The sequence below is a fragment of the Drosophila miranda genome (genome assembly GCF_003369915.1).
Source record: "Drosophila miranda strain MSH22 chromosome Y unlocalized genomic scaffold, D.miranda_PacBio2.1 Contig_Y2_pilon, whole genome shotgun sequence".
Taxonomy (NCBI): domain Eukaryota; kingdom Metazoa; phylum Arthropoda; class Insecta; order Diptera; family Drosophilidae; genus Drosophila; species Drosophila miranda.
The window spans coordinates 12,354,213-12,455,613 of NW_022881614.1; the positions used below are offsets into that span (position 1 = coordinate 12,354,213).

The 101,401-nt window shown below is 43.0% G+C and overlaps 4 protein-coding genes and 1 pseudogene across 6 annotated transcripts; 3 read left to right on the forward strand and 2 right to left on the reverse strand.

Annotated features, from left to right (window-relative positions):
- Positions 1–7,043: 7,043 nt before the first annotated feature.
- Positions 7,044–11,975, reverse strand: LOC117192390. 2 transcript variants are annotated; one of them, XM_033397066.1, is made up of 4 exons: positions 11,205–11,969; positions 10,725–11,102; positions 9,832–9,949; positions 7,044–8,732 (listed from the first exon to the last, which is right to left on the reverse strand). In XM_033397066.1, exons 1-4 carry the CDS (start codon positions 11,386–11,388, stop codon positions 8,540–8,542), a joined length of 873 nt encoding a protein of 290 aa, XP_033252957.1. In that variant the 5' UTR covers positions 11,389–11,969; the 3' UTR covers positions 7,044–8,539. The 2 variants fall into 2 exon arrangements, with proteins under 2 accessions (XP_033252957.1, XP_033252956.1); XM_033397065.1 differs by lacking the exon at positions 7,044–8,732 and adding an exon at positions 9,001–9,698 and having other exon boundaries at positions 11,205–11,975.
- A 1,064-nt stretch (positions 11,976–13,039) lies between these two features.
- Positions 13,040–14,926, forward strand: LOC108160520 (ADP-ribosylation factor 6). Of its 2 annotated transcripts, none has more exons than XM_017294575.2 (5): positions 13,040–13,208; positions 13,835–13,948; positions 14,018–14,173; positions 14,249–14,395; positions 14,470–14,926. In XM_017294575.2, the coding sequence occupies exons 2-5, from the start codon at positions 13,867–13,869 to the stop codon at positions 14,610–14,612; spliced, it is 528 nt and encodes a 175-aa protein (XP_017150064.1). In that variant the 5' UTR covers positions 13,040–13,208; positions 13,835–13,866; the 3' UTR covers positions 14,613–14,926. The 2 variants fall into 2 exon arrangements, with proteins under 2 accessions (XP_017150064.1, XP_017150065.1); XM_017294576.2 differs by having other exon boundaries at positions 13,040–13,179.
- A 7,088-nt stretch (positions 14,927–22,014) lies between these two features.
- LOC108160934 (photoreceptor-specific nuclear receptor) lies at positions 22,015–52,736 on the forward strand. Its single transcript, XM_017295221.2, has 10 exons — positions 22,015–22,196; positions 33,714–34,089; positions 37,219–37,322; positions 51,084–51,198; positions 51,302–51,357; positions 51,431–51,757; positions 51,815–52,020; positions 52,078–52,239; positions 52,303–52,467; positions 52,539–52,736. Exons 1-10 carry the CDS (start codon positions 22,151–22,153, stop codon positions 52,719–52,721), a joined length of 1,740 nt encoding a protein of 579 aa, XP_017150710.2. The 5' UTR covers positions 22,015–22,150; the 3' UTR covers positions 52,722–52,736.
- A 6,762-nt stretch (positions 52,737–59,498) lies between these two features.
- LOC117193107 lies at positions 59,499–60,500 on the forward strand (annotated as a pseudogene).
- On the reverse strand, positions 60,371–64,865 carry LOC108159476. The gene is made up of 3 exons (XM_017292803.2): positions 64,217–64,865; positions 62,433–63,350; positions 60,371–62,367 (listed from the first exon to the last, which is right to left on the reverse strand). The coding sequence occupies exons 1-3, from the start codon at positions 64,549–64,551 to the stop codon at positions 61,398–61,400; spliced, it is 2,223 nt and encodes a 740-aa protein (XP_017148292.2). The 5' UTR covers positions 64,552–64,865; the 3' UTR covers positions 60,371–61,397.
- Positions 64,866–101,401: the final 36,536 nt, after the last annotated feature.

Consider the following 101,401-nt stretch of genomic DNA (forward strand, 5'->3'; position numbering starts at 1 on the left):
TAGGGGTTAGCTTTGGATAGTTATAGATTAGAAGAGTAAGTTTTTCTTGTTGCGGCTGTAGATGTTGCTTTGTGCAGTTGCGAAGCAGCTTTTGTTGTAGTTTTTGTTGCGTTTTGTTACCACTTACATACTAACTAAATTTTTGTAGCACCTGTTTTTGTTTGTTTTGTTTAATTGCAGAGCATCGTTGTGTGCATCTAACGACGGAACGGAGGGGGTTATTGTTATATACGCCAAGGGCAGGAGAGGGGTTCGGGTTAGGTGTAGGCAGCTGCAGCGTCAGGCAGGGGGCTGTGTGTGCACTGTTTGGAGGGTCCACTGGCAAAAAGCAATATCGATTTGTTCTTAAAACGCCAAGAAAAGAAAGGAGAAAAAACTAAGGGAAGGGGTCTTTAATCTATAACCAAACAGCGGGGGACCAATCGAAAATCACATAACCGGGGTCTACCCAATCAGCTCCATAAAAAGAACCTCCACTGTGGCCAAACAGTGTACAAAATACACACTCTGAGAACTGATTACGATTCTTTGAATATTCAGCAAAATCATTTAATAAACATTTGGTGGAAGACCTGCTATCAAATCGATTCTCAATTGATTGTGCAGAAGAATATACGAAATTCAAGAACTAGGACCATAAGCAAATCAACTCCAATAGATTCTAGAGTACAACAAGCTCTAAACAGTAAAGATAAAGTTCTAAAAAAAAGTTCCATCCATCTAGAACCAGCCGAAACTTAAACTTCCATGGGCAAGCGGAGCGCTACTCGAAACGCCCGCTAACCAGTGTATTTAATACAGAACCTTATAAAATCCCTTCCCTGGAAATAGCAAACAAATAAGAATCCCCTATAATAGCTAGAAAGTGAAATATCTACAAACTACAAACAAGATTCGAATTTGCATGAAAAAGTTAAGTGTAATTTATTAAGATAAGGTGTAAGCTCGATTCCGTATACGTATTGTATGTATATTGTGTGTGTGTTTAGACAAAGATAGAAAGATGGAGGGGGAGGGGGAGAGGGAGGGGGAGAGGGAGAGAGAGGGAGGTGGTAAAAACAATATGGGACCAGAAGGCCCGGAAAGCAAACAAGGTGCAAATGGAAATGGAAAATATTAATAAACCAAATTTCTGTGCAAACCCTAAACTAAAGGAAATTATAACAAAACCAAAATCATAATCATAATTATACTAGACCAAATCTAAAATAATTAATTTTTCGGATTATTGGATTGGATTACATATTGGATATTTGTTTTTGGTTGCTAGTGTGTTGCTGTTGCTTTTCTATTTGATGCAGTGCATAATTAGGCAAGGAGTAAATAACAGAGCGAGAGCGAGAGCGAGAGCAAGAGCAAGGGAGAGAGAGACAGAGAGAGAGAGAGTGTGTGCGGTGGCTGTGCAAAAACTAAAGAAAGAAATTGTATTGTATTTGTTGTGATGTTGTTGTGGCTGTACCTGTTTCAAATATCCTCTTCATAATCTCATTCTTATTGCAGAAGTCTTCCCTACAACATTTTATCCTAAACGAATCATATTTGATGCGGCTGGTGAGGCACTCCAGCGGCTCCCGGTGCAGTTCGTATTTCAATTCGAGGCAACTAAAGTGTGCCAGTCGAGTGCCGTGGAGTACGGGTACAGGCACAGGCAGAGGTACAGGTACACAGTTACAGGTAAAGTTATCATGGAAGGAGCGAAAACGAGAGGCGAGCGAGGGGCAAACACATTCGACAACAGAGAGAACGGATAAAGAGAAGAGAGAGAGAGAGAAAATATAACAATTAAAACAAATTAGTATTGCTTGGCAATTTGTTGTCGTTTTCGTTGTCGTTGTTGTTGTTTTCTGTTTTCTGTTTTGTTTTTGCCGATGATGACGTAGCGCGCAGCTTCTTTTTTTGTTGCTTTGCTGCTACTGCTGCTTCTGTATTACGTCGCTTGTTGCTAATGGAAATTTCGGTCTGGTTAGTAGCAATAAAAACATTATATTTTATAAGCAAAAACAATATATGTATGTATGAAACTCTAATCGCAGGCTGTTCTCCCATCGGCTTCTGTTTCTCTAGTTGCTTTTTTTATAGCGGGCATTTTTGGATATTAGTAGTGCTCTGCATTTCGGGTTATGATCATTTCAGGAACTTGAACTCAACGAGCATTCGAGGCAAGAAAATACAGTCCAAAGAACGAACGAAAGATCGAACGATGGAACTCTTGAGCGGCGTGCGAGTCAGACAGAAAGAGAGACAGTGAGAGAGAGAGAGAGAGAGGGAGAGTAGGAGTCGGGCGGGGGGAGAGGGAGTTGGGCGGGAGAGAATCACGTGCACACGCGCACGCACCTTCGAAGGTGGCCGATGGCTGCTGCCGCACGGCATCGTTGTCACCATCCTCCCATGTGGGCGTGGCCACCGCATAGTACTTGATGACGGGCCGCAGCTGCCGGTTGCAGAAGTCCCGATCGTTGCAACAGGCGTGTCCGCCCCTGCGGGCAGCCGGCTGAGCCGTGGGTCCGCTATTTTATCGTATTATTATTATAGTCAGCATCAAGAAAACAATTTCATTTTTTCTCGCCCTGTCTCTCTCTAACACACACGTAGCATAGGCGGCTTTGCTTAGAGTAAAACATTAGCGCCTAGATCTCAGAGACTACAAAAGCTAGAGCAACCAAATTTGGTATCCACACTCCTAATATATCGGACCGAGACGAGTTTGTTTCAAAATTTCGCCACCCCCCCCCTTCCGCCCCCGCAAAGGACGAAAATCTGGGGATATTCAAAAATCTCAGAGACTATTAAGGCTAGAGTAACCAAATTTGGTATCCGCACTCCTGTTAGATCTTACTATAAAACGTGTATCTCAAAATTTCGCCCCACCCCCTTCCGCCCACACAAAGGTCGAAAATCTGTTTCAACCACAATATTGCACATTCGAGAAAACTAAAAACGCAGAATCATAGATAATGACCATATCTATCAGATTGCTGAATCTGGATCAGATCAGATCATTTTTATAGCCAATAGGAACAAATCAATTTGCAGTGGCTACGCAGCGCCCGACGTCACGCTCAGACTGATTTTCTGTCTCTCTCGCACGCACTCTTTGTCGTGTCGTTTAATATTAGCGGCGTCTGCCGGAGGAGAGCCATACTGACTTGGTATCGGGTATAACTGTAGAGTTGCGGTCTCCGCAGCAACTCACAACGTTCCCCCTCGTTTGATATGGAAACAAAAGAACGCAATGATGTGGTGCAATGGAAGATAGCGTGGGTGGGTTGGACTGCTTTGATGGAGAATTCAAGACTGCATGGGCATGGACATGGGCATGGGCTGTTGGTGGTTGCTGTGGGGGGCTGATGTTTGGGTGTTTGGTAATTCGGTGGACTGGTGGGTGTGTGGTGGCTGTGCAACTCTCACCTGGTATCGGCCCAGTGTAATTCGCACGCGTATTGCAATAATCATCGGGACAACATTGTGAGGAGACATTCGATGTTCGAAATTTACAGGTGGACGGATCTTGGGGTGGTAATTGGTCTGAGGGCAGGCATCTACGTACATAATATTTAGTATTCTTGTAGTCATAGGCTTTAGTGTGTGGTTCTGCTTCAAGTTGTTGCGTTAGTACTTAAACTAATACTAGTAGGGCTTTTAGGGGTTAGCTTTGGATAGTTATAGATTAGAATAGTAAGTTTTTCTTGTTGCGGCTGTAGATGTTGCTTTGTGCAGTTGCGAAGCAGCTTTTGTTGTAGTTTTTGTTGCGTTTTGTTACCACTTACATACTAACTAAATTTTTGTAGCACCTGTTTTTGTTTGTTTTGTTTAATTGCAGAGCATCGTTGTGTGCATCTAACGACGGAAGGGAGGGGGTTATTGTTATATACGCCAAGGGCAGGAGAGGGGTTCGGGTTAGGTGTAGGCAGCTGCAGCGTCAGGCAGGGGGCTGTGTGTGCACTGTTTGGAGGGTCCACTGGCAAAAAGCAATATCGATTTGTTCTTAAAACGCCAAGAAAAGAAAGGAGAAAAAACTAAGGGAAGGGGTCTTTAATCTATAACCAAACAGCGGGGGACCAATCGAAAATCACATAACCGGGGTCTACCCAATCAGCTCCATAAAAAGAACCTCCACTGTGGCCAAACAGTGTACAAAATACACACTCTGAGAACTGATTACGATTCTTTGAATATTCAGCAAAATCATTTAATAAACATTTGGTGGAAGACCTGCTATCAAATCGATTCTCAATTGATTGTGCAGAAGAATATACGAAATTCAAGAACTAGGACCATAAGCAAATCAACTCCAATAGATTCTAGAGTACAACAAGCTCTAAACAGTAAAGATAAAGTTCTAAAAAAAAGTTCCATCCATCTAGAACCAGCCGAAACTTAAACTTCCATGGGCAAGCGGAGCGCTACTCGAAACGCCCGCTAACCAGTGTATTTAATACAGAACCTTATAAAATCCCTTCCCTGGAAATAGCAAACAAATAAGAATCCCCTATAATAGCTAGAAAGTGAAATATCTACAAACTACAAACAAGATTCGAATTTGCATGAAAAAGTTAAGTGTAATTTATTAAGATAAGGTGTAAGCTCGATTCCGTATACGTATTGTATGTATATTGTGTGTGTGTTTAGACAAAGATAGAAAGATGGAGGGGGAGGGGGGGAGGGGGGGGGAGAGGGAGAGAGAGGGAGGTGGTACAAACAAGATGGGACCAGAAGGCCCGGAAAGCAAACAAGGTGCAAATGGAAATGGAAAATATTAATAAACCAAATTTCTGTGCAAACCCTAAACTAAAGGAAATTATAACAAAACCAAAATCATAATCATAATTATACTAGACCAAATCTAAAATAATTAATTTTTCGGATTATTGGATTGGATTACATATTGGATATTTGTTTTTGGTTGCTAGTGTGTTGCTGTTGCTTTTCTATTTGTTGCAGTGCATAATTAGGCAAGGAGTAAATAACAGAGCGAGAGCAAGAGCAAGTGAGAGAGAGACAGAGAGAGAGAGAGTGTGTGCGGTGGCTGTGCAAAAACTAAAGAAAGAAATTGTATTGTATTTGTTGTGATGTTGTTGTGGCTGTACCTGTTTCAAATATCCTCTTCATAATCTCATTCTTATTGCAGAAGTCTTCCCTACAACATTTTATCCTAAACGAATCATATTTGATGCGGCTGGTGAGGCACTCCAGCGGCTCCCGGTGCAGTTCGTATTTCAATTCGAGGCAACTAAAGTGTGCCAGTCGAGTGCCGTGGAGTACGGGTACAGGCACAGGCAGAGGTACAGGTAAACAATTACAGGTACAGTTATCATGGAATGAGCGAAAACGAGAGGCGAGCGAGGGGCAAACACATTCGACAACAGAGAGAACGGATAAAGAGAAGAGAGAGAGAGAGAAAATATAACAATTAAAACAAATTAGTATTGCTTGGCAATTTGTTGTCGTTTTCGTTGTCGTTGTTGTTGTTTTCTGTTTTCTGTTTTGTTTTTGCCGATGATGACGTAGCGCGCAGCTTCTTTTTTTGTTGCTTTGCTGCTACTGCTGCTTCTGTATTACGTCGCTTGTTGCTAATGGAAATTTCAGTCTGGTTAGTAGCAATAAAAACATTATAATTATAAGCAAAAACAATATATGTATGAAACTCTAATCGCAGGCTGTTCTCCCATCGGCTCCTGTTTCTCTAGTTGCTTTTTTTATAGTGGGCTTTTTTGTATATTAGTAGTGCTCTGCATTTCGGGTTATGATCATTTCAGGAACTTGAACTCAACGAGCATTCGAGGCAAGAAAATACAGTCCAAAGAACGAACGAAAGATCGAACGATGGAACTCTTGAGCGGCGTGCGAGTCAGACAGAAAGAGAGACAGTGAGAGAGAGAGAGAGAGAGGGAGAGTAGGAGTCGGGCGGTGATGATGGGCCGCAGCTGCCGGTTGCAGAAGTCCCGATCGTTGCAACAGGCGTGTCCGCCCCTGCGGGCAGCCGGCTGAGCCGTGGGTCCGCTATTTTATCGTATTATTATTATAGCCAGCATCAAGAAAACAATTTCATTTTTTCTCGCCCTGTCTCTCTCTAACACACACGTAGCATAGGCGGCTTTGCTTAGAGTAAAACATTAGCGCCAAGATCTCAGAGACTACAAAAGCTAGAGCAACCAAATTTGGTATCCACACTCCTAATATATCGGACTGAGACGAGTTTGTTTCAAAATTTCGCCACACCCCCCCTTCCGCCCCCGCAAAGGACGAAAATCTGGGCATATTCAAAAATCTCAGAGACTATTAAGGCTAGAGTAACCAAATTTGGTATCCGCACTCCTGTTAGATCTTACTATAAAACGTGTATCTCAAAATTTCGCCCCACCCCCTTCCGCCCACACAAAGGTCGAAAATCTGTTGCATCCACAATATTGCACATTCGAGAAAACTAAAAACGCAGAATCATAGATAATGACCATATCTATCAGATTGCTGAATCTGGATCAGATCAGATCATTTTTATAGCCAATAGGAACAAATCAATTTGCAGTGGCTACGCAGCGCCCGACGTCACGCTCAGACTGATTTTCTGTCTCTCTCGCACGCACTCTTTGTCGTGTCGTTTAATATTAGCGGCGTCTGCCGGAGGAGAGCCATACTGACTTAGTATCGGGTATAACTGTAGAGTTGCGGTCTCCGCAGCAACTCACAACGTTCCCCCTCGTTTGATATGGAAACAAAAGAACGCAATGATGTGGTGCAATGGAAGATAGCGTGGGTGGGTTGGACTGCTTTGATGGAGAATTCAAGACTGCATGGGCATGGACATGGGCATGGGCTGTTGGTGGTTGCTGTGGAGGGCTGATGTTTGGGTGTTTGGTAATTCGGTGGACTGGTGGGTGTGTGGTGGCTGTGCAACTCTCACCTGGTATCGGCCCAGTGTAATTCGCACGCGTATTGCAATAATCATCGGGACAACATTGTGAGGAGACATTCGATGTTCGGAATTTACAGGTGGACGGATCTTGGGGTGGTAATTGGTCTGAGGGCAGGCATCTACGTACATAATATTTAGTATTCTTGTAGACATAGGCTTTAGTGTGTGGTTCTGCTTCAAGTTGTTGCGTTAGTACTTAAACTAATACTAGTAGGGCTTTTAGGGGTTAGCTTTGGATAGTTATAGATTAGAAGAGTAAGTTTTTCTTGTTGCGGCTGTAGATGTTGCTTTGTGCAGTTGCGAAGCAGCTTTTGTTGTAGTTTTTGTTGCGTTTTGTTACCACTTACATACTAACTAAATTTTTGTAGCACCTGTTTTTGTTTGTTTTGTTTAATTGCAGAGCATCGTTGTGTGCATCTAACGACGGAACGGAGGGGGTTATTGTTATATACGCCAAGGGCAGGAGAGGGGTTCGGGTTAGGTGTAGGCAGCTGCAGCGTCAGGCAGGGGGCTGTGTGTGCACTGTTTGGAGGGTCCACTGGCAAAAAGCAATATCGATTTGTTCTTAAAACGCCAAGAAAAGAAAGGAGAAAAAACTAAGGGAAGGGGTCTTTAATCTATAACCAAACAGCGGGGGACCAATCGAAAATCACATAACCGGGGTCTACCCAATCAGCTCCATAAAAAGAACCTCCACTGTGGCCAAACAGTGTACAAAATACACACTCTGAGAACTGATTACGATTCTTTGAATATTCAGCAAAATCATTTAATAAACATTTGGTGGAAGACCTGCTATCAAATCGATTCTCAATTGATTGTGCAGAAGAATATACGAAATTCAAGAACTAGGACCATAAGCAAATCAACTCCAATAGATTCTAGAGTACAACAAGCTCTAAACAGTAAAGATAAAGTTCTAAAAAAAAGTTCCATCCATCTAGAACCAGCCGAAACTTAAACTTCCATGGGCAAGCGGAGCGCTACTCGAAACGCCCGCTAACCAGTGTATTTAATACAGAACCTTATAAAATCCCTTCCCTGGAAATAGCAAACAAATAAGAATCCCCTATAATAGCTAGAAAGTGAAATATCTACAAACTACAAACAAGATTCGAATTTGCATGAAAAAGTTAAGTGTAATTTATTAAGATAAGGTGTAAGCTCGATTCCGTATACGTATTGTATGTATATTGTGTGTGTGTTTAGACAAAGATAGAAAGATGGAGGGGGAGGGGGAGAGGGAGGGGAGAGGGAGGGGGAGAGGGAGAGAGAGGGAGGTGGTAAAAACAATATGGGACCAGAAGGCCCGGAAAGCAAACAAGGTGCAAATGGAAATGGAAAATATTAATAAACCAAATTTCTGTGCAAACCCTAAACTAAAGGAAATTATAACAAAACCAAAATCATAATCATAATTATACTAGACCAAATCTAAAATAATTAATTTTTCGGATTATTGGATTGGATTACATATTGGATATTTGTTTTTGGTTGCTAGTGTGTTGCTGTTGCTTTTCTATTTGTTGCAGTGCATAATTAGGCAAGGAGTAAATAACAGAGCGAGAGCGAGAGCGAGAGCAAGAGCAAGGGAGAGAGAGAGTGTGTGCGGTGGCTGTGCAAAAACTAAAGAAAGAAATTGTATTGTATTTGTTGTGATGTTGTTGTGGCTGTACCTGTTTCAAATATCCTCTTCATAATCTCATTCTTATTGCAGAAGTCTTCCCTACAACATTTTATCCTAAACGAATCATATTTGATGCGGCTGGTGAGGCACTCCAGCGGCTCCCGGTGCAGTTCGTATTTCAATTCGAGGCAACTAAAGTGTGCCAGTCGAGTGCCGTGGAGTACGGGTACAGGCACAGGCAGAGGTACAGGTACACAGTTACAGGTACAGTTATCATGGAAGGAGCGAAAACGAGAGGCGAGCGAGGGGCAAACACATTCGACAACAGAGAAAACGGATAAAGAGAAGAGAGAGAGAGAGAAAATATAACAATTAAAACAAATTAGTATTGCTTGGCAATTTGTTGTCGTTTTCGTTGTCGGTGTTGTTGTTTTCTGTTTTCTGTTTTTTTTTTTCCGATGATGACGTAGCGCGCAGCTTCTTTTTTTGTTGCTTTGCTGCTACTGCTGCTTCTGTATTACGTCGCTTGTTGCTAATGGAAATTTCAGTCTGGTTAGTAGCAATAAAAACATTATAATTATAAGCAAAAACAATATATGTATGAAACTCTAATCGCAGGCTGTTCTCCCATCGGCTCCTGTTTCTCTAGTTGCTTTTTTTATAGTGGGCTTTTTTGTATATTAGTAGTGCTCTGCATTTCGGGTTATGATCATTTCAGGAACTTGAACTCAACGAGCATTCGAGGCAAGAAAATACAGTCCAAAGAACGAACGAAAGATCGAACGATGGAACTCTTGAGCGGCGTGCGAGTCAGACAGAAAGAGAGACAGTGAGAGAGAGAGAGAGAGAGGGAGAGTAGGAGTCGGGCGGGGGGAGAGGGAGTTGGGCGGGAGAGAAACACGTGCACACGCGCACGCACCTTCGAAGGTGGCCGATGGCTGCTGCCGCACGGCATCGTTGTCACCATCCTCCCATGTGGGCGTGGCCACCGCATAGTACTTGATGACGGGCCGCAGCTGCCGGTTGCAGAAGTCCCGATCGTTGCAACAGGCGTGTCCGCCCCTGCGGGCAGCCGGCTGAGCCGTGGGTCCGCCATGGCGACCCTCGTTGCACCAGATGAAGCGGCCCGGCGGAAAGCTCTGCGACATATTCAGGCATCTGGACCGAGTAAGGGGTGTGTGGCAGCGATGCCGCTCGATTATACATATTCGATTCTCGGGAGGTGCAAGACCTACATATGATCTAACAAGTGGGGCCGAGCCGAGCCGGACTGGGGCTGGCTGAGACTTACCGGAAACTGAAGATGATCTTGTTGTCCGCATTCTTCTCCACCGACGTGAAGCAGTAGCCGTCCGTCTCGCAGATCTGGTTCGTCTCCTTGCAGATGTCGCAGTGACATTTTACGGTTTCTAGCGGGAGAAAGAGAGACAGAGAACGGAATTAGCTAGAACTAAGCGAGAAAGTATATACATATAATCTATGGGAAATATAAACTAATGGGAAAATTAATGCTTAGCACATCATAAATCATATGCTGTTCAATCGAAACTTCTTGACTGATGATAACCGCAGGGCGTACTGCCAATAACCATGCCCAGAGGACGGCTGGCGAAGCACACGCTAACGCACCGCAGAGGCAGAGGTAAGGCGCGATAAAACAAAAACAAAAGCATTTAGCATTTAGCATTAACAAAAGCAGACGATGGAAGGAAGACAAGTGTAAAGTGGAAGGCCAGACAGAAGCGACCAGTTTTTTGCCACTCCTCCCTGCTTGCTACCTGGGCCGGGGTTTTTTTCTGTCGGTTCCGAGTCGATTGCAGGCCGTTGCAAGTGAAACTGCATGCAATGCAGGCGGCAATGCACCCAGTGAATGCAATATATGGGGGTGTCTGGTTGCGGATTGCCGTGTGGCAGTGGGGCACGAGAGTTGTCTGGCTAGCGACTGCAGCTCATTGACACCGAGCGCTGACGTCGGACGGAGCTGGAGTTGGAGTTGGAGTTCGTAATGGTAATGTAGACGACCCAGACGGCCGGCGGGCTTTTCAGCTCCATTCAAAGTCTTTGAGGTGTTACAGTCACGCGAAGGAATGGCTGCTGCCTCTTCAACTGCTGCTCTCCATTCATTAAGCGCTTTCGTCTGGCCTGGCCATATCTGATCTGATCCCCTACTGCCTTTGGACTTACTGTCGTGCTTCTTGCTGCTCTGTTGCTGTTGCGGCACGTAGAGTGGCAACTGCGTGACGTGCGGCTTTGGGGCAGCGGCTGATCCATCGCCGTCTTGCGGCAGCAGCATAGCCACTGCACTGTTGTTGCTGTAGCCGTGGCTATTGCTGTTGTTGAGGCTGCTTTTGTTATTGCTGTTGATGTTGCTGTCATGGCTCCTGTTATCAGCGGACAACGTCGTCAGCGATGTCGACGTCGATTTTGTTAGATAAGCCTGGCCAGCTGTTTCGTCTGCTTTCAGCGTTGGCGCTGCTTCTGGTGGTGGCTGCCACTTGCCTGCTTCGGAGGTGGTGGCCCCGATCGAGGAACTGGTATTCATGACCAATTCAATTGGGGTGGCTGCAAAGTGTGTCGGAAATTAGGTTAGTTTCGCACCTGCGGCAAGCGCACGAGGGCCGCCCCGAGCTCCATCCTCCCATCCCCAACGGAAACACGACTTACCGCAGCTGGAGCTGAGGAGCAGCAGAGCGCCCATGAGAAGCAGCCAGGGCAGGGAGAACATCGTGTCTTTGTGTTGATTATAGACGGGGCAGGGGCTGGTTTTCGCTTCTTTTGTCGCTGCTTCCCCTGCGCCTATCACGCTGGGGGCTTTTCTTTTGTTTTCCGTACACACACACATGCACATAAAGAAGCGGGCGGGCACACACACACGCACACAAGTGCAAGTTCAAAGTCTGGACTGGATTGGATGCAATTTATTTGCTTCTTATTCCTCGTATGCCAGGAATAGGTGGAGCGAGAGCGGGACCGATTGGGCCGTGCCCGTGCGAGTAGGGAGGGCCGGAGGAAAAAGTCCTCTGCAGACGGCCTCTAATTTCCCCTGTACTGCGCATTTATCGCGTAGGACTCGCACTGAGTACGTCGAAACAGGTTCACATTTTGCCGCTGCATGGCTTGGGGTGTTCCACTGATCAAAACACTGCGGCACTCGATGAAGTCTAATATTAAGCCAATTTCCACCCAATTGGAAGAAAAACTACATATATCACATTTCACGGACGAGGGCGATTTTCAGGCGTATCAAGTGATTTCCGCACTATAGCGCGTGGATTGACAACAATCCCTTATTCAAAATTGTGACCGGCACTTGTAAGCTTATTGTGCACTTAGCTGTTTGCATTAATTGCACTTATTTTTATGTTAAAACGCTGAATTTTGTGCAGCGAAAAATTCGCGTATTGCGTGCAGCAACAACAATTTTTGACACACGTTGAGTGTGACCGTAAAATATAAATATACCGTAAATATACTGACGAATTGCTTCTTCCTCCTTCTGCTACTGCTGTGTCTGCTTCTCTGTTATTGGTCTCCACCGTGGCGCATTGTGTGCAGACGTTTTCGCGGCTATTTTTATTTCGTTTTTGCGGAAATTTCCAACAATGTCCGCTAATGTTGTTTTAGTTGATAAAATATACCGTCCGACCTTCAGAAATATACCAAAATATACCGCCTCATTTAAAAAATATCCCGAAAATATACTGAGGAATTCCAGTTATATTATACGTTTTTGATATTCTGTCGAATATTACTAGCTAGATAGAACCCGCTATCCTGCCCACATAATTTTATGCAATTAATGAACCCATTTTCTACTTGAGTGGTTTATTATATATAATTGCTTTTATTCGATTTTGTCTAAAAGAAGATTTTGCGGACAAGGTCAAACAAAAAAAAACGGTTAATAATGCTGGCTAACTAATACCCTCAGCCCTGCCCACATAGTTTTATTCTATTGATAAATACATTTTCTACAAGACTAACTACTTTTAAGTAGTTGACTAAAACAAGGTTTAAGCAAAAATTCGATAGTAAATCCCAATAAGAATAATTATTAGACCTGGAGAAACATCGATTGCAACATCGATAAGAAATCGTTTTTTCGGAAACATCGTTAGCGCACTAATAGCCTTTTACACTGTGCTTACATGCGCAGACGCAGGGTGTTGCGTCAGGCGAATAGCTGATTTGAGTGTTTGATCACGATCAAGAAAATTATGGGAAACGACAATAAAATTAACAAAAGAGACTTGATGATTTATCATATTCAGTCATTTCTTTGCATAGCTGTTTGAAGTTCTTTCATCGGCCCCCCTTGTAATGTCTCTATGGCCTCATTCGCCGCAAAAGTTAGCAAAGTCTTGTGTCATAGCACCATAAGCAATGCGGCAAATCAACAATTTACAGAGTACCATGTATGTATTAATTCAGTATGTTCCCAGTTGGCAGTTGGTATTTTTTAGCCCAGATTCATGACATCGCTTTCGCTTACGGTCACATACAAATAAAGATTTAGTGCAAAATTGTTGTTGTTAGCTTACTTTTTTAGCAGTTTTATTTTTGCAAATGCATTTGGTGTCTGCCCACTACACGTTGGCACTTTATGCTTAAATATATTAGGCGCGCGTCGATCGAATTGGTGCGTAATCATAATCATCAAGACATTGGGTGTGTATATGTATTGGTGTATTTCGGGCGTGTATGTGACGTGTTAGGCAAGAAGCACTGAAATTCCTCAAAACGCTTCTATGATATTGACCCAAGCCCGAACCTGAACACAAACCCAAGCCGGCTTTAGCTGTACCTTCGACATTCTGGTCGCCGTTAAATACATCCATTTTTTTGTTTAATTTATGCTCACTTTATCTGCTCTGCTCTGCTGTTTGTGCGCCCAAGCGGCCAATTGAATGAAGCTCTTCGCTGAACATAACTGATAAATTCTGCTTTTGCCCCTGCCCCTTTCTCTCTCGCTCTCTGTCTGAGTTCGAGTTTAACGCTGGCTATGGTGTTGTCGCTGGCAGTTAAGCACACAACACAATGTAAGTTAAATTATTATGCAAAATAATGCTCCAACTTCCGTTGACGCATTGTGGTACATACTCGTGTCGTATCGTATGTACGTGTATGGCTTGCGCCTCCTCGTGGCAACGTATTCATTTTTGATACGTGAACTCCCATCCAGCACTATCTGCAAACCCACTGACCCTGGCTCTGGCTCTGGCTCTGGCTCTATTCCAATAGACACTTATCTACTTATGTATATGTATATCACTTTACATTTATTCAATTTACAGATTGGCTAGCGTTTGATGGATGACACATCACCATGGGAAAGCTACTATCAAAAATTTTCGGCAACAAAGAGATGCGAATTCTCATGCTCGGGCTGGACGCGGCGGGCAAAACAAGTAAGCAGGCCGCTAGCCGGCGATCGAATTACAAGGTGCAAGAACTAATTTACTCCCCAATTCTCGCAGCGATCCTGTACAGACTCAAACTAGGGCAATCGGTTACAACGATACCAACTGTGGGCTTCAATGTCGAAACTGTGACGTATCGGAATGTCAAGTTCAATGTGTGGGACGTTGGTGGGCAGGATAAAATTCGACCGCTCTGGAGACACTACTACACAGGTAATCATTTATTCCGGGGCAAAAAAGCTGACAAAGTTCTGAATTGTACAATATTAACGAACTGTTGGTCTGAAGGGACACAGGGTCTTATTTTCGTAGTGGACTGTGCGGATCGAGATCGAATAGACGAAGCCCGCACGGAACTGCATAGGATAATTAACGATAGAGAGATGCGGGACGCCATCATACTGATATTTGCTAACAAACAGGATCTTCCTGATGGTAATTATTATCGGATAAGTCCACACGGATTCAAAATTCAACATTCACATCCCATCCTGTATTGTGTCTTTCAGCAATGAAACCCCATGAAATCCAGGAAAAACTAGGCTTGACTAGAATAAGAGATCGCAATTGGTATGTCCAACCATCGTGTGCCACAACTGGCGATGGCCTATCTGAGGGCCTCACGTGGTTAACGTCTAACCATAAGTTATGAGAATCATAATCCATATTTTGTATATGTATAATGGCATGTATTATTCGAAGCGAAGCAAAAGCAAAAATATTCTATTTTATTTATACAACAAAACAAAAGAAAAACATAACGCAAGCGCATAGTTAAAAGCCCAATAATGAACGTACATAAATTAAAGAAATGTTGAAGCTTGTATACAGAAGTCAGGTGGATATATATATATATATTGATTATATATACATACTCTCAATTAACCACCCAATATTCTCACTAGTAAAATACACATACGAATAAACGAAGCATCAAAAAATAAAAAGGCAAATCATAAATATGCGTACATTAAATGCGTAAAGTACAGAGACAAAAGCAGAACAACAGAAACTAGAGTTAAGAAAGTTTTTCTTGTAAATTATATTGAGACATGTAAGCAATAAGTTGAAAGCTGTTTATTGCAACTGTTACTATATGACTTGAACGACGGGAACGAGTCTTAAATAAAAATTGTAAATAAATATTCAAATTAAAGCCCATACAAGAATCAAACAACAAATAAAACAAAACACCGATCAATTGAACAAACCCATAGCTTTATACATTAATTTAAATATAAAAAAATAGTCACGGTGCCTTCCTCAGTCGTCTAAGTGTGTCAGTCCTCGATCCTTACATTTTCCGTTCCGTTCCGAACGATGTGCAGTATGGGAAATGTATCCTATTTTCTAGACTAACTTCCACGAGTCAACGGTTCAGTGTCAGATGCAGTGGGTTTGTATTGTTTATCCATTTGGAAATGCAAACATGCCATGTCCAAGACCAGGCCCACAATTGCCAGCAAGGGGAGGAAAGCGTACTCGTATCTGAGCGTGAAGGGTCAAACAAGGCGTTCAGTAATTGCTCTTTGTTTCCCATGACTACCTCTCAAAGTTGATGTATTTATTGAAATTAACCTGATATTACATTTATGTATGTGTATGTACACACGCCTTTTTAAAATCCTTTAAAGCCCTTTGGCTGCTTTGTGACTTTTTAATTGATAGGAGTGCATATTTACTTGAAAATATTATACTTTTATTTAATTAATAGATGACGAGAAGAATTAAACCAAGCCTTGGTAGTCGGGTATTCCTACTCCTACTCAAACTCATGATTCATAATACAAGAAGAAGGGCATTTTGTGAATTTCTGAAACGAAATTAGATATCTTTCTTTTAATGCTTGCACGGAAAAGTCTGTAGAAATTCCACTAACTTAAGTTCTTATAGTCTTCGACAGAAATATTACTATTTTAGTTGAAAAATGTTTACTGAAAAAAATAAAATAAAAGTAAAAGATGCATTTCAGATACGCATTAAAGTAATAAATATTAGGGTCCAGATAGTCCATAGCTGAAAAGATAGCTGCAATGTCAATGATTTAATTTAAAATATTTAATATTATATTTGAATTTAATTGCCACATATTCATTGCGTTTTTCAATTGAGTTTTAATGGTTTATACGTAGCAACTGCGAAAAGAGTTTCCATCTATTATACCCTGTACTCGAAATGTACAGGTGTGTAAAAGCCAAACGAAAGCATATGTGCTCGTATGTATGTGTATATATTCTTAATCAGTACCGACTGACTGATTAGCCATCCGTTTGTACCTTTTCATTGACGCCTCGATTATCGAGATTATAGTGGAGTAGTAACCGGATTTTGTGATAAGACTGGGGTGTTTCAAGTATTTGCCACACCCCATTCCACCACTGCAAGCAGCTGAAAATATCACCCCACCTGCTGGGATTAAGCCCCCTTGAGAATGTTTGTGAGATTTGGGCAAAAAAGATACGGAAACAGAAAACTTCACCGAATCGTTGGAAACGGCACTGGTAGTTCCTTGGTGACAAGTATACCCTGACGCATATTTAGATGTCAATAAGTTTAAATTCGGAGCATAAAAATGTTAGCTATTATGAATTTTAAATATATTATTTTAATGCTATGAATAATTCTGTGTGAATTTCTAATGGAATATCAAAGTGCATTTAGTTAGTTCTAATTTTGCGAAAATAAAGTATAAATATGTAGATGTAGATCTTGAATATTAAAAATTTGTTGCTTAACTTAAACCTACGACAAGTTATAGATGACACAACTGGCATGATAGGGGCTTACCTGTCCTAGAAAAAAAGTTTTAATGTCGGTATTACACTTCTTCGAGTGTAACCAGGCTAACGCCTTCTTCCTATTGTCCAAGTCGTAAAACCTCAAAGTCTCTCTAAAGTATTGAACTATCTAAAAAAATCCCAGAAAATTGGCCCAATCTCGAGGACTGCAATAATTTTCAACTTTTTTTATCGCTGAATTTAGCTTTTTTGTTTAACATTTTTAAGGTCAGATTGGAAATGTCCATATGCAGTGTATTTTTTAGTCTTATTCCCGCCTTGTTTGCCACCTGTCATCACACCTGGACTTTTCATTGATAAAAAGCGTAAATATAGATAAGATATTTATATATTTACATAGCTATATAGATACTGAGTACTGCGTATCTTATCCTACAGAGAAGCTACTGACCTCTACAAAAGTTTTAAATTTTTCCAAATTACAAGACTTTGTCAAGACTTATCAAGTACTCTCTAACGTCACAGCCCCAATTCAAAGTAGACGAATTCAAGGAACTGCTCCACGTGTCCACGCTCTAATCTAGCGATTACAGAGGATTCTGGGAAAGTATTGCGACATCAGACGGGTCGTATGAAAGGAACTTGGGACGATGCTACTCCTGGTCCTGGGCGTACTTCTCATGATCTAGTATCAGCTCTGAATCCGCACCTTCAATGACTCCACCCAGAAGCTCAAATTTTTCCTTTGAATAATTAAATTGCGAGTTTTGATTGATTAAATAAAGTGCACAGCCAGCCAGCCTGCACTGCCCGCCCTTGACTTGATGGAGACCGACCCAAGGCACGAATATGTACACATGCATACATACATACGTAATACGAATAGAAACACACGCATACATTTTTCCTTCCCTTTGTTTTTTCTTTTGTTTCTTTCTTTTCCGCGCGTGCCGAACGTAATTCGGTTCTGCCGACCGTGCGCAGTAGCAGAGAACTTCGTTTTATCTTTTCGTCTTCTTTGCGCCTGCGTCGACAGAACTCTTTTTCTTTCTTCGCTTTGCATTTGCTATTTTCCGCGCGTGCCGAACGTAATTCGGTTCTGCCGACCGTTCGCAGTAGCAGAGAACTTCGTTTTATCTTTTCGTCTTCTTTGCGTCTGCGTCGACAGAACTCTTTTGCTTTGTTCTTTGCTATTTGCAATCGTCACACGGAGTTTTAATAAGTGAAAATAAGTAATCTGTGATTATTATTATTATCAGGTAAGTGCAGTTTTTAAATAATTAATAATATGTGTTGTACGCGTGTTAAATAAAAAATTATTTCAGCGACGGTGAAGATGAAAGTACCCGACGAGCCAGCAGAAAAAGTGATTCGGAAGGCTATTCACAACATTAAGAATAGTCATTTTCAGAAGACCTCAAGAGAAAAAAAATACAAAGCAGACAATAATGAATAATAATAAATAAAAATAATTGGAAAAATAAACAATTACAATGTATTACTTTTTATATTAAATGCATGATTTTTCGTGAAAAATCATCACTTATTAAGTGCATGATATTTAGGTAAAAATCATCACCTATAAAATGCATGATTTTTAGGTAAAAATCATCGCTTATTATGTGCATGATCTTTAGCCAAAATCATGCATTTAATAAGCGATGATTTAAGCCAAAAAATCATCACTTACAAAATGCATGATTTTTCGTGAAAAATCATCGCTTATTAAGTCATGATTTTTCGGCAATGCTCGATGACAATTTCATCGATTATGCCCTAGGACATATCCATGTTAATGTCATCAGCTCAGCGTATGGCCGGTCATCGACTATGTCATCGGGGGTAGTGACGCGGTCATCGACGTGTCAGCAGCTGAGTCATTAATGACCCGTACTGCAGGGTATATTTGTATGTCCATGCTCGCATGTGTATATCTGTGTGTGTGTGTGTTGTGTATGTATCAAATGTCAAGAACCAACTCTCCGACTATGTTTCTCTCTTTCTCTCTTCTCTTGACTCTCTCTCTCGCTCGCATGCTCCTCCCTCCTGCAGTGTGGTGGGCGTGGCCATCGCGGCAAAGCGCTTTGACTTTTCAGAGTACAGAGTGCCAGCTGAATGTTGTATTCCGACATCTCTTTTGTTACAAAGTTAATGTCGGCGCATTAAGCATACCAAAAGCTCCTCAGTGAAGTCGGGAGCTCAAACCCCCTCAAAAACTGGGGGCAGCCCCCCAGTAGCAGCAACCTTTATTGATTATTGGATCAGTGGACTTTCGGATTTTTGTTTTTTTAGCCTTTTCGTTTCGAACCTTTGGGGTAATGCGAAATTCTATTCAGTACTTTGGATGTCGAGAGTTTCCTTTGTTCGTATATATACATACATACATACATATATACATACATATGTATATGAAATACTCGATATGTAAACTTAGATGTGTGCACATTTACTGTTATCTATCGGATAAATGCATATCGACGTACTAATACCCTTTATCCCTAACCGAATATTTTTTTTTCCGGACCATCAATGGTATTCACTTTACTGAATACTTAGGAGGTAATTAGTTCCTCTTTTGTAACAGAGATGTACATATGTACGTTCATAAGCTTAAACACTATTATGTGGGTATTTGGAATGCATCTGCACATTGTTCATGCAGATACTTACAATTTTGGGTTCGTAGACAGCCACACATCCCGATCACACCCAATAGCCATAAAAAGAAACAGTTTACCCTCAAATGCAATTACAGTTGACTGGGAAGACCCTCGACAGTGGGGGCAACAGTGAGGGGGAAAGTTCGGCGGAAAGGCGTCGTCCGCTGTTCCCCGTTGGAAGAGGGCAGAAGGCATGGCAAATCCAAAGGCACCAGCATCACACAGGTATTATAAAACAACGAGGGGGAACGTTGTGAGTTGCTGCGGACACCGCAACTCTACGGTTATACCCGATACTAAGTCAGTATGGCTCTCCTCCGGCAGACGCCGGAGAGAGACAGAAAATCAGTCTGATCGTGACGTCGGGCGCTGCGTAGCCACTGCAAATTGATTTGTTCCTATTGGCTATAAAAATGATCTGATCTGATCCAGATTCAGCAATCTGATAGATATGGTCATTATCTATGATTCTGCGTTTTTAGTTTTCTCGAATGTGCAATATTGTGGATGCAACAGACTTTCGTTCTTTGTGTGGGCGGAAGGGGGTGGGGCGAAATTTTGAGATACACGTTTTATAGTAAGATCTAACAGGAGTGCGGATACCAAATTTGGTTACTCTAGCCTTAATAGTCTCTGAGATTTTTGAATATCCCCAGATTTTCGTCCTTTGCGGGGGCGGAAGGGGGTGTGGCGAAATTTTGAAACAAACTCGTCTCGGTCCGATATATTAGGAGTGTGGATACCAAATTTGGTTGCTCTAGCTTTTGTAGTCTCTGAGATCTAGGCGCTAATGTTTTACTCTAAGCAAAGCCGCCTACGTGTGTGTTAGAGAGAGACAGGGCGAGAAAAAATGAAATTGTTTTCTTGATGCTGGCTATAATAATAATACGATAAAATTCAGATTCCGCAGTCTTAAAGATATGGTCATTCTCTACAATTCAACGTTTTTGGTTTTCTCATATCTTTAAAATTGTGGATGCCACAGATTTTCGTCCTTTGTGGGGGCGGAAGTGGGCGGGGCGAAGTTTTGAAATTTTTGTAGCAGTGACATATCACAGAAGTCTGGATCCAAAACATCGTTGCTCTAGCTCTTATAGTCTTTGAGCACTAGGCGCTGAATGGGACGGACAGACGGACAGAGGGACGGACGGACAGACAGACAGGGCTCAATCGACTCGGCTATTGATGCTGATCAAGAATATATATACTTTATGGGGTCGGAAACGATTCCTTCTGGACGTTACACACATCCACTTTTACCACAAATCTAATATACCCCAATACTCATTTTGAGTATCGGGTATAAAAACAAAATGTCAAAGCCCAAGACGATTATAGAAGCGCAAGCCGCGCAGCTGCGTCACACCAACAGTGCTGCCTGTCTAGTAGTTTTCCCACTAGATATATTGGTTACTGAATTTTTACAAAAATGTAGAGCATTCCATTAAAGATATCTTTCGAGAATCGATCCCAAAGGATCCGAATAAATTTTCCATTTGGTGTCTTCATTTGACCAAAAACTGTCTAGCTTCAAAGGAAGTTAACGGATCGCTATGATCATGATTCGAAACATATTTGAAGGGAATTAAGTTGTTGCACTAACTAATTAATGATTATGCCTAAAACATACCTAGTCACACTTTATTTGAGCACATATGTATTTAAACAAACTCTGGGATCTATATCGGTAGTTTTTGTTTCTTGAGCCAAATCTAGTGAGCTTTAATGGACAAGGCCTGGCAGCACTGACTCTCACTGTAGGAGTGATTCTGCGAGTGCGAGGGTGACTATGAGTGGGGACTGCCAGTGCTCCATTGCTCTCCTTCCTTCTTCCTCTAATCGCTTAGTCATGATGGCGGCGTTCTCTGTTTCAGTGTGAGCGTGCGTATGAGTGTGTGTGTGCGCAGAGAGCGCAGAGCCGGGTGTTTATTGGAGATTGCGATTGTGGCTTGGCTTACATACAGCAACAGAGCGTCGGATGCCACAGTATCAAGAAGGAACGAATCAAAGCAAGCCAGCAAGCAAATGCGCCACCAGAGTTGCCACTAAAAGTCTTCCTCCTCGGCCCTCGGAGTGGGCGACAGTTGGGGGTTGGGTTGCGGGTGCGGTTATCCTTGCCATTCTTGTTGCTTTTGCTGCTTGCTGCTACGCTCGCTGCTCGATGCTCGCTGCTCGATGCTCGATGCTCTCTGCTCTTAGCAGGGTAATGTATGGTATGGTCCTTGCTGGTGGTGGTGTGCTTTTTGTTCTCACTGCAATCACACACACATACTCACATACACACACAGAGAGACATTCATATGAACGAACGCCCGCCCTGTGCCCACTCACCGACCACGGATTATATCTACAGATTTTGTCCTATTTCGGGGTTGGCTGGATGGCTGGTTGGCTGCTTGACTGCTGGAGTGGACACATCACTGTTTAGCTCCTGTCATGGTTTTATGATAAATATGAAATCGTACATCGAGACGTTCACATCATCGTCGCTGCATCGTCGCTCTCGTAGCCGTCTCCGATCCGCTCCGTTGTCAGTGCCGTCGGATCAGCGCGGTACGGTTTCTATCCGCCTCAGAATCAGGAGCCCAGTTCCAGTTTCCGTTTCAGTTTCGTTGCCGGAAATACGGTTGCCGTCGTTAGAAGTGTAGGATGGAGCCTACTACGTCGAAAGTCAAAATACGAGTACACTTCTTTAACGTTTAATCGATTGACGTGCTAAAATATTAACTAGTGTTCTATTCAATTCAACGTCGTGCTTATATATCCAAAAATATTTCCCGTAACATCTCGATATGAATAAGGACGAAAGTCTATCGGAAACCCGCCCCGAATCCCAAGGTAATTTCAGTTTTCCTGTGTACCGTGAACAAGCAATCAAATCCCACCGAATGGTTACTTTTTCAATATCCACGAAGAAACCAAATTGGTTCTGTTTCGATTTTTGTGATTGGAAGTTCCTTTTTTTAAATTCAAATGAAGAAAAAAAGGTTTAAATATCACGTTTTATGAAAAATCTCGATAAACCAATCGTATAAAAACATATACATAAAAACTTATACTCTTGATCGCCAATAGTAGAGTATTCTTCTGTATATAAATACAATATATACACAGTGTCATGTCCCTCTACACCCATTTAAATCCGCTCGTAAACCTCTGTTTGAAAATCGATTAAACTTTATTAGTATGCATTTTGTTAACAAAAAGTTTATCTGTAAAATTGTTATTGTATTTCCTCCGATTTTGGCCATTAGATAAAGATTTAACACTACATTCTTATTTTTGAGATGATGTGATTATTGTTTATTTTATTGCATTATTATGACTATTATTGAGCACATAAATTTGCTATATTCGGAGCTCGGAACACAAGTGGACTAGAGGTTTTAAACAGTTTTAAGAATTTGATGATACACGATGATGGTAAATATTACATGCTATAGTTTTAAGGGATATTTTAGGGTATACGGAATGGTATTGTAATTATGACGAAGGACTCTAATAGGATCATACGTAAGGTTAAACGGATAGGCCGGAAAGTACGGGTAGGTCGAAGAAACCACAAAGTCAGTCTGACCCAAAAGAGTTTTGGAGTTCACAATCCCGAGAAGGAGCTAGGGCATAAGCATAAAACCCTTGCATATTCTGCGATGATGCAATGAAGATTGGCCTATAAGGGACATATTGTGATCAGAGTCCCAGTTGATGTTACAAAATGGAAATATTCTAAATTATTTTTCAATAGATTCAATGAGACTTTGTTGCAATAGAGATAGAGAGTTACTACAATATCGGACGAAGCAATGAAAAGTACAGGTTTCTAGTGACTTACGGGTCGTCAAACTGTTTTGGCCAAAGCTTGATAAAGGCTTAAACAACGGTCGGGAACGGGACGGCCTCTGGATATAGCTTCTGAATCAGGAGTGTAAGCTGTGGCCCATGTTGGACGAGTTCTGACTATAATTATTATCCTATTGAGACGTACAGACGTTTAGGTTTCTCATATCGGAAACCCGTATTTCTAAAATATTATTTTATTGACTATTCGGATGTAATGCAAAGGTCGGATCACAGCGACATTTTGATCAATATTATATATTAGACGGCCAATAAGTCGGTATTTTAAGATCTGGCTGTTAAGCTGCTATCATGACCCTCCTCATAAAGTGATCCGATTTTGTCGCAATCTTACTGCGTGATTTGAAAATATGTAGTAATGTAACCGCAAAAGTAATATAATGACGGACGGATGGCTTCTGGCCATTTTTAATATGACTGTAACAGATAACGAAGCAGGAGGCTAGGATCTGAAACGGTAGACGAGCAGATGGAGGGTATTATCGAGATCCATGCACGCGTTGCTGCCGGTCTCATGGTTAGTCGGGTAGAGTGGGGGTGGGGTAGGGAGAGATCGCGTTACGAGCTCGAGCATTAGGAGCAAAGACAATAAAAATAAGTTTCGCGTGCGGTTCAAGGTTCAGACGGAAGAAATTTACAGAGAAATGACAGTGTAGGGAGATGAGTCAGCGGAACTAATTCGAGCGGGAGTTGCTTGCGGTGTCATTGCAACTCGGTATGCCCACCCTTCCTTGATCGCACCGGTCCAAATAGGCTGAGAAATGGGTAACGATCCCTAAAATAAACGCTCTACTTCTGCTAGGGAAGGTCATCTCGGCGCCACATGATCCTTAATAACGGCAACAATTAACGGGAATTCATTACAAACAGTTTATTCATTAAACTTTCCTACAAGCTCTCATGGCCGCTAAGAGGGTAGATATATATGTATAAAGGCTACTAAAGTAATAAGGATAATATGTTCAAATAAGCTGCAATTAAGATTAATTATATATATATAAAAATATCATGATGAAAGATCTTATTAGACTAGAGTCAACTAATTATAAAGGGTATATTCAGGAATAATGGTAATTACGTTACACAAATAGAAATATATTCGAATGGTTTTCAGTTTAAATGCAAAAACAAGGGACGGATGGGTGCATCTTTAAAGTGCACAGCAATTGCTTGTGGGGTAATCCCAATCATAAGTTCGGTTGTCGATAGATTCGGAATTGCAGAAAGTTACATTGCTTGCGAAAGAGCAGAACAAAACAAACACGTGAACAATTGGATTGGTCAGCGTTACAGTACGGCTGGGAAGTTTACGGTCGAGGCATGGAATCTTAAATGTTGCTTCGACTTGCGTAAAATTTTGAATTCACATATAGCAGACGTTCACAGGTTATCACTCACATTACGATCAAATCCAACTATGAAAGCGCTTCCATGTGGTCGATGAGGGTGGCTGAAAACTTGTAAATATCAGAGTGTAGGCGTAGATAGGCGATACGCGCGAGTATTAGTTTTAGTTCCTTTCCTTCTAGCGGCACTTTTCTTTATGATAAGCCAACCAAACCGAATCACACGAATTTAACTTTTAATGTTAATCCTAGGGTCAGTACAATAGTGGGGTTCCAAAGTATTATTCTAATATGAAGAAATGCATGGGCATAGCCATCATGATCGAGACTCCGAATGACTTCATCAGCAACGCAAACAGTATTTCGGCACCGGTAAATGTCTTCTCCTTTAGCGTTACTGTTCGTATGCGGGCGGCGTAAGCGACGTAGCAATGACGAAAGTCACTGAAGAGGGAATAGTCAATTTCACATACATATATGTACATATGTATGTCACTGCACGCGTAGATACAAGCCCATCGGCCGTTTTTCACTGGTGTAGGCCGAGCAAGGCTTGTATGTGTGTGGACCCACGCCGGTACACGCTGCGGTAAATACAGTGATGCTCACATGTATGCAGACGCCACGCCGAAAGAAGATTTGGGGGCGAAGACGGCTAACACATACTGTAGTCGATCGGGACGCTGTGTATTTATATGTTTGGTACGGTGACGAGACTGTAGTGGGTACGGCTTACGGCACTACGACCGGCGTTTCGTACGGTATTACGTACGGCCAAACCTATGGTTAGGTTTTTAAGAAAAAAAACGAACTTTAATTTTCTGTTGGCCGGCAGTTGGGGTACAATTTTCACTCACCCGATGGGTTCGGCCTTCGCTTAATAAACGTAGGAATGGTCGGCTGATCTTTTGACTAGGTCTTAGCCACGATGGACACGCGGTAATTACGGTCGAGGTTAGAATTTTTCCTTTCACTGCACTACTTGAGTATTTTCCTCAGACGTCCGTCTGGGATCGCGAGTAACATTGGAAAGAACATGCCCAAGCCTCTCTTCTTCCGCTTGAGCCCTTGGTTCTCTCATTCCCCTTTTCTCACCACACCTTGACAGTAGCCGCTGTTAACTTATGTCATTTTTTTCTTGCGCGTAACTGCCCAAAAGGTGCAAGGTGCATGTCTAAGGGAAGGGGAAACCGTGGGACGGTTATCCGATATTTTTGGTTGGACAGGCGCCACTACAACACCCCCTACCAAGATCACACTTGGCAGTGATACACTGAAAAGAGTGATCCACGCCTGAAACCTCATTGTTTTATATCTTTAGCATGGAATTTCCCTAGGATTCGTCCTTGTAGCTCCTCGAGTTCGTAGTAACTATTACCAAGTCTTTTTCTCACCCGGGCTTTCACGAAAGTAGGTGCCAGCTTGGCATTAAAGCCTCTGCTAAAGTTACTTTGCTGGAAGTTTCTTTGATACACTTCCTGACCAACGACAAACGAGACGTCTCGACTACGCAAATTATATACTTTTTCGTTGCGACTATGCTGCTGTTGAGCTGAATGCATAGCTTTTTGCCGAATGATATTGAACGAATCGTCTCGCGAAAACTGTACTGTTCGATAATCCAGAATTTCTAACTGTCTTAATAGCTGATAGCTAGAGCCATTGGTAACCATATGTTGACCAAACGCTATTCTGTATGGGGTCGAATTAATGGCGGTATGTGTGCTCGAACGTAGTGCACAGGCAATATGGCTCAACTTTTCATCCCAATTGGACTGGTCTGGTTTTATATAGGCCTTTATCGCGGCAATGACCGAACGATTCACACGTTCTGACGCATTTGCTTGGGGTGCATGCACGGCTGTAAACATATGTTTGACACCGTAGTTTTGCAGCAAGCTCTGGAATACCTGTGATTTAAACTGGACTCCATTATCCGATACTACCGTCTCGGGTACGCCGAAGCAGTGAAACAACTCTTCCTCGATAAATCGGATGATCGAATCCGCTGTAAACTTCTTTACGGGTTTGAGAAATGGGAATTTGGCGAAATAATCCAGGACTATAAAGATTCCTATGTTCCCTGACTTACTACGCGGATACGGTCCCAAGAAATCTACATACAGTTTCTGAAAGAATCTGTTAGTTCCCTGAGTTTTTCCCATGGGAGGTCGTAAACAATAACTTGGATGTTTTGAACATTTGCATACCTCGCACTGATTAACATATGCCTTCACATCGGTGACCAAATTCGGCCAATAGTAGTATCGCCGTATTCGCTCCAGCGTTTTATGGATACCACCGTGTGAGGAGAGAGGATGTTCGTGTGCTTGCCTCAGCACAACGGACGTTAGGGCGGATGGTACCCATAACTTCCAGCAGAGGTCATCAGATACTTTTTCTCCTACCTCATGTTCAGCACGGCGATAAATGAAACCATCAATTACTTTGACATCAGGCATTTTCGTCTGGTTTTTAGATCCTCATACTCAACTGAGTGAAACTGTGGTGAACTGAGATCTAGCAGACTGTCCATTTGGAGCTCGGACAGGTCTTCAGTATAGGCTCGGGACAGGGCGTCTGGCACTTTGTTGTTGACTCCTTTTCGGTGATGAATTTGGAAGTCAAAACCTTGTAATTTTAACGACCATCTGGCGAGTCTAGAGCTCAAATCCGCTTGACTCATAAGCCATTTTAACGAAGCATGATCGGTAATAATGACAAATTCATGCCCTTCGATGTAGGCGCGAAGCTTTTTAACACACAGTACAGCTGCTAAACACTCTTTTTCTGTAACCGAGTAATTTCGTTGGCATTGATTTAGCTTTCTAGACATATATGCGATCGGAACCTCGTTACCTTCTACATCTTTTTGCATAAGTACTCCGCCCACGCCAGTATGACTCGCATCGCAGTGAATAGCGAATGGAATCCGAAAATTTGGACTATGCAAAACGGGAGCACTGCAAAGTTTACTTTTCAGGTCTTCAAATGTAAGTTGGGCCTCATTCGTCCATTCAAACTTACGTTTCTGTTTCAACGTGTCCGACAATGGAGCGGCCAGACCGGCATAATTTCGAATGAATTTATGATACCAGCCAGTTACTCCTAAAAACCTTCGTACCTGTTTGACTGAACGAGGTGTTGGGAATTTCCGAATGGCTGAAACTTTTTCTGGATCGGTTTTAATAGTTCCATCCCAATGACATGGCCAAGGTATCTTACTTCCTTCAAACAAAATTTACTTTTTTCGACATTAATTGTTAACCCAGCTTGTTTTAACCGAGATGCTAACTCGGATAACACACGCACATGGATTTCGAAAGTAGAAGATACAACGAGCAAATCATCTAGATAGACGAACACTTCATGTCGTAACTGAGAGGGTATAACTTTATCCATTAATTTACACATGGTTTGTGGAGCGTTGGTTAGTCCAAATGGCATCACTGTGTATTGATACAGGGGTCTCCCCGGGACGGTGAACGCGGTCTTTTCGCGAGCGTCTGAAGTCAATGGGATCTGCCAATAGGCATCCTTCAGGTCGATGCTGGAAATATATTCAGCTTTTGGTAGTCGTCTTAATATTCCATCGAGCAAAGGCATGGGATATGCGCTCTTTACTGTGACTTCGTTGACCTTACGGCTATCGAGACATATAGACATAGCTAAGGATAAGGAATTTCCAGTCGGGTGTAGTTGACTGTCTTTCGGACATTTACTGGGGCTGTGACAGCTCGGGCCCCACGTTGGGCGCCAATTATTATTATTTTTCTTTTAAATTTATTATATATATAAATATATATTGCTAATACTGTAACAGATAACGAAGTAGGAGGCTAGGATCTGAAACGGTAGACGAGCAGATGGAGGGTATGATCGAGATCCATGCACGCGTTGCTGCCGGTCTCATGGTTAGTCGGGTAGAGTGGGGGTGGGGTAGGGAGAGATCGCGTCACGAGCTCGAGCATTAGGAGCAAAGACAATAAAAACGAGGGGGAACGTTGTGAGTTGCTGCGGACACCGCAACTTTACGGTTATACCCGATACTAAGTCAGTATGGCTCTCCTCCGGCAGACGCCGCTAATATTAAACGACACGACAAAGAGTGCGTGCGAGAGAGACAGAAAATCAGTCTGAACGTGATGTCGGGCGCTGCGTAGCCACTGCAAATTGATTTGTTCCTATTGGCTATAAAAATGATCTGATCTGATCCAGATTCAGCAATCTGATAGATATGGTCATTATCTATGATTCTGCGTTTTTAGTTTTCTCGAATGTGCAATATTGTGGATGCAACAGATTTTCGTCCTTTGTGTGGGCGGAAGGGGGTGGGGCGAAATTTTGAGATACACGTTTTATAGTAAGATCTAACAGGAGTGCGGATACCAAATTTGGTTACTCTAGCCTTAACAGTCTCTGAGATTTTTGAATATCCCAGATTTTCGTCCTTTGCGGGGGCGGAAGGGGGTGTGGCGAAATTTTGAAACAAACTCGTCTCGGTCCGATATATTAGGAGTGTGGATACCAAATTTGGTTGCTCTAGCTTTTGTAGTCTCTGAGATCTAGGCGCTAATGTTTTACTCTAAGCAAAGCCGCCTATGCTACGTGTGTGTTAGAGAGAGAGACAGGGCGAGAAAAAATGAAATTGTTTTCTTGATGCTGGCTATAATAATAATACGATCCAATTCAGATTCCGCAGTCTTAAAGATATGGTCATTCTCTACAATTCTACGTTTTTGGTTTTCTCATATCCTTAAAATTGTGGATGCCACAGATTTTCGTCCTTTGTGGGGGCGGAAGTGGGCGGGGCGAAGTTTTGAAATATTTTTGTAGCAGTGACATATCACAGAAGTCTGGATCCAAAACATCGTTGCTCTAGCTCTTATAGTCTTTGAGCACTAGGCGCTGAAGGGGATGAACAGACGGACAGACGGACGGACGGACAGATAGACATGGCTCAATCGACTCGGCTATTGATGCTGATCAAGAATATATATACTTTATAGGGTCGGAAACGATTCCTTCTGGACGTTACACACATCCACTTTTACCACAAATCTAATATACCCCAATACTCATTTTGAGTATCGGGTATAAAAATATCATGATGAAAGATCTTATTAGACTAGAGTCAACTAATTATAAAGGGTATATTCAGGAATAATGGTAATTACGTTACACAAATAGAAATATATTCGAATGGTTTTCAGTTTAAATGCAAAAACAAGGGACGGATGGGTGCATCTTTAAAGTGCACAGCAATTGATTGTGGGGTAATCCCAACCATAAGTTCGGTTGTCGATAGATTCGGAATTGCAGAAAGTTACATTGCTTGCGAAAGAACAGAACAAAACAAACACGTGAACAATTGGATTGGTCAGCGTTACAGTACGGCTGGGAAGTTTACGGTCGAGGCATGGAATCTTAAATGTTGCTTCGACTTGCGTAAAATTTTGAATTCACATATAGCAGACGTTCACAGGTTATCACTCACATTACGATCAAATCCAACGATGAAAGCGCTTCCATGTGATCGATGAGGGTGGCTGAAAACTTGTATTTACAAGTCATATCAGTGTGTCAGAGTAGTTAGGCGATACGCGCGAGTATTAGTTTTAGTTCGTTTCCTTCTAGCTGCACATTTCTTTATGATAAGCCAAACAAACCGAATCACACGAATTTAACTTTTAATGTTAATCCTAGGGTCAGTACAATAGTGGGGTTCCAAAGTATTATTCTAATATGAAGAAATGCATGGGCATAGCCATCATGATCGAGACACCGAATGACTTCATCAGCAACGCAAACAGTATTTCGGCACCGGTAAATGTCTTCTCCTTTAGCGTTACTGTTCGTATGCGGGCGGCGTAAGCGACGTAACAATGACGAAAGTCACTGAAGAGGGAATAGTCAATTTCACACATATGTACATTGTATGTATGTCACTGCACGCGTAGATAAAAGACCATCGACCGTTTTTCACTGGTGTAGGCCGAGCAAGGCTTGTATGTGTGTGGACCCACGCCGGTACACGCTGCGGTAAATACAGTGATGCTCACATGTATGCAGACGCCACGCCGAAAGAAGATTTGGGGGCGAAGACGGCTAACACATACTGTAGTCGATCGGGACGCTGGGTATTTATATGTTTGGTACGGTGACAAGACTGTAGTGGGTACGGCTTACGGCACTACGACCGGCGTTTCGTACGGTATTACGTACGGCCAAAACTATGGTTAGGTTTTTAAGAAAAAAAACGAACTTTAATTTTCTGTTGGCCGGCAGTTGGGGTACAATTTTCACTCACCCGATGGGTTCGGCGTTCGCTTAATAATCGTAGGAATGGTCGGCTGATCTTTTGACTAGGTCTTAGGCACGAGGACACGCGGTAATTACGGTCGAGGTTAGAATTTTTCCTTTCACTGCACTACTTGAGTATTTTCCTCAGACGTCCGTCTGGGATCGCGAGTAACATTGGAAAGAACATGCCCAAGCCACTCTCCTTCCGCTTGAGCCCTTGGTTCTCTCATTCCCCTTTTCTCACCACACCTTGACAGTAGCCGCTGTTAACTTATGTCATTTTTTTCTTGCGCGTAACTGCCCAAAAGGTGCAAGGTGCATGTCTAAGGGAAGGGGAAACCGTGGGACGGTTATCCGATATTTTTGGTTGGACAGGCGCCACTACATACCCCTTCACCCCGTTCGAGATGATACATTATATCTTTTTTGTTTAAGCTACTACCCTTTTGACTGCTTCTCAGTGGAAGCATATAAACATTGTACTTGTTAAATGTGGAACCTTTTTTATACCCGATACTCAAAATGAGTATTGGGGTATATTAGATTTGTGGTAACAGTGGATGTGTGTAACGTCCAGAAGGAATCGTTTCCGACCCCATAAAGTATATATATTCTTGATCAGCATCAATAGCCGAGTCGATTGAGCCCTGTCTGTCTGTCCGTCTGTCCGTCCGTCCGTCCGTCCGTCCGTCCGTCCGTCCGTCCGTCCCCTTCAGCGCCTAGTGCTCAAAGACTATAAGAGCTAGAGCAACGATGTTTTGGATCCAGACTTCTGTGATATGTCACTGCTACAAAAATATTTCAAAACTTCGCCCCGCCCACTTCCGCCCCCACAAAGGACGAAAATCTGTGGCATCCACATTTTTAAAGAAACGATAAAACCAAAAACGCAGAATCGGTGAGGATGACCATATCTTCTACAGTGCAAAATCTGAACCAGATCGTATAATGATTATAGCCAGAATCAAGAAAACAATTTCATTCTTTCTCGCTCTGTCTCTCTCTAACACTCAGGTTTCATGGTCGGTTTTGTCAATTGCAAAATATGAGTTCAAGGATCTCAGAACCTATAAGAGCCATAGCAACTAAATTTGGTATCCACACTCCTGTGATATCGGACCTTGACCGTTTCGTGTCCAAATTTCGCCACACCCCCTTCCGCCCCCGCAAAGGACGAAAATCTGGGGCATCCACAAATCTCAGAGACTATTAAGGCTAGAGTAACCAAATTTGGTATCCGCACTTCTGTTAGATCTCACTATAAAACGTATATCTCAGAATTTCGCCCCACCCCCTTCCGCCCCCACAAAAGACGAAAATCTGTTGCATTCACAATATTGCACATTCGTGAAAACTAAAAACGCAGAACCATAGATAATGACCATATCTATCAGATTGCTGAATCTGGATCAGATCGGATCATTTTTGTAGCCAAAAGCAAGAAATCAATTTTCAGTGGCTACGCAGCGCCCGACGTCACGCTCAGACTGATTTTCTGTCTCTCTCGCACGCACTCTTTGTCGTGTCGTTTAATATTAGCGGCGTCTGCCGGAGGAGAGTTATACTGACTTAGTATCGGGTATAACCGTAGAGTTGCGGTGTCCGCAGCAACTCACAACGTTCCCCTCGTTTAATATAATTTAATTAAATCGTGGGAGAACACAAAAAGGAAACGGAGTAATTATGTTTTCACAAGCCATTTACTAAAGAACGTGATAATGCCCTTTACGTATTTTTTTTTTCTTTGCATTTGATTGTTGTTTTTTTCTTACCTACAAACAAGTAGCACTTGGCATGTCTACTTCCTAATTCGTACTTTCTGCCGCCTTTGCAGATAAATTAGGTTGTTAATTTTTGCGGTTTTGAGGATGTGCGTGGGGGGGACGGTGGATGTGATACCCGGCTCCAAGACAGAGCACCGTTTCAGTCCGATCACTCTATTGGCAGCTTTATGAAGTAACCCGATCCTTCCAACTCCAACCCCCGCCAATGATCTGTCCGATCGGACTACTCATCCCGATCAGAAATATGTATGTGCTACAATGTTATGCATATTATGTATAGAACAATCGCAGAAAACTAATCAAATCAAATCGACGCCATAACCTTCCGATGGAATGCACGAATGGTCTTGCAAATTCAATTCATGATAATCACGAAATTGAATTAGACTCAAGTCAGGGCGCTAAAATTTCCAAATTCATACCACCGCCTGGGACCGCTCTTAACACTTTTGTCAAGAGCACGCAAAAGTGAATTTCAACGAGCCCATAAAATTAACAAAGATGGAACGTCGGAAAATGCAAGCATATGACGCTAATCCCCGGGCATTAGACCGCAGCAGTGGCGTGCCAGTTGGTGGATGCCGGTCCATGGCCAGGTCCAACGGCGACCCAGGGCAGGGCCAGGGACTTGAAGCCAAGAAACCCAAACGGTCGGGCGCACAGCCAAGTGGCGAGAGTAACAAATGTGGCCTGGCATCGCCTCGTCGAGGGTTAAGTGCATCAAAAAATCAGTAAGGAAACTACAATCAAATTAGGGTGTGATGGCAAAACAATCGTCCCCTGAGGCAAATTTTGCGCACAGATTGCTCGGCACGAGTCGAGTCCATCCGAGACGAGGCCGAGTCGAGAGCCGTTTGGCTTAATGGCACCCTAATTGAATGTGTAAATATATTTGCGGATTACAGGGCGTCAATGTCGCTACGCAGGGATAAGATAGGCAGGTCCCGGGTACCCATTTACCCCCTACCCCTACCATCACCTAACCACATCCGAGAGAAGTTGACAAATTGAAATGTAATTCAAATAAACTATATAAGTGATTTTTTATTACTCGACCTTTGCAGAGCTGCACAGTCCGCAGCGCAACTGCTACACACCACCGCCAGCCCCGATGCACGGACAACCAACCCCACCGACAGTGGCAGCCTCTTCTGGAGCCCCTGCAGCTCCTCCCGTTTCTGCGGGGCGTCTCCTCAGCTGGAACCACAGTGCCGCTGCAGCAGCAGCAGCGGCGGCGGCGGCGGCGGCTGCGGCGGCCACCTCCAACCAGTCGGCGTCTTCGGCGGAACAGTCAACGATGTCCCGATTCAAAGGCCAGAACCTGGGACTCATCTGTGTGGTCTGCGGCGACACCAGCTCGGGCAAGCACTACGGGATCCTCGCCTGCAACGGCTGCTCCGGTTTTTTCAAGCGCAGCGTGAGGAGGAAGCTCATTTATCGGTAGGTAGCAAGCACTAAAGTCCGAAATCCGCCCATTCGCATAAAAACGTTGCAACATTTGTTAAAAGTGGGAGACTCTTGGATTGGGGTGGACTGTGGGCTTCATTACAATTATTCAAATCTTTAAGATTTGAGAGTCAACTTTTGAATGCGCCCTCGCAGATATAGTGGGTATCGGGGGCACAGTGCTGGGCATCATGTCCGAAGCGGCTGGTATGTGCTCCGCAATGTTCTCCGCACTGAAGCTTAAAATGTAATTGAATTTAAAGTGCTAATTTCGTTAAAAGATTTGGTTTTTTCGCTGTTTTTTATACCCGATACTCAAAAATGAGTATTGGGGTATATTAGATTTGTGGTAAAAGTGGATGTGTGTAACGTCCAGAAGGAATCGTTTCCGACCCCATAAAGTATATATATTCTTGATCAGCATCAATAGCCGAGTCGATTGGGCCATGTCTGTCTGTTCGTCTGTCCGTCTGTCCGTCCGTCCGTCTGTCCGTCTGTCCGTCTGTCCGTCCGTCCGTCTGTCCGTCTGTCCGTCTGTCCGTCCGTCCGTCCGTCCGTCTGTCCGTCCCCTTCAGCGCCTAGTGCTCAAAGACTATAAGAGCGAGAGCAACGATGTTTTGGATCCAGACTTCTGTGATATGTCACTGCTACAAAAATATTTCAAAACTTTTCCCCGCCCACTTCCGCCTCCACAAAGGGCGAAAATCTGTGGCATCCACAATTTCGACGATACGAGAAAACTAAAAATCAGAATCGTAGAAGATGACTATATCTTCTAGAGTGCAAAATCTGAACCAGATCGTATAATTATTATAGCCAGAATCAAGAAAACAATTTCATTTTTTCTCGCCCTGTTTTGCTTAGAGCAAAACATTACCGCCTAGATCTCAGAGACTATAAAAGCTAGAGCAACCAAATTTGGTATCCACACTCCTAATATATCGGACCGAGACGAGTTTGTTTCAAAATTTCGCCACACCCCCTTCCGCACCCGCAAAGGATGAAAATCTGGGGATATTCACAAATCTCAGAGACTATTAAGGCTAGAGTAACCAAATTTGGTATCCGCACTCCTGTTAGATCTCACTATAAAACGTATATCTCAAAATTTCGCCCCACCCCCTTCCGCCCCCACAAAGGACGAAAATCTGTTGCATCCACAATATTGAGAATACGAGAAAACTAAAAACGCAGAATCATAGATAATGATCATATATATCAGACTGCTGAATCTGGCTCAGATCAGATCATTTTTATAGCCAAAAGGAACAAATCAATTTGCACTGGCTACGCAGCCCCCGGCGTCACGCTCAGACTGATTTTCTGTCTCTCTCGCACGCACTCTTTGTCGTGTCGTTTAATATTAGCGGCGTCTGCCGGATGAGAGCCATACTGACTTAGTATCGAGTATAACTGTAGAGTTGCGGTCTCCGCAGCAACTCACAACGTTCCCCCTCGTTTTCTTTCGTTTTTCTGTGCTGCGAATCATAAAACCCGACATGCCATACCCTGAGATGAGACAATCAATGCTAGGCCTGGCCTACCAAAAATTATGATACAGTAATGTATATTTGCTTTGCGGCTCCCAGAATGCACGGTAAATCACAAACGTCGAAATCTCTGTATCCTGGCGGTCCCCTGAGATTGATATGCGGGGCTTAAGCGCAAAACACTTGGCCAAATGTGACCCGCCCGACCAGAACCCAGTCCCCAGAACCCTCACAGATCCCAAAATCTTTGCCCACAGTCTGCCATCGGCCTAAGCCGAATCGCAACAAAGTCAAAAAGGGGGCGGGTTCTGGTCGGCTTTAAGCAAAATAGAGCAATATTCTTGTTCTCCCCTGTGAGAGACCGAAGGGATGACTCGATACACTGACTGCTGAAATAGACCAACGGAGGGCTAGTGTATATTCTCTCCGACGTGACATGTTTTTCGATATTCGTTATAGTCAATCGGAGCCAGGCCAAGCAGACCAAGGGTTGGTCGCTTCTATGTCGTCGTCTCTGGTGGTCTGGTCCCATTAAGTCGTTTTCAATTATAATCAATTGTTTCCAATCAGAACTTTCGAGCTTAGCTAAAGGAATTTCTTTTGGGAGGCTGGTGACAAAAATTGTTTGATTAAATTGCAATCTATAACGTTCTCATTTCAATTGTCCTTAGAAACAAAATGATTTTTCCCATCAAGACCCGAAAGTTGATCTGATGCACAAAGGATGTACAAATCTCTTCGAAAACATGACGTGTTTTTCTCTCTTACTGAATTTTCTGATAGTTGGATCTATTTCTAGACAGTAAGTGAGTTGGCTATAAAATATTATTGTACTTTTTTATGGACCATACAAATTGATTCAATCTTCATAATTTGTTTACGAAGACCAGCTAATTTGCATAAAAATGTGTACACACTTTAAGTGGATAGACTCGTAAGCATACGAATAGTATTTCCTGGATACATTTACTTAAGTGCTTTGTGTGTTAGTTGATATTAGCAGAGGCGCCAAAACACACATAAAACGGGATAACAGTTGGAATTCGGTAGGAAATTGTCCATCTTTGAGTTTTGGCACGGGCTTAGAGTGCGAGGAGAGGCAGTGATGACTAGACACTAAGCTAAAGTGGTCCGACTGGCGACTGGTTGGATGGTTGGGTGGTGCTCTGCGGCACGGAGTCATACATAGTGGCTAACGGGCACAGCACATGCCCTCTCGGGCTTGATTTGATTATGTTCCGCAAGTGCAAAGGGCAGAGGACCAGTAGGAGAGGCGGCGAACAAAGACCGAAAGGTCGATGGAAGAGAAGGTTGCGGATTGTGGATAGTGGATGGATCCTTTTGTTGCCTGCTGACGAACTAAAGCACAGACTCTGAAGTGCTTTTGTCCTCAGTCTATTGGCGGCTGGCATTCCGGTCCGTTGACGTTAGTGTTAGTCTACTCCTTTGTGTTCTTCTCCGGTCGGATTTGACAACGGTTGCAATTTTTGACACGACAAATCTCGTTATCTGCGGGAGGATAGGAGGCGAATAACTTAATTATGCCCGGCAACTGGTGCTTTCCTCGGTACTCTACTGTCTAATCGATGAATGCCTCTCTCACCCTCACATACTTACTATATTTTGATTGCAGCTGCCAGGCGGGCACGGGACGCTGCATCGTCGACAAGGCGCATCGGAATCAATGCCAGGCCTGCAGGCTCAAGAAGTGCCTTCAAATGGGAATGAACAAGGACGGTAGGTTGCTGTCACTACTTCACTATTATATTAACATCTATCAGCAGCACTCATCACCCATCGCTCTAATGAAGTGAAGCACGTTTAATTGGTCTTCAACAGAACAAAACAGAACAGAGCAGAACCGCAAAAGCCTGTGCACACGTGCCCGGTTCCACTCTAAGTAAATATACACATCTCTGGTCTTCTGGTCTTCCACTTCCATACCCCTTTCACACGCTCTGCCAGCGGGAAGAGCAACTACGGAGCACGCTTCCTCGGGGTGGGTACCCATGGGTCCCCGCGGGTCCCCCTCCAGTGCGGGTGCGGTCTTATTTACATATTGCTCACCCAATTGATTTGTTACCTGCTGCTTGTTGTCTTTGACAGATTTTGCGCAGCTTTAGAGCTGCCACTTGAGTGAACCCTCATTGATTATGTCGAATGAAAGTTTTGTCGCTTTGTTGCGAGGCAGACACGGGTGCAGGGTCTGCTGTCTTTTACAACGCGCTCCTCGTAACAACCCAAGTCGGAGGTTCGCCTGAAATTCAATATTATTTCTCTACATAGGTGGCTGTGGGTAGAATCGTACTCTGCAGTAACATCACTCTTTGTACACAGATCGATATCTTTAAAAATTATATTTTCCAAACTTCGATAACCAAACTAAAGTCGGTTGGGTTCCCCTATACATAGTTCCATAAGGTATAACCAAGATATAACTGGTCTGTGCTGCAGTCATAAGCAGGCAAGGGCAGCGGCTCTACTTTTTATACCTTGCACTCAGTCAGTTTATAAGTGAGTTGGTGATTGATTTAAATTATACAATTTATTTATACAGAATTCTCGTAATTCGTATATATTTATATATCTCTCTCGCAAAAGGGACGAACTGATGTGTTCGTTAATGCTACGGCAGCAGCAGCAGTTATATCTCCGCCAGAGCGGAGTGTGTGAGCGGAGTGTGTGTGAGAGATAGAGAGGGGGAATGAGTAAGCACATAATAGGTATAGTATATATTGGTTGTTCTCTATGATTCTGCGTTATCTGTGTTCTCGTATCTTCGAGTTCCGCGGCATATCGTAAGAGGCTTCTTCTTTGAGATTGACTTCATTATTTCAAACATCTGATTTGGCACCCCACTATTCAAACTTTATTGTTGCTCCTTTCGTAATGTAGCCATAAATTATGCGTTGGATATGCAAAATACTCGTAGCCCCTGCCGATCCGCCATTATTAGCGAAGTAGTAGCTCTGTGGCAGCCTCATTGTGCGTCAAATTGCATCAACAAATGGGAAAACAATTTGTAGGCGTGAGCGGCACGTGACCACAAAACCAATTTACTATGAATGGCTGGGGCCTGACGGGGCGGGCGCTGCTCTGATGAAGCTGTGAGTAAGTTAAATTTTTATATTAATAAATTCAACGTATTGAGTTTTCTTGCGGACGAAGTCCGTGTTCTTTATTTGACGAATAATTAAAGACTACTTTTCAATATATTTTGAGGCCCTATTCTTACTGTGGGTTCGCGACCGCGGAATGTTGCAGCGATGCAACGACAGCAGTTCAGCCGTGGCGATTTATTTCTCGGAATCCCTCGCCATTGGCGGATATCGTCCAGACGCTGATCCAGCAGTTTTGGCGATCTGGAGCGGCTCGTGTCGGTTGCTGGTGTTTTGGCAACTTTGTCGTTAACTCTTCCGCCTCTAAATGGAGCTTGTCCTCAAGCGATTTTTATACCCGATACTCAAAATGAGTATTGGGGTGTATTAGATTTGTGGTAAAAGTGGATGTGCGTAACGTCCAGAAGGAATCGTTTCCGACCCCATAAAGTATATATATTCTTGATCAGCATCAATAGCCGAGTCGATTGAGCCCTGTCTGTCTGTCCGTCCGTCCGTCTGTCCGTCTGTCCGTCTGTCCGTCCCCTTCAGCGCCTAGTGCTCAAAGACTATAAGATCTAGAGCAACGATGTTTTGGATCCAGACTTCTGTGATATGTCACTGCTACAAAAATATTTCAAAACTTCGCCCCGCCCACTTCCGCCCCCACAAAGGACGAAAATCTGTGGCATCCACAATTTTAAAGATATGAGAAAACCAAAAACGTAGAATTGTAGAGAATGACCATATCTTTAAGACTGCGGAATCTGAATTGAATCGTATTATTATTATAGCCAGCATCAAGAAAACAATTTCATTTTTTCTCGCCCTGTCTCTCTCTAACACACACGTAGCATAGGCGGCTTTGCTTAGAGTAAAACATTAGCGCCTAGGTCTCAGAGACTATAAAAGCTAGAGCAACCAAATTTGGTATCCACACTCCTAATATATCGGACCGAGACGAGTTTGTTTCAAAATTTCGCCACACCCCCTTCCGCCCCAGCAAAGGACGAAAATCTGGGGATATTCAAAAATCTCAGAGACTATTAAGGCTAGAGTAACCAAATTTGGTATCCGCACTCCTGTTAGATCTTACTATAAAACGTGTATCTCAAAATTTCGCCCCACCCCCTTCCGCCCACACAAAGAACGAAAATCTGTTGCATCCACAGTATTGAGGATACGAGAAAACTAAAAACGCAGAATCATAGATAATGATCATATATATCAGATTGCTGAATCAGGATCAGATCAGATCATTTTTATAGCCAAAAGGAACAAATCAATTTGCACTGGCTACGCAGCCCCCGACGTCACGCTCAGACTGATTTTCTGTCTCTCTCTCACGCACTCTTTGTCGTGTCGTTTAATATTAGCGGCGTCTGCCGGAGGAGAGCCATACTGACTTAGTATCGGGTATAACCGTAGAGTTGCGGTGTCCGCAGCAACTCACAACGTTCCCCCTCGTTATATTAGAAAAAGGGGATGTCGTTGAAGTGTAGTGGGTTATTTCTGTGTGGCTCGGGGTTTGGAGAACTTGCGTTTTGAGCTTGTGGAGCCATTTGTAGTATTATTTTCTGCTGTCTTTTCCTATAGAGACACCAAACACAAGCAGCTATTGTAGAAATGCAAATTAGAGTTATGGCTGAGATTCCGTTTGTTGCTATTTGTAGTGTCTCCAACCGCTTGGTGTTATCAATGTGCAATGCTTGGAGGGCTTCCAGAGATAGGATTTGGAGTCGTTTAGTCTCCTCTGGGGTGATCTGTATTATGGGTGGTGTTGACTTCATTATTACATTTTCTAAGGTGTTAAACTCTCGTCCATTAATTGATATGGACTCATTCCAGAAGTTGACGAGGTACGTCCCGACCAAACTTGTCGTGCTGTTCCGCTGAAGTAAGGTTCCGTTGAACTCGTTTAACATCAAGAGTCCGCTGCTGATTTCTTCTATTTTTTCAATGTGATCGGCGTGGCTGAACTCGCACAGTGATTTTTCTCCTCTTAGGAGCCTAGGCAAACATGTATTATTTCTAAGGTTTACATCGTTCTTACTACAAATCTTAATGTTATTATATTCTTGACAATTGTTAATTATTCCAAAAATAGCTTTTTTATTTGACAAAATTTCATTGTACTTAGTATTGATAATTTTGTTATTTTTATACCCGATACTCAAAATGAGTATTGGGGTATATTAGATTTGTGGTAAAAGTGGATGTGTGTAACGTCCAGAAGGAATCGTTTCCGACCCCATAAAGTATATATATTCTTGATCAGCATCAATAGCCGAGTCGATTGGGCCCTGTCTGTCTGTCCGTCTGTCCGTCCGTCCGTCCGTCTGTCCGTCCCCTTCAGCGCCTAGTGCTCCAAGACTATAAGAGCTAGAGCAACGATGTTTTGGATCCAGACTTCTGTGATATGTCACTGCTACAAAAATATTTGAAAACTTTGCCCCGCCCACTTCCGCCCCCACAAAGGACGAAAATCTGTGGCATCCCCATTTTTAAAGATACGATAAAACCAAAAACGCAGAATCGTAGAGGATGACTATATGTTCTAGAGTGTAAAATCTCAACCAGATCGTATAATTATTATAGCCAGAATCAAGAAAACAATTTCAATCTTTCTCGCTCTGTCTCTCTCTAACACACAGGTTTCATGGTCTGTTTTGCCAATTGCAAAATATGAGTTCAAGGATCTCAGAACCTATAAGAGCCATAGCAACCAAATTTGGTATCCACACTCCTGTGATATCGGACCTTGACCATTTCGTGTCCAAATTTCGCCACACCCCCTTCCGCCCCCGCAAAGGACGAAAATCTGGGGCATCCACAAATCTCAGAGACTATTAAGGCTAGAGTAACGATGTTTTGGATCCAGACTTCTGTGATATGTCACTGCTACAAAAATATTTCAAAACTTCGCCCCGCCCACTTCCGCCCCCACAAAGGACGAAAATCTGTGGCATCCACATTTTTAAAGATACGATAAAACCAAAAACGCAGAATCGTAGAGGATGACTATATGTTCTAGAGTGTAAAATCTCAACCAGATCGTATAATTATTATAGCCAGAATCAAGAAAACAATTTCATTCTTTCTCGCTCTGTCTCTCTCTAACACACAGGTTTCATGGTCGGCTTTGCCAATTGCAAAATATGAGTTCAAGGATCTCAGAACCAATAAGAGCCAGAGCAACCAAATTTGGTATCCACACTCCTGTGATATCGGACCTTGACCGTTTCGTGTCCAAATTTCCCCACACCCCCTTCCGCCCCCGCAAAGGACGAAAATCTGGGGATATTCAAAAATCTCAGAGACTATTTAGGCTAGAGTAACCAAATTTGGTATCCGCACTCCTGTTAGATCTCACTATAAAACGTGTATCTCAAAATTTCGCCCCATCCCCTTCCGCCCACACAAAGGACGAAAATCTGTTGCATCCACAATATTGTACATTTGAGAAAACTAAAAACGCAGAATCATAGATAATGACCATATCTATCAGATTGCTAAATCTGGATCAGATCAGATCATTTTTATAGCCAATAGGAACAAATCAATTTGCAGTGGCTACGCAGCGCCCGACGTCACGCTCAGACTGATTTTCTGTCTCTCTCGCACGCACTCTTTGTCGTGTCGTTTAATATTAGCGGCGTCTGCCGGAGGAGAGCCATACTGACTTAGTATCGGGTATAACTGTAGGGTTGCGGTGTCCGCAGCAACTCACAACGTTCCCCCTCGTTTTTTTTGTTTCTGTTTAATTCTGTCAATGTTATTTTGCCTGCTTCTGTCGTATTGTTCTGGGTTAGTAGTTACGTTTCGTCCAAAGAATACGTTTAGTGGTCTTTTGTTTGTTACCGAATGTACAGAGTAATTGTATTCATAAATTGCCCTATCCAATAATTCCTCAAATGTCCGATGTTCCTGCTTTGTTTTTATGCATCTCATGATCTCCGAAAGGGTAGAGTGGAATCTCTCTACTTGCCCATTAACAGAGCTCTTATAAGGTGGTGCTTTAAATATTTTAATATTTAGCTGATCTTGTAACATAAAGGTTATTGTTCTGGAGTTGAGGGATTTTTCGTTGTCCATTACTACGTACTCTGGTACGCCGTAATAGAATAAAATGTCATGTAAAGGTTTTTTTATGTCTTCTATGGCTTTTGATTTAATGATTTTAGCTTGGGCAAGTTTCGAAAATTTATCTATTGCAGTCAGTACCAGTACTTTCTCAGTAGAGTATATGTCTATGTGTATTATTTGTCCAGGATATTTTGGAATAGGGGTTTCTTTTAATTGTGGATTTGGGGGATGTCTGTCATATTTCTGCACTTTGCAAACGCGACATTGCTTAATCAGATCTGTTATTTTCCTTTTCATTTTGGGGAAGTAATACTTTTTTGAAAGTTGAATTTAATTTTCCTGGGCATTGCGATGGGCTCTATTATGAAGCTGAAGAATTGCTTCGTCCTGTTCAGTTTCATTAACAAGGTCTTTGACCTGTAGAGATGTGAATCTGGCTTTAATGTTTCTAAAATGGTGAGGATATAAGTTCTGGATCTGCCCCATTATTTCTTCTGTGGTGAGAATTCCATTTATTACGGATGGATTGAGATATTTCTTTAGGAGTTTCAAAAGATCTTCGTTTGTATAATTTGGTTGGTAAATTATATGTCTATGGAAAGTTTGGAACGGAATATTAAACGTGTAGTTTGTGGGTTGTCACTTGTAAATAAATATTTGATTTTTGAATGCGTTAATGGGGACGTCCATGCTTGGAATTAAAAATTCCGATGAGCTTTCAGAGCTGTGTTGTGTAGATGCTACAGAGTTAATTTGGCTAACCCTTGACAGTGCATCAGCAACTACATTGCTTGTACCTGGTTTGCACAACAGCTCGTAATTATACTCCTCTAAATATGATTTCCATCTTTTAATCCTAGCGTTTCCGTTCCAACTGCTAAGGGAGTATGTCAATGGCTGATGATCCGTGTAGATCTTAACCCTTGCTTTACCGTATAGGTAATTTTTGAGAGCTTTCAGAGCCCAAACTATGGCCAACATTTCCTTTTCATTAGTGGCATAGTTTTCTTCGGCTCTTGATAGCGTTCGTGAAAGGAAAGAGATAGGACGATTGTCCTGGGATAGCACAGCGCCTACGGCGAGGTTAGAAGCATCGGTTGTAAGTTGGAATTCTTTGTTGGTATCAGGATAATGGAGGATTACTTCATCAGATACCAATGCATTTTTCAATTTGCTGAAGGCTTCTACAGCTTCTTGATCAAGCTTAATAGTTTTTTTTGCGGACTCTCTTTTAAACACTCGTCCGTCTTCCCCTCTTAAAAGGGAGCTAAGTGGTTTTGCAATTTTAGCGAAATTTCTGATGAACCTCCTGTAGTATCCAGCCAGTCCTAGAAATGCTCTTAATGTTCTAGGCTGTGGGTAGTTGGCTATTGCCAGAACTTTAGTTGGATTGGTTTCGATGCCTTTATCTGAAATTACGAAACCGAGGAATTCTACTTTGGTTTTGTAGAACTCGCATTTGTCCAACTGACACTTCCATATCTTCCTTTTGGGTACAATCCACACTGGTGAATTGTATGGTGATCTTGAGGGTTGAATTATTCCGTCGTTTATCAATTCTTTAACTTGCATGTCTACCTCGTCTTTTAAAGACATGGGATATTGGTAGAATTTTGAAAAAACGGGTGTGTCCGACGTGGTCCTAATTTCTGCTCTTACGTTGGTTGCGTAAGTCAGTTTTTGGTTGGGGTCTGCAAAGAGGTTTGGGTGAGTTTTGACAAGCCTTTCTAAGTCATCTTTTTGTTTCTCTGTCAGATGTTCTGTTATTGGAATGATGCTATTGACAGCCTCGTATTCCTTCTCTTTTATGGGTATAATGATATTATTTCGAATGGTCATAATTTTTTCGATAAGCTTGATTTCCGCTTTCATGTCTTTTAGGCTATCGCTGCCTAGGATTGCATCAAATGATGCCAATGTTGGTAGTAAAAAGCATTTCACATTAATGTCGGGATGGTTGAAAAGATTGGCTATTTTATGATGAGTGATTGGGAAGTTGCCCCTACGGTAACAGCGTTACATGGGTTTTGATTGATTTTTGGATTTGGTACCCATTTAGGTTGAATGTAGTTTCTATTGGATCCTGTGTCTATTAGGATTTTGAGTGTTTCTCCGCCCCCACTTTACATTCGAAATATGGTAGGGTGGAGTTCTTTACTCTAAAAAATTAAGTGCCGATTGGTCATAATGGTTGGTGCCCTCCCCTTCGTTACCGTCTATTTGTGCTATGTATTCGTCTAATGTTTAGTCATGGTCATTCTGAGTTTCGTAGTCTTGAATTGCATTTTCATAATCAGCAATGGTAGCGTATGTTTCGGCAATGGCTGGTTCTACCTGTTCGTTTTCGATCGTTTGTATGTTAAAGTTCCTTTGTCGCTTGTCCGTTTGGTTTATTGGCGGTGGTGGTCTTTTGCCTGCCTCGAATCGAGGTTTGTTCATGTAATTCACATGTCTAGTCTGAATGCTTGGGTCCACGTCCATTGGCTCTGGGTGCGGTAACGGTTTAGGTGCTATAGGTCGAGATGGGGCTGATTGTGGTGCGTAATGGTAATTGGGATACTGTCGTGGGGCAGCTAATGGTTGCTCCCTGAATTGCGGATAGTATTGTCGTGGTGCAATGTGAGGTTGGTTTTGATAGTTGTACCGCGTTGTGTTATTAGGGTATTGTAGGGTCGAGTTCCGTGGTGGGACGGATGGGGGTTGTCTTTGCACTGCGTTATGAAATGGTTGTATTGTTCTTGGTGCTGCTACCGGTCTTTGGTCCATAGGACTGAACATTTGTGCCCTACCGTTTGCATGAGTGGTCCTATAATATTGGTTTTCTAATTTTAAGCACAAATGCAGTGCATTTGGAAGGTCTACCGGTTCTTTTATGCCGAGAAGGCGTGAAAGATCGCCTTTGAGTCCTCGAACAAAGGTGTCCAAGGCTTTGTCTCGGAAAATTTTTGTGAGTAATGCTGCGGATTCTCGTGTTACCTCCATACAGCCGATTTTGTTTAAAATCAACTTTAAATGTCTAAAGACTGTCTGATGGAATTCTTCAACGGATTGGTTGTTACCCTGAACGATTGTTGTCATTTGGTATTCCAAAGTGCTTATATCCCGTTTGTCTGCATAATGGAGCGTTAAAACTTTAGACATTGCGCCCCAATCTAGTGGGACATTGTATGACTCTAGTGCTGAGTCTGCATTTCCTGTTATCTTGTTCCTAATGGTATGTAAAATGCCGAAATACTTTGCAGTCCCCTTTAAGGACGTATAATTTTCAAGAATCCTATCTACTCCTTTTTTCCATGAGCTAAATTGACATGGGTCTCCTGAGAATTCCCGCATGCATTTGACTACATCCGGTATTTTACTAAGTCTGATAAGTTCGCTCTATGTTATGTACTGATTCCTTGATCCGGGACATTCAAAAAGTTCTCCGTTGGGTTAGTCAGCTGCCCTATTAATGTAGGTAGCTGTTGATTCAAAGTTTGGGTTACAAGGGCAACTATTTCTTCCTGACTGGCCATGTTTCTATGCTGTTGGTGTTCCCCTTGTCTTTGTATTAATCTTTGTTGTTGTCTGGCTTCTCGGTCGCCCTCCTGTTCCTGTTGTGCTAAATTTAGTACAGGGGGTCGGATAAGATTGTTCGGGTTTGCCATGAACTTGAACATTAGTTACACAAATTTTTCGGTATGGACCGAATTTATCACCGTCACCAATTTTTAAGATAATCAAAAGCAATCAAAATTGTATATAGAAATGATTGTGTGGGTTATGTTTTCGATTGTAATTTGTGGGATTAATATGCCAACTCTATCAGTCTGCGAGGTGGGAAGATTATTTCTACTTGGTTTAAGACAATTTTGCCCCACTGGGGTTGATAATGTACTGTTTTATTTAACAATTTGTATTTATTTATTTTTATACCCGATACTCAAAATAAGTATTGGGGTATTTTAGATTTGTGGTGAAAATGGATGTGTGTAACGTCCAGAAGGAATCGTTTCCGACCCCATAAAGTATATATATTCTTGATCAGCATCAATAGCCGAGTCGATTGAGCCATGTCTGTCTGTCCGTCCGACCGTCCGTCCGTCTGTCCGTCTGTCCGTCCCATTCATCGCCTAGTGCTCAAAGACTATAAGAGCTAGAGCAACGATGTTTTGGATCCAGACTTCTGTGATATGTCACTGCTACAAAAATATTTCAAAACTTCGCCCCGCCCACTTCCGCCCCCACAAAGGACGAAAATCTGTGGCATCCACAATTTTAAAGATATGAGAAAACCAAAAACGTAGAATTGTAGAGAATGATCATATCTTTAAGACTGCGGAATCTGAATTGGATCGTATTATTATTATAGCCAGCATCAAGAAAACAATTTCATTTTTTCTCGCCCTGTCTCTCTCTAATGTACTGTTTTATTTAACAATTTGTATTTATTTATTTTTATACCCGATACTCAAAATGAGTATTGGGGTATATTAGATTTGTGGTAAAAGTGGATGTGTGTAACGTCCAGAAGGAATCGTTTCCGACCCCATAAAGTATATATATTCTTGATCAGCATCAATAGCCGAGTCGATTGAGCCCTGTCTGTCTGTCCGTCTGTCCGTCCGTCCGTCCGTCCGTCCGTCCCCTTCAGCGCCTAGTGCTCAAAGACTATAAGAGCTAGAGCAACGATGTTTTGGATCCAGACTTCTGTGATATGTCACTGCTACAAAAATATTTCAAAACTTCGCCCCGCCCACTTCCGCCCCACAAAGGACGAAAATCTGTGGCATCTACATTTTTAAAGATACTGTTTGAGATGCCAAGCTATTTTGGCACCTATGTGTTTCAAAAACGAAAAAAGGGTTTTGGGTCAAACTTTATAATTCGTATTTAATCTTGGTGGCTTAGCGGAAGCCGATTGCTTGCTATTGCCAGATAAACTTTATGCGAGATCGATATGCAACCAATGCGCAGAGGGGTTAGCATAGAACTAAACTATAGACGACGGCGTTAGATCAAAGTGATTGCCGAAGTGGCGGCAGCAGATCAAAGTAGTTGCCGAAGTGGCGGCGGCAGAGAGCCCCTTTAGCGGGAGAGCGCAGCAGCTCTGCAGAACGTCAACGTTTTACAACATAGGCGGCTCTCTCTGCTTATACAATAATAATGTTAAAGTTACGGTTATTCTTCAGCGGCTGGCCCGAACAGATACGATAAAACCAAAAACGCAGAATCGTAGAGGATGACTATATGTTCTAGAGTGTAAAATCTCAACCAGATCGTATAATTATTATAGCCAGAATCAAGAAAACAATTTCATTCTTTCTCGCTCTGTCTCTCTCTAACACACAGGTTTCATAGTCGGTTTTGCCAATTGCAAAATATGAGTTCAAGGATCTCAGAACCTATAAGAGCCAGAGCAACCAAATTTGGTATCCACACTCCTGTGATATCGGACCTTGACCGCTTCGTGTCCAAACTTCGCCACACCCCCTTCCGCCCCCGCAAAGGACGAAAATCTGGGGCATCCACAAATCTCAGAGACTATTAAGGCTAGAGTAACGATGTTTTGGATCCAGACTTCTGTGATATGTCACTGCTACAAAAATATTTCAAAATTTCGCCCCGCTCACTTCCGCCCCCACAAAGGACGAAAATCTGTGGCATCCACATTTTTAAAGATACGATAAAACCAAAAACGCAGAATCGTAGAGGATGACTATATGTTCTAGAGTTTAAAATCTCAACCAGATCGTATAACTATTATAGCCAGAATAAGAAAAAAAAATTCATTCTTTCTCGCTCTGTCTCTCTCTAACACACAGGTTTCATGGTCGGCTTTGCCAATTGCAAAATATGAGTTCAAGGATCTCAGAACCTATAAGAGCCAGAGCAACCAAATTTGGTATCCACACTCCTGTGATATCGGACCTTGACCGTTTTGTGTCCAAATTTCTCCACACACCCTTCCGCCCCCGCAAAGGACGAAAATCTGGGGCATCCACAAATCTCAGAGACTATTAAGGCTAGAGTAACCAAATTTGGTATCCGCACTTCTGTTAGATCTCACTATAAAACGTATATCTCAGAATTTCGCCAGAACCTTTTCCGCCCCCACAAAGAACGAAAATCTGTTGCATCCACAATATTGCACATTCGAGAAAACTAAAAACGCAGAATCATAGATAATGACCATATCTATCAGATTGCTGAATCTGGGTCAGATCCGATTCTTTTTATAGCCAAAAGGAACAAATCAATTTGCACTGGCTACGCAGCCCCCGACGTCACGCTCAGACTGATTTTCTGTCTCTCTCGCACGCACTCCTTGTCGTGTCGTTTAATCGGCGTCTTCCGGAGGAGAGCCATACTGACTTAGTATCGGGTATAACTGTAGAGTTGCGGTCTCCGCAGCAACTCACAACGTTCCCCCTCGTTCGATTTGTTTATTATATGTAAGTTTTTTATACCCGATACTCAAAATGAGTATTGGGGTATATTAGATTTGTGGTAAAAGTGGATGTGTGTAACGTCCAGAAGGAATCGTTTCCGACCCCATAAAGTATATATATTCTTGATCAGCATCAATAGCCGAGTCGATTGAGCCCTGTCTGTCTGTCCGTCTGTCCGTCCGTCCGTCCGTCCCCTTCAGCGCCTAGTGCTCAAAGACTATAGGAGCTAGAGCAACGATGTTTTGGATCCAGACATCTGTGATATGTCACTGCTACAAAAATATTTCAAAACTTTGCCCCGCCCACTTCCGCCCCCACAAAGGACGAAAATCTGTGGCATCCACATTTTTAAAGATACGATAAAACCAAAAACGCAGAATCGTAGAGGATGACTATATGTTCTAGAGTTTAAAATCTCAACCAGATCGTATAACTATTATAGCCAGAATAAGAAAAAAAATTTCATTCTTTCTCGCTCTGTCTCTCTCTAACACACAGGTTTCATGGTCGGCTTTGCCAATTGCAAAATATGAGTTCAAGGATCTCAGCACCTGTAAGATCCAGAGCAACCAAATTTGGTATCCACACTCCTGTGATATCGGACCTTGACCGTTTCGTGTCCAAATTTCGCCACACCCCCTTCCGCCCCCGCAAAGAGCGAAAATCTGGGGCATCCACAAATCTCAGAGACTATTAAGGCTAGAGTAACCAAATTTGGTATCCGCACTTCTGTTAGATCTCACTATAAAATTGCAATATTGCACAATATTGCACATTCGAGAAAACTAAAAACGCAGAATCATAGATAATGACTATATCTATCAGATTGCTGAATCTGGATTAGATCGGATCATTTTTGTAGCCAAAAGCAAGAAATCAATTTGCAGTGGCCACGCAGCGCCCGACGTCACGCTCAGACTGATTTTCTGTCTCTCTCGCACGCACTCTTTGTCATGTGGTTCAATATTAGCGGCGTCTGCCGCAGGAGAGCCATACTGACTTAGTATCGGGTATAACTGTATAGTTGCGGTGTACGCAGCAACTCACAACGTTCCCCTCGTTTTTGTTAAACCCAGTGGCTGGGTTCTTCCTTCTACTTTGGAGGGTCCCGTAGGAATCGCAAAGTTGGATAATTTTATATTGCAATTTGAAATGATTTATTTTGTATTATGATCTTTCTTTTGATTATTTTGCTTTCAGTTTTTCAATTATTTATAGGGTCTATTCACTAGCTTACAGTAAGGTTAGGGATGTGGCCGTTCCTCCAGATGGTCCGAGCATATTCCTTTTTGGTTTTCCTACTTGGGCCTCGGTTTCCATACTCCAGTGAAGGTGTCCTGCGAGCTGATCTACAGTCCTCCGGTCCACCAAATTGTAGCTGACACAATTAAGTGTTTTTTAGTAGGACGAATAATTAAAGACTACTTTTCAATATATTTTGAGGCCCTATTCTTACTGTGGGTTCGCGACCGCGGAATGTTGCAGCGATGCAACGACAGCAGTTAAGCCGTGGCGAGGTATTTCTCGGAATCCCTCGCCGTTGGCGGATATCGTCCAGACGCTGATCCAGCAGTTGTGGCGATCTGGAGCGGCTCGTGTCGGTTGCTGGTGTTTTGGCAACTTTGTCGTTAACTTGTATATGCTGATGAGAAGCGGCGGGAAAACACGGCTCAGCAAGCGCTGATGTGGGCCGTACCTGTAAGGCATGAAGCAATTTTATCAGTGTGACATTTCCTCATTATGGACACGTCTTGTCGTCCGAAGCGTCCGAACACCTCGATTGGGCGTGTTTTGCCTTCCTGCTGCGTGGCGACCTGCGAGATATTCGAGGACGATTTAGATCTGGAGTACTCATGTTAGCTGCATTTGTTTTCCAATTACAGCGGTGCAAAATGAGCGACAGCCACGAAACATGGCCACTATACGGCCGGAGACGCTGAGGGAGATGGAACACGGCCGGGCTTTGCGCGAGGCGGCTGTTGCCGTCGGTGTTTTTGGGTAAGTCTCAACGTGTGTGTGTGTGTGTGTATTTGTGGCTGTGCTGTCATTTGCATAACTCACTGTCTAACCGCCCAAATCTCTGGGTAACTCTAATTTGCAGACCACCCGTGCTACTATCGCCTCCCTGCTACGGTTCCGGACTGCTGCCACCGCCCTGGGGGTAGTCGCCTTTCCATTCGACTCTTAGTTCTCAGTAAAAACTCATTTGATTCTCTTACAACTTGAACAGCGCTAGGCAGCCTGCCCCCAGGACGTTTACTGCACCACAACCACCTCACCTCCTCCATGCAGCTGGCGGCGAATCACATGAGCAGCGCCAGATTTCCCATGTTCAATGCCGCCGGAGTGCACCACTCGCCGAAGGAGAAGGATGTGTATGGAATCGCCATGGAGCTGACCAGTCGCGGCAATGTCTCCCATTCGACCAACTCGAGCAGTAATCATTCGATTGATCCCAGTTCGCCAGCGCCGGAAGCAACCAACGAAAAGAACAACGCCGGTGGCAGCGTCTCTTCCGTCAGCTCTTCCAGTCCCACACTAGAGAACGACAATGATGGTGGGTCTCTCTATTTTTTACGAGCCCATATACCATCAATTTTGTTTGGTCTTTCAGACGATTCTATTGATGTGACCAACGATGACGAGCTGCACACAGGCAGCAGATCCGACTCCAATTTCATCATGCCCCAGTTCATGTCGCCTAACCTATATGCTCACCAGCATGAAACGGTCTACGAAACGAGTGCTAGACTTCTTTTCATGGCCGTGAAGTGGGCCAAGAACCTTCCTAGCTTTGCCCGTCTCTCGTTCCGGGATCAGGTAGCGTAGCCCATAACAATGTAAGTAAGTAAGTTGCAACTTTGATTGCTTTTTCAGGTCATCCTGCTGGAGGAGTCCTGGTCAGAGCTGTTCCTCTTGAACGCCATTCAGTGGTGCATTCCCTTGGACCCCACTGGGTGCGCGCTCTTCTCTGTGACCGAGCATTGCAATAACTTGGAGAACAACGCAAACGGTGATACTTGCACAACAAAAGAGGAGGTAAGTTTGAGCACAATTGGCCTACGAGTGTTGGTAGTTCGTAACGATGTTGTCGTTGGTCAGCTGGCAGCCGATGTTCGAACTCTACACGAAATCTTCTGCAAATACAAAGCTGTACTGGTGGATCCAGCTGAATTCGCTTGCCTGAAGGCAATTGTGCTATTCCGACCCGAGACCCGTGGCCTTAAGGACCCAGCACAAATAGAGAATCTTCAGGATCAGGCCCATGTAAGAGACCAGCCAGAGCCGTTTGGTATCTAAATTCGGACTATCTAAATATGTATCTCTACTTTAAACAGGTTATGTTGTCGCAGCACAACACAACGCAGTTCACAGCTCAAATTGCACGGTTCGGAAGACTCCTCCTGATGCGGCCTCGTCTGCGCATGATTAGCTCCCACAAGATTGAATCTATCTACTTTCAGCGCACAATCGGCAACACGCCAATGGAAAAGGTGCTCTGTGACATGTATAAGAACTAGTTACCTTGTGCTTTACGTTATACCAAATTTAAATAAATGTTTTAGTGTCTTGAACGTTAAGTGGCATTAACTGCTTATTCTATACCGAAAGAACATTCTTTAGGACGTCTTATCCGAAGGCTAGTTTCATAAGCCAGCTGGCAGCACAAAAAGTTTTAAAAGTACAGAATACTCCGGGGAATGAAATTAAATTCGGAAAACGCGGCAGAAAATACTCCTTTTGATTTGGGATGTCCTCGACAAGTATCGATATGCCAACACACATTCATTCGAATACGACGATCAAGAAAGAAGAACATATAATAAAACCGTGCTATTAAAAGTTTACATATCAGGTGTGGGGTTTGCACCAAAAAAAACTCTGTGATGAACTATGCAGACATAAGAGCGAAAACCAAAAGTGAACTTAGCGACATATTGCGTAGGCAAAACGTATATTTTGATCAAGATGCCAACATACACCAATTACGTACAGCAGTAAAAAAAATCATGGAAGACACGCATGAGCTAGGAAATACGCCGCCAAGCGCAGACGAGACTATGCAGGCAGACATTTTTGCAGTCACGGTTGAGCGCGAGATAGATAGAGACAACCGTAGTGCACAACACGCAGTAAAAGCGGCGCCAGAAGAATATGGTGAAAATGTGCAGAAGGCTCGAGAAGCATTCATGCCGCGACAAGACAACGCTTGTTCGAAATTGACCATGCGATCAGATGAATACGAAGAAGAATCGCGCCGTTTGCAGCAGTTGGAACAATTGTACGTTTCTCGCAAGCGCTTAGCTGATCTCAAATTAAGCATATTGAAAACGGAGAAAGAGGCTATGGAGTTGGAAACGCCGAGAGATTGCATCGACTTGACACACATTGAGGTCCATTTTCTGGAGATGACGACCAGGCTGTAACCAGTTGGATAAGTAACTTTGAGGACATTATGAATTTCCATGGTGTATCCGAGTCCAAATGCTGGATATTAGCGAAGCGGCTGCTATGCGGATCGGCGAAGGCGTACATCGACCATGTGGCGCCTTTGACTTGGCAATTGATGCGAGCAGAATTGCTCAACGTCTTTGAGTGACAGCGTGGGACATTGGAAAGCGACTGGAGGCACGGAAAATTGCAAATAATGAAAGCGCATTGCAATATTTCGTCGCAATGTGCAGCATAGCGTCGCAAGCAGACATGACCACGAGCGATGTGGTCAAATTCATCGTAGAGGGACTGCAGGACAAGACGGGCATGGCAGCATCCATGCTATATTGCAGCACACTCAACGAGTTGCGTGACAAGATGGTCACCTATGATAAGGTCAGAAGAGCTCCTGGCGTCGTAGCAATTCGTAGCGAAGGTATGACAAAGGGAAAACTAAATGTGAGTATGGCAGTTGGGCAGCAGCAAGGTGGTGGCGCAATGCGTTGCTACAACTGTCGGCAATTTGGGCACGTTATGAAGGAATGCAGTCAGCCAAAGAGACCGGATGGGGCATGTTTTAACTGTTGGAGTACCAGCCACCTATATTCGCAGTGCCCGAAACGAAAGATGGCCACTAGGGTAGCTGCAGTTCAAGATGAGGAGCGACCAGGAGAAAAAAACAACGACGATTTAGCGGCTGTCCAGTTAATCACTTTATGACTTCCGTTTGGTGAACAAAGAGGCGTCAGTATTTTTAGTCTATTTGATACAGGTAGCCCTGTAAGTTTTATTCATAAGTCTTTGATACCGAAGTCGGCTATAGTTGAAGCCTATAATGAAGTTAGGAAATACTATGGACTAGGAGGACAACCAATTCCCATATGGGGAAAATTTAAGTGCCATATTGAATTTTGCACAAAGAAATATATCGTTTTATTAAACATCGTAGATGATAACATGCTGCCTTTGCCGGTACTGTTGGGACGCGATGCCCTTAAAGTTATTGAAGTAAGAAAAATATCAATGCGAAGCAACACACACTATTAAGCTCGTTAAAGCAAAAAGCTATTAGTTTAACCTGCGCGTCTTTATTCACTGAACGTAAAAATAATATTAACATAAGACTATATGATAAGTTAGATGGTAATCAATCAGAAAGAAGCGAGCTAATCAAACGTTCTAATCCATTTAAAAATCAGACACAAGAAAACTCAAGGAATGACAAAATGGCCATCGAGAATATGAATCAAGGCGACGAGTTCAGTAACTTTTGTGCGGCGGTAGAGATTGATGAAGAGGAACATATTAACGTAGGTTTCGAATTTGGCCCCACTCTTGCAGAAAAGTGTAGGGAAGTTATTAAGACATACTATTTACACAAAGAATTTGACTTTAAAGCACCACCAAAGTATCAGATGCAGATTCGTGTAACAGAAACAACACCATTTCATTGTACTCCGCGTCGTTTATACTACCATGAGAGAGAGAAAGTAGCTGAAATAGTAGATGATCTGTTAGAAAAGAAAGTAATCCGTCATAGTGAGTCTCCTTATGCTTCCCCGTTGGTCCTAGTAAAAACGAGGTGGAACGTTGTGAGTTGCTGCGGACACCGCAACTCTACAGTTATACCCGATACTAAGTCAGTATGGCTCTCCTCCGGCAGACGCCGCTAATATTGAACCACACGACAAAGAGTGCGTGCGAGAGAGACAGAAAATCAGTCTGAGCGTGACGTCGGGCGCTGCGTAGCCACTGAAAATTGATTTCTTGCTTTTGGCTACAAAAATGATCCGATCTGATCCAGATTCAGCAATCTGATAGATATGGTCATTATCTATGATTCTGCGTTTTTAGTTTTCTCGAATGTGCAATATTATGGATGCAACAGATTTTCGTCTTTTGTGGGGGCGGAAGGGGGTGGGGCGAAATTCTGAGATATACGTTTTATAGTGAGATCTAACAGAAGTGCGGATACCAAATTTGGTTACTCTAGCTTTAATAGTCTCTGAGATTTGTGGATGCCCCAGATTTTCGTCCTTTGCGGGGGCGGAAGGGGGTGTGGCGAAATTTGGACACGAAGCGGTCAAGGTCCGATATCACAGGAGTGTGGATACCAAATTTGGTTGCTCTGGCTCTTATAGGTTCTGAGATCCTTGAACTCATATTTTGCAATTGGCAAAACCGACTATGAAACCTGTGTGTTAGAGAGAGACAGAGCGAGAAAGAATGAAATTGTTTTCTTGATTCTGGCTATAATAATTATACGATCTGGTTGAGATTTTACACTCTAGAACATATAGTCATCCTCTACGATTCTGCGTTTTTGGTTTTATCGTATCTGTTCGGGCCAGCCGCTGAAGAATAACCGTAACTTTAACATTATTATTGTATAAGCAGAGAGAGCCGCCTATATTGTAAAACGTTGACGTTCTGCAGAGCTGCTGCGCTCTCCCGCTAAAGGGGCTCTCTGCCGCCGCCACTTCGGCAACTACTTTGATCTGCTGCCGCCACTTCGGCAATCACTTTGATCTAACGCCGTCGTCTATAGTTTAGTTCTATGCTAACCCCTCTGCGCATTGGTTGCATATCGATCTCGCATAAAGTTTATCTGGCAATAGCAAGCAATCGGCTTCCGCTAAGCCACCAAGATTAAATACGAATTATAAAGTTTGACCCAAAATCTCTTTTCGTTTTTGAAACACATAGGTGCCAAAAAAGCTTGGCATCTCAAACAGTATCTTTAAAAATGTGGATGCCACAGATTTTCGTCTTTTGTGGGGGCGGATGTGGGCGGGGCGAAGTTTTGAAATATTTTTGTAGCAGTGACATATCACAGAAGTCTGGATCCAAAACATCGGTGCTCTAGCTCTTATAGTCTACAGCACTAGGCGCTGAAGGGGACGGACGGACGGACGGACGGACGGACGGACAGACGGACAGACAGACAGGGCTCAATCGACTCGGCTATTGATGCTGATCAAGAATATATATACCTTATGGGGTCGGAAACGATTCCTTCTGGACGTTACACACATCCACTTTTACCACAAATCTAATATACCCCAATACTCATTTTGAGTATCGGGTATAAAAATATCAGGAGAACTTCGAATGTGTGTCGATTACCGTGGTCTGAACAAACGAATTGTTAAAGATAATTTCCCATTGCCCCTTATTGAGGACTGTCTTGAGTTTTTAGAAAACAAGTGCTGTTTTTCCATTATAGATTTGAAAAGTGGGTATCATCAAATAGGCGTAGAAGAAAAATCAGTTCCGTATACATCGTTTGTGACACCGCAAGGACAGTATGAGTACTTGAGAACGCCCTTTGGGTTAAAAAATGGATCCGCTATTTTTCAGAGATTTATTTCAGAGCTCTTGAGAGACTTTATTAGGAACAAAAGCATTGTAGTGTACATGGATGATATATTAGTAGCGACTAAAACAGTTGAAGAACACATGGATATATTAAAAAGACTATGCATTCGGTTTAGCGAGCAAAATTTAGAGATAAATCTAAAAAAGTGTAGGTTTGTCAATCGAAACATCGATTTCCTGGGGTATAAAGTTAATCAAAACGGATTAGTTCCTAGTGATTCCCATATTGAGGCCTTGAAAAAATACCCAGTCCCTCAAAATGTAAAAGCACTGCACTCATGCTTGGGATTCTTTTCGTATTTTCGACGTTTCATGTTGTCATTTGCGACGACAGCTAAGCCCTTGGTGCAGTTGTTAAAAGAAGGTGGTCCGTTTCCCATGAATAGAGAACAGGTGAAGACGTTTGAAACTCTTAAGAATGCGTTGGCAAATCCTCCGGAATTAGCCATTTTTAGCCCAAATAGAGAAACGGAATTACATACAGACGCAAGTTCATACGGTTATGGCGCAATACTGATGCAAAGACAAGATGATGGGAAGATGCACCCTGTGTCCTATTATTCCGGCAAGACAACAGAAAGAGAATCACGTTATCATAGTTTCGAACTAGAGACATTGGCTATAATTTATGCATTGAGGCGTTTTAGAGAATATTTGGAGCATAGGTCCTTCAAAATAATCACGGATTGTAATTCGTTAGTACAGACGTTAACCAGAAAGTCAATTAGTCCTAAGATAGCACGGTGGTCCCTAGAGTTAGAGAACTATGATTACTCCATTATGCACAGACCTGGAGCCAGTATGGCGCACGTTGATGCGCTGAGCAGTTGATAAGGCGGTCACACGAAAAACTAGGACATCTGGCCGCAGAGAAGTGCGTGAGTGACCTTTTGAGGACCTACTGCTTTCCGTCAATGAGAAGTAAAGTGGCAAGGTTCATCAGAAACTGTCTACCGTGTATACTACACTCGATGCATAAAACAATCCATAACAGAACGCTCCATAGTATCCCAAAGTCGTGTGTTCCTTTTCATACCCTACATGTTGATCATTTGGGTCCGTTGCCGAGTATTAGATCTAAGCGAAAACACCTCCTTGTGGTAATAGATGCATTCACTAAGTTTGTCAAATTGTTCCCGGTTAATAGTACCAGCACGCGGGAAGCGAATGATGCCTTAAGTAAATATTTTGATTTCTATAGTCGCCCTACTAGGATAATATCAGATCGTGGGACCTGTTTCACCTCGTTAGAGTTCTGTAGTTTTCTGCAGGAGAGAGGGATAGAGCACATTAAGGTAGCTACAGGTGCACCGCAGGCGAATGGCCAAGTGGAGCGGGTGAATCGTGTTCTTACTCCTATGTTAGGAAAACTGTCAGAGCCCCTTGAGCAAGCCGATTGGTATAGGTTGCTGAGCAAGGTAGAGCACGCCATTAATAACTCCGTTAACAGCAGTACGAAAAAGACACCTAGCACATTGTTATTTGGAATACCCCAGAAAGGACCCGTTGTAGATGAATTAACCGAATACCTAGAGGAGAAGTTAGCGTCAGAACTTAGAGAGTTGGAAAATATAATAGAAATAGCAAGTGAGAACATACGGTTGTCGCAGAAAAGAAATGAGAAGATGTATGCCCATAAACATAGAGCCCCATTAAAGTATGAACCTGGTGACTATGTAGCAGTCCGGCATGTGGACACAACACCGGGGATCAATAAGAAGTTCGCGCCAAAGTATCGAGGACCGTACAGGATCAATAGAGTATTGGATAATGATCGTTATGAGGTTGTCGACATTGAGAACTGTCAGTAGACGCAAATGCCATTCCGAAGTATACTAGAACCAGCAAGGCTTAAACCCTGGGTAGAGTATAAGGATAAAACCATGGTCTCATGTTGTTAATCGATGAAATAGTATGTTAAGTAAGACAATACCGAATAAGAAATGTTTAACCAACTGTATGCCTTAGTGTGTAGATCGTGGGCGATCTGTAGTCAGGTTGCCCGAATGTAAGATATGAATATTAGTCCTCGACAAGTATCGATATGCCAACACACATTCATTCGAATACGACGATCAAGAAAGAAGAACATATAATAAAACCGTGCTATTAAAAGTTTACACTCCTAAAGATCGGATTATCGGACCGATTATATTTTTTTCCTGTAGTTTTGAAAATTTGCCGTTATATCAATCAAAAAGATGCTTTTTTGTACAGAATTTTGAAACAGGTTTGAATCTAGCGCCTATTGAATCAGCTTATTTCTTCTTCTTACTTCCTTCAGCTGTTTTCCGCCGAACGAAAGCTCATCAGCATACAGTATACATTTATGGTATAGTGACGATAGTATTGCATGCCATGATTTCATCGTACCGGTATGGTGCTTCCCAAAGCTCTCATCAACATTAATTATTATTATTAAAGTATCAAAATATTGTGACATTTAAGGAACCCCGCTTTCAGATCCGATTCGACTGTTACTTGTTACTGTTCTGTGAGACATGGAGGGCGAAACAGCTCCGAATTAATCTTCTCCGTCTCTGAACGTTCTGTGGGGCATCTGTAACGAATTCTACCGGGCAAACGACATTATTTTTTCCACTGCCAGTTGCGGCCATGTATTTCACAGTGTCCCCAGTGCCGGGCCACTTGCCATCGGAACCGCATTCATCGAATTTATCTAAATTTCGCCGAGCGCACGGAGCTCGACGACCAAGAGCCACCAAAGCAGCATGTTCAATGGGTGCCTATGGACCTCGACATTAACAGTTCCCGGGACGCATACAACGCACCGGAAGGTGCCATTCAGTGTGGCACAGATGAGGATGGTCTGCCCACATATGTAGCCCGTGGCTACTTCAACGATGATCTGCTGCCAGCGAGCTATGCGCCCCAGAAGAAGGCAGCGTTTGGCTCTTGGAACTGCCGCTCCTATAGGCTTATCGAAGGGGTGGAAGTCCTGGTGTTGACCGACTGCGATCACGAGTGGGTACCTGGTTCCAGTGGCAGTTACCCCCCAAACGCACTACCGACAGGTTTTTCCGAGATTGGCGAGGTGACGTACACCGGACTCGGCGTTTACGAAGGCATCAAGAGACTGGGAAAAGTGCATCCCTCCCACAAGGTCATGTACATTCCGCACCGCGGACAGGAGGTGAACACATCTAGCTATGAAGTCTTGGTGGTTACACTTCGCGTAGAAGTGGAATCTCCATCCCCATCGTGAGATGAATCGAGAACCTCTCGTACAGTGTCGTATATGTAGAGTGAATCAGTGTTGACTGTGCATGGATAGATAACCCAAATAAAAATATAATACAGTTGCTGGATAACCTGCTACCCCGATTCGTACTTCATCTTTATGTAATAGTTTATTATATTCAAATCTGTTAAACATAGCGTATGTATGTGTATTCCGATTAGTGTTTGTATCATATACGCATGCTGAGAACTGTTTTGTGTTATCCCCGAACATGGTTTTAGCTATAGATATGACTACGTTGTAACTATACAATCATATTCGTATTCCTCACTATCCTCTACTTTCTGGCTGACATTGTTGTTTCAACAAAGGGCCTTACAAAATGTTCTTTAAAAATAGCTTTAGTTGTATGCATGATGTGTCTATTTTGTTTAATAAATTTGATGATTCTGCACAGTAACATGACATTAAGTATATATATGTATAAGTATATATTTAGCTAAAATATGCTCAACGTGTGTGTAACATTTATCCAACTGGGCTTCGCTTTTAATAGAAATAGGATTTATCTTGATTCCTTGACTTTTTGTACTTAGTTTCTAAACAAATTGTATATTTATATATTTAAAAATGAGTGTGACTGTTTGTGGGTGTGGGTGTGCGTGTGTATGGTGTGTGACTATAGTCATAGATAAGACATTCGTATATACTATATTGATATTTACAAGTTGATTGGATCCGATGTGTAATGTAATGATGCATGCATGCGTGTGTGTTGTTTTGTGTTGCTTGAGCCTTTGTTTGGATTTGAGAATTACTTGTGATCGGATCAGATTGAAGACGAAAATAGGGTGACTAGAGATTGGGGGTATGGTACAATTTGACATTTGAGCTCAGGTTTAGACGGGAAACAAAACAGTCTACTCGTAGCTAGTTGCACAAGTTAATTTGGAAAACATAACAGCAAATTCAATGAACAATTGAAAATATTGTAAACAGGGTTAATAGCTTTCGAAGTAGTTTTGGAAGTTGTGGACAAAAACTTGCTTTAGACTTACAAACTAAAATAATTAGTTTATAAAATGTATTTTACTTATGATAATCCCTCCATGCTCGCCAGCTTTTCCTTCACCTTTTGACGCCGACGCCGACGCCGGGTTGATCGCCATCCCGGAGGCCTGTCTCATTTCTGCGCGGACAGATAGTTCATGTACTTGGTGGTTTGTTGTGCATTGCGCACCAGCTCGTTTTCCTCCTTGCCTGAGGGTGCCGGCGGCGGCTGTTCCTGCCCACGGCGGTCCCAGTTTTCCTCGCTCTGCGGCTGATGGATGTCCGGCTGTGAGCGGCGTGTGAAGTTGCGATGTCGTTGGTGCTGGTGCTGCGGATTATGCCGCGAATTTTGCTGGCGTCGATCGAATGTGCTGGACGCCTCGCTGGCCAAACTACTCTGACTGCTGTAGCGGGGGAAGCTACGTGGTCCCCCAGCTCCTCCTCCACGAGTAGGACTCTGGTTGTAACGATACGTATTGGGTTTGTCCATTTGTGACTTGGCTGGTCGTGGCAGGGTGCGGGCCCTCGACGAGCTGCGACTGTTTGACTCCGGACCGTTTGAGTTAAACGCACAGTTCTCATCCTGATAGGAGCTGTTAATGGCCGTGTTCGTGCGGCGCCAAGTATCGCTGTGTATCTTCAGGGGACCGCCTGGATGCTGCTGGAGCTGTTGTTGCTGCTTCTGGAAACGCGGCGGTTTGTCGTAGGTGTTGCGATTATTGAAGCGTCCGCCCCGCTTGTAGTTATTGCCACGTTCGTAGTTGCTCATGTAGGAGCGCTCACTGCGATCGTCTCGGTCGCGTTGGTCCCAATTGGAGTTCACAATGCTGTTGTAGTTGGCACCGCCGCTCATGTTGCGCTCGTGCCTCTCCTGCGAGTGCTTCCTGCGGTCTTGAATGGTATAGAGGCGTAAGTTTCCTCCGCTTTCGCTGCGCACGCTGTGCTGGTCGTCGTCGCAGCTTACGCTGTAGCGCCTCTGTTGGTCGCGCGAGCGACCGTTACTCTGGTTGCCTTCGTGGTTGCGATTGAAGCGTGTCTTTCGCCAGCTGGGCAGGGGCTTGCTCTTGTCACGGTCTTCGCTGGGATATTGGTCGGACTGGGGGCTGTCGGAGGAATCGAAACAGATGATTGCATTACAGTGGAAGCGATTCCAGTGCGATATACGTACTCTACGTTAGCTGAAGGTTGTTGATGATGCTGCTGCAGCTTCAGTGGTCTTGGTGCTTGTCGCGGCTGATAGCCTCGGCGTACATGGCGTGGGCCAGGCTCAGCGGCGGTGTTGGAAGGATAGGAATTTGTTACATTTTCTTGATACTTTTGTTCACCCGGATCTGCCTCGCCATAGCCCATGTCGCAGAAGGAGTCCTCGCAGACCTGCTCGCTCCATTTTTTAGTCGTGGCTTTACCCTCGTACGTTTCCTGGTCCTGGACGGAGGTATTGGCACTGGAGCCGTTCTCTTCAGCGGAATTTTGTGCACTGGAGCCATTGTTATTGGCGCCATGATCTTCGCCCTCCTCCACAACCAAATAGTTGGTATACATGGCCTCCAGGTCGAGTCCCACGTTCTTGAAGTGACTGTAGAACAGGTCCAGGACCATGAGGAGCATGGCCTTAACCTTGGCCGTCAGCGCGGGCTGCATGATCAGGTGTCGTCTGATGTGGAACAGCAGCTGGTTGATATCCGCCGTGTGGCGCTTGCGCATTATCTCCCCGTTGAGCGTGATCTGTGAGAGAACGAGACGGGCCAGGCGTGTATTGATCACCACCGAGGTGTCGTTCAGCTCGCGCGTCAGCAGATTCAGCAGCGATTCGCCCAGTATGGTAATGGGAGCGTTGTCCACCAGCCGCACCCGATGGTAGTACTCGCCCAGCAGCGTGATCGAGTTGTACAGACGATTCTTGTCGCGCAGCCGATACGCATCCGCATTAATGAAGTTTGTCTCTAGGATCTTGAGCATGGAGCTGCGCACCTTGGTCGAATTCATGGCCAGGGCATCGAAGGTCCGCGACGAGAATAGCAGGGCAAACTTCAGCGCTGTATCGCCATCCGCGAGTGCCTTGCTGTTCATATACTCCATGGATTCGCTGTGTATGAGTAATACAAATGAAAAGTCATGAACATATGCTTATAATATATGTACATACATATGTATATATAAAAACGGTATCATAACTTCAGTTTCTCGTGAAACAAACATTATTTGATAAGCAAACGGCGTAGAAAATGTTCAATTTGAACTATTTCAATGGCAAGAGGCTTCTCGCACATCGATTAATTATATGAAAAGTTGTACATTTTTAAGACACGCTGCAAACAAACAACGACTTGCGCGCTGACATATCAGTAGTATATACAGTGCATCTCAGAAGTGTATGGTATTCTAATATTGATCGTATTTTCAATCACTACAAAAATCAAAATACGTGTGTTTCATAAAGGGGTCTATTAAGAGCAAGAAGGAAAATTTCCGACTTCATAACGTATATGATATTATTCTTGGTGGGCATCAACAACCGAGTCGATATAGCCATGTCAGCCTGACTGTCTGTCTGTACGGCCGTCTATTAGAGCTGGTGTAACCTCATTCTGGGTGCCGACTCCTGTGAAACCACACCGAATCAAGTGCCTCCCCAAATAGCGAAATCTTGAGGCATGCAAAAATATGAATTTTGTGATAATAAGCTTGGCCGACACACGTATGACCTGCACTCATGCATGCAATCATACATCTTAACAGCTTTTTTGGTCGCTTGTCTTACACTAGGCGTATTCTTTTGCGACGCCCTGTACATACATATGATACAAGCATACATACATATGTACATTTACGTATGTATATGCGGGAAAAAAACACCAACAACAAAACCATACATACTACTTATAATATTATTAATCATCAATGGGCCACCAATTCACACACACAAGCATACTAGGCAAATAAGACACATACCACAGCATCGATTCGTCGTGCACAATGCTGCAGAAGTCCGTTTCGATGGTCTTGATTTTGGCGTTCAGGACAATTCCGTCGTCCTGCAGGTCGAGGTCCCGCATCAGCGCAATGATGTGATCGTACGAGCAGCCACCTGTTGGTATCATGTAGTGGCTGCTGGGCCCGGGGTTGAGCATGTTGCAGACATCGCGAAGTCGCGCCTCGCCGCTGCTGTTTCCGCTGTCCACACTCACACTGTTGTGGTTTTTGTAAGTGTAGTTGGCGCTATTGCTCTGGTTGCTGCTGCTGTTGTTGGCGCTGGAGTTTTGGCTGTTGCCAATCATATTAGCCATTGTAATCGACAAGGCGATGCGATGGCTTTCTTCTCGTTGTCCGCACTGCTGTTTATTTTGCGTTTTCTTCCTTCTTCTCTGGTCCTGTCTGGGTTTCTTCAGCTTTCTTCGTTCCTTCGCCACTGACTGGTTCGTTGGTGTGGGTCCAACAAAAACGAATTAGCGTTGACAAGGTGTCTAGTGCGCATGCAAAACTTCCACCTTTCCTCTGGCTTCGGCAATTTTTGCATATAGCTGACCGGACCGACGGATGTTTATGAATAATACGAAATAAAGTAGTATAATTTAATATATATAATTACATTATATATATTATGCGAATATTGAACGCGTATTGAACAATCGATAGTGCGATGGTATGAAATGTTATCGGGGTGTCGATGTATGATTTATTTGTACATTATTTGGCGGAGTTTTCAATAACTTAAGTTTAGTACCACTTCGTATACGGAAAACTTTCCAACAGATAAATCTTTATACTTACTGCATTTTTTTTCGTTTCCATACGAATAACTCTTTGATCTTTACTTTAAATAATATAAAATTCTTTTTATGATACCCCTACTATTACTATCGATACTACCGATTGTTCCGTCTGAAATGTTCTAAAACACATTGAAGACGCTCTAAAAGCATGGTGCTAAAGTACAGCTGTAGATAATCACTGTCTAGTATTTAACCCAAGAAAATAAAATTAAATCATCTTAAAGATGATTTTTTTAAAGAATAGTATGATACTATCGAAACTTCGAAGCTCAATCGATATATATTATTTGTGGCCCAGCTGTTTTGATACGCGCCAAACTGGACGGTGTGTGTGAATTTTTGTTACCGTAATAAGTGTTTTATGTGATGGCGCGTACCTAAAATTGTTTGCGGAAGGAAAAAATTAACATATTTCAAGACGTTCGCTGATAGTTTTAATCAAAAAGACATTTTCCGAAGCTTCTGGGGGCGCCTCCCACGCCTACGAAGACGGCGCGAAGAAATTCCCAAAGCTTCATCAATTAAGTCGAAAAACCTGGAATTTACTGCATGGCGTTCCGGAATAAGTCTTAAAACGGCTCTTGGAACTCCGTCTGGACCCTGAGAAGCATGGCAAGCATAGGAAAGACAAGGATGGCCAAACTGCTGTGCAAGAAACCAAACTTGTCGACGAACGTGTCGACAAACGTGTCAAACATTTCTACGACGAAAGAGAGAGAGAAGACTGACGCGGTTTGTGTGGCTTCCGTGAGTACGAAAAACGGAAATAACCGCAAAATCATCGTTAACAAGTATTATGAGGGGCATAAAGGCCCACACATTGTTTGTATCGACAAAATGAGTGAGAATAATGCCAGAATTGCTATAAACCAGTTTGATCTATCCGATCTGCTGCTGAAACAGGGCATTAGCGATATCGAGGAGGTTGCTAGAATGGGCTATGGCAGGTGCAAGATTGTGTGCGGGTCGGCGGAGTGTGCAAACGGGCTAGTGGAAAACAGTGTTTTCGCTGCTCAAGGGTACTCAACCCGAATCTTTAGGCACTTCGTCCAAAAAGCAGGGTTAATTTTTGGGATCCCCGGGCACTACTCGGAGGAACAGCTAGCGGAGCTTGTAACCTCGGATATCCCAATTTTTGGCCAATGTGGACGTTGACATGCAATGACTGCATCTTTCAAGAGGCGATGCAGTTACTGCACCGTCAAGTGGCCCGTGTGACACCAGCAGAAGGCTGTTACGCGCGGATCCCAGGCAAAACGCAGCCCTCCTCCCGCCCAACCGACCGAGGGGCGCTGCCGCATGACGCGCGGTGCGTAGCCGAACCAAACGCGAACATGCAAGAAAGATACATAGCTATTAGACTAACATTCGAGGAAAATTAGTACTAAACTTACTTAGAAACTAAGCATGCAATCAAAGTACAAATACCACTACAGTTACTAATTAATAGAAAGGTGTGTAAGGATTAATAATTTAAAAAGAGGAAGAGAATTAGTGGTGGATATAATATGGTAGAGGGAATTATAATCCGAGCATAAGACCCTAAACGGTTCATGCAAGGAATAATTCGATCTACAAAGTGGAAGGAACAACGGTATAAAATTTCTAGTCAGTCTAATAGGAATCGTGAAGTTTATGCGGCTCAGCAGATCAGGGATGTCTATGTCACCCCTGATCAAGTTGTGCATAAATATCACACCAAGCATTTTTCTACGGTTAACTAAGGATGGGAGGTTTACTAATAGTAGTCTACTAGAGTAAGATTGAGGAGATATGTAGTTCGGATTACGCGAAGGGATAGAGCATCGGGGGAACGTGTACCCACTGGCAGGGTGAAACTCTGGTTCAGAGGAGAGTAGTTACCAACCAAAATCAATTTTCTATATTCTAATGTTAAGACCTTAAAAGAAAAGTCTAGACATTTGCGAGTTGAGTTGTAAATTCAAACTGAATTTTATTCTTAAAATCAGAGCCTTATATGTGATTTGACAATGAGGTAGGAAGTACAATTTGGTAGTCTATAATTATCGTTAGACCTACGCAGAGGATACACTTTACTGAGGGTGAGTACATGCTTACATTAGTTTTATTTTAGGACCGCATTTGTTAAGTGTTTTCTCCACTTGTGTTTTGTTGTCGAATTAATGGGTTACAGATCTCTGTTTACACCAGTGCAGTCATAACTTGTCTACTTTATGTTATTTCTTTAGAGATCGGTGTTGTTACATGAGTTTATGTGTACAATAATCTATTTTTATTTAAACATTGACGATAATATGTTCATGTTTGAACATTCTGCAAAGGGCCGAAAGTGGCATTGTTTGTATTTGGATTCTTGTGAACCTTTTTGTGTACATTTTCTTTATAGCTATAATTACAAGTACAGATAATCATTTACAGTCAATTACAGTGGGTAGGGAAGTGCTATCGTTTGCAGTTTTCGTGCTACTTTAATTCTTCTTATGGCATAGATTATTAATATTATCATTATTATGATTCCGATAATCAAGGCCGCATGTCCAGATACATGATGGAACTTAAGTCCTTTTAAGTCATGATGACCTTCCTTTAACAATTTTATTTCGTTTCTTAACTTATCCATTTCTTCTGTATGGTTAATTAATGGTACTGTTAATGGATTCCAAACAATTTTTGGTATTTTGCTTATATTACTTATATAAAAGGATGAAATTGGCTCGTAGCTTTCTGTTTGAATACTGTGATGAGGTACTAGTATTTTATCATCGGTTCGCACAGTACAACCATGTATTATTGTTAAAATTCCTTGTTGCGGAAGATCTATTAGTTCTTGATTTGAGTTACTACATTGAATTCTAGCATTAGTGTTTACTGGAACTTTGAAGATCCAACTACCCTGTCTTTCTAATTCGACCCAAAATGACCTTGTCTCTGCTATCTTCCTATAAACGCAATTTGAATTACCCTTTGGTTTGAAAGGAGCTATCTCACAAGCATTATCATTCTGCATTCGCTTCTAGCTCTTGCTTAAGCCGGTTGTGTTTTTTTCTTGCTCCCGCATTCTCCGCCCTTTGCCTAAATATCATACAACATTGTTGTGTCTTTGTTTTGATTTATTATCGCATCTCTTTAATTTGATTCTACCTTGTGTTAACCACCAGTGTTTTGTTTGTAAACAAGTGTTTAATATAAATTCAATATTGCAACGTTACACATCGGACTCGTGCAGGCAATTTGTTATTGTTTTTTTGCCCAGTCTGCTTTTCGTTGTCGCTTCTTCGGTGTGCACTGTTCTCGCGCATCAGCGTTTGCATCGCCCACACTCTCTCGTGAGCATAAGCGGGCTGCTCGCATTGTTGCTCTCACTCTCTCTAGATTGCCTATACTCTCCCTCTCTGTGGACTTTTCTTTTGTGTCTCTGCTTTGGTGAGTTTACTGCTCGTTTTCTGCACTTCGTTGGATCATCTGCTTTGAATTATTGCCGCTGCAGCTGATTGTCTGGCTCGCTCTGCTGTCTGCTCTCCTACTTTACCTGCTATCTCACTCCGTTCTTCTTTTATTCGTGCACAGTGATTCTTCTACTGTCCATAATGGCAATTGTTTGCAGTGCAAAGAAATGTGAATTCGGTGGTGTTATCATTGGTGATTCATTTCTTAGCTGCTGGCTGTGCGACAATTTTGCCCACATAAAATGTGCTGGTGGTGGAAATTTTGGCCGGCTGAATGATCTGATCTCGAAACGCATGGGCCTGTCTTGGTCATGTCTGGCTTGTCGGGAGATTGAGGCCGAAATGCGCACATTTATGAGACAGACTCGAACTGGGTTTCTGGATGTCCGGAAACAATTTGTGGCTCTCAACGAGAAATTTCTTGCCCTTGAATCACAGTTTCTTGGGCTCAAACTCTTGAGCGAATCGCCTAGACGGAAAATTCCGCATAATGATACCAATCTCTTGCAACCTAATCCGATTGGTACGCCTGCCTCCCACCTTCATCCATCGGAAGCATTTCCGTGTAGTCATAACACGCCGTTGTCTGTAAATCCGCCAACGGTGGCTCCGGAGTTCCTTACACCGAGCAATGTGCTTCCTTCGAGCACCCAACTCCCCAACAGCATCAATCCCATCCCTGCAGTTTCTGTGGCCGTCACTTCTGACGCGGTGAGTGCTCCTAGTGCGGGTGTGCTGGTTGCTGACGACGTCTTGCCAATTCCTTCTCCAATTCCTGCTCCAATTCCTGCTCCAATTCCTACTCCAATTCCTGCTACAGCCATTGCTGCCAATTCCTCTGCTCTTGTACCGAGATCTCTTTTAGGAGTGGCTCCACCATCTCGATCTCGCTCGGGACTTCAACTTAAAGCAGTGGTCCCTCGGAAAGCAATATTTGTTTCTCGTCTTATTCCTGAGGCTACAACGGAGGATGTTTAACAACATCTTGCCGCTAAACTTAACACTTCGCCTGTTGATATATATCAATCACGAATGATCACGAAATTTTCATTGATAGTTACACTATTTATAGAATGGACCGCCCATCTTTTGCAGGTGGGGTTCTGATTGCAGTTAAATCTGTTTTCTCATCTGAGTTATTCCCATTCAACAACATTCATGGAATTGAATTTGTTGCAGTCAAAGTTCGTGTTGGCTCCGCATTTTTCTATTTAACCTGCTCTTACATTCCTCCCAGGTCTGATGATGAGCTTTACTTACACCACCTTTCAGCAATTAATAATGTTGTTTCTACATTAGGGTGCAATGATCGAATTATTGTCATGGGGGACTTTAACCTCCCATTTCTTTCTTGGCTGCCTTGTGATGACGCTAACCTGTTGTTTCCCAATTGCCATAATGACTTTATCAATGGGCTAACGGATATTTCCCTTGTCCAAATTAATACCGTTAAAAACATTAGGGACAGACTTCTTGACCTCGTCTTTGTTAACGATGGTTCTCTTGCTACTGTATCTAGAGCAAGCCCAATATCTCTCCCTGAAGATCCTTACCATCCAACTTTGTTGATATCACTGGAGTGTACACAATCTGGAGGTGCTGACAGTTCCATGGCTCCTTGTCACATAAAGTGTTTTCGCAAAACAAACTTTATTGATTTAGATCTACATCTCTCGCGTGTTGATTGGTCGTTTCTTTATTCATTACCGAACATAGATGCAACTGTTAACTCGTTTTATAGTTCTATTTACTCCGCCCTTAATACGTTTGTTCCAGATATCACTGTACCTGTATCGTCCAAGCCTCCCTGGTTCTCCAAGTATTGGTCATACTTAAAAAATAATAAATCCCGGCTCTATAAAAAGTACCAGAAGTCGGGCTCCACGTTGGCCTTAGCTCTATACTCCTCCGCTCGCTCTCTGTTCCTTGCCGTCAATAGTCAGTGTTATAATCATTACCTTTCACAATGTAGTAGTAACTTTCGTAGTGATCCTAAAAAATTCTATTCGTTCGTTAATTCTAAGCGCAAGTCAAACGTTTTTCCTCCGTCCCTTCATTACCAGAACAAAACAGAAGCTTCTGCTGTTGGTATTGCAAATTTATTCGCTAACTTTTTCCAAACAACGTACTCGTCTCATATTTACAACGCATCCACTCCGTATCCGTACCAGCTACCTCAAGCTAACAGCATTTTTCTGCCCTTTTTCGAGGAAAGCGTTGTTCTGGAAGGTTTGTCATCTATGGACATATCGTTTTCTGCGGGTCCAGATAAGGTACCAAGTTGCATCTTAAAACACTGTGCCCAGTCCCTTTGCAAGCCCTTGACCTTTCTCTTCAACCTCTCCTTGGAACAGTCTTGTCTCCCAGTAATTTGGAATGAGTCCTACATCATTCCGCTTCACAAAAAAGGTTCAAGATCAAACATTGAAAACTATCGTGGTATCGCAAAGCTTTCCGCCATCCCGAAGCTTCTTGAGTTCCTGGTCACCCGGCAACTGCAACATCTTTGTTGCAGCTTGATATCTCCGTCGCAACACGGTTTTTTCAGACATCGTTCAACATCGACTAACCTTCTTGAGTTTTCTAACCTAATCCACCGGGGTTTTCAAATTGGTTTGCAGACGGATGTAGTTTTTACGGACTTCAGCAAGGCATTCGATTCTGTGAACCATGCTCTGCTTATTCAAAAGCTCTCTTTATTAGGGTTCCCAACGAACCTTCTAGATTGGATTTTGTCCTATATCTCTAACCGTACTCAACGTGTTTTGTTTTCTAACGTGTTGTCAAATACTGTTAATGTTACTTCAGGTGTGCCACAGGGAAGTCATCTGGGCCCGCTTCTGTTTATTTTATTTGTGAACGGCCTTCCTCAAGTTATAACATACTCTACTACACTAATGTATGCTGATGATGTCAAAATCTGTCTTTCTTACTCTGATTGGTATTTTCACACACGCATTCAACTTGATCTAAGTGAACTACTATTGTGGTGTTCAACTAATCTTCTTTTTCTGAACCTTTCCAAATGCAAACTTATGACATTTTACCGTCGCGCTCCTCATTTTGTCTCATATGTTCTAGGAAATCATGTCCTTGAGCGAATTTCGAGTTCAAATGACCTCGGAGTCCTTTTTGATCATAAGTTGTGTTTCAACACCCATATAGCTGCAACTGTAAATAAAGCTAAGGGTGTTTTAGCGTTCATCAAGCGTTGGTCCAAGGAGTTTGACGACCCGTACGTTACGAAACAACTGTACATCTCGTTAGTACGTCCTATATTGGAGTATTGTTCTTGTGTGTGGAGCCCGCAGTATAAAGAGCAGCAGGCTGTTATTGAATCCGTGCAAAAGCAATTTTTAACCCTATCCCCTGAACTGTCTCTTAAACTAATTGCATGCAATATTTATAATCATTTAAATTTAGCTAACTTTTAACTTATCTTTTTCCGCCTTTAATCTAAGTACCATTATTAACAGATAATTTGTTAATTTAATAAATAAATAAATAAATTGGCATTGCTCCAAGGCCAATTACCTTCGCATACTCTTCCATTCGTTTGCCATTTTTGGCATTTGTTCAAGGTAGTTTCAGTCATCGAATGATAGGAATCAATTTCGAAATTATATACTAAATACCTGGAGCTCAAATCTACCTTGACTAATTCTTGTTCATGCTCAACTGGCATTGGAATTATCCTAAACAAATGGGATGCGTGTCTACCAAACAGGGGAATCTTCACGTTCAGAATTAATTTGTTATCAACAAAAATTCCTTTCGCTGTTAATAGGCTGTAAATTTCCTTCAATTCTGTTCCTGTTCTTTTTCCTGGAAGCACCAATGTTTCTAGTAAGTTATCTTTTATTTTTGCTATTTCTCCCTTTAATTGTATAGGTATTAAAATTTTTGGATTTAGTCTACCATGATTAATATCTATCAGTAGATTAATAACTGCTGATTGAATTTTATCGCACTCTTCAATCAAGGAGCTTAGTTGCTTTGTTACCATAAAGAAATTTATGGATTCTTTGTACACATAGAAACTTTCCTTTAATGCTTCCGTTATGTTTTCTACTCTAGTGCTCATACTTCTAAAGTTCAAATTTATTTCATCGGTAGTTCTTTTGAGAATATTTACCGTCGATTCTACCACCGATGTTTGTTTTTTAATTAAATCATCTAGGTTATGTTGGTTTTCTAATAAATTTTTCATATTTCCTTCCAACGTTTCCCTATCTTCGGCGTCCATTATCCCAAATAATATATGATAAAGTGAGCCCATAAACTCAAATGGTGCTCGCTTCTTTCTTTTATTATCCTGAGTCATGAAAAGTTTATTATTTTCCTCCAGGTCTGCAATTTGTCTTTCCGCATTATCTAAGACATTATTGCATTGATCTTCAAAAGTATAAAGTTTACCACACACAACTCTCATTTTCCCAATCAATTCTTTCCCCTTTTTTAACATTTGGAAATACGGGTCCATGTTATAATAAACAATTAAATCCCAGGATGAGGCGACTATTTCAACATCCCCCATCGGGTCCAAATATATCGAAGTGGAACTGTTCATTTTTTCAATTGACCACTTCGCCGTTCCTCTAGCAGCAATGTTTGCATTTGAAACTTGGCAACATAACACAAGCATTAAAAATGCTGCCATCAGTCCTAGCTTGGACATTCGAGGTCTACTACGCGTACTTCTGGTCTCTTTTGGAATCATTCCTGAGTCTTGCTCTTCTGACTTAATTCCAGCTAATGGACAAATTTTAGTTATAGGTCGTTTTATCAAACCGTCTTGATGTTTTATAGTTACTACTCTGACTCTATCGTCCCTACCTTTATGTATTTCTTCTATTTTTCCCAAGGGCCATCTAGCTGGGTGACAGGTTTCATCTTTTATTAATACAATCTGTCCTGTTTTAATATTCTGCATTCCTATTTTCCATTTATTTCTTTGTTGCAGTGTGTGCAAATAATATTCTTTCCATTTAATCAAAAATTCTCTTTTCATTTTCTGTTATTTTTTGCTATTACCATTGTTGTGCTCACAACTAATTTTTCTTCAATTTCCTCTTTTTGCCAATGTTCCTTAGATTTCGCCAACCATTGAGGCCCTTTCCACCAAATCTTAAAATCTTTTAGCTTATCTGCACTAATGCCCCTTGATGCTACATCTGCTGGATTGTCTTCAGTTCTAACGTGTCCCCATTTAATTTCCTTAATCTTTCTTACTTCGTCAGTTCGACGCCTGATAAACTTGTCTTTATTGTCTCCATTCTTTATTCAGGCTAGAGTAATAGTAGAATCACTCCAGGCATAACACTCTACATTACTTCCAACCGCTACTTTCACCCGTTGAATTAATTTTGCCAGAAGATGTGCTGCACAAAGTTCTAATTATACCCGATACTCAAAATGAGTATTGGGGTATATTAGATTTGTGGTAAAAGTGGATGTGTGTAACGTCCAGAAGGAATCGTTTCCGACCCCATAAAGTATATATATTCTTGATCAGCATCAATAGCCGAGTCGATTGAGCCATGTCTGTCTGTCCGTCTGTCCGTCCGTCCGTCCGTCCGTCCGTCCGTCCGTCCGTCTGTCCGTCCGTCCGTCCGTCCGTCCGTCCGTCCGTCCCCTTCAGCGCCTAGTGCTCAAAGACTATAAGAGCTAGAGCAACGATGTTTTGGATCCAGACTTCTGTGATATGTCACTGCTACAAAAATATTTCAAAACTTCGCCCCGCCCACTTCCGCCCCCACAAAGGACGAAAATCTGTGGCATCCACATTTTTAAAGATACGATAAAACCAAAAACGCAGAGTCGGTGAGGATGACCATATCTACAGTGCAAAATCTGAACCAGATCGTATAATGATTATAGCCAGAATCAAGAAAACAATTTCATTCTTTCTCGCTCTGTCTCTCTCTAACACACAGGTTTCATGGTCGGTTTTGTCAATTGCAAAATATGAGTTCAAGGATCTCAGAACCTATAAGAGCCAGAGCAACCAAATTTGGTATCCACACTCCTGTGATATCGGACCTTGACCGTTTCGTGTCCAAATTTCGCCACACCCCCTTCGGCCCCCGCAAAGGACGAAAATCTGGGGCATCCACAAATCTCAGAGACTATTAAAGCTAGAGTAACCAAATTTGGTATCCGCACTTCTGTTAGATCTCACTATAAAACGTATATCTCAGAATTTCGCCCCACCCCCTTCCGCCCCCACAAAAGACGAAAATCTCTTGCATCCACAATATTGCACATTCGAAAAAACTAAAAACGCAGAATCATAGATAATGACCATATCTATCAGATTGCTGAATCTGGATCAGATCGGATCATTTTTGTAGCCAAAAGCAAGAAATCAATTTTCAGTGGCTACGCAGCGCCCGACGTCACGCTCAGACTGATTTTCTGTCTCTCTCGCACGCACTCTTTGTCGTGTGGTTCAATATTAGAGGCGTCTGCCGCAGGAGAGCCATACCGACTTAGTATCGGGTATAACTGTAGAGTTGCGGTGTCCGCAGCAACTCACAACGTTCCACCTCGTTTTGGAATAGTTTTCCGATTCTTCTTTGGATTAACTTTGCTTTTACTGGCTATTATAATTGTAGAACTATCTACCTTGGCATACACTACGGCAGCATAAACCTTTTCGGATGCATCGGCAAACCCATGAATTTGCATCGACTTATTGTGCTGAGAATTTAGCCATCTCGGTATCCGAATGCTCTCTAACTCTGTTAAACTATTTTTAAACGAATTCCATTCCCGAGTATCCTGTTCTAATAATTCTTCATTCCAATTTTTGTCTGCTAGCCAAAGTTTTTGAATAAACAAGGGGCCTAAGGGGTCATATATCTTGGCTAAGGTAGATAATACTATTCTTTTGTTATTTTTCTTAATTGGTTCATAGTGGAAACTGAACCTAAACTCGTCTTTAACCGGTTCCCATTGTAGTCCTAATGTTTTGACGGATTCATTCTCCTCAATGGTTAATACTTTATTTTCTTGGTCATCTCTAATGCCTTCTATAATTTCTGGGATATTTGTTATCCACTTTCTTAAGTTAAACCCAACCTTATTCAACTCCCGGGTAACTTCCTTTACATGCTTTTTAGCATCCAGTATCGTGTCGGCACCTGTCATCAGGTCGTCCATATAAAAATCATTCTTTATGATTTCCCTAATTGCTTGATTTTTGCAATTATCTGCTATTGCAACAAGCACCCTGGTTGCTAAGTAGGGTGCTGAAGCTGTACCGTACGTAACGGTTGTAAGTTTATAATCTTTTAACTTTTCGTTTGGATTATCTCTCCAAATTATATGCAAATATTGTTGATCGTCTTTATCAACATTAATTTGCCGGTACATTTTTTCAATGTCCGCAGATATTACAAATGGCCATTTACGCCATTTCACCATAATATCGAAGATATCTTTTTGGACCCTTGGTCCAACCCACATGATATCATTTAAACTTTTATTGTTTGTGGTTTTTGCTGAAGCATCGAAAACCACCCTCAGCTTTGTCGTTAGACTGGAATCTCTTATGACTCCTTGATGGGGTAAATAATATTTCCCATCTTCTTTGGACTCTACCATATGTCCTAAGTTTTTATATTCAAGCATGAACTTTACATAATTTTCTTTTAATGTTTTATTATTCCAATTCCCAGAACCGCTCTAAGTCCCCAACTTCAATTGTTGTCGCCACAATAAATTTATCACCTTTTGATTTGGTGCAACCGGATATAATCCATCCGAATTCTGTATTTTGTCCAAGTAGTCCGTCTATTTTTACTACTCCGTCTTTTAAAATATGGGTATACAAATATATCCCAATTATTACATCTACCCTACTTGGTTTGTTAAAGTTAGGGTCTGCCAACACATAATCTTGCCACTTAGTTTTATCAATATTGAAAGACTTTAATGGTAAAGCTTTCATCAATTTCGGAAGAATAATTGCTTCAATATTTAGAGGACCTTTATTATAATCACGAGTTTTTACCGATAAAGTAACTTTGTACTTTGAAGTGCAAGAGTCTGTAGATGACACTCCACTTACCTCGGTGTTCGCTCTTTTTCGTACTAAGTTTAATATTTGCGCAGCTTCTTCTGAAATTATGGTACATTGCGACCCACAATCAATGAGAGCTCTAAGGTTTTGATAGCCACCATTCCTTGCCCTTACTTTTATAAGTGCTGTGGCTAAGAACGCTTGTTCTTTTGTCAAGCAAGTGTTAACATTTTCCCTCTTTTCGTAGGGAATATGGAGCATATGATGAGGTTTTTTACAAATCCCACATAAAATTTCAGAAAAGCATTTCTTATACATCCTAACTTCTAGGTTGCTCAACATGCTTTGAAAATCAAAGTCCAACTCGACGATCTGCTCGTTGAAGCTGTCGTTTGTTTCATAGCTATGATTAAACTCCTCAATTTTTGAGCTCAGTTTTTTACTGAGGAACTCAATTTTTTCCTTTCTCATTCTACACTCTCCAATTTTAGCCTGATCAAACCTCTGCATGGTTTGCTCTAAATATGTCCTTAGGTTTTCCACTATTCTGTCGATTTCCTCAGATACTTTTTCTATGCTATTGTCAATTTTGGGCTCTATGTTTTCCTTCAAAGTTCCAGTCTCCACTGGTTGTAAGTTTGTTTTTTCTACCTTCCCTTTCGTTAACGTTTCATTATTTTTTGACTCTACATACTTTTTATGTATGTCCTCTATATTTTTAATCATTTTTTCGTACTGCTGTCTCTTAAAGTAGTCATGATCGACTACTCCATATGTTAACAGTGCAGAATTATTGCCTGTAACTTTGTTTTTAAGGTCTCCTAACCATTGGATTACATCGCTGGTCAAATGACCAGCTTCAATCTTTTTAATCTCCCTTGCTATCGCTGCTTGAGCCTCTAATAGCTTAATTATTTGTTCCGACAACATCTTAGTTTAAAATTTTTATACCCGATACTCAAAATGAGTATTGGGGTATATTAGATTTGTGGTAAAAGTGGATGTGTGTAACGTCCAGAAGGAATCGTTTCCGACCCCATAAAGTATATATATTCTTGATCAGCATCAATAGCCGAGTCGATTGAGCCATGTCTGTCTGTCCGTCTGTCCGTCCGTCCGTCCGTCCGTCCGTCCGTCTGTCCGTCCGTCCGTCCGTCCGTCCGTCCGTCCGTTCGTCCGTCCGTCCGTCCGTCCGTCCCCTTCAGCGCCTAGTGCTCAAAGACTATAAGAGCTAGAGCAACGATGTTTTGGATCCAGACTTCTGTGATATGTCACTGCTACAAAAATATTTCAAAACTTCGCCCCGCCCCCTTCCGCCCCCACAAAGGACGAAAATCTGTGGCATCCACATTTTTAAAGATACGATAAAACCAAAAACGCAGAATCGGTGAGGATGACCATATCTACAGTGCAAAATCTGAACCAGATCGTATAATGATTATAGCCAGAATCAAGAAAACAATTTCATTCTTTCTCGCTCTGTCTCTCTCTAACACACAGGTTTCATGGTCGGTTTTGTCAATTGCAAAATATGAGTTCAAGGATCTCAGAACCTATAAGAGCCAGAGCAACCAAATTTGGTATCCACACTCCTGTGATATCGGACCTTGACCGTTTCGTGTCCAAATTTCGCCACACCCCCTTCCGCCCCCGCAAAGGACGAAAATCTGGGGCATCCACAAATCTCAGAGACTATTAAAGCTAGAGTAACCAAATTTGGTATCCGCACTTCTGTTAGATCTCACTATAAAACGTATATCTCAGAATTTCGCCCCACCCCCTTCCGCCCCCACAAAAGACGAAAATCTGTTGCATCAACAATATTGCACATTCGAGAAAACTAAAAACGCAGAATCATAGATAATGACCATATCTATCAGATTGCTGAATCTGGATCAGATCGGATCATTTTTGTAGCCAAAAGCAAGAAATCAATTTTCAGTGGCTACGCAGCGCCCGACGTCACGCTCAGACTGATTTTCTGTCTCTCTCGCACGCACTCTTTGTCGTGTGGTTCAATATTAGCGGCGTCTGCCGCAGGGGAGCCAGACTGACTTAGTATCGGGTATAACTGTAGAGTTGCGGTGTCCGCAGCAACTCACAACGTTCCACCTCGTTTTGGAATAGTTTTCCGATTCTTCTTTGGATTAACATTGTTTTACTAGCTATTATAATTGTAGAACTATCTACCTTGGCATACACTACGGCAGCATAAGCCTTTTCGGATGCATCGGCAAACCCATGAATTTGCATCGACTTATTGTGCTGAGAATTTAGCCATCTCGGTATCCGAACGTCTCTAACTCTGTTAAACTATTTTTAAACGAATTCCATTCCCGAGTATCCTGTTCTAATAATTCTTCATTCCAATTTTTGTCTGCTAGCCAAAGTTTTTCAATCCACAAGGGGCCTAAGGTGTCATATATCTTGGCTAAGGTAGATAATACTATTCTTTTGTTATTTTTCTTAATTGGTTCATAGTGGAAACTGAACCTAAACTCGTCTTTAACCGGTTCCCATTGTAGTCCTAATGTTTTGACGGATTCATTCTCCTCAATGGTTAATACTTTATTTTCTTGGTCATCTCTAATGCCTTCTATAATTTCTGGGATATTTGTTATCCACTTTCTTAAGTTAAACCCAACCTTATTAAACTCCCGGGTAACTTCCTTTACATGCTTTTTAGCATCCAGTATCGTGTCGGCACCTGTCATCAGGTCGTCCATATAAAAATCATTCTTTATGATTTCCCTAATTGCTTGATTTTTGCAATTATCTGCTATTGCAACAAGCACCCTGGTTGCTAAGTAGGGTGCTGAAGCTGTACCGTACGTAACGGTTGTAAGTTTATAATCTTTTAACTTTTCGTTTGGATTATCTCTCCAAATTATATGCAAATATTGTTGATCGTCTTTATCAACATTAATTTGCCGGTACATTTTTTCAATGTCCGCAGATATTACAAATGGCCATTTACGCCATTTCACCATAATATCGAAGATATCTTTTTGGACCCTTGGTCCAACCCACATGATATCATTTAAACTTTTATTGTTTGTGGTTTTTGCTGAAGCATCGAAAACCACCCTCAGCTTTGTCGTTAGACTGGAATCTCTTATGACTCCTTGATGGGGTAAATAATATTTCCCATCTTCTTTGGACTCTACCATATGTCCTAAGTTTTTATATTCAAGCATGAACTTTACATAATTTTCTTTTAATGTTTTATTATTGCTGAGCTTTCTTTCTAAACTATAAAATCGCGCTATAGCTTGGTGTTTTGAATCTCCTAGATCCTTTTCTTTATTAAATGGTATTTTAACCACATACCTACCATTCTCATCTCTTCTTGTTGTTTCCAAGAAATGTTCCTCGCACACATCTTCTTCTACGTCATTCTTTTCACTTTCCAATTCCCAGAACCGCTCTAAGTCCCCAACTTCAATTGTTGTCGCCACAATAAATTTATCACCTTTTGATTTGGTGCAACCGGATATAATCCATCCGAATTCTGTATTTTGTCCAAGTAGTCCGTCTATTTTTACTACTCCGTCTTTTAAAATATGGGTATACAAATCTATCCCAATTATTACATCTACCCTACTTGGTTTGTTAAAGTTAGGGTCTGCCAACACATAATCTTGCCACTTAGTTTTATCAATATTGAAAGACTTTAATGGTAAAGCTTTCATCAATTTCGGAAGAATAATTGCTTCAATATTTAGATGACCTTTATTATAATCACGAGTTTTTACCGATAAAGTAACTTTGTACTTTGAAGTGCAAGAGTTTGTAGATGACACTCCACTTACCTCGGTGTTCGCTCTTTTTCGTACTAAGTTTAATATTTGCGCAGCTTCTTCTGAAATTATGGTACATTGCGACCCACAATCAATGAGAGCTCTAAGGTTTTGATAGCCACCATTCCTTGCCCTTACTTTTATAAGTGCTGTGGCTAAGAACGCTTGTTCTTTTGTCAAGCAAGTGTTAACATTTTCCCTCTTTTCGTAGGGAATATGGAGCATCGTATGATGAGGTTTTTTACAAATCCCACATAAAATTTCAGAAAAGCATTTCTTATACATCCTAACTTCTAGGTTGCTCAACATGCTTTGAAAATCAAAGTCCAACTCGACGATCTGCTCGTTGAAGCTGTCGTTTGTTTTATAGCTATGATTAAACTCCTCAATTTTTGAGCTCAGTTTTTTACTGAGGAACTCAATTTTTTCCTTTCTCATTCTACACTCTCCAATTTTAGCCTGATCAAACCTCTGCATGGTTTGCTCTAAATATGTCCTTAGGTTTTCCACTATTCTGTCGATTTCCTCAGATACTTTTTCTATGCTATTGTCAATTTTGGGCTCTATATTTTTAATCATTTTTTCGTACTGCTGTCTCTTAAAGTAGTCATGATCGACTACTCCATATGTTAACAGTGCAGAATTATTGCCTGTAACTTTGTTTTTAAGGTCTCCTAACCATTGGATTACATCGCTGGTCAAATGACCAGCTTCAATCTTTTTAATCTCCCTTGCTATCGCTGCTTGAGCCTCTAATAGCTTAATTATTTGTTCCGACAACATCTTAGTTTAAAATTTTTATACCCGATACTCAAAATGAGTATTGGGGTATATTAGATTTGTGGTAAAAGTGGATGTGTGTAACGTCCAGAACGAATCGTTTCCGTCTCCATAAAATATATATATTCTTGATCAGCATCAATAGCCGAGTCGATTGAGCCCTGTCTGTCTGTCCGTCTGTCCGTCCGTCCGTCCGTCCGTTCGTCCGTCCGTCCGTCCGTCCGTCCGTCCGTCCCCTTCAGCGCCTAGTGCTCAAAGACTATAAGAGCTAGAGCAACGATGTTTTGGATCCAGACGTCTGTGATATGTCACTGCTACAAAAATATTTCAAAACTTCGCACCGCCCACTTCCGCCCCCACAAAGGACGAAAATCTGTGGCATCCACATTTTTAAAGATACGATAAAACCAAAAACGCAGAATCGGTGAGGATGACCATATCTTCTACAGTGCAAAATCTGAACCAGATCGTATAATGATTATAGCCAGAATCAAGAAAACAATTTCATTCTTTCTCGCTCTGTCTCTCTCTAACACACAGGTTTCATGGTCGGTTTTGTCAATTGCAAAATATGAGTGCAAGGATCTCAGAACCTATAAGAGCCAGAGCAACCAAATTTGGTATCCACACTCCTGCGATATCGGACCTTGACCGTTTCGTGTCCAAATTTTGCCCCACCCCCTTCCGCCCCCGCAAAGGACGAAAATCTGGGGCATCCACAAATCTCAGAGACTATTAAGGCTAGAGTAACCAAATTTGGTATCCGCACTTCTGTTAGATCTCACTATAAAACGTATATCTCAGAATTTCGCCCCACCCCCTTCCGCCCCCACAAAAGACGAAAATCTGTTGCATCCACAATATTGCACATTCGAGAAAACTAAAAACGCAGAATCATAGATAATGACCATATCTATCAGATTGCTGAATCTGGATCAGATCGGATCATTTTTGTAGCCAAAAGCAAGAAATCAATTTTCAGTGGCTACGCAGCGCCCGACGTCACGCTCCACTGATTTTCTGTCTCTCTCGCACGCACTCTTTGTCGTGTGGTTCCATATTAGCGGCGTCTGCCGCAGAAGAGCCATACTGACTTAGTATCGGGTATAACTGTAGAGTTGCGGTGTCCGCAGCAACTCACAACGTTCCACCTCGTTTTTTTTACTTTTACTTAATTAGGCTTAAAAACAATTTGAAATATGAGACTTAGCTAATGAATTCTTCTTCTGCTGTTGTTGTTACTGCTGCCTCTGAAGTCGCTGCTGCTGATACCGCTGTTGCTGCTGCTGGTGTTGCCTCTGCTTACGTCGCTGCTGCTGATATCGCTGTCGCTGCTGCTGGTGTTGCCTCTGTTTAAGTCGCTGTCGCTGATCTTCCTGTCGCTGCAGTTATTGTTGCTGGCACAGTGGGCACACACAAACCCATTTATATATTTCTTTTTCACAGTCACAGTTATTTGCCACTTTTTTTTCAATTCTAGCCATTAAGCACTTTCGATGTTTCGGATTATTATTTTTTCTCTTTCGATGTTCCGGCCTCAAAAACGCCACCGTCGCGAAAAATGTTTATTTTTCAATTACAGTAGATATACATATTTCGTTATCTAATAAAATACAGCCTGTCCAGCTCGTATTTTCCAAATTATTAATTGAAACTTCCGTTTCATTTATTTTTATTTATTTTTTTTGTTTTATTCTCCGATTACAATAGATATACCCAGTTATCTATTAAAAATACAGCCTGTTTAGCTCGTATTTTTCCAAATTATTAATTGAAACTCTCGTTTCATTAATTTATTTTATACTCTGTTCCTTCCTATAGGAGGGAAATCAAAGTTTTTTATTTTGCTACCTTTAGCTGTCAGTGGACTAGACACTTGTTCAGTCTCAAGGAAGCTGGCTTAACTCCGTGCTCTTACCACAGCGGGGAAACAACGGAGAGTCTCGAAGGCCCAAAATGTTAAGACCTTAAAAGAAAAGTCTAGACATTTGCGAGTTGAGTTGTAAATTCAAACTGAATTTTATTCTTAAAATCAGAGCCTTATATGTGATTTGACAATGAGGTAGGAGGTACAATTTCGTAGTCTATAATTATCGTTAGACCTACGCAGAGGATACACTTTACTGAGGGTGTCTTTTTGAGTACATGCTTACATTAGTTTTATTTTAGGACCGCATTTGTTAAGTGTTTTCTCCACTTGTGTTTTGTTGTCGTATTAATGGGTTACAGATCTCTGTTTACACCGTGCAGTCATAACTTGTCTACTTTATGTTATTTCTTTAGAGATCGGTGTTGTTACATGAGTTTATGTGTACAATAATCTATTTTTATTTAAACATTCTGCAAGGGGCCGAAAGTGGCATTGTATTGACGATAATATGTTCATGTTTGAACACTAAAGTAGAAGTGAAACCTTTTGTTCAGCTTATTCAATGTTTCAGGTGTTTTAGGTTTGGCCATCTGACCCAACATTGCAAGAGTGGAGCGAAATGTTTCAAATGCGGACAAGACCACAGCAAAGATATTATCTGCTCAGGGCTGGTCTGTGCTAACTGCAAGAAGGAACATGCTGCCACCCACCCGCAGTGTGAGGCCAGGAAAAAAGCGTACGCCATTCAAAAGTGTATGACACTGGAAAACCTAACTAGAGCTGAGGTCAAGGCTAGATATCCGATCCTTTTTGATAGAACTTCCCCCAACCCAACCTTAACCCCAACTTTCCTAGACCCAGTTGGCAATCTAACCGCTCCCCTGAATTCTTAAATAACAGCTTAGAGTCCGCCAGGGAAATTCATTCTGTCACCTCTTTCGCGGAAGTGACCAAATCCAATAGTGTTGCCGCCCGGAACGCAGAGGCGGCCAAGGCAGCAGCCAACATGGCAGAGTGGAAGAACTCAATAAACTCAGACTGCGTCCAAATGAGCGAGAAATTTGTTAGATCTTCATCCGTGGCATCTTCTCTGGCCCAGGATAAGCTAAACGCACTAGGAGCCAAACTCACAGCGTTCCTGATTGATCCAAACAACATCATTAAAGGGGATTCTTTAGCGAATAAATTTATTAAGGAAATTAGAGAATTTGTCAATGCTTCCAACGCAGAACTAGATAGTCGTCACATTGCCCAAGGGATGGCAGTTGGTTCTCAAAACATCCAACAATGAAGATTCTTCAGCTAAATATTCAAAGTCTGACACACAACAACAACAAACAGCTCCTCTCAATGTTCCTAGACAAGAACGCAATAGATATTGCCATCCTCTCAGAGATTTGGTTGCTGAACAACGCGGACTGCAGCATTTTAGACTATAACTTTTTCTGCAGGCCCAGAGAGGACGGCTACGGCGGGGTTGGTATCTACGTCAGGAAAAACATTCAATTCAGCATTTTAAAAATAGAGAACGACTTGGAAATTTTAGGAATAAAAACATTAAACCTCAAGAGCAATTTCAATATTTTTAGCATATATGCACCGCCATCAACAACAGTTTCACAGTTTAAATCGGGCACAAAAAAGTTTTTCGAATTCGCGGCTTCGCTTGACATACCCTCAATAGTGGGCGGGGACTTCAACGCTAGGTCTTCTATCTGGGGAAGTCCGATCTGTGATCGCAAGGGTCTCAGCATTGAGAATTCCACCCGGGAGGCCGGATTTATCTGCCTAAACGACGGTTCGCCAACCTTCTCCAGGAGCCCATCTCAATTCTCCGTTCTTGACCTTTCTTTTTCGAACTGCAGAAATGGAACTATTAACTGGCAAGTCCTCAAAACAAAAACACACGACAAAGAGTGCGTGCGAGAGAGACAGAAAATCAGTCTGAGCGTGACGTCGGGCGCTGCGTGGCCACTGCAAATTGATTTCTTGCTTTTGGCTACAAAAATGATCCGATCTGATCCAGATTCAGCAATCTGATAGACATAGTCATTATCTACGATCCTGCGTTTTTAGTTTTCTCGAATGTGCAATATTGTGGATGCAACAGATTTTCGTCCTTTGTGGGGGCGGAAGGGGGTGGGGCGAAATTCTGAGATATACGTTTTATAGTGAGATCTAACAGAAGTGCGGATACCAAATTTGGTTACTCTAGCCTTAATAGTCTCTGAGATTTGTGGATGCCCCAGATTTTCGTCCTTTGCGGGGGCGGAAGGGGGTGTGGCGAAATTTGGACACGAAACGGTGAAGGTCCGATATCACAGGAGTGTGGATACCAAATTTGGTTGCTCTGGCTCTTATAGGTTCTAAAATCCTTGAACTCATATTTTGCAGTTGGCAAAACCGACCATGAAACCTGTGTGTTAGAGAGAGACAGAGCGAGAAAGAATGAAATTGTTTTCTTGATTCTGGCTATAATCATTATACGATCTGGTTCAGATTTTGCACTGTAGAAGATATGGCCATCCTCACCGATTCTGCGTTTTTGGTTTTATCGTATCTTTAAAAATGTAGCAGTGACATATCACAGATGTCTGGATCCAAAACATCGTTGCTCTAGCTCTTATAGTCTTTGTGCACTAGGCGCTGAAGGGGACGGACGGACGGACGGACGGACGGACGGACGGACAGACGGACAGACAGACAGGGCTCAATCGACTCGGCTATTGATGCTGATCAAGAATATATATACTTTATGGGGTCGGAAACGATTCCTTCTGGACGTTACACACATCCACTTTTACCACAAATCTAATATACCCCAATACTCATTTTGAGTATCGGGTATAATTACGAACAGAAACCACTTCCCAATTGTATTATCAGTGCAAGGCCTAAATGCCCCCCTCCAAGGCAAGAAGATCCTTCACAACAGAATAGCCCGGATTCTGGGTGCAAGTGATTTTTCAAATCTGAAATCCCTGACCTTAAAAAACACGGTCATATTCCCAAGCAAGAACAAGTACGTTGCTAAGAAATGGTGGAACGAGGAAACGGGAAAACTTTTTCGCGTGAGAAACGCTTGCAGGCAAAAATTCTACCTCACTAAAAAATTGGCTGATGCCAGAGCAACCTTAGAAGCTGACAAAAATCTACAAAATCACGTAAAAAATCTTAGAAAGCGCAACTTTTCCAAGTTTATAGAAGAGGTCTCCTCATCGCCCTCTATGTGGAGCAGGGTGAAGAACATCAAAAAATACGGTCAAATCAAAAATGTAGGGAACAAATGGGCGAACGAAGATGACAAAAACTTTCTCAATATGGTTAAAGTAACCCCATCCACGTCAAACAGTAGGCCCCCTAAGAAAATTCCTGCCCCTTTGTTAGGACCAGACGACCCGGAACCCCTGGAACTGGAAGAATTCCTGGCCTTCCTAAAAACCAGGAACCCCAATTCGGCTAGAGGCCCTGATGGCATCTCGTTCAGGATGCTTCAAAAGCTACCAAGTGGGAAAAAACAAGACATTTTTGAAATTATAAATAAAGTATGGCTGAGTGGCCTCATCCCTGAAGTCTGGCGCAGGATAAAAGTGGTACCCATCCCCAAGAAGAATGCAGACCCTACTTCCTTCCAAAACCATAGGCCGATTTGTTTGATTAACACGCTGTTTAAATCCATAGAGGGGTTGATAAAGTTGAAGTTGGACGAGCACATAGCAAACTGTGACCTGCTGCCGGTCAGGTCCTATGCCTTCAGGAGAAACAGGTCCACGGCTCTTTGCATCAATTACCTTATCAACAAAGTTCTGGCGCTGAAGGCGAGGGGTTGTCAGGTTGTCGCAGCTTGCCTAGATTTACAAAGAGCGTTCGACTGCGTAAGAGTGGACACACTCGATCACAGGATGAGGGATATGCGGTTCAATACAAGCCTCACGGCTTGGATCTCCAGCTTCCTTAACAGACGAATTCTCATAAAGGGCAAAAGCGAGGTAGAGGTGAACAGAGGTGTTAGCCAGGGTAGCTGTCTCAGCCCAACCCTTTTTAACCTTTACACAGCCGAACTACATGATATTAACAGTCATAACTGCTTACTGTTTCAGTATGCTGATGACTTTTTCATAGTTTGTTTTCATAAAGACGTATCCATTGCGAAACGGGTGCTGGAAGACAGTATAGATAAGTTCGAAGAAAAATGCAATAGGCTAAACCTGTCATTCAATCCGGTGAAGTCTAAAGTGATTTACTTCAACAATCGTAGAGCTGCGCTAAATATCTCGCATCAAGGAGTTGAGATCAGACAAGTAGAGCAGATCAAATACCTATGCAGAACTATCTCAGCAAACAACTCAGCCTCTGGTCACATTGATCTGGCCATCTCGGAATCGAACAGAAACTGTGCGTTTCTCAGATTACTCAGTGGGTGTCACTATGGTATCAGCCCCAAAAGAGGGCTTATATTTTACAAGGCATTTGTCAGAAGTAGGCTAGAGTACGCGTGCTCATCATTCTGCAACCTGTCCAAATCTGCCTTGGCCAAACTCAAATCCCACAGCAACCATCACCTCAGAAAGTCGCTGGGTCTGATAATCTGCACTCCCGTTCCTATCATATATCACATGGCAGGAGAACTTCCCCCGGACTACAGGATGAGATTCCTGGCGGCGAAAGAGTTGGTTAAGGTGTTTGCATTTAATCTCCCAGCAAGTGAAACAGTGTCAGCAAATAGGGATTTAAACACGGGCTACGCTAAGGCATATCAGGAGTTTGGCAGCATAATAGATAGAGTTGAGGTTTTCGAGAACACAGCTTCGTTTTGCACTAAAATTAGCTCCCAACAAGCACGCTATAGACCAGGCAGGTATCATGCTGCTCCACGGGGAAAAGAAGGATCAGCTGACAAAGGGTGATTTTGAAATCTATTACACGGATGGGTCAGTCGCAGATGGGCATTCCAGCGCCGCTTTCCTGCATGATAGGGGACAGGTTTTTTAGATAGCTATTACACGCACAAAACCCTTTCCTCGTTGTCCGCCGAGCTCCTTGCTATCGAGAAGGCATTAGACCATGCTATTTTGTAAAATTTTCCTCGTGTCGCGCTCCTGACAGACAGCAGAAACGGGGCCCTCATTCTGGCGAAGAACATTCAGGATAACTCTATCGCCTACAAAATCAGAGAAAAGATCCAACAAAATCCACATCTAAGAACTGTAGAGGTTCACTACATTCCCGGACACGCTAACATCCCTCAGAACACTTCAGTTGACGCAGCAGCCAAAGAAGCCCACAGACGAGGAAAATACACAGCGGTTAAATGGAACCTTAAAGACGCTATGTGCGAAATACACAGAATCTTAAAAGCAGAATGGGAGAGAGAATACGCCGAGTTTGCTAGTATCAATCACCGAGGTTACTGCTCGCTTTTCCCCTCAACATCATCCAAACCGTGGTTCCTAACTAAAACTAAGCTTAAAGCCATTGACGCTAAAAGAATCAACAGACTGCTTAGTGGTAACGCATTCGATAGGCACACTCTCGCCAAAATGCATGTAGTTCCTAGTAACATATGAGATACATGCGATAGTATCGATAACGCCTCGCATTTAATTTTCAATTGTACAAAGTACAACCACTAACCATACAGTAGGCCGTCAGCCGTCGGGTGCTACAGGGGGATAAACGGATGTCGGGTCGGCTCGTCACAACTGTAGACTCGGAACGGGGCACAGGCGCCTCGGGTTCATGGCTTGCCCTGGATCCAAGGCGACTGTGCTCCGCGTCATAGGATACAGGTGGGCACGAGCGAACCGGCACCCGCCGTAACTGTACACACCGGCGGAAGTGCGACTATACTCTCCCCGTGAGGGCGGCTGTAAACAGGTCCTGGTACGGTCATGTCTCTGCCAGGATGCTGGCTAATTGTAGTCGGGCGGAGAGAAGAAAACTCTCAGTGAAATAACCCCAATCCAAAGTGACACTGTCATATGCCGAGGGATGCATGGCCGAGGGGGTGCTCGGTCGCTTATATGCGGACTCTGGATACCTGCCGACCTCCAGTTTTAAATAAGGCTTCCCGGGGCACGCGGGCTATGCCCCGGGCGACTAACCCCTTCCCGCCTACTCGTGGGATCAATATGCCAAATTTAAATCTAAAAACAAAAAACACCGCAAAGGAGCACGGCACTCCTCCTAAAGTGCCGGAGGGAAAAGACCATCCCTCTACAAACGCATCGGGAAACCAGTGCCCAAAAAGACGGGGAAGGAGACTAAGTCGGTCCACCGTCTCGAGGCAGCAGGCGCTGTGAGGAGAGGACCGAAAAGCCAATCGGGCCAATCCACGTCGGGGGGCTCCAAGGGCGACCCGGTTACCGGGGGGGCGACCATGCAGAGCGATATCGCGGCTGGCGGACCCCTTGGGACCGGGAACCCCTTGACAACCCCGGCAGGCGGCGCCTCTGCCTCGAAAGATAGGCCCAAGTTCCAGGACAAAAGACGTGCGGCCTTCATCCTGGGCAACGACGACCCGGGGTTCCTGGCGTCTGCCCAGGGAATCTAATCGCGGCGATGGTCCAAGACAGTCCTGCCCGACTACCAGCCAGCCAAAGCTGGCAAGGCCACCGCCAAGGCCCCAAGCAAGCGGCAACGCTCGGCGGAGGACACCGCCACACAAGTCCAACAGGCCAAGAGGACGAAGACACTGAGCAACCGCTCGTTTGCCGAGGTGGCGAGGGGAAAAACCCTGATTGGAGTCCTAGACAGGGGCTCTAAAGACGGGCAGATCCCTAGGGACAAGTGGCACCTCGTGGAAAACGAGCTCCAAGACCGTTTCCTCCAGGAGTTGGAGGAGAATGGAGGACCTCCGCCCAAGTGTGAGGACGCCGGGTGGCACCAAGGCGGTAGCGTCGCTCAAGGAGGTCTACCCAGGAGCCCAGCTGGAGGTCGTGAAGTGGGAGGACATCCCCCGCAAGCCGAGGGCCAGAGCGTGGGTCTCGGCGAAGCCTGCAGAGCCGGATAAGATTCTCCGGATTCTGCAGGTCTGCAACCCCCACCTTCCCAAAGCCGATTGGAAGGTGGCCAAGGTAGAGGAGAGCAACGGGCAGAGGCGCCAAATCATCCTCGTCCTGAACGAGCAGTCGGTCAGACTTCTCCACGACACGGAGGGCGCTGTGGACTACGGCTACAAGAAGGTAGTCGTAGTACCGTACAAGTCCGACTCCAAAGGCATGCAACCGACGGTCGAGCCAGACCTGGAGCCCCCGGAGATCCCTAGTATGGATATCAAGCCTGCGGTCTCAGACGTGGCATCAGTGGTGTCGGATGACATCCTAGATGGTTACGTGTCAGACGTGAGCGATCTCACTAGGGATCTCAAGCACATCGGGGTCGCGGAGGAGCTGGACTCTTCGGAGTGCGACCACGACAGGACAATGGTGGAGGTGAACCTCAGGAATGTCACTGATACTCCTGCAGATAAACCTCCACCATTGTAAGGCAGCATGCGCTGCTCTCTTTTTCCACCTAGCCAAGGGTGGAGCCGACATAACATCAACTATTTACTGACCACTCAGATGGTCCTTTTAAATAGGGTGAGTGATCCCACCTTCATTATTAAAAACCGCAAGGAGGTCCTGGACCTCACACTTGCCTCTCATGAGTTACACGGGAACATCGTATCCTGGAGGGTCCTGGAAGAGCACTCCTTCTCGGACCACAGGTACGTGGAAACCGTATTCTCTTTTTCACTACCGAAACCAGCTCAATTTCGGAACCTTAGGCGAACAAACTGGGCTCGGTACTCAGACCACCTCTGTCGTGTTCTCCCTGAGACTCCACCTGAGGAGGAGATCTCCAGGGAAGCCACGACTCATCTTGTTAAACTATTTACCGACGCCTGCAATGAGGCGCTCGATAAATCCTGCCCCTCTAGCAAGAGCAGAGGCCGGAAGAAACCTGAATGGTGGAATCCGAAACTGAGGGAACTCCGGAAAGCCTCCCGAAGACTCTTCAATAAAGCTAAGGCTGAAAACGCTGAGCAGAACTGGGCCGATTACAAGGCCAGTCTGTCAGTTTACAATAAAGAACTGAGGAAAGCCAAACGCGCCTCATGGCGTAAGTTCTGTAGCGACATTGAGAATAACTCGGAAGCCTCGCCTCCTTGCGGAACTCGCAAAGTTCTCTCGAAGACTACACCCACTCTGGGCTACCTGAAGAACGCCGACCAATCGTGGACAACGTCCAGCAATGAGTCGCTAAATCTTCTCCTTAACACCCACTTTCCCGGCTGCGATGAAAACAGACCACACTACATCGCGGCTCCCTCCGTTGCCTCAAGTGTTATCATGAACCTGCTAAGCCAGGAGAACATTTCCTGGGCAATAAAAAGCTTCAAACCATACAAATCCGCGGGCCCAGATGGCATCATCCCTGCCCAACTGATTCACGCTGGACAAAAAGCCACTAATTGGCTCAAAAGGATATACGAGGGAATCTTCTCCCATGGATATATCCCGGAAACCTGGCTTCACACCAAAGTCGTCTTCATCCCCAAGGCAGGCAAGCCCTCGCACACTGCCCCCAAAGATTTCAGACCCATAAGTCTATCGTCCTTCCTTCTGAAGACGATGGAACGGCTTTTGGGGATGCATCTCACGGTAAATATTCCGCCTAGTCTATTCTCAGACTCCCAGCATGCCTATCGGAAAGGAAGATCCACCGAAACGGCCCTACACACTATCACATCGATCATAGAAGCGTCCCTCAACTGTAAGGAGTACACCCTTAAAGGCGCCTTTAATAACATCCTCCCGACCGCCATCACGGGTGCACTGACGGACCTGGGGGTTGACTCCCGGACGGTGAGCCTGATCGATCAGATGCTACAATGCAGGACGGTTGAGGCATCACTGGGGACGTCAACGTCCACCAGATTTGTCAGTAGAGGCACCCCGCAGGGCGGAGTCCTCTCGCCCCTCCTATGGAACGTGGCAGTGAACGAACTGCTGCGGGAGATAGAGGGGGGTGGCTGCCGCGTGGTGGCGTATGCGGACGATGTTGCTATAGCATTCTCGGGTAAATTCCCGCAGACGCTGTGTGAGTGCCTGACAAGCACTCTCATGAAGATGTCAAAATGGGCAGACAAACGCGGACTAGGCGTCAACCCGTCTAAAACGGAACTGGTGCTCTTCACTAGGAAGTACAAAGTTCCGGCACTGATTCCCCAAGACTATGTGGGGAAGCGCTAATCTTCAGCAACAACGCCAAGTATCTTGGTCTAATCCTCGATAGAAAGCTCGATTGGAAATTGAGCATAGAGGATAGAGTAAAGAAGGCCACAGTAGCCCTCTATACTTGCAGGAAAGCCATCGGACTAAGATGGGGAATGACCCCCTATATAGTTCGGTGGCTTTACACCACCATCATACGACCGATCATTCTCTATGGAGCGGTAGTATGGTGGCCAGTCTTAGACAAAAGGACATGCCTCAATAAACTCAGCAGAGTTCAACGCATGGCAGAGCTATGCATGACTGGCGGGCTACGCACTACTCCAGGGGAAGCCCTGGATACTGTGCTGGACCTCCTCCCCATAGATCTCATGGGAAAGAAAGTGGCAACACTTTCCGCACTCAGAATGAGAGAAGCCAGACTGTGGAAAGCGTCCGCGGTTGGGCACTCGGGAATCCTGACGAGACACCCGCAATTACCAGAGAGGACAGATTATTGTGTCCCTAGTGATCACCTCTCGACGCCTTTCCAGGTATCAATCCCACTTAGGGAGGACTGGGAGATGGGCGAACCAGGACCCGCAAATGCGGTTCACATCTACACTGATGGCTCAAAGTTAGACGGCCGCGTGGGAGGCGGAGTCTACTGCAGCGAGCTGAACATCAGTCACTGCTTCAGGCTCCCGGACCACTGCAGTGTGTTCCAAGCGGAGGTTGTAGCCATCAAGGAGGCCATTTCCATCGTCTCCAAACTACTTCTAGACACGCACTTAGTGTGCGTTTTCTCGGACAGCCAAGCAGCTATTAAAGCTCTAGGCTCAATATCGTCGAACTCAGCGACTGTAAATGACTGCCGCAGGTCTCTGCACGAGATCGCAGATCAGTTAGACCTTTTCCTTATATGGGTCCCAGGCCACAGGGGCTTCGAGGGGAACGACGCCGCCGACGAGCTAGCAAGGCAGGGTACTACAATTCCTCTCCTTATGGAGAGGGAGCAGGTAGCGATGCCTCTGGCTACGTACAGGCTCCTCACGCACGAATTGTTCGAGCAAAATGCCAATAGCAAGACTGTCAATCCCTCATAACGACTTCTGCAGGAGTTGTCGCGACGAGGAAGAGGAGGAATCGGTCCCCCACTTCTTCTGCCACTGCCCGGCCCTTGGAAATCGTCGTCTTCGTATTCTCGGGGCCGCTTTCCTCACAGACATTTCGGACCTGTCCGAAATCAAACCGGGGACCTTGTCCAGATTCATCCAAGCCTGCGGATGGGACTGCCCTTAATTTGCAACAGCCTGTTTCTCCACGGTTTTTTTTAGGCACTGGGAAGGGGCACACGCCCATGCGGCACCACAACGGACCTTCTACAGGTCCAAGTGAGCTTGGGAGGGTTTCATCACTCCCCCAGGCTACCGCCTGAACCTAACCTAACCTAACCATACAGTACATACATATATAGATGTGCCAGTTCATACAACGAAAGCGTCACACACTGGCTAGCGCGTTCAGTACCCCAGAGTGACGTCATCATGAGAGAGAGAGCGCAGAGAGAACATCTTTGCATGGGTTAGTACACACGCAATATATTTCGACAAAAATATGTGATTGTATGCTTTTTCAGATTTTTTTGAACTCTCTCAGGTCTGGTTCTGTTTTGCCACCAGCATGTTTTAGTGTATGGGTGCACATGCATTCTCACGTACTTTGCGTGTTTAGTATTGCTGTCCGCTAGAACTGAAATTTGAGTTTGGTTCTTGTTTTGGGTATTTTGATGGACTGACCTACCGCCACAAAATAAATGAAGAATGGGCAGGGGGTGGGGGTATGGTACACTAGGGCGCGGGAAATGAAATAAAAGCTGTTAATTGTTTGATTTATACCACAAAATATAAAATATTACAATAATAAAATTACACATTTATTTCCTTATTTTAAACAGGTTTATTATAAATTATAAAAATTATGCCAAGGCCGTCGGTTCTCGACTTTTTTGTTTATTATAACTAAAACAATGATGTATCTAAATATACAATATAAGAAAAAATATATATATACTTAAATAAATTTGCATAAATATATATATTTCTTTCTATAAATAGAGGATATGCCTTAAGAATGTTCATATATGTAACTACATATATATACGTAAATACATACACTACTGGCCAAAATAATAAGTACACGCTTATGAGCTTTCTTTCACGTCCTATAAAACTTTTCTAATAAACATAATTAAAAAATCAAATTTACTTTTAGTTTTCTAACCTACAATAGACTATAAAAATGTTTATCATAAGCATTTTTCATTTCAAATATATATTTTATGATCGATTAAACCTTAAAATCATAAATAAGGGCTGGCCAAAATAATAAGTACAGCAATTCTCCAAAGCGAAATTTATAATCTTTTAATAGTATCCTATTTAGCCACACTTATTTTGGATGATTTCGACCATTCTTCTTGGCTACTAGCAATAAGTTTGCGGCAAGTCTCCACTGAAATCTCACACCACGTTTTTTGCACAAATTCTCCACAATTCTTTTTCTTTTCGAAAAGCATTTTTACCAATTCGACGTTTTAAGTCACCCTAAAGGTTTTCAAATGGGTTTAAGTCAGGAGACTGACTTAGCCAAGCCATAACGTTTACATTTTTTTCCGTAAACCAAACCTTCTCCACCTTTGAGGTGTGCTTTGGGTCATTTTCTGGTAGAAAGACCCATCTCAAGGGCATGTTTTCCACTGCATTAGGTTGTATAATGTCTGTCAATATGTTTTTATACCCGAATTGGATCACATGATCAGTTATGCGATGTACCGGCTCAACGCCATGCCAAGAAAAATAGCCTCAGATACCTATACATCAGCCTCCGTTCTTAACCGTTTTCTTTGTGCACCGGAAGTCGAATTCTTTGCCTTTGGGTCCTTGTATACATCTTCTGGAGTCATTATCAAAAAGATTTATTTTTGTTTCGTCTCTCAATAATATATTATTCCACTTTTAAGACCCATCTGACCCAGACCATGCCAAATGATTTTCAACGAGTTTTTGCCTCATCTTCAAAATTTTTACTCGGAGTAAGGGAACTTTTCGGACTATACGTCCTGTTAGGTCTATATATTGAAGTCTCCGACAAACCATCAGACCTGACTTTTCTTTCCCAATTTGAGCGTATTTGACCTTGGAAGACATGAACTGATCCTTTTTTGTAAGACTGATGATGCGGGTATCCGTTGTTTGTAAAGATTTCTTCTTCCATCCTCGATTTTCAATAAGCACTTTAGATTTTAAAGTATTCTGAACCAAGACTTTTCGCAATTTCCCGGAGAATTTTCCTTTCTTTTTGAAGACTTATGGAAAACTTCCTTTCTTCAGGAGTACGGCCTATCTAAAGAATTTTTGTTAACTCTCATGTACTTAAATATGAAGGAACTCAATAAAAACCAACAATCCTTTGACCAAATCCTTATCCAATCCTTTCAAATATATAAATAACACCAGTGTACTTATTATTTTGGCCAGACCAAAAATGCCCATTCTGCAAAAATGTATGAATATAATTTTATTAAGATGGTTCCCCACTTTAATTTTTGATTTAAATATTTGGCTAGACTTTAAACTTTCCAAATATAAACACTTGGCATCCATACACTTACAAACATTCGAGCTATTCCATAACAAACTAGCACGACACCGATGTACTTATTTTTTTGGCCAGTAGTTTACATACATATGTACTTAAAGTCGCCGCTCAAATTGGCTCCCGATGGAAGATCGGTACCCAGGGAACACCACGAGGAGGCCATTATATATTAAATGGGGTCAAAAATTAATCTGACCTTTGAGTCGTCTTGATATGACTTAATTTCAAGACTTTTAAGTAATTAAGTCACATCCATGTTCCCCGCCTAAAATTAAATCTGTTAGATATATGGACATACATATAAATGAAAATAAAAAATAAGCAAAATATAATAAACTTATACAAGTTAAATTTTTATATTAATAAATTCAACGTATTGAGTTTTCTTGCGGACGAAGTCCGTGTTCTTTATTTGACGAATAATTAAAGACTACTTTTCAATATATTTTGAGGCCCTATTCTTACTGTGGGTTCGCGACCGCGGAATGTTGCAGCGATGCAACGACAGCAGTTCAGCCGTGGCGAGGTATTTCTCGGAATCCCTCGCCGTTGGCGGATATCGTCCAGACGCTGATCCAGCAGTTGTGGCGATCTGGAGCGGCTCGTGTCGGTTTCTGGTGTTTTGGCAACTTTGTCGTTAACTTACATACATTTTATAAAATGAAATAAAACGAGGGGGAACCGCAACTCTACGGTTATACCCGATACTAAGTCAGTATAACCAAAGACTATACAATACCAAGATGTCGCATGAGGAACAAATGCTTTTTCAATTTTCGTTTGACGCTTCATGGTACGGGCGCGCGGGGCTAGTACTTCAATTCTCTTTTACGCTACCTTCGCCTCCGAAGTGCTACTCGGCTTCGTCAATGCCTCGGTCAGCACGAGCTCGAGCCAGCCCAGAAATATGCTTGTAGTTGTGTATGTCCTAGGTCGGCGCGGCCATAAACCGGTTTCGCCCGCAGCATATACGGCTTTTAGCTTCACACACAAGCACACTGAAAGCATGTCAGTGTCTGCGTGCCGAAACCGTAGGGCAGCGTGGTCGCTGATGTCTTTGGCGCGGCACAGTGGGGACTCAGCCGAAATAGTCAAAAAATTGTATGAGTGCCTTAGATAAATTTAATGTACGCATCTAATAGAGAATTTTCCAATCGAATTTTCAAGATACTTTTAGCACTCAAAGTTTAACATTTTTTCAGTGTGCAAATATTTATTGACTAACTAACTAATTTAGCAAGCTGAGACGGCCAAAGGTCCCACTGTGCCGCTCCAAAGACATCGGCGATCCGCGACCACCGCTTCGACGGTGCTGTTGCCGAACAGACGAATCCGATTGGCAGCGGGGTCGCGGTAGAGACGAAGTACAGGCGAAAAGGGAATTGAAACCCCGCGCGCTCCCTCGTGCCTTTTGGGTCCTAATGTTAGGACCCGCCATAGAACAGCTTTTTGGTCGCTCATGCGACATCTTGGTATTGTATAGTCTTTGCTAGCATGAATAAATAACACCACGCTTCGGACCAATAAATACTCCGATAAATAAATACATAAATAAATACCGATATAAATATTGCGCCAACTAGCGCCGTTAACGAGATACATACATATATGCTATGAAATATTTGAATAAATAAATAAATAATAACATATGTACATGTATATTCGGTCGACACCTAAGACACTCAAACTTCAAACACATTCAACACACCACAAAACCTAACAACAACAATTCCTAACAGTTCTTCTTCTTCTTACAAGATTCATTAAGAGGGGGACACGTGACTAGCCGGGACCAGTAACCGCTCCAGTTTCTGCGCTCCACTTGACAGTCGCCCTACGGATATCCTACAATTACGAACACCACCTTTGTGTGGCCTGTCATCTACTCTAGTCATCGCTCTAAGCGATGGCCGATAAACGAGAAGCCTCACGGTGCATGAGCTCACTTTGCTTGTGATTTGTTCCTGTCATGCATCATAGCGATCTGCCATGACAACAGATGCATCGCGGGTTGTCTTTACGACTCCCGGGCCACCTACTCCTCACCACCTCTCGGCAGACAGACAACAGGTTCAAAAACACGAAAGCGGCTTTATTTTAAACAAACAGGTGCGAAACTACAATGAACATTTACCTACATGACTTACTCTAACTTATTCCAATATCCTTTAACAGCCCGAGTGACATTTGCTGTAATACCACCCGAACCTGCGTCAGTCCAGATGCATACGAATTCGAAAATAAGTTGGGCGCCATTTGTTACACTTGGCTTGTTTCCCAGGGGGCAATGCCGGCTAGCTGTCGACCCCAGGGCTGGGTAGTTCCCCTTGCCCGCCAAATGTAGACAAAAAAGGAGACATACTACTTCTCGGGACATCAAAACTAACAACAACCTAAAGACAAAGAAAATCATAAACAGACGGCTATCAAGTGGGTGAAGCTTGGGTGTTACACTTCGCGCGCCCGCCCTACCTGTGACCGAACACAACGTTCATTTTGGCCACCCTCTGCTGGAACGGTAACGGCTGGCCTAATCCATAGCTTAGACCACGCGTCCTCCCTCTATTTTAATTAACTGCATCATGCTTCAGTATATATCCAAGCTTTAATAATTATAAATTGCCAATTTCATCTTTCTCATTAATAAATAGATATACTCAAAATTATCACTAACCAAAAAGAAACACCAAAACGTTCGACACAAAGGCAAACACGGAAATAACTGCTGAAATTTCGTTCAACCAACAGGGATACCCTCACCCATACGTAATGGAATATGTGTAGATGAGTGGATCCAGTTTTACGGGAGTTAATTTAACTCGGGCCCCTACGGAGACTTAACCTACCAAGAGCTCTTGTTAAGGGTCCCCGGGACATAAACAATAAACAATATTTTTCCACAAATCGCTCGACCAAATACGGTGGACTGACGGGACCCCCGCGTCACCCACTAAGGGTTAATCTTCTGGAACTGAACAGCTGATCGCAGATTTAGGTTCGTGAAAGGTGTTGGTGTTTTTACATATTTTTTTTTTTCAATGGCCAAGATTTTACGTTAAACATTTTAAGCTAATACTAAATACTAAATAAAGGACAACACACGGAACAAAATAACATTTAATGTGGAACGGTGTTTGGAGTGCGGATTATGTTTTTTATTTAAGTTCAAACGACGTGGGCGTTCACTGGCCGTGGCCGGTCAGCCCTAAATTTATATAGGTCCGTGTATACGTGTGCGCGTGTGTGTGTGTAAATAGGGTTTCGGGGTTTTTACGTGGTGAATCACCACAACGGACCTTCTACAGGTCCAAGTGAGCTTGGGTGGGTTTCATCACTCCCCCAGGCTACCGCCTGAACCTAACCTACGTGGTGAATGAGACCAAACGTGTGGCACGCACTGGAAGGCGATGCAACGATCGTGCGGTGTGGCTAGAATCGCCCTGGCAGCTAAATCGTTCTCTTTCACCCTCCCCCTTCACACGTCCCGCGCTACTTGGCTCACACACGCGCAACTGGAACGAACTCACTCAGGATCCGTTGGGCAGTCTTCTTCTCTGCAGTCGACTTTCTCGAACTCCAGTGTCCCTCTCCAGGAAACCTTCTGGCCCGGTTCTGGTGGCTATATTCCTTGCCGGCTGTTTGTAAAATTTTCTGCATTACAACCTATTTTATCGCCCGCCTTTTCTGTACTCACTTCAAACTTTCTGTTTTAAGCACAAAATTTCCAATTTCGACGTTACTCCGTCCACGCTCCACGATTTCTATAATCCAATCCACGTTTTCTAATATTTTCACTCCTATTTATCCCTTTTTCCCTTACTAATACATATACCTAATCCTATTCTCTTCCTTATATCCCCAGTGACGGCTCCAGCTCCCCCCGATGTCCCCATACACCATCGAGCCTCCCTGGACTTCCGCTAGATGGCGCGTCGCCCTCAGCCCTGGCCACCTATCGTTCAGGTGGGACTGGAACAGGAGCTGGTGGCCGCATCGGAAGTGGTTTCATTCTGCGGAAAGGCGAAGAACAATTTTAGAATATTCTACGCTTCACCGACACCGCCTATGGCGTCACTAATCGTAAATATATTGAATTTCACTCAGCTTTCTACATACAGAGTTCTCCTCGGTGGCGTCGACGGAGGCAGCATCCGTTTTGGACATTTTCTTAATGCCGGTGTCGTGCCTTTCTTTAATGTTCAATTAAAACTGTCCTTGCTTTCGCAGTGCACAAAAGGTTCTCGTCAGTTTGTACTGGGTACGTCTGTGCAAACGGCAAATTGTATGGGTCAGTGAGTTTCGTTATAGAACCATTTATGCAATTACGTTCATATAATTTAAAAAAAAAAAAACACTTTCTTGAACACAAAATACACAAAAAATGCGCTTACATGCGATTTTTAGAGGGAAGTTGGCGTCGCCGGGTTGTATATATTTTTATATCGATATATGTTTAAGTGATATTTCTTTGGTAGAAAAATATCGAAATCGGTATTTTTGTGCGATAGTCGGAACGTCTCTGAATTCGAAGGAAAATTTAACGATGTCCTTATATTTTTTACTGTTTGGGTACTGTAAATGTAGAACAATGGCATTCCATAAAGAAAACCTAATGGTTATGGTAATGATGATGCGTCGGTATTGGCTGGGAAGTTTCCTCTTTGTTCCAGTCCCACCTGAACGATAGGTGGCCAGGGCTGAGGACGACGCGCCATCTAGCGGAAGTCCAGGGAGGCTCGATGGTGTATTTGGACATCGGGGGGAGCTGGAGCCGTACTGGGGATATAAGGAATAGAATAGGATTAGTTATATGTATTAGTAAGGGAAAAAGGGATAAATAGGAGTGAAAATATTAGAAAACGTGGATTGGATTATGGAAATCGTGGAGCGTGGACGGAAGAGTAACGTCGAAAGAAAGTTTGAACCGGCAAGGAATATAGCCACCAGAACCGGGCTAGAAGGAGAGGAACACTGGAGTTCGAGAAAGTCGACTGCAGAGAAGAAGACTGTCCGACGTGAACCTGAGTGAGTTCGTTCCAGTTGGACGTGTGAAGGGGGAGGGTGAAAGAGGACGATTTAGCTGCCAGGGCGATTCTAGCCACATCGCACGATCGTTGCATCGCCTTCCAGTGCGTGCCACACGTTTGGTCTCATTCACCACGTAGGTTAGGTTCAGGCGGTAGCCTGGGGGAGTGATGAAACCCACCCAAGCTCACTTGGACCTGTAGAAGGTCCGTTGTGGTGATTCACCACGTAAAAACCCCGAAACCCTATTTACACACACACACGCGCACACGTATACACGGACCTATATAAATTTAGGGCTGACCGGCCACGGCCAGTGAACGCCCACGTCGTTTGAACTTAAATAAAAAACATAATCCGCACTCCAAACACCGTTCCACATTAAATGTTATTTTGTTCCGTGTGTTGTCCTTTATTTAGTATTTAGTATTAGCTTAAACTGTTTAACGTAAAATCTTGGCCATTGAAAAAAAAAAATATGTAAAAACACCAACCCCTTTCACGAACCTAAATCTGCGATCAGCTGTTCAGTTCCAGAAGATTAACCCTTAGTGGGTGACGCGGGGGTCCCGTCA

Excerpts from the sequence above, each read along its gene's own strand:
- LOC108160520 (XM_017294575.2), top strand. The coding sequence starts at position 13,867 with ATGGGAAAGCTACTATCAAAAATTTTCGGCAACAAAGAGATGCGAATT. Across the intron at positions 13,949-14,017 it reads GGACGCGGCGGGCAAAACAA|CGATCCTGTACAGACTCAAA; the intron begins GTAAGCAGGCCG and ends CAATTCTCGCAG. Across the intron at positions 14,174-14,248 it reads CTGGAGACACTACTACACAG|GGACACAGGGTCTTATTTTC; the intron begins GTAATCATTTAT and ends GTTGGTCTGAAG.
- LOC117192390 (XM_033397065.1), bottom strand. The coding sequence starts at position 11,388 with ATGTGCATGTGTGTGTGTACGGAAAACAAAAGAAAAGCCCCCAGCGTG. Across the intron at positions 9,950-10,724 it reads GAGCAGCAAGAAGCACGACA|AAACCGTAAAATGTCACTGC; the intron begins GTAAGTCCAAAG and ends TTCTCCCGCTAG. Across the intron at positions 9,699-9,831 it reads AAGATCATCTTCAGTTTCCG|ATGCCTGAATATGTCGCAGA; the intron begins GTAAGTCTCAGC and ends TACTCGGTCCAG.
- LOC108160934 (XM_017295221.2), top strand. The coding sequence starts at position 22,151 with ATGAATAAGGACGAAAGTCTATCGGAAACCCGCCCCGAATCCCAAG. Across the intron at positions 34,090-37,218 it reads AGGAGGAAGCTCATTTATCG|CTGCCAGGCGGGCACGGGAC; the intron begins GTAGGTAGCAAG and ends TTTTGATTGCAG. Across the intron at positions 37,323-51,083 it reads AATGGGAATGAACAAGGACG|CGGTGCAAAATGAGCGACAG; the intron begins GTAGGTTGCTGT and ends TTCCAATTACAG.
- LOC108159476 (XM_017292803.2), bottom strand. The coding sequence starts at position 64,551 with ATGGCTAATATGATTGGCAACAGCCAAAACTCCAGCGCCAACAACAGC. Across the intron at positions 63,351-64,216 it reads CACGACGAATCGATGCTGTG|CGAATCCATGGAGTATATGA; the intron begins GTATGTGTCTTA and ends ACTCATACACAG. Across the intron at positions 62,368-62,432 it reads CAACCTTCAGCTAACGTAGA|CCCCCAGTCCGACCAATATC; the intron begins GTACGTATATCG and ends TTCCTCCGACAG.